Genomic DNA, 141,564 nt, shown 5'->3' with positions numbered 1-141,564 from the left:
CACATTTCTACCACTATTCTCTCGCAAACCAACTTCAGTATATTTATAGATGGACTCATCCCAGTGAGTCAGACCTCACCTGGTGGCACATTGAGGAAAAGCTTTGTAAAGAACTGCAGATCTCAGATATCCCATTTCTGAGTCAATCCATTAGACATCATCCATGTTTCAAAGCAATAACAATAGCTTCTACTCTAACTGCCTGGTGGAAATTCTATAAAATCACTAACTCAACTTTTACTACTTCAAATTTCACTCCCATCTGGAATAACCCTGCTTTTGTAAGCAACAAAAAAACAATTAACTTTCCACATGGGGTGAAAAGGGTGTCACTCATCTCAAACACATCTTTCAGTCCAATTGTCTGGTTTCATTTTCCTATTTTGTCCAGGAGTACGGCATCATGGACAATCAGTTCTTAGAATATTTACAATTGAAATCATCGATTCAAGCTAAAATTTCTATAAGAATGTCCAACCTGCATCTCCCTCCTGCAAGGATTCAATGAATATCTCTTCCACAAAAAAACTCCTCTAGAATATACAAATAATAGTTCTCTTAGATAAAAAACTATTTATCTCCCATTTATAAAATGGAAAAAAAAATCTCTCCATTGCTCCTGACAATTTTGGACTCAAATCTGTAAAAATATCTATTTCATGACTAAAATGTAAACTTACAAACCATTCAATATAAAACACCCCTGACACATATATTCACACCATGTAGACCTGATCACCAATTAAACGTTATTGGGAAAAATACACCAAAGCATTATCTGGTTTCTTGGGCTGCCTAATCCCATTATCTTCATCACTCTGCCTGCTGGGTGATTTATCAGAATGTGATCTTGATACAAGTAAGAATAAACTTCTCCTAACAGCCCTAACTATCGCCAAGAAAACTATCTTCACAAGCTGGAAATCAAGGAACACTGTGAGTTCCACTGTCGACGATTCTAGTCCTCTCTGACTAAATCAAGTTTTTTTTTAATCAATAAAGTTTGTTAGATTAGATGGTCAAAGAGGACTGGTGATGGACACACTCACCATCACTTGCACCTATGCACAAGAAAAATTGCAAGATTAAATTGCATATAAAATAAAAATTATTTCTTGCCAGACATTGGCACCAACCATTGATATAAATGCAGACAGTGGGAAAAAAACAAAAGAAAACACTAAATATCTCTGCCTTTCACTGCAATTGCCATTATTATTTCCCCTATGAACATGAGCCAAGACGTTACACAAATGAGGTTTCAAAAAGCACCTTTTTTAAGTAATGTTGCAGATTGTGTTTATTTTGTGTAGTATTTCTAAAATCCTCAAAGAACGTTTTTTTCAGTGGCTGCTTTCTATGATCTGACAACACATCTGTTGAGTAAAATCATCTTAACTTCCCTTGTTTTGAGCAGTAAAATACTATTTTAGCAGTAATAGTGACTAACTATGAGGGTTCACGACAAGATCATAAAATGAGGACCTAATGCAGATAGCCTGGTGAGATTCTGGATATAGCTAGGTTGTTAGCAAAACCACTGACTTCTCTGTCCTCGTTCAATACAGCCCACTAATTTAGTAAAAACATGTCAGTCAAAATTTCTGTTCTTTTCTATAACAGCGTGGCTTCCTTCTAAACAGGCGATGGGGGGCCAGTGCCTCTTCTCCCAGTCCATCTGTCATGGGAACATGTAGGGTTGATTTGCTGCCACTACTGCCGTTTGGAAAATCCCGTGCCAATTGGTTTACAATTATCCTGAAGGCATGATGCAAACTGAGTGTGTATCAAACTGTGTCTATTTTTATGCAGCTGCCTGTGCCTCGCTGACAAGTTGATCGGATTCTTTCATTTGCAAATAGATTACAGCACCTTTCTCATGAATCACTTTTCAGGAATCATTTTGTGAATGTATTTTGTAGATCCACTTTGAAAGGAGGGGGTGCAATCAAATTCCTAGTGACCACTTTCCACAGTATGGCATCACATCAGCTTTTGTTGGCTTTAAACGAAAAGTCTTGAGCCATCCTAATTTAGATATATATTGCCACGAAAAACAGGAAATAGGTAATGTGATTATTTTATTTATATGTATACACGAACATTAATCCTAGCACCTACCCTGTAGTTCTCTACCCTTTCTACTGCACTTTATCTTTCTATACCTCCCTCTATGCCTGCACTCTATCGTGTCACCTCTGACAGAGTCTGACTGGTTTCCTTCTATGTAGCTTACTGTTAGCTTTGATGTTAGCTGTAATGTTATATATTTTTTCAATTGTAAGTCGCTTTGGATAAAAGCGTCTGCTAAATGCATAAACATAAACATTAATGCAAAGCTTTCTTTAAGCAGTCTTCAGGAATAGTTCTCTAGGTTTCTTGAAGGACATTTCAAAGCTCTTCTTTGGAAGTCGGCTGCCTTTTGTTCGGTTCTGTCGGGATGATCCCACACTGCTTCAATAATGTTGAGGTCCGGGCTCTGGGATCAATTCATCACTCCATAAGACCTGTTGCCACTGATTTGCAGTCCGGTTCTTGTGTCATTTGTCATACCTCAGCCCTTTCTCTCCATTTCCTTTTCTTAAGAATGGCTACTTGACAGCCTCCTTTCAAGTAGATGGATTAACTGAAGGGTCAGATACATCTCTCAGGTCTTGTGTCAAGTCTTTGTTAGATTTTTACCTAATTCCTAAGGACATTACTTTCAGATACTGTTCATCTGCTGTAGATCACTTATTTTAGGCCTGGCAATTCTTCTTATGTCCTGCACTTGTTCAGTTTCTTCAAATTCTTTAAGGACACACGGCACACTGTGTCAACATATGTCAAGACTTCAGCTAATAGCTCTTTGGGAATCACTCTTTGGTTAAAAATATAATGTTTTATGCCTGTCAAACTGTGTTGACTTTGTCATTTTTCACAGATGCAACTAAAAAGTCAGTAATAATGTGCCTGAAGGTACAATTTAAAATTGTTTCTATGCTAGCATTGCTCTGAAAATAGTCAGGTACAAAGAATGGACTAAAAATAGTGAAAAAGCAGCGAACAAAACAAAAAGCAGAACAAAACAAAAAAAGACTTTTGCACAGTACTTTGAATTGTCAAATTAATTTGGTACAGCAATGAACTAAGAAATAAATAAATAAACGGTGTCATCGAAAGGAGTCAGCTGAGGTGGTTAGGGCATCTAGTTAGGATGCCTCCTGCTCGCCTCCCTTTGGAGGTTTTCCGGGTACATCCTACTGGAAGGAGGCCCCGGGGCAGGCTCGGGACTCGCTGGAGGGATTATATGTCCCTTCTGGCCTGGAAACACCTCAGGATGCCCCAGGAGGAGCTGGAGAGTGTCGCTGGGGAGAAGGATGTCCGGGTTTCTCTCCTGGACCCGTTGCCTCCGCGACCCAACCTCAGATAAGCGGATGAAGATGGACGTATAGATAAAAGGTGTGTGACTCTTAACACAGATTTGCTAGTGTTCTTCTACTTGTTACACAGAATTAAAGGTACAGTATGGGGAAATTCTTATAGTACTTGGGGTGATTTCTGCTGAATAGGCCTGAGATATTAAGGCAACTTACATTTAAACATATTTGTGTTTTACAGTTAACTCAAAAGGTTTCCTATTCAGTGTAGAGGACACTGTCAGATACAACGGCAGTATAAAATTACAGAACAAATGACCTGCTTCCTATGGGACTCCAGTCCTCAGAATCGCTTGAAAGCAGAGGCAATGGAAGTGAAGGTCATAAATGATGTGCAAGGAAGCATAACGGCGGCAAGAGAGCGGTGGCCCATGCTGAAGCTAAAAAAAAAACAAAAAAAACCTCACCATCCACACACCTCTTCAATGGTCACTTGCAGATAGCTTCCCAAATCATTGTATTCATTGTTTTATTCATTGACTGCCTTTGTAAGGTCTGGTCAGAGATAAACCTGAGTGCAACATAGAAAGGGTGACTCCTATATTTTCTCATTCTCAAGGATACAAGTAGCATAATAGAGAATTGATTTACCATTAATACCATTATAATATTGATGGAGTTAAAAGGAACGTATCTGCTCGCTAACCATAAATATAAAGAAATAAAATTGGTCCTTCTATGGCTTTTTCTATTTTCCATTCATTCATCCACTTGTCCATTTTCTATACCCCCTTATATGACTGGCAGGCTTGGTGCCCATCTTGCATGTTTTAGACTTTGGGAGGAAGTTGGAAAACCTGGAGAGAACCCACACATGCACAGAGACAACATGCTTCACATATTTTCACCAAGCCAATATTGATATTTGTACAAACTTAACAACACTGCAGATAAACTAAATGAACTTGGCTTAAACCTGAAATAGTGAGTCCAATTGTCTTTACTTGGAAATTAGAATGATGACCTACAGTAAATGTCAGAGGATCTTCACATATTAGCAGCTGCTAAGAACATGTTCTGCAGATCTTTATTAAAACCTCTTTTTTTGCACATAATAAGTGAAAACTTCTGAGACATATTTGGTGATATTTTCCATTTCAAATCCAAAATGCTCACTTTCCTCAACATGGGGAAGTAGTTAATAAACAAGCAGAAAAAAATGTAAAAGGGAGAACGTTATCACAACAGCTGAACTATTTCAGATTTGTCTTTATGTTGCATTAGTGTACATTGTCTCTGTGGATAATATTTGCTGCATCAGTATATTGAACATTCACTGTAAACTCTGTAGGCATACAACAACATAATTTAAGAGAGCTTTTTGGAAGAACTTAATACTCCTCCAACTGATCTCACTTTACTTCAGGGAAATCCCGTTCAGCATAAACAAAATTAATTTGGCCAACACAGCATTTCTGATGTTGATGCCTAAGAAGTTTCTTATTTTTCTGCCTCAGAACTTTTGCAGGATTCTAAATAGAAAAACAAAATCCTTACCTAAAGAAAAAAACAACTAAATATTCATAAGTCACATTAAAAATACCACTAAAGACAAATATCGTCTTTGTTCAGCTTTGGGTGTTACGCTAACTGAAGCCTGAGATATGAAACAACCTGCTGTTAGTAAGCCTGCCCACATAGTGGATTCTCCTACAAAATGGCAGGCTGTCCTCACAGCTTTGCTTCGTAAACTAAAAACAGGAACCGGATGACGAAGTATAGAGAAAGTATCTGTCATCACCAGGGAAATTCTTCCCTGTCACCTGTCTGAGTGAGCAGTGAACACAGTAGAGCATTGTGTCTGATCAATAACCCCCCACCCATGATTTCCCTTCATTTATTATACTTTGAAGTGACAGAAAATCACAAGTAGCAGAATTTCAAGCTGTTGCCTACTGATAACAGACATTAAGGATGTGCCTCTGAGGGCCGTCATCTAATCTTCCTTTTGGATGATGTAGATAAACTTTTGATTGCACCTTGCTTCATAGATTGAATTGTAGAGTAATTTCAGTCAGTCATGGGGGTTTAATCCTTTTCAATATATATATATTTGGACACGACACCACGCTATCTCCTGGAGAAGTTCTCTCCAGTATACACTTACCTCTTAAAGCATAATTAACTTCACAGCATCTTGCATAACTGTCTTCAAGAGTCTAACATGGGCTTGGTGTAATTTTTCAAAATGCTTTATATTTTATAAAAGGATCTTCTCCTCAATATCTGTCTTTGATCTGAACCAAGATATGTCTTTTTTTTTATTTGTTTCTCCAGAATGTATCATTTTAGAAAGAACTTTACATATAAACCCACTTGTATAATGTAGGTTTGATCAAAAGTTATTTTGGGACACAGTTTCCATGTAGGTCAAATTTAATTGTTTTCAAACGTCTGTCTGATTGTAGATACTGCGCTTTGATACCAATACCTGAAATATTCTTCTGTAGAGCCTGTGAGAATATTTTGGAGTCGTAGAGATCATTTTCTTGAGTGAACAGTTCAAGTCATTTAAAATCTACTCTATTAATAGATTATGTTCCTATGATTTATTTAAATCCACTTGGAGATTATTATCTTTCCATCTCTCGGCAGACTCATCAACATCCTCAACCTTTATCTGAAGGCCCATAGAAGGTCTTATTCTGGTCTAACGGTACCACACACTTTAATAGAGGGTTTGAGTTAGCGTTCTTCCCTCCATAAGAAGGTGCTAATCATTCTCAATTAATCTGGAACATTTCCTAAATCCATGGATTTTTAAGGTGTGATGAATACAAGATGAAAAAAATACATATGAACGTGATCACATTTGTCTTGTATTTTTTTGAAGTACCCAAAGTTTTACAACATTTTTGTCTTGTAGTGTAAAACTTTCTAGACACTGTTTCCAAGAGGATATAGATTTTGTTCAAATATGTGGAAAAAGTCAGTAATTTCAATAGGAAGCAGTTTATTTGACTGTATCGACTGCTTGTTTTTTTTTTTTTTTACCAAACTCAAAGTGTCAGGATTTGCAAAAAGAATTAATGTAATTCTTTGTTATCACACTACATTTGGTTATCTCAAGTAAATCTCCACAAAATCTCCACAAACCCTGAACCTGAGTAGCATATTAAATGCATTCTGTGTAAATGAAATTCTTACACTGCAATGTATCTTCTAATAATTTGTTAAAAAAATGGAGATGGATACCTCATAACTGAATGCAAATAAATACAATCTCTTCATGAATTTATTTTCATTTAGTATATATAACCTGGAAGAAAATGAAAAACTGTAACACGACAGATTTTATTGTACAGATTAAAGTGTAATCATAATGGTACATGGGGTATTGATTTAATGCTTTGAGGGGAACAAAGGATATGGAACAAAGAACAGGTGATAACACATTAACAAGTAGGGAAATATAGAATAAATCACACTGTGTAGTGAGTACTTTTACAATTAACTGGTCGTAAGACACATGCAGGGGACCAAGAGGCTAAGCATGTGGCCTCAAAAATCAAGGGATGTTCACAGGAAAAGAAAATATTTACATTGTCATTTGCAGGTTTTTTAAATAGAATACACAAATGATGGTAAATGCAAGTTGTTAAAAAATTATCTGTAAACAGCTGTTTGAGAAGACCTTTAAAATGATGTAAAGTGAGATGGATGATGAGGTTGTTAGCGGGATGTAATACCATACGTAAGAGAGCTGAGAGCCAGAGATCTCATGTCATTTCTCCTTGAATCTTCCTCATGATAATGTGGGAAACCTTCAAAGCAGCAGAGAGCTGACTGTGTGGCTGTCGCATTTTAGATTTAAGATGTCATGTGTCAAGTGTTGCTGCCCGACACATTGTGATTGATTACCCCACTGCTGTCCTATTTATTATGAATCTACTCCTGGCATCACAGCCTGTGACTGATAATGACCCTGACAAACAATTAAAATCTGAGTTTGCAGCTAAAGCAACAGACAGCAACAGACATCAGTGATGACGTTGAAGGTTACGCTGGGTCTATTAACAAACTCCATAAATGGACTTATATAACTGATCTTTTTCTTCTTGTCATGTGACTGACCGTGTCAATTAGGAAACTAAAGTTTGATCTAAACTCAATCAAGCCTCCTTGGTCGCTCTGGTTCTATTTATTTCAGCCCTCCCGCCTTAACAGAGCTGCTCTGGCTTTTCGGATGAAGCACAACAATAGCAATCACACTTGCCAAGAGGACTCATGGGATATGATCATCACTGCAGCAACACACACTTTCTGTCAAGCCTGACTGATGATCACACTGCAGGAAAATCACCTAACACCATCAAAAAGTCCACATCCATCGCAGGTTGCACTTCAGAAAGCTATTGGGTGAAAAGATAGGAAAAAGCTGATTTCTGTTTAAAATAGACATTCAACACCTTTTTTATATATTTATATACACATCACACAGGTCACACCTGATGCTCATGAATTGGGCCACACAGCCACCACATTCCACTGACCTTGACTGGAATGCAGCAGGCAAGCATTACAGCTGATCACCTCGGTGCCACAGCACAGCATGACACACACCGGTATCTCAACACAACAGGCTTTTTCTGAGAGCTAAGCATGGACCTGGGGAGAGACTGAGCCACAGATAACATAATATACACAGCTGCTGAAGAGCTCATCCTTCCTGCTGAAATGCTGAATGTCAAGCCCTTCACAAAGCGGAGGGAAGTGGAAAAAACGAAGAATGAGAAGACGCAGGTCTCAAACAAAAAATGCAGTGACAGAACAGTACCACCACGCTGTAATGGAGGCACAAAGGATCCTTTTCAGCTTTCAATTGAGACTCAATTTCTTTCAGGTGAATCAATTTCCAGACTGAAGCCATTCCAAGAATTCCATCAAGTTGAGCAGCATCTGTTCTGTCCAGATGAGTTAAATGTGACTCTCATGTAAAGTACAGTGAAATGTAACTATCTTCTTCCAGACCCACAAAATGAACATGTCTCCTGATTAACTCTGCCTGCCCTGTGGATTGCTTCCTGTCTCAATTGCAACAAAAAACAGAGAAACAGGAAGATGAGGATGAAACTAGTTTGAAATCCCTCGATGGCCAAAGCTCTTTGATCTTTTGACTGCCTTGAGGAAGCCTTACAGGCTGAAATGACTCGGGAGGAAGACAAACAATATGACAGTGATTCATGGCCTGCTGTGTTTTCACTGCTTAAAAGAATAGTTTTTATGGTTGTTTTTTTCCCCCTCAGGTGATGATGTTCTTTCCTTCTTACATTTATACTTTCTGTCTTTAACAAGAGTAAAACCATTCTGCTTGGGTTTATGTTTTTTTTTATATAGGTTTTTGGTATTCTAGTTTAATGTTTACCTTTTGCTTTCTTGACTTTTTATGTTTTCCATGGTTTAGTTTTAGTTACTTTATTCTTGTCATTACCCCGAGATGTCCTCAGTTGTGTTGGTCTTGTCCCCTGGTCTCAATTCACACCTGTCTCCTGTTAATTACTCACCTGTTGTCATTGTACTCATCACCCCTTCTAGTATTTATAGCTCTCTGGTCCCTTGGTCATTTGGCAGTTTGTTGTTGTCTCTGCCCCCATGGTTCAGCTGTCCTGCAGCTTTGTTGTGTTTTGTTTGTTGGTTTTAGTTCAGTTTGATTATCAAGATTTTTGGCCAGTCTGCATTTGGATCCACCTCTATTTCTTCAACCATGATTCACAACATATCCTGGTTGAGTCAATAGACAATAGCATTACGTTGGTAGGGTCAGAAAACAGTCAGGGTTAGATAAGATACCCCCCTAAGACACTTTTTTGTTTTTACAACTTGACTGTTACCATTCTGGAAGACATTTTTGTAGACTGGAGAAAGCAAATTCTCCAAAACTGATGACAGGTTGCATTTCCCTAAAGGAACATGAGACCCATGGGCACATTTTGAAGAAGACAGTCTCTATGAATAAGTATACAAGAGGCCACATAAAAGTGCTTTGTACAAACTAGATAAACTTACAAAGGCGCAATACAAGTGTGGACCATTTTTCCAGACCTTTCTCATCAACTAATGGTCCCAGCTCTGGCTTGTGTCGTGACCTTTTAAGATCTGAATAATGCAGAGATGAATCAACTTTGGCATTTCTAACAAATCTATCTATAAACCAGAGTGTGCATAAGTGAAAAAAATGACACCATGTGTTGGTCCTCTGAAGTTATTGCTCAAGTCATATCTGAGGTCCATGAGGACAAATCCAAGTCCAGTTTTGGTGTGCAGATATTCTTCTAGGTCCTTCAAGACAGATGCAATAGACTTATGTGCAGAAATAGAGCGAATAGAGCGAATTTTAATTTATTTCAATAACAATCTAAATAATAGATAAATAAATGAGGAAATGAAAGGAAAGCAAATGAAAGGATGACCAAAACCATAATTGAGAAATGTTGCTTTGCAAGTGTTTACAATTACTATTTAATTTTTCTTTTTTATCTGTGACCCTATTTTATAATTATGAATTTGCCATATTTCGTAATGTCTGTGTTGGCTATCATGAAGAGCTCATCTCAGCTGCTGCAGTGTTACGACATTAAAAGAGAGACAAATTAGCTAAGTGAGGTCCGTGTTACTGATCATATCCTGTTCAGTATGGAAATTTGAAATTGAGACTTAAAGAAAAGTCAGTATTAGCTCTGCCTTGCTGTAGACTGACTTACAACAAAAATGGCTTGTAGCTTTACATCTTTTGAACAACTTTGTTCAATTTAAAATCAGTCATGAACTCAAGGCACAGGAGACAGAACATGGTCCAGATGGGTTGACTGTAATTTGTAATCACAGGCTCCTGATGAATCCAATCATCAGATATTCATCTGCAGTATACTATGTACCACCTCTGTGACACCCCACATGTACTCAGTATTCTCTCTTTTCAGGTTAGAACAGCTGCCCTTGCGTTTGATATTAAAATATATGCTTGTCACGTACTGTACCTACAGTGAGCCGTGGTGAAATGTAAGAATGAATTCTTTTCAGCTGTATGAATTCATGTCTTATTTTACAACATTTCAGAACTTAAACTTTGCATTGAAGGTCTTTGAGATCATGACTTGTGCAAAAATATACTAATTATGGACTTCTGAAAAATTAACTCATAATGGTTAAATATGTCAAATCACGACTTAGTCCTAAGCAAACACAGACCGGTTCATTTTCAGTCTAGAGATCATAAACCTTTTTCGTTTTAGACTTGCATAACAGAAAAGCTAAAAGCAATGGACCCGAATCCTGAAAAACTGCAGCTGAAAAGCTCTTAATGAAACTGTAAGGATACTATTAGCAATATTTCTCACAATGTTTTTTAAAAACAGGAGAAATAATGGCTTTCAAGGTAATTTATTTTTTGCGGTGGACTATGAGAACTCATATTCTGTCCATAGGTTTACCCAGAAAGAATAAAGATATGAATATGGTTGCAATCAGAATGTATCCAGGCTTTATTTTCCTTTTTATCACTTCAGGAAAACCGTGTAACAATAGACCATGTGAGGTTCTCTGAGTGGACTAAATATACTGGAGTCTGGACCAGTGTAGGTGTCTTGAATTAGGGCTGTCAGATCTGCTTTTGGTCCTGCACATAGAGTCATTATGTCATCATAATTATTTCCTGCATGCGAGAAAAGTGTAGGTTCTGCTGAAATCTCTTTCTTAAGGCTTTGTCTCTGAAGGCTATCGTTAGTAGTTTTATGGCACAGGCGTACCAGAATGGACAGTGAGTTCCTGCTCTACACAGCTATAGTAGGTAACCTTCATTGTCACTTCTTTCTGATGTAGTTTTACAATGTTCCCAGGTATCTACTAGAACACCAGATTATTTGCATTTAGACACAGAACTTCAAATGCCAGCCTCACTGGCTCCTTGAATGCTCAACAAAAAGCTGTTTGAGAGCACAAATTTCAATCAAGGTGCGATTTTATGATCAGACCTTTACTGCTGTTCAGGCAGGTTATGTGATGAGAATCTAAATTACCCTGCAGAGCCCCCCCCCCATCCCAAACCTCTATTCAAAAAGATACATTATGCTTACAAAAGAAGTGAACTAACTATTCAGTCTTTTGTATTGATTTTGTTTTTTAGATTGAATAATTAATGTATTCAAATGTATTATACCAGTTTATTTGATCAACTTCAATTAGTTAATGAAACATTAGTCAGAGTCAAAAATATCAAGTCACAGCAAAGCAGAAACGAGAAGAAATATTCAAAGACCAAGTGTGATAAGTGGTGATAATCTTAAATGGTATGTGTGGCATACTGACTCAATGCTCCTTTACTGTTTGTGAGGGGAAAAAATTAATCCGTAAAATAAAAATATATGAGGATATAGAAAAGTAAGAATTAGCTACATCTAACCGAGGAGTTAGGGTGAAGTACTACAGAGGAATGGTAAATAAGAGCTGTGAGATTGATGATCCGTTGGGGGCATCGACTAGCAGGCTTTGTACATTATAAGAATGAGGAGGAGCATGAGAGCTACGCTATAGAGGGAAACTCAATTTAGCGTTTTTCTTCATTCAAACCCTCACCTCACCACGCTTTGGATAACGAAAGAAAGAGATTGCAGATACTAGCCACTGTAATGACTTTTCTCCACCGTGTGGCTGCTCCTCTTCTTTGTTAGAGAGATCTCAGTGATTCTGCAAAACCATTGGTACTGAACCACAACTTATTGCATTGGGAGGTTTGGGGCGCTGACACATGAGAACACGGGTTCAGAAAAATAATGTAAATGCCAGGTTCACTTTGGAGGTACCCTAAGGCATGAAGACAGAGCAGACACTCTGAGGATTTTATCCCCCATCTGGTCTGAGAGAAATGAGGTTTCATCCACATTAATTTTTCAGTGAAAAGACCATTTATATTCACTTAGAAATAACATTTGTGATTTCCCTCCCGAGAGTCTTTCTCATCATGTATTGACCTATGTTTAAACTTCACTGATAAACTTTGATAGATTTCTACACTTGTGCACTTGTAACTCCATTTTATCCTTGTCTGTCTCAAAACGGCTTGTACTCTGAAATTGATTTCTTTCTGTCTGGACATAGGAGTATGCCCGTGCAATCCCCACTCATTTTCTGTACTGACAAAGCAAGGGCAAAAAGCAAAAAAAGTCCCTTTTCTGTCCTTCATGTGATATTGTGTTATATCTTGTAAAGCGAAAAAAAAAATTTGCGAAATTATTTCTATTGTTTTACCAGAAGGAGAAATAAGACAACAATGCAAGCCTATTATTGTTCATAATGGCCGCACACAGTATCTTGCATTGTAACATGGTTGATGATAAAAATGTATAATCTATGATGATATACAGATTTTTTTTATATAGAGATTTGTGATTTGGACAGAAGACAATTTCAGTATTCTTCTGATGCACTAATTATGCTTCATTCAATTCTCAGCACCTCACCCACCCTTTTCAGATGTTTTGATTTTCAAAATGGGTAATCTCTGAAGTGATGAAAGTAATTAACACATCCCCCCAGAAAAGTAGATGCCAGGTCTTGTTTTACATAGACTTATACTTGGCTTCGGCGTGCCATATGAACAAAGGATGGCCATTTATAAATTTGTCATGCACTCGCTTGCATTACTCAATTGAAATTAATTAGAGTAATATCTCTAAAGATTTAAAGGGAGATATTAAAAAAATGAAGACACACAGATGAATAATTTATCACAGGAGCGATCCTTCTTTAGCTAAAGGAAAAGTCAAATAATTCAATCAGTGAATAATCTTGCATGTTGTTATAGCAGTTGTTTTGCTTAAATATGCTTTCACTTCACATAAAATGTTTCAATTAAACCCATTTTTATTCCCTGGCTTTTAACCCAGCATGAGACTCTGTTTCTGTTAATGTTTTTATTGTTTTTACATTGTTCTTATGTTTTATGCCTTATATTTCGTGTTGTTACTCATGTACAGCACTTTGTTTCAGCCACGGCTGTGTTAAAGGGCTTTATAAATAAAGTTAAGTTGAGTTGAGTTGAGAATTGGGATGCTATTCATACGCACTGCCATGATACCACATTATACCATTTCATTGTAAGATAAAAGGTACATCACTCAAAATATGGTGGCAGTGATGTATAGCAAGAATAAGACTAAAATCAACAAAAATCGGGTCTCTTTGCAAGAGGAAAAATCTAATATAAACTGTACGTAACTGAATGTGACAAATGCAGATAAGATAAAATAGGAATTTGATGCCCAGACAAAAGCTTGTCAACTTGAATATCTTTCACCAGCAGCGGGAAACGACTGAGGAGGAGCACTTCATTTCCATTATACAGATGAAAATTAATTCTCATAAACACCTTTCCAAGTAAGCAGAACAAATCACATATCTCGTCAAAATTCAGACATACCTGGCTTATTTTGAGTGTTTATTCAAGCACATGCAGCCTGCCAATTTCTTATGAGTCTCACAACATCGACGTGTGTGTGTGTGTGTGTTTGTGTGTCATCAAGGAGAATGTGTTTGCGAGAAGGTAGCAAAGGCAGTGTGTTGCACATGTGTCAAGCATGTGTCTGCTGAAAGGAAGATGCAGACAGGTGAAAAGTAAGATGGAGAAAGAGCGAGACATGTCGCAGCACCCTCAGGACGTCTCCTCATTCTGAGCAGCTGTTGTCTGAGAGCTGGAAGGCAGCACTGCGGCGCCCTGTCAACTCCTTGTACCTCAGAAGCCCCCGTGCATGCAAAACAGGCTGAGGCTGCCCTCTCTCCTTGGCCGCGATTCTCCGCCCCTTTTTGACTCCGTGTCTAACAGATACCTCCTTATTTTCTCTCTCGAGTAGCCTTTTTTTTCCCAATCTGTTTCAAGCCGTCTAACGGAGTGCACTCAGTAATAGTTACAGCAGCACACAACACGCAGTGCACCAAGTGAGACAATCTTGTGGGAAAGAGCATTTCAAGGACAGGGACTGATGATGAAAAGAACAGGTTTTGTGTTTTGTTTAGTTTTTTCTTAGTGGATTGATTATGTACTAGTTGCATCAGTTCTCCAACCAGGAGGGCATAAATGAACATTTTCTGGTTTGGGCGACATCCTGACATCCTATTTTACACTCGAAGGTCACTGATATGCGGAGAATATGAAAAAAAAAACCTTTACCTTGTTTTGTTTATTCAATTACTTTATCAAAACTGAACCTACAAAATATAAACTCTCTCGAATGCATTTACCTAGCTGTTTGTGCCTGAAATGATTATTTACAAGATCAACAGTCATTTTATTGTATGAAGCAAAGCTGAAGTGCCAACCTGCCAAAGGGAGCAACTATCTCAGGGTTCAAAGAATGCTACAGGTTAAAGTGGCATGAGACAATTTTGCAGCAGGTGATCATTACAAGTTAGATGTTGATTGCAAAGTGTATGGCCATTGTGGTTACGAAGCTTCCCGGGGAAAACGAAGGCTTAATTTATTCCCAAAGGAATGTGCCTCTGCAATTGAGCAACCATGCATGATAATGAAGTGCACAAACCTGCTGCTACCAGTGTAATAGCTGAGTATGTCAGGGTTAACTACTTCTTGATTGTATTCAGCCTGTGGGACAAAATAATAATAAAAAAAAGCACAGAGACAGGTTCAGTATCAAGGTGTTTGCTTTTTCTAAATTTGGTCTAAGTATGCAAGGTGACAACGACTGCAGTCGTACTACCAAACAGTGACGGCAAACTTCACTGCATATCAGTCTCATAACACATCCAAACAATGTTAGAATAGGAGCAAATCTTCATAAAAATAGAAATCATCTGACAACAATTCAGAACGAGTTATTGTTATTGTCTCAATTTCACTCGTCTTTTTTTTTTTTTTTTACATATTGGAAAACAGAAGATGACAACAGACAACAAAGAGAAATACTTTCTTTTTGTTTTCATGTGTCCATCATAGGCTAAGCTGTTGTCCAAATGTAAACAGGATTTTTATTTTGAGGATGATTTTACTGTGGCTTTTATATGCAAAACTACATTTACATTTGGAAATAGACTTTTGAAAGTACAAGATGAGCAAACACCCATTGCCATGGTTTATGAATTTTTATATGTTCTCTTTTGGATTTTGGTTTCTTTAGTTTTTTTATGTTTCCTATCTTATCTTTAAAAAGTTTCCTCTTTCTGCATTCTGTTTAATTTTACTTCCTGGGTTCTGTTTCTAAATGCCACGCTTGTGTCACGAGTCATTACTTACGTTGATGGATCGGCTTAGTGCTGCGCTGTCGACCATGGGCTTTCCTGAGCTGTGAAATCAGATCAACATACGCTGTCGGCAACCATGCTAGAGCCTTGATGTTGTTGTTAGCTAGTAATAGACGTGAGCACTCTGCGCCTCATCTTGTGTCGCGAGCACTCGTGAGGTCTCGTCTAGTTTCGTTCTCGATCTCGGGAACATCCGAACACCTCGACCGACAGCATGCGCGTTCATGTGTTTTGAAGGCGTGGTTTCGAGGGGTGGGCTGAAGGGAGAGGCAAGGTTGTGTATTTTCAAAAATATAGCTTGCAGGAACCGTTTTTCCAAGATCTCAGACCCCACCTTTAAGGGATGCCCCTATTATTTCCACAAACATTCAGAGTTTTTAGGAATGAAAACCAGAAGCTCCCGTTGCAACTGCAACACCATTTCTAAACACCTGGTGGAGCCATGAATGGCAATGAGTGGCAGAGAAGTTCTCTTTGGGCTTTCCATACATGGGCAACATTCCCAAGCAGTGTTTGAAACAAAGTTTGTGAATGTATTTGCTTGTTTTATCGTCACCAGCTGGTGGTTGGCAACACGCCTCTGTGGTAAACACTATTTGGAAAACAAGCCTTTTCAGCACTGCAGGGGATGCTAACAACTGTTTACATTAGCACAGGGGTGTCAAACTCATTTTCACCGAGGGCCACATCAGCATAATCGTTGCCCTCAAAGGGCCAGATGTAACTTAGAAATGTAACTACTCCTTAATGTTAAATAACTCTTAATTTATGACTTATTCAAGTTTCAAATATTGCATATATATTTGCATAGATGTAAAAAAAAAATATGTTGAAGCACAAACACGTATTTGCCTTCCGATCTTTCTTGAAAAAGAAAAATTATTCTCTTCCTGGACATTTTGGGATCATCATTTGTATTTCTCAATTCCACTTGTTGGAAAAATCGCATCGATTCGGAAACATTGCAGTCCAGTGGCGGGATGCCGTCACTTTGCGCGTAACATAATCGGCATGCATTTTGGGAAATGTAGTTTTTGGTCACTGCACGTATTTGACTTCAATCAGACCTTTTAAGGTCTCGTGGGCCACATAAAATGACGTGGCGGGCCACATTTGGCCCGCGGGCCTTGAGTTTGACACATATGCTTTACGTAGTCATTTAACAAGGCATTTATAGGCAGAAGGTTGTACTGACCTATATGTATTACATCTTGGATGTTGCATGTTTTCCAGTGTGACTGATGCACTTTTTCACTTAGCAGTGATACAGCATGTGAAATTTCCTGCTGCTAGATGGCAGCAAAAACAAGATGTTTGACTTGTGTTTATGTCTCATTTGCAGTACATCATTTTGCCTTGATTTTGTAGGGGAGCTGCACGGTGGTGTGGTGGTTAGCACTTTGGCCTCATGTGTGGGTTCTCTCTGGCTTCCTCCCACCATCCAAAAACATGCATGTTAGGTTAATTGGTGATTCTAAATTGAGTGTGAGCATGCATGGTTGTTTGTTTCTGTGTGGCCCTGTGATGGACTGGTGACCTGTCCAGGGTGTACCCTGCCTCTCGCCCAATGACAGCTGGGATAGGCTCCAGCCCCTCTGCGACCCTGAATTGGATTAAGCAGGTATAGAAAATGGATGGATAGCTTTTTTAGGGTTATGGTGTTGGGACACCTGTTCTATTACAACTATGACTACTACAACAACTACTGTAATTACATCTCTTTTGAACAACGTCAGAGAATGACACTCTGAGTTCTGTCTGGCAGAGGTAACTTAACTGTTCCCTTTCAAAAGAAAGTGGCAGGAAGCATTTATACTTTGCAAGTTGTTCTCGTTTCAGACATAATCTAGTTTTTCTGTTTTCCTCCTGAACACACCTGCATCACATTATGCTATCAAACCCGCACTACACCCGTCTTTTAGCTGTTTTTCTCTCTCTCTCGCTCTCTCTCTCTCTCTCTCTCTCTCTCTGAAGACTGCCAGTCCTTTACTCAGGCTGTTTGCTTCTTTCGGGTTCAGCCTGAAACAAATATTTGCTGCTTCATTTGGGACGTCTTTCGCTTTCTTTTTAATTGTTGTTGGACTTACCTTCACGTCTGCCAGCTAACCAAACTTCAAGAAGTAAAGGAGGACCTTTAATGCTATAATAGTGTCAGAGAGTATAACTGAACATGTATTTCCTATTAAAACACAACCATCAAGCATTTTTCAGGGTTACAGAACCTGGTATATTCACAAAGAGGGTTTTACAATAATGGAGGCAGCATCAGTCCATGTGGATTAAGGACCTAAACCCAGAGCTGGCAGAGCTTTTTAATACAGAACAGCAAATAACATTTCAACACTTTTAACAGACAAAAATGGACTTGTATTAATGTTTATTAATATACCAATTGTCCCCCTTTGGTTTTTAGAAAAAAAGTGTAACAGTCAAGTATCTTGGTATAGAGAGTAGGTTAAATTACTTGTGTACAGTTCTTCAAAAATTGCAATATAATGTCTCCTTGGCTGTTTCTCTATAGAAAAGCTTTTCACATGAACTAACCCACAGCTTTGTTATCTCAAATAAGAAAGGCTAGATTTTGTTTCCATTCCATTCCACCCTTCACGAATGATTGCACTCTGTTTATGACTTGACCACTAACAGGATACAGAGATTGGTCAACGTGCTTATGGTAATGCCTGCTTTCTTCGTAAATAAAAAAGTTACAATGTGATGATTTTACAAACTACTCACAAAGTCAATCTAACATTTGATGTTGTGGTCATTTAAAGCTAAATCTAATTTTCACCATAGAGCAAATATAACATAGATTTAGGGACAAGTCAAACTTGTTTGCATGAGTCATATGTAGGTCTACTCCAGTAATCAAATGTTTACAAGTGGACAAATGTTGTACCTGGTTCAAAATGGATGTTCTACATTCTTAGAGTCAATGGGCTGAATCCATTTAACATTGGGAAAAAATGTCACGTAACTCATTAATATACATATCAATCTCTCAGAAATAAATGGAAGGAATCCATCCAAATAAAAAATATTTAAATTAACTCAAAAAATTATGCTAACATTACACTAGTTCATGATGCACATGCTCCACAACTGGAGATTGTTGGTCATATGTCATATGTCCACCTGTCGCTACTTACTGTGATGAAACCTGGCAGTTGATCGGTCATCATTCTCCTGGCTGTTGGCCAACGGGGGACTAAACAGAGGCGCAGTCACTGAGGTTGAATTAGAGACTGAATTGATGTGAGTGCTGGTGCCTACTGCCATCGAAGCTGTGGCTGCTGGGTAGAACTGGACATCAACAGCAACTGTTGTGAGGCCCAAAGAGAGGTGGTGAGTGAGCAGCAGGGGAGGGTTGCCATGTGAGATGTTGAGGCTGTGGTGGATGGGCGCGACTAATGGCTCAGTAGTTTGTAACGTTACAGAGGAATGGAGAGTCTCCTCACGTCTGGATGCTGGGGTTGGGGAAGGAGAAGGGGAGGGTAAAGATGACGGAGGAGGCAAAGTGTCCGGGCATGGGCTATGATTGTCTCCTCTGTTACTGGTCCAGTCCTCTGTGCATTGCAGCTGGACGCTGGGTTGAGACGAACTGCAGCCCCTCTCTTCCTCAAAGGATGGGTCAATCTGGAAGTAGAGCACAACTCTTGGTAGTAACAATTATTGCTTAACCAAAGCATAGGATAAATCTATGAAATACTGATGATACCACAAGGTACAATGCCATGATATTTCATACACAACAACCTATTGGTAAAGAGAAGAATTATAGGATAAGTGACATTATTACTATTTTATGAAAATCCCTTTAAACATGTAGGGCCCTGGATTTGGGCCCCCGAAAATATCTCAAAAATCTTCAAACCAGGGCTGTTACCATAGGAATTAATTCCAAATAATGGTATTATTGTCATTCCTGAAGCTAATTTGACAAACTAATTTTAGGAGATACATCTTCTATGTCTTTTTGTTTATTGTGTTTTTTAGTTAGATACATATGATGTTAATGTGCATGTAAGTCTAAATCTAAGTCAAAATCTCCTTCAAATTAACATAAATATCATGTTGATGTGTTTTGGAACTTTTAAGACCTTTGTGTCAACAATGGGCTCAGGATAGGTTTCCACAGTGACTGAGTGGTTGTCCAGAGTGGGTTGTGTGAGCTGTCGAAGCTCCTCAAATGTGGGCTCCACCTGCATCGTGACCAAGCTGGGTCCTGGAGGTCTGGCTCGGGTGTCTGATGTTTTTAATGGGGAAAAAAAGTGTTATATATTCTTTTTTTGTGGTGTGTGGTGTTGTTTGTATTCACCTGTTTGTGCGTCCTAAAGATTGACGTTCAGCATTTGGTACTGGGACACCTAGATTCCTCTGAGCTGTCAAGGACATCTGATTTAGCTTTAGGAAACAGGTTTTAAGGCTGAATGCACTCTTTTTGTATGGAAGAGTTGCATGAGGACATTAACGATATATTTGACATGAAGTTAGCTTGGCAAAATTATGCTACTTTAGCCAAATTGGTTTGGCTTGACTAAATTATTATTAGCGATTGTGATGTCAGAGATATTAGAGAAACCAAAGTTTATAAATAAGACCTCCTCGCTGCTTTTTCACAGTTCGTCAGTTCATCTGAAGAAACACGTCGAGTTTTTCAAGCATCTTTGAAAGTCACAGCACAGTTTTTCACATCGCCTAAAACAAACACTTAATTACTACCTTCAATAGTAATTTTGACAAGCACTTAGTAACAACGCTTACTTATTATCTTAAAAAGTCATTTTGATTTTAAGTACTTAAAGACAAGCAAAATGAGTCAAACCAAGAAATCATCTCCACTTCAGTGGTGCGACATGGTGGACGACGATTTGCCCGAGGAGTTCTACAACTTTACCATTACTTTTGGCAACGAAAGTAATGAGGAACCCACCACCAACCTGTTGGAAAAACAACCGTCCCAGGTCCCCGAGGATTCCCCGTCTCCTCAATCATCAAAGGACGAAGTGGAAGAAACATCCCAGGTCCCTGCTCCAGCTGTTCCTCCTCAGGTCTTGGAGGTCCAGCTCCTGCAGGATCATCACCAGGCCTCCGTAGTTCGTCGCGTCAAGTGCAAGACTCCAGTTTCACAAACTGAGGGGATTCCATCTGACGCCTCTGCTGCCGACCGAGATTACGGATCAGAGAAATCCCACAACTCTTACCAGCAGAAGAATGACGAGATAAACTATCTCTACCATCAGATGGATATTCTAAAGGCAAAGCTGCAGAAGAAAAACTTATTTCTGACAAAAGAGACAGACAGAAGAGTCGCAGCAGAGAGGGCCCTCTTCAACACTAAGGAAAGGCTAATCATGACCGAGGAAAAGCTAAACAACCTGGATATTCTAAAGACAAAGCTGCAGAAGAAAAACTTCTTTCTGACAAAAGAGACAGACAGAAGAGTCGCAGCAGAGAGCGCCCTCTCCACGACTGAGGAAAAGCTAAACAACCTGGAAAACTGTTTGACCTCTGAGCGTCATCTCCACCAGAAGTGCGAGCAGGAGCTCAAACAGTGCAACCAAGTTATTGCGGAACTGAGTCAACCTTTAAAACTAGCAGTAGCAGAAACTGAATACCAGGCAGTTCTGAAAGAGGTCGAGAACCTGAATGAACAACTGAGAGAACAGACTGCCGCCAACATAAATCAGGTCGAGAACCTGAAAGAACAACTGAGAGAACAGATTGCCGCCAACATAAATCAGGTCGAGAACCTGAAAGAACAACTGAGAGAACAGACTGCCGTCAACATTAATCTGGCCTCCAAACTAACATCACAGGAGGAGGCAACAAAGACTCAAGAGAAGAAGGTGGCAGATCTCATGAAGGCTGTTGTGCAATCTGTCATCAACAAGCCAGAAGAACAAAGAGAGCTGTACATCATCCCACAACTCCATTTAGATCAGATCATTGTTCCACCAAAGATCCCAACTGTAGAAGAGTCGGCTTCACAAGAAGTATTGAATCTAGAAGTGGAGAAAGTTACCGGAGCAGAACCACAAATGATTCCTGACGAACCAAAGAAGAAAGTTGCACCAAAAGTTGCACCGAAGCCTCCGCGCATGAACAAGAAGACGCCAGAAATCATTGTGAAGAACAACGAGCCTGAAGACATCCAGGAGCAACAAGACACGGAGGACATTCCATCACTGATCGATGTCCAGGAACCAAAGTTCTCCGAACCCGTGGAAGAGGAAACAGGAGCAGAAACGGCCTCTGCAGACAGACAGGAAGTGGTTCCATTAGACTTGGCTCATCAGGCTGGATCGGACACGGTGCCAGAACTGGTGAGTCAAGTCGAAGTGGAATTAGTCCAACAGTCAAAAGATGTCAGAGCCGCCCAAAGGAAATGTTTCCTCTGAAAACCAAATCCAAGAAAGACTCGTCATCATCCTTGAAATGGAACCAGCCTCTCAACATCCAGAGGACTGTGAACCATCAGCAGCCTTACATCCCACAGAAGACACAGCAGTTCCAGAACAACTCGTGGACCAATGTGAGCCCTCAGAAGGAAGACCATAGGTGCCTTCAGCGTGGAGGAAGTTTAAGAAAATGATGACGCCAAAACACCGACGCCAGTAAAAAGAGAAAAACATCGAGAGAGGAAGAAAGAGCAGCGTTTAAGACTCGCACACAAGAATCATCAACAGCTTGTCAACCTCAAATGAATATAAAACCTTCTCCATACATCATATTATAACATCAAAGATCCCAACTGTAGAAGAGTCGGCTCACAAGAAGTATTGAATCTAGAAGTGGAGGAAGTTACCGAAACAGAACCACAAAAGATCCCTGACCAACCAAAGGAGAAAGTTACATCAAAGAAGCGTCGGCGCAAGAACAAGAAGACGCCAAAAACCATCGTAAAGAACAACGAGCCTGAAATCATCCAGGAGCAACAAGACACGGAGGACATTCCATCACCGATCGATGTCCAGGAACCAAAGATCTCCAAACCCATGGAAGAGGAAACAGGAGCAGAAACGGCCTCTGCAGACAGACAGGAAGTGGTTCCATTAGACTTGGCTCATCAGGCTGGATCGGACACGGTGCCAGAACTGGTGAGTCAAGTCGAAGTGGAATTAGTCCAACAGTCAAAAGATGTCTCAGAGCCGCCCAAAGGAAATGTTTCCTCTGAACCCCCCCCCCCCCTTTCTGTCTTCTCAAACCCCAGCTGGTCGAGGCGGATGGCCACCCTTCCTGAGTCTGGTTCTGCCAGAGGTTTCTTTCTGTTAAAAGGGAGTCGTTTCTCTCCACAGTCGCCTCGGGCAAGCTCAGGACGGGAGATTGGACCGAAAAAGAAAAAGTTTTCAGTGCAATCTGTTGGTTTCCTTAGCTAGGAAATTGTTTTTGAATTGGCTCTATATGAACGAATTGGATTATTTTGAAAATAATTATGATTACAATGAATTGAATTCCAATTGTCTTGAATTGGACTATATTATCTAAGTGCCTTGAGATGACATTTGTTGTATTTGGCGCTATATAAATAAAAATGAATTGAATTGAATTGAATTGAAAATTGATATAAATCCTTCTCCATACATCATATTATAACATCAATAAAATATGATTCAAATTCATATAACTTTTGTTCATCTGCATCTTTTCATCCTGAACAACTGCCTGAAAGCATCAGGGCATTGTTCTCTCAGCTGTTAACAGCATTAATGTGTCATTCAGAAAAGAACATGAAGATATGTTCCTTCACTAATCATCATTGCATTGATTTATGTGTTTAAATAGAATAAATTATAAAAAAAACTAAATTACACAATTACTGTTATCAAAATAAGGTTAAAAGGTGAACAAATTGAAATATTGTTGATATCTGATGTGAAATTTGAATATCTGCAGTATAATTCTTACTTGTTATTCATGTTATGGTTATTCTTGCCCTTTTATACATCTACGGTTTGTATTTACTGGTCAGATATGTCAGATTGCATTCTGGTTGTCTGGATTAGATTTAGATTTTAGAAATTAAACTTGTTACAAAGAGAAATCTATGAGGAAGCATGTTACAGGAATCCAGACTATTCAATAAGAATACAAATGTATTTGTGGATATTTAAAATCCATAACCTCACGCATGGCGGCAAAAGTTCTTCCAAGGACAGATAAGGTCATGGTCAAGGTCATGTTTATTTATATAGCACCTTATAACAACCTGGGTTGACCAAAGTGCTTTACATAAATAAATAACAGTAAAATCCAACAGATATGTTTAACAAAGAAATTCAGCAAAAGGTAAAAAAAAAATAATATGAAATGAGATTTTAAAGGGCTGATTTGATGTTTATCTGCGCTGCACATCCAGCATCATCACTGAGAATGATCACTTTTTTGGTTTCAACAAGTGCAAACTAAGTTAAAGACATCTTAAGATGTCATTTCTACTCATAAAGAATGTTACTGTGGAAACATTGCACCTACGGTGTACTGATTCAGAAGAAGTCCTGCAATGAAAAGTGTCACCTCTGAAGAAAAGTAAGTTCATGGTGTGTGCACTTAGGAAACAGCACTTTAAGTATTTAGGTAACTGGCCAACTAGCCGGACTACTTTCGTCAACGCCAAAGAGCTGACTCGTTTTTTTTTTGTTTTTTTTTTATTGGAATGGCAGGGCTTGGACCAGGATTGGGAAACACTGTAGTAGACGGAGGTTCAATCAACCCATTTCTGTTGAGGTAATGACAGATGGCTCTGTGATGACTCTCCAGCAATATTTTAAAGTTGAACCAGCCCAGCACCTGGTTCAAGGTGCTAAATAAAGAACTGAATAGTTCCATAAATTAAGAAACTTAAACCTTCTAAGGGTCACATGATGAATCCGAGAAGGTTGAAAAATGTAAATGTACTTTATATATACAGCCCTTTACAGACAATCCTTACGATGTACCAAAGTGCTTTACAGCAGGTAATAAATAAAGAGAATAAGTAAAAACAAATAAAAACAATAAAAGAACAGTGAAAGCAATAAAATATTATATAAATAAAATGACTAAGAAAGAAGGGAAAAAAAGGCAATTGTAAAAACGTTTTCGTATTTATTCATATATTTGTGTTAAGTATTCAACCTCAAGCAGCAATTTAGGCAGAAACTAAATGAAAAGTCCTGAAGAGATAAGAGTGCTCCTCCTGCTGCGCCTTTGTTGTGCCATCCCCGTCAGGCCCCTTGCTTTACTGACTGATTTATGCACTGCTGATGTCACTGTATGTTTCCAGGAAACAAAAAAACCTGAGAAAGACGAAACTCCTCTCAGCTGTCAGTGTTATTAAAGCCGGGCTGCAGTGAATAGGAAACAAAAAGTGTGGAAAACCCCTGAAAATAAAAGATGCGCTGTGTTTGTAAAATGATGCACCGAGCTGCCTCATGAGGGAACACATGACACTGCAAATAAAACATGGTGAATATGAAACCAAAGCTGCTGAAACGGTGTGGCATCCAGCAGACAACAGACCATGTAAGAAGCCTCTCATAAACTGACTACAGTACGTGGGTTGTGTTTAGTTTGTTTAGAAGGTGTTTCATTTGGCGTGCTACTACTCGGATATCTGGATTTTACTCATGACTCATGCGTTTTCAGCATGCACCTCTGATCTCAACTCAAGATCCACCTGCTGGCTTTCTGTGGAGCTTTCAGCCTGATCTTCTTCAGTAGACAGATCTGTTAATGAGTGTATTCACAAATGATGCTCCTCTCATAAGCTTTTGGCAGAGTTTTCATCCGTTCTGGTTGGAAATGAAAGTTGCATTTACAATATATACAAAATATACATATTATAATCTATTATTATTATCTTATTTGACATTTTTTCTGCAAAGAAGAGAAGTTGGAAAATTGTGTATATATATATATATATACCGGTGTATATATATATATATATATATAAACGATTTTTTTAAATATATTTTTTATATATATATATATATATATATATATAGAGCAATATATTGGCTGCTTTATGTATTCTGTTAATCCCCCCACCCAATTTTTGTCTGTGTTTTCAGATGTGTTCTCAGGGTCATTTGGTGTGGCGATGGAGTTCACAGCCCATGTTCAAGTTTGGGATGTTGGTCGGGGATTTCATGCTTGCAACCAATATATTGCTCTCAGGCAACAACTACGCCAAAATATCACTCCTTTTCAAGTTTATGAACATGGGGATGGCTGACAGGTCCAACTTCTTCAAAATCCAGGATTCCTTCTGTGTTAAAACTCTGCATCTTCCCCGTAAGATTCGTCCGTAACAAAAAATAAATGGATTACAATGTCAGGTATGCATGCATACAATAGTAACATGCATATTACACCTGTCGCGGCCTTTTAAATTTCCAAATGATATATTTCCAAGAAAGGCCGGGGATGGCAGCAGGTGGTTGTGTTCTTGACTTGCACGCACTTCAGTTGTTAAAATATATGTATGTAGCCTATCTATGTTTATTTTTTCTTTTACCAACAAAAAATATGAACAAAACAAATCTTACGATTTAGATGAAAACAAAAGTTAACTTATTTGAAATTAATAAGATCTGAAAGTGGTCAAAAAATCATTCCACCACCACCTCCCATCCTCACACCAGACATCTGACAAACAAAAAAGAGCCCCTGGTGTGTTCTTAATCTGTATGATTAATGGGCGGGTCCAAAAGTCACCAAAATAATTTAAACAAGCAAACTCAAATACAAAATGAACCCCAGATCTTGACTCCAAATCAACCAAAGTATATTCCAATATCGCGCGAGTGTTGCCGCGGGTGTAATTTGAATTTACTCGCCTCATTCGCGCGAGTGAAAAACGCGGGCTATTTGGCGCCATTCCCTCCATTTCATTCTCTCATCAACCATGGCTGATATATATACTATCGCGTACTTGTACCTGCGGTGGAAGTCCGAGAAACACACACGCCGTCGTGTCTGGGTCAGTGATATCATACGGAGGTGCACTCAGCTCGGAGAATTTCACCGCCTTCTACAGGAATCGATTTCAGGTGATCACGGCACCATAGCTCCATTTCAGCTGCGGAGCGCCTGTAGTTGGTGTCCTGCCGAGAGATCACGGCACCGATCCTCCCGAGCAGGTCATCAAACTGGGTCCTGGTGAGCCTGAAATACCGCTGGAAGCGGCCGTCATCCAGACTTTATTTTTTTTATTTTATTTAGTCTATTTTATTTAGTCAGGGACCATGTGCAAAGTACATTAATTACAAAGTAATTAACCAGATTTTAGCTTAGAAGCTAATTTCCATCTGCAGTCCCATCTGCATGTCACAGACAGCGCCTGTCCATCTGTCTCCACGTCACTGTCGTCCAGAATCTCAACGCTGATAGGCTGTCTGACGCGAATATTTCGCCAAAGTTGGATTTTTTGAACTCGCGCGGATTCGCATCTTTTCACTCGTGCGGCGGCATTCGTCTCACCGCGCCTCATCGCGCCGCCGGCTCGAATCCGCGTCTATTCGCGTCTTTGCATTGACTTTGTATGTAATCACGTCGCGCGACCGCGTCTGGTGTGAACGCACCGTAAGAAAACATAAATGGCCAGAACAACACCTATCGAAATAAATCCATTCTGTACTTTTGGCTAGGATGACAATAGTAGCCTTTTCTCTGTGATCACCAGTGTTATTACTACAATGAGATTGTGTGAGTAACATGTATCACACCGAAAGGTGAAAATTCAACAACTAGTCTAGTATACATCTACTATCAATATTTCTTGAAATGAAAGCCGTGACAGCCTGTTTACAATCATTGTGATGTTGAACAATCTTACCGTAAACGGAGAAGACGACGCCATGGCTGGAAGTTAGCCACTGTTAAGGCTCTAGCATGGTTGCCGCGTCTGTCACGGCAGTGCCGGACCGTGACGTCAAAATGACGTTTCAGCCTTGACGTTTCGCTTGCCTTGAAAAGACGGCGCAGGGCGTTGTCGTGCACCAGTCGATTTTTGTAACTTGGTTGCGCCGAGAACAACGAACCGGATGGACCGATGTGAGACCGGCTCAGTCAGGAGGTGCGTTTGTACAGACAGCTGTACGAAACTGCAGTGAAACAGCACAGGGAGCACGTAAACTCCCAAAACTGGTGCACAGAGATTGGCAGAACTTTGGGGAAAGAGGGAGAGTTCTGTAAGAATGTGTGGAAGAAGCTACGCGACAGATACGTGAAGGCAAAGAAGAGGGCAGAGACTCTGTTGATGCCGGGGGCTTCAGACCTTCACCTCTATTAACTGAATTAAAAAATTAAAATGATCCAAAAACTGCAGCAGTATCATTAATTACAGTATTCCTGCTCTTGACAGCGGCATTGTTTTCTTCTCCACTTTCGTGGTTGTAGAGTAGAGGTAACCTTCACGTAGCAGCGCCACCTCTGTGACGGAGAAAATTGCAACGACTGGCGCATCGACTTGCGCTGCTTGCGCCACTATACATGGCGGGCACGAAATGTGACGTCATCAACACCGCTCGCGCTAGCAGACGCGGCACAAGGTGACAACACGCTATTAAAAAACTCCATCGATAGGTTTAAACAATAACAGTGAAATGTTGAGACTTTCTGTCTGGCTTTTGAAAATAACACCACTTGGTGAGGTTTAGAAAACAGTCTAAATAATATTCTTTACAATGAAAATGTACCATCATTGATGGCATTTTTACTCTTCACATGCAGCTACTCTCACAAGCCACTGCACATTCTGTTAACTTAATTATTGTCTGTGTCTGTATGACTGAACAAATGCCACATGTGCACAGCTTGTGGCGGAGGATGGTCTCCTCTCCTAAATATATATACAGATACTACCCAGTTTCTTTCTTCCCCTGCTTGATCTTTGTATCACATTCTACGTCCTCATGCCCCATGCATGTTCTGTCCAGTCATACTCTACCTGTTGGATCGTTTATGAATAAAGTTCTGGACTCTGAAATTCCTTCTATCTGCACGCTTGGTTTGTACACAACAGTGTCTCATAAGTTCCTCACCTGATGGGGTTGTGTCAGCTTCGATTGCTCATTTCACACCTGTATGGCAGTGGTGAAGTTTTCTATACATCATCACATTTCTATGCATCTTGTATTTCTAGAAGAGCTACTTGTGAAACCACAAATGTTACTAACACTTGGCCTGGAGAGACTGGAGTGTAACACAGAATAGAACACAGAAAACATGTTGAAAGTGAGACATTTCACTATTCCATGAAAAATATTTGCTCATCTTGAATTCGGAGGCTGGAAAAGACATCTAAAACATCTAAAACATCTACATCTAAAACCAAAACAGTTGGAAGAACATGTTGCAAATAATTAGGTTAATTTGAAACAGGTCAGTTACACAGTTGGGTATAAAAAGAGCATCTTAGAGAGGTAGACTGTCCTAGAAGTAAAGATGGGCAGAAGTTCAGGGATCTGCAAGAAACTACATCATTAAATTGTAGAGCAGTTTCATAATAATGTTTCTCAATATACAATTGCAAAGACTTCTGACATTCCATAATGAACAGTACAATAACATCATCATAATCAGAAAATCTGGAGACATCTCTGCGCAGTGGGACAATAGTATGCTCATGATCTTTGGGCCCTCAGGCGGCACTGCATTAAAAAAAGAGATGATTCTGTCATGGGAATCACTGCATGGGCTCAGGAACACTTCCAGAAATCACGTTCTGTGAACATAATTGACGGTGTAATCTACAAATGCAGGTTAAAGCTCTATCATGCAAAGAATATATGAGCAGAAATGCTGCTTTTTTCTCTGGGCCCTAAAATGAACTGAGGCGGAAAACTACACTATGGTCAGACAAAATGAAATCTGAAAATCTTTTAGGATATAATGGATCGTGCATTCTCTGGAGTGAAGAGGAGAGGGACTATCCGGCTTGTTATCAGTGCTCTGTTAAAAGTCTGCCTCTCTGATGGTTTGGGGGTTGATTAGTGGCTATGGAACTGGCAATTTCCACATCTGGAAAGTCACCATCAATGCTGAAAGGTACACACAGGTTTTAGATGACAGATGACATCTTTTTCAGAAACGACCTTGTATACTTCAGAATGACAGCGCTAAACTGCATACTGCATCTATTCCCTATACTATGGCTTCATAGGAGAAGAGTCCAGGTACTGTACTGGACTGGCTTGCCTGCAGTCCACACTATTCACCTATTGAAAACATTTGGTAGATCATGGAATGCTAAACATAGCATAGAAGATTTAGGACTGCTGAGCAGCTAGAATCCTATATCATACACGAATGGGACAAAATTCCTCTTTCAAAGGTCCAGCAATTGGTCTCCTCAGTTCCAAGATGTTTACATGAATGATTATATGTTTTCAACCTTAAATATAGACTTAGATCATTTTCTATCCCCAATTAATCCAATTCAGGGAAGCGGGGGTGCTGGAGCCTATCCAAGTAAAGCGGCTACTGGGCAAGAGGCAGGGTACAACCTGGATGGTTTGCAGGTCCGTCACATGGTAACACGGAAACAAAAGAGATAAACGACCATGCAAGCTCACACTCACGCCTCGGGTCAATTTAGAGTCACCACTTAAACTGAAATACATGTTTTTGAATGGTAGGAGGAAGCCGGAGTACCCAGAGAAAACCCACGCATGCATGGGAAGAACATGCAAACTCTGGCAGCAAGAACGTTAATCTCAATTAATATTTTTTTCGTTTCTTTTTGCATCTTAAAGATACCAGTGAATGTGTGGACTTAGCCCAATGAATGAGTAGACTGAAACATTTTCTCCTCATTTTTTGTTTTGCCTGTCTCCAACCTTTGCTATTTTCTAGTTTGCTTGAAGAACAACTTAAACTACGTTACACTCTAAATGGAATAATGGCAATTTCTCTTAACCTCTGGTGATGATCTCTTATTTCTAAATTGGCGTTGATCAATTTGTGCCCTGTGTTGCTCGTAGTTATCAGGTTCTGAGTAAAAGGAAACAATACAGTTTTTGTAACAGAGGCACCATCAGTAATGGATTGGAGATGCTATCTATTGACACTTTAAAGGAAAGCTCTAAAGAGAGAAGAACTTTTTTTTACCCACCAAAGCAGTGCTCCATATTAAGTGAAGTGCAGTACATCCATAATCATTATAACTTGAGAAGTCTCATTTACGGGCCATTGTACTTGGGATCAACATATTTAAGCATGATGATAAGTTTGTGGGTCTCTAGCTTAAGGTGAGCAAAAACAAATTGCTTTCTTGGGAACTCTTCAGTGTGGAAATGTTTGACACTGTTTGCATATCATTAGTCTCAGAGTTTTCACACAAAGAACACAAAGAGCTCTAATGAGCAGATGATTAATAAGGTATAAAGAGTCCTAATGAATAACCAATTGAAAATATATAATACATTATGCTTTACTCAACTTCCATTTACTCAATTAAAAAGTAGTAGGCCTTAAAGAATTAACGTAGTCATACTGTGTGAACACAATAAGAATATTAGATCTACGTAGGAGAAAAATACAGCTTCAGTGGGTTTGTGAGAGAGATCTGGATAATTTATAGGACAGAAGACAGAGAGAATCATCTCAATTTGCCATTACTGCCAGTTAAGAGGTAAGAGATGGTTGCTTTTCAGATAAAAAGTAAGGTGGATTTTTTTCATATCAGTTCTGTTGCAGTGGTCCACATGTTGATTCACTATTAGCAGTGACAGTATTGCTCTTAAATGGAGAATGCAACAGCTACAGATCGTGGGGCTTCACAGCTTTGTAAACAGCTTAAAAAACGGGGCGGTTTGGGATAAACGTACTGATACAATATGTACAAATGTATGTCCTGTGATAACCAAAGCATTTTAAACAAGTCCTATAGGGGGGGAAAAGTTAAGGTGTGGGTCCATAAAAACGACCCATTAATTAGCTGATCACTTAAACACACACACCAGATATATATTTACGGCCTCCCTGATGAAAACGAAACAATCTGATATCAAGAACAGCTCATATTTCATTACAGCAAACACGCACAATTCCAATGTTGTTGCTGACACCATGTGGTAAATAATGGTACTGCAAGGCTTTGCCCAGTTACGAATATTTCATATTTCGTGCATGAACTTTTTTACCTTGGTTAATTGTGTAAGTTTTATAATAGGATTGGTATTTCTAACATTCATTGTAAGATATCATTCTAATGTCTAAAATTTATGGGTGCCGTGAGCCGTGAGGCTCTTTGTAACTCTTAATTTGAAAGTTATGATAGTTTGGTTTATTGTGAAGGATGAAAATGATAATACTACTAACAACGTGTTGTTTCTGAGTTATCCTCTTTTCACTGAGTTCTTCCCTCTGACTCACACGGGCCAAAAATATGTTGCTGTCAGCTGACTTATCTGTGGTTTGAAGCATTCAGACCTGTTGGACTTCAGGCGACACCTCAACACTGACGTCACGGCAGGTCTTTTGTCAGAGTGTCCTGATGTGCATCATGTAATGGTTTTATATTGCCAGTGACATGAACGCGTATGAACCCGTTTATACCACGGTGCACATTAATCATATATTTTTCCTACATAATTCACACATATGATGTATTCTTAAAAGTAAAGTGTAAAGTTTTGTAGGTATGAAATAGTCTTTTGGGGGTTTTTTGTAGGTAGAAATTTCACACATCATGTCGTCTATCTGGAAACCTGTTCAGCCTGCTTTCTGCCTCCGCACTTCTGCCTCCATCGGGATAGATGAAGAGGTCGCAGCTTCCGAGAAGATAAAAACGTCATTTTTTTCAGCCAAACGTCCGTTGTTGTTAAATGTGTCGTCACCAGGTCGGTTGTTGCGGAAGTGGCCTACGCTGTTGCAGAGATGAGACCTGCTTGGTGATCACACAAGGGGAAATAGGTGCGCGCTCGTATATAAAACACTCGTGTGTGGACATGGAGTATTCACAAACCTGATCGTATAAGTTCCGTGTCGAGTCCAGCTTCGGCTCTTTTTTTTTTTTTTTGTCTTTCGCCCCCTTAAAATTGTTGGCTGCTGGTCAGAGAGGAGCCTTTTGGAGATATGGGAGCTCTGCAGTCCCTACCCAGTCACCCAGAATATATTGATCTGGCGGAAAAGACGGGCTGTGAGTTGTCATGATTATTGTTGTTATATTGCAGGCGCTTCTTCGCAGTCAGCTAAGGAGGAAGCGATTAAACAAGAGACGTTGCACTACAACGGAAACAGGCCTTAATGTCTTAACAAATGTGTATCTGAAATGGGAAAATTGATCTCGTCAACTTAAAGAATATGGTTAGGCCTACTGTTTGCTTTAAAAACGTAATTCATGTAAATGTTAAGTCTGTAAGGTAACTTGGTCTGTTGGCTGAATAATTTAAATGACAGTTATCGGAAGTGCAACTTTACCCAGTCAACAAAGGACGATGCCGTTAATAATATATGTTTATTCCAACGTTTATCATTCCTTGTTAGTTATAGTATCACTATATTTATCCTCTAATGAGAGAGGATGCGTGTGGTAGGCACACAAAAGACTCAGCAAACTATTTTACACAAGTATGAATATTCAAATGTGCTGCCTTGTTTGCCAAGACCCGGCGAACATTTTTTACTCTTATAGAACTTAATGTAAGGTCATTTTACAGTACAGCAGCTGTCTGCTTAGGGTTACCTTATGTCTGTTTTCAGTTTCATTTGAGCAGATTGGAATCCTTCATAAAAGATTCAAGCAGCTGAGCCACAATGAAGAAACTCTACGGTAAGCTGACCTAAGATATCTTTAAGAAATGAGTGTTGTAAATGATCACCCTTGTAATAATTCTGTTTAGTTACATTTGTTTTTCAAGACAGGCTTTTCAGTAAATAATCAGCTTGACAATCAGCCAGCTTTCATTGGAACAGGAAACCTGCTCAACAAGATTCATGTTGGCTCATATTACAATGTGGCAGCCTTGTATCTTATATAACACCACATACTACACCTTAAAAATGTCTTTTTTAACCCTCAGGAGAGATCACTTCGATGAAATCCCAGATCTAGCATGCAATCCCATCCGTGCACAGATCGTAGAGGCTTTCTTTGACAAAAGGTACAGGGAAGAATTTTAACTCTTCGTTTGAACAGCGGCAACCTTATTTCCAAAAGATTCAAGTAAAAACAGACTAAAACATTTTGATTCTATGTTCAACTGAAAATAGTACTGACAACATATCAGTTGCTATAGTGATTATTTTATGTTCATTTATAATTTGATGCCAGCAACAGGTTTAAAAAAATGTCTCCCTTCTTTTAATATTCTATAAAAGAAAAACCAAAGGGAAAACACATATATCTGAAAAATCACTGGACGGGGCTTTGGTGGACCAAAGAGAGTCTGAAGAAGGAATAAGGGCCTGGTGCTCAAAAGAGCTAAATAAAATCCCTTACTGGAGCACTCTGGTGTGCAGATCCATTGTTCTTTTTTCATTTGGATAGAAAGAAAAAAACAACCTCAGAGTAGCTGAGCCTTGTAAAGATAAAAATTGTATAGTTAAAAAAAATAAATCTTTCAATGCAGGAGCCTTTAAAAAAAATTATTTTAGAATCTATGGTACATGATATCATTTAAAGTTTAACAGAATCCATCAAAATCTCTGTAGTCAACAGACAAGGCAGGAAAAACCAGTAGGGAATAAACATGATCTTTGGGCCCTTCAGATGGCATCTCATTACAAACAGACTCCATTCTGCGGAGATTTTTGCAGAAGTTCAAGAAAACCATCTTCAGTGCATGTATCATGTCACTGCATCCACAAAGTTAAAGTCCATTCATCCATTTTCCATACCTGCTTAATCCTATTCAGAGTTGCAGGGGGTGCTGGATCCACCCCAGGGCAAGCAGGACACCAGTCCATCACAGGACCAACACAGAGACAAACAACCATATACACTCATGCTTGCTCCTGAATTCAATTTAGGATTTTTTATGACTATGGGAGGAACCCCTGCTAAGATTGAACCAGGAACACTCTTGCTGTGGGTCGACAGTGCCAACAACACCACCTGGCAACCCACAAAGTCAAAGATAAAGTTAAACTGTATGATGCAACAAAAAAAATGGGAGGGGGGGACATATTTAAAGAAGATCTCTAACCTTCTCTGGATCTGAGGTCATTCCGGTTAAACAGAGGCAAAGTAAAAAACTTTCCTGTTGTCTGATGAATCAAAATCTCAAATTCTGTTGGGAAATCATGCACACCGCCGCGGTTCAAATGGCTGAATCTTTGATGAAATGGTACTGCATGAGTGCACATGGCATGGGTTACCTGTACCAGAGACTTTACCAAAATGAGCTATCCCACTGAGGAGACATTCCCCGTATCTGTGTTATGTGGGTTTCACTGAGGGACAACCACTCACCAGGAAATCTGATCATACTGATTCCATTGTAATAAAAATGTGCAAACAGAATTTTTTTTCACCCTTAAGTGTTTGAGGGGTGTATTGAACACAGTTTACTTAAGCCACACATCTTACAAATATTCTGACAACAAACCACGAATAAGGTGGATAACAGAGATCTGCCAACACAGATACCTCTGATTCAACTATTATTGAAATTTACCATTCCTATATAAACTAGAAACATGGATTTGATTCATAATTTAGTGGCCCACCTACCCCACTTACCTTAAGACTGGAAGCCTGTACCATTTGGTTGTGCTGGTGCATATTAGTTGTTGAGGATTTTTGCTTGTACATCTGTGAAGGCACCATCATAGCTGAAGGATTTAGGAGCAACATATGCTGCCATCTGGCCATAGTTTTTCCTTGAAGGACTTAGCTACTTCAGCAAGGCAATGCTGGACCTCTTTCTGTACATATTACAACAGCAGGGCTCTATTTAAAAAAAAAACATTTTGCTTTAAAAACAGCAATTTGTCTCGTCAGTTCTAAACTGTCACCATGTGTTGTTAAAAGAAGAGTTGATGCAACACAGTCAAAAACATGCCCGTGTGCTGCTGGCATTAAATTCCAAAATGAGCATATAGTGGGAACAAAAAAATATATATATAATAGATAGAACTAAATCAAATTTCTAATTCAGACTGCTGATGTGTTGTTGTATAGATTTAAAATGATTTTTTTATATACAAAAAAACTGCATTACATTTTAAACATCCTCCCAACTTTTTGGGAAAAAGTTTTTTTTTTTTCTTGTTTAGATTTAATTGAAGAACATTATTTTCAATTAGCCAATTGTTATTTCTTCTATGTTTATTTCTTCAGAAACTTTCACCACAATGGTGAGGGAACGGTTGATGAGATCGGCTTTGAAGAATTCCTGGTGGTCATGTCTCATTTTAAGCCTCCAAAACTCCATTTGACAGAAGAACAACGTGGGAATGTCCGGAGAGAGAAACTGAGATGTGCGTCTGAAAGTGAAGCACATGACCACATACTTTACATTATTTGTGGCTTATACACAGCTGCTAAAGTGAAAGCTCTGTCTCTCTCCAGTTTTATTCAACATGCATGACACTGATAACGACGGGACAATAAACCTCGAGGAATACAGACATGTAAGTCTCTTCTCACTTGTAAAAGACAGAGAAAACATTTCACTCTTGATAAAACTCATGTCCAAACAGTTTTTACTCACAGTTGGTGGAAATCATCACTCTAACGCATGCCATGAGTTTACCATGTTTTTATGTCTGTTTATAAGTACAATTTGATCATCTTGATCCTAATTGAAGATGCAGGTTCTCTGTGGTAGACGGAAAGCATCTCTATGTTATCTTGAGACGTGGCAACGTGAGTCTGAGAATATTCTGAGAATATTCTATGCACATGTGTTTATGATGGCTACAGGGCCATTTATACTGGCACAAAGGTATTTGTCTGTGTCGCTCTCAGCCCCACAGACAGGCATATTTTAACTGCAGATGGACGGATGTGCAGTTCTCCAAAAAGGTGAACAGCTCATAGGCTAGCTAAAAGTTAGCTTGAACTGGCATGGGTTGCAAACAGTTGATTTGATAACACACAGGTAAAAAGTACCAAAAATGATAAATGGCTAAGAAGCACAGGAGGAAAACCACTGGACAGTCTTCATTATGTAATACTTGTTTTTTCTCTAACACAAAGCTGGTCTTTGTCCACGTTGTACACAACGTACAAGCACCAACAGCAGCACAAACATCACCAAGAGTGGGCCACAACTCAAATTACTCCGCACATTTCAGATACTGTATATCGCAGCAAAAATATTTAAACTTGTAGAAGTGCATCTGTAAAGCCCAAACACAGAGCGACCACAGAAGTATGTTCAGACCTTATACTACTTTAGAGCGCTGGTTGTGCACATGGTCAGAAAGTAACCCTACGTGTGTGAAATACGCAATCCGGAGGAGACTGGTTGAGTCAGTGTCGGGGGCAAATGTGAGCGTATATCCATCATCCTGGGCCTTCTAGTGATGTCACAATCAGAGCAAACAAACCAGAAAATGGTGCACACCCATAAATTTATTTGAATATAAACACAAGATTATTATTACATCCTTATATTCTGCAAACAAAACCCAATAGTTTGTTGCAGTTATAATACATATTTATTGAAATGTGCTCCACTGAGTCAGCTGCTTTCCTGCAACACACCTGGCAACTTCTGAGGAAATGATGGTGGAATCTCATTCTCCGCAAGCTTTTGGAGATCAGTGATTTGAGTCTTGTAGCCATTGTGGTGATGGCAATTTATCTCAACTGTTGTTCACATCTATCCAGGTGGTGGAGGAGCTTTTATCACGCAGCGGGGCACTGGAGAGGGAAACAGCCAAAGGCATTGCTGATGCAGCCATGTTGGAGGTCGCTAGTATTTCAATGGGTCACATGGTATGTAAACTGTAGGATCTCAAAGAAACAATTAAGTTTGATTCAGTCATTGTCCAGACTAACTCAGTAACTCTACTTAATAATGCACAGGAGCCTGATGAATTCTACGAGGGAATCACATTTGAGCATTTTCTCAAGGTTGGTATGCAGAATATATGCTATTATGTTTATCAAAAATGCTTTATTAGTAAGTCATCTTAGTTTAAACTACATTTTACTATACCTTTATCATTGCTTTGAATCATCCTGAATGAAGTTGCAGGATTTTGAAATGATACAAACTCTCTTTTACAGCTGCTGGATGGCTTTGAAATTGAATCAAAAATGAGTGTTCGCTTTTTGAACATGGACACAACTACCCTGTGCAAGTGAGGCAGTCACTTGGAGAGAAGTCTTAGAATGCTAAGTTATTTTATGATAGCATTAACTGTTTTTTTTTTGTTGTTGCTGTTTGATGCTTGCACTGAAGGTATGCCTTACCAATATTTGAAAACTATGCAAATCCAAAGACAATAAGCCTGTTGTGGGTGCATTACAAGTAGTTCACTTTTTATTGTAAGCAATAAGTCACCACTACTGTATGAATGTTTGGATGAATACAATTATAGTCAAGTATCTATGGCTGAGTAAAGCAATGTGACTTTATGCATGCACATGTAGATGCTTGAAGAAACTTTAAAGATTTATTTTCATAAATCATATTAATTAGGAACATAAAGACCTGCCTTGTAACTTAACTTAAATAACAGATTTGAAATGCTTAACTTCTGTGTCACGAATGTAATACTTGATGCATGCTCTACACACTATGTTTACACAGTAAAACGCTTTATGAAACAGCTCTGATTTCAGTTCATGATGTGCACTTCTGATTACTGGGCGTGCCTAAAAGGTTAACGGGATTATTCCTGATTTAATGGAGATGAAGTGATATTGGTCATGTTGAATTTAGTTAAATGATTTGCTTTGTGTTTCAAAGGTTTTAGTTATCTTTAAAAGTTATGCATCGTAATTAGTAGGAAAGACAAAGTTTACTGCTCACATTGGAAACTAAACCTGGAGTAAATTAAAGGATTTCTCAGAAAAGTCACTGTACCCTGAGAAAGAGTGCCGAGTGCTTTTTAAGTGCTACTTGGGTGGTTTATAGTTTCCCTTCACTTTTGCAGGCTATACATGGCCACGTCTCTCTAAAATGCTGAGGCGTCACATCACAAAGTGAGTGTACAGAGACTGTTTGAGTTATTTTTACAACAGTTGAATATTACATTGCCTCGAAGAGAGAAATATGGAAAGACAGCAATGTATCAAGTTTTATTTCGTCCCACAGACCACATGAGACATGTTTGAACAAAGATTTACAGCAAATGCCAATAATATTTGGTTTGGCTTTTGGAAGATGTTTAGGTTCAACAAAGGAAAACAAAATTAAATTTAAAGAATAGGAAGTTAGCTATTAAACTATACATGATAACCACAAAGTGGACTTGTGTTGTCATTCTCTTTCTCACTACAGTCACTATCAATACAAATGCCGAAAATATTTGAAAAAGCTATAAGATTAGTCTTTCAGAAATGAGTCCTTAATAGGACAGGTGCTGTTTTACTCAGATTACACTTTACATGTCATATTTTCAGTTATTAGTGTGTACTGCCCTCTACAGGTGAAAACATACTGTATAAAACATGTTGAATTCTCAGTCATCCAGGTTGTGGTAATCTTAAAAGCCTAAATAAGGGCAACTAGACCTATTTTTTATTGCTTCTTGAAGCTGCTTCACCTCACATATAAAAAGCTTGTTTAGTTCCAAAAAATAGTGGGTAGTTTTGGCTTTTAAGAAGTCCAAGCTACCATTCACACTTGGCAGGTTGTCAAAGTCGCATGTGGGTCAATGACTCACCTGAATAATGCTTGGGTCTATAAATCAGTCACACCTGTGAGTCGTTTACCTGCCTGAACTCGCAGGTTTTGGTCTCAAGATTCAGTGTGTGAATGGTTGTGAAACTGGGAGGAGTGTCAAGACTGCATTGTAAGTTCTGGGAAGGTGATACCTAGGACCACCTCCTCTGTTCAGAGATGACTTTTCCAAATTAACATAGACAGCTTCTCTACTCTCAGAGACGATAGATCGAGAGAGGAGTCAAAAAAGCTATCTATGTTCAAATCTATGTTAAACTTATTTAAAAGAAGTCTATTTGCCCTTATTCAATATCAATTAGGATTATGTTGAATGCTGATTAACTTCAACCTTATAATAATACTTTGGTGCCACTTTTACTCCATGTACTGCAGATATCAAGACTGTGTGGCACAATTTTGATATGCAGGATATTTATTGTTTATTTTTGTACAGCTGGTCACATTGTGCGATACCGAATGCAACATACGAATGTTACCCAGGTTTATTAGGTTGTTGGTATTTGCTATTATGGTTTATTGAACTCTACACTGATCTGTCATTTATTCTGGACTTCTTCTGTGTGTGCATGTGCATGAAAAGTTGTTGCAGATCTGCTGCATGAGATTCACCACGGTATAAAACGAGGTTCACAAGTAATCACTTATCAGTTTATTTGACTTTTAAAAAAAACATTTAAATTAAGATGGTGGTCTTCAAGAGGAACTTAGAACAATGTTTCTGACTGAGAAAAGTACAGTTTTGATTTGAAAGTTTAGCGCACCCAGAGTTCCCAGCACAGTTTGCACCGATCTTTTCAAAGCTGCTGGCATCTTCCCCCTCATATCTAAATAAAGTGAAATTTCAGTTGTATGTAGTATGTCTTCTCCCACTGTATTTGAGTGTGAAGTTGTGACAACAACATCTGTGACAACAGTTAGACATTCCACACACACACATAAAAAAAATCCCCTCAATTTTAAGCAGAAATTGACAAGTTTTTCAACGTACTACAGATAAGAATATAAAGGAATTAGTGGTTACTGTAACCCTCGCATTTGGGGTTTATATGTCCTGTTTGTTGGTTTTCAAGCGCACAGGGAACTAACTTTTCTTCCGACCATATTTGTCGCATTAATTAGACAGCTTTTTACTGTTAGGATCCAATCCTCTTGGATGAACCAAAGTATTAAGAGGGTAGTGAAAAGGAATGCAAAATGCAGACTGGAGAATAACCGATGCCCGAAGGTGCCCTCAGTGTTTGTGCTTTAAATAAGGCAGAGTTATAACAGGGAACTTGATTCATGACCTAGAGTGAATCCCCCATCTACTTCCAGTTTCCTGAAAGCTTGTGACTTGAGGAAAGTTTGGCTAAGAATTACCTAATTTCAGTAAAAATCTTTGTCAACATGTATATAGATGACAAGTCTGCATCCATGGCCTATTAATGATCTATTCAAAGATGGGAATTTCTGCAGGATTTAGACTTGTTTGTTTTTTTTGCCTCCCTCACCCTACCTATTACACACTTGCATGTCCATCTATATAAGGATGCAAGTGTGCAAACCACACACTGTTAACACATACAGTTATCTGATCCACACACACCCACACCTTGTGACTGACCAGACAGCCCGCCAGTTTCATGAAATCTTTCCTATCTGATGCAGCCTTGTGTTGAACACATGCGTCACTGAGAGCTGATATCACACAGTCAGCGTCTCAGCAGCTTCCTGATTTTCTTTTAACTCCTTTGGATGGATTCTGTGTAGAAAACAGCACATGCTACTTCTTTTACACTTGTCAAAAAAGAGGAAAAAAACGACTTGTCAAAGTTTTCAAAACACATTTTTATTTCAACCGAGTCCAACAGAGAAAAAGACAGATCTTGCATGATTTTTTTGTTCCATAGTCTTAGTGATGCAACCAGGTAAAGAAATGAAAGGTGACAAAACAAGTACAGTGTGGAATTCTGCGTATACCAAATAACTTAATTTAGAATTAATCTTTTTATACTATCCCTCCGATAGAAACACTCAAGAAAATAAATATTAAATACCATAAATAGGTTCTATTATACCGATGTACCTGCCACCTTCATACTCACTCATCTTTTGAAGTCCTTATTTATCAAGTGAGTAAAATACTTCTGAAGACTGACTGTCTAAGGCCAGTCTCGTGTCATTTTCAGAAGGAGACTGCGTTCATTTGCCTCCTCTTTCTACAGATTCTGGATTTCAGAGTCCTCAGGTCTCTGGAAATGTTAGACAGCAACTCCTTGTAGGTCTTCAGGACCACACAACCGTAAACCTTCTGCTGGAAGACATTCTGAGGCGGCGGTAGTATCGTCGGCCCGTCTGCTGGTTCTGCTGGTTCTGGCAGGTTCGGGAAGAGTTTGTGGTACAAGTTGTTTATGAGAGAAGCAAGGTTCCTTCTGCGAGCACTAACGCGTTCGAGTTCTTTGAGCAGTGCACTCGTGGGGGACTGTAAGTCTGTCTGCTGCTCATACACTCGCTTGAAATGTGGGGAGAAGGCTTGGATATGTGTGTACATGCTCGCTATCCTCTCTGAGGGCTCCAGCCCGGAAATGTTGGGGTCAGGGATGTTGCTCACTGACACCTTGCAGAAAAGCTCTGACATCTCTCCTTGAGAGGCTTTCTACAAAACATAATGAGATTGAAATCAAAATTTAAGAATTTCTCTATTCTTAGGGGGTGGTTTGTGCAAGCACTTGATAATTTAAGTCAAAGAAAGCAGTTTCTTATTCATACTCACATATGTTTTGATTAGAACAACAGATTCCTTTTGGGCAAGCCTGGTGAGTTTCCAAGGTTGCTGCAGAGCATTTTCACACTGCTGGTTTCTGCTTGCTGCCACAGTTTTTGTTGAATCAACAGTCATAAGCAGCAGGAAAGAGAGTAATCCTGAGGAGAAAGGAACTGGTCAGCTATACCGCCTCACAATATTGAGGTAAAAAATGAGGGGAACTTCATTTTGAAACCACAAGTGCTGAGCAAGAGAAGTAAAAATAAACTCTTCTAAAGAGTAACCAATGGGATGATTTAATGAAAGTATGAAGCTACATATCTTGTGCGCTGAAATGCTATGAAACATTGTTTATATCTTAAAATATTGGACAGACAGTTAAAAAATGAATGGGCTGCTGTGGTGCAGGAAACTGCAAAGTTCAGTTAGTTTCACAACAGCTTTTAGTCACTAAAATAATTTGCACAACGGCATGAAAAGATGCACTTATGTTTAATGCTATTTTCTAACCTAATAAGAAGCAGATGTAGTGACACTTACTTGCTGTTGATTCCATAAAGTTTTGAAAATGCATATTCTTCACATGACCATTCATTCTCCTCTCTGTCTCACAGGCAAATTGCGTGGACTCGTCATAATCACACTCCTTTCAAACTTCTTTAAAAGACAGAAGCCACGCATTTGTCATAGGAGGAAATGACGTGAAGCAACCAAATTTCCCAGAACTTCTTCCTCTCTCAAAGATGTGTGTTCATGTTTTTTTTTCTTTCTTTTGTGTTCAATTAGTGGACATTGCCCCCACATGTTTATGCTGTGGACAGACATGTAGAGGCATTGTCTGCATTCAAAGACATACATAAACATACATTCAGAGGTTACACAAACATTCTGAACAACTCTCACTTTTTTCTTTTTGGTTCATGGAAAAAAATAAACATGTCTGATATATTGATTTCACTTGAGGAGGATAAATCTGCTGAATTTAGAAAATTTGTGTCAGACACCCATTAGAATAATTGAAGGAGTGAGGTCAGCTCACCCTTTGACACAGTTTAGAAACATGCTATCTAGCACCCTCTAAAGGGCAAGAGAGGGAAGGTGAGAACTTCAGATTTGTGAAAAAGTAAAAGTGAGATCCCCACTGTGCACAGAGGTGTGCACTGACTGCGGTTCTTTTGTCTTTTCTTCAAAGGAAAACAGCAAATTCCCCGAAAGAAACCTTCAATTTGACTGATCTTTTGGAGCTTTTTTGTCACTATAGATATGTAAATGAATTACTGGATTCAATTTGACCTGGATAATTCAAGAACAAAACCACACTTTTGCAGTCACTGATTCCCAGATTCTACAACAGTATGCAGACAACTAATTCAAAGGTGACTGGTTTTGGCATGAAAATAAGAAAAAAACTGTCGCAGACAGAGGGAGTTTTTGAGAGGCTGCTGAATTAATTTTTCACGACTGGTCTCTTTTTTTCTCAGGAATTTGGTAAATAGTTCTGTTGAATTTTGTTGACTGTTTCAGCTGCTCCTGAGAACATGGGTCTTTGCGGCAATATTTTCATGTGGGTATTTGCACAGGAAGCTGGCAGGGTCACAGGAAATGCATTTCACAATCAGAAACTTTTATGAGTACGTAAAGGGCTGAATCTGCATAGCTGAAGTAGGTAATATGTTAGTGTCACCACACCACAAAATAGTATGACGGGTAGGTAGGGCTGATGTTATCACAGGATGATTTCACTGTGACACACTGCAGAGTTGCGTCCTCCAGTGATCTGCTGAGGTAGTATGTGACGAGATGTGGACTTAACACATACTGGGTTTTTCTGTGTTGTCAGTCTCATGGTCACGGCCTTCAAAAAGGGATGGTCACTTCTGCTTTAAAACGAGGAGCATAGCTCAACAATCCACAAAGAAAAAAAAAGAAAAAATTATAAAAAACACAACAAAACAGGATACATTACATTCCATAAAATAAAAAGATGCCTAAATAACATCTTGTAGACTTATTTGAGATTTCTTTTTCTTTTTCTCACTTGTGTTTTTGCCTTTTGTGTCTGTATCACAGACTGTGGGACAAAAAAACAACTATTGCTATGACTGGAAACAACACTTTAATTTTTACCTGAAAGTGAAACAACTTGTTAAAATCTGATATGGCCTCCCATGTTTTTGGTGGTAGTCACATCTTGGTTTCAACCCAATAGGTGCTGTATTGTTGTGAAACCCCCAACTACCTGACAAAAGACTGGGGAACTCAACCCACCACAACCGTGTCAGCACTATTTCAGGTAAAAGTTAACCACCTTTCTGCCATCCTTGGGGCTTTCCAGTAGCCCAAAGGAATAAAAGTGGGGTTGCGGTGAGGTAGGCAACTGCTGCAGATGGGGCTGCGGAGGTTGTTAGTTCAAAGAAATTACATTTGGATTCCTTCCAGTGAATACATTGCAGACTTGCCAAAGAAAAAAAGACAAGCCCACAATCGACAGTAAAATCAAAAAAAGTTTTTGCCGAAATGAAAGCAAGCTTTGATAAAATGGATGCTCTGCAGTAAAACTCTCCTCTCAACTCTTGCTCCCATTTCAGCTCTCTGGTTTTTACAACTTATCATATCATTTTGGACCTGCATTCATGTTTGTAAATTATAATTAACAGCAAATTATACAACGCAGGTCACTTTCTTCTTTCACACCAAAGAAAAGCAAGCTCAAGAGGTACTACACCACAGGAAAGTGCATTGCAAAGATATTCATCCCAATACAATAACAAATAGATTGTCATAAGCTGCAATATGTTGAGTAAGACTCTTTTTTTTTTTCAACAGAATATCTTTTATTTTGTCTTTGAAATGCACAGAAAATGGTGAATAAAGTTCTTTAGGAAAGTCCCCTTTATTCTAACTAAATACATCTTTCTAGTAACGTAAAAGTCACACAAATTGTAAGGTTCATCATTGTTCTGAGGCTTTCAGGCAAACATATTCAAGCACCCCAACAGCACTTATCTATGGAACCATTTGTCCACAAAGCTTCAGTAATACGTGACCAGACAAAAGGCCGTACTGCATATGAGAAAGATTTCATCAAATTTCAGAAAGTTCACAAAAAATCTAAAAGGCTGAAAAATCTAGGGGCGCCTTACAAGATCAGAACACACTGCAGTCAAACAGAATTTACCTATCGACATGTAAAACGAGAGCGTTTAGGCTCTATTGCCATCAGAAACTTAATGTTATTAGATTCCTCCCTTTGAAATACTTTGTGGATTCAGGGACATCTTCCAGCTTTCAGCGCTGTGAGGAATATAACCCAATGTTAATACAAGTATTGGCTTAGAAGAAAACGAAATAAAAAAGACAGGAGGAGAAACAGCTGTCAAACATGACAGGGTTGCATTCAAGACCATCACGTTAAACAATGTGTCAAAAACGGATCCATGATAAAATAGCATTTATTTTTTCATACATATACTTCATTTAAGAGGGTTTCACTGCATGGGGCACTCTTAATATATCATGAAAAAACTTAGTAGTGTTTTGACTCAGAGGGGGTTGCAAAATGCTTACATTTTGTAAAAATTAATTATCTCTCCAAGACAAAAAACTACAAGGCTAAAGGTGATATTAAAAATTAAGCACCAAACAATTATCTGTCCATTCACTACAAATGGATTAATTGTGCAACCTGTTCAATGACCATAATGAACATGGCGAAAAATATGTATATCCTGTCTACAGACACTAATTAATCAAATGCAATCCAGACCCACACGTTTGCTTTTGTAAAGCCTCTGTAAAATATCGTCACACTGATATCTTAAGAAGTCTGCGGTTCCATTCACCAGCATTATTACAATCTGAAAGTCTAGTGATTTGACCTATCAATATATTGAGCTATTGTATGACCATTTCTCAATATCATAAAAAAAAACAAAGCAATATCTTTATCGTTAAGCTCTGTTGTTGGTAATAGACCAATGTTCCTGTATATTCTAGCTATGTTCTCATGTACAAATATTCATATCAAAAATTATACAACACAATTCTCACCATTTTCCTTTACAAGAGTAGTGAACATTAAATGATTCACAAGTTTGGACAAACCCAAAACAAAATGGTGCCAGCCTCAGTCAGTAAAATATAGATATAACAAACACAACTAAAATCTGCTTCAGGCACAACTTAAATAAAGGCATTTGTGAAATTATCATATCAAATATGGTGCTTATGTCCAGCATCCATAGGCTTAAAGAAAAAAAAAAAGAAAAGAAAAAAGAAACGCTATGACCACTTTTATTTACAAACAGCTAAAATCTCTGACAGATTCATGCTTCACTTCACAACCTGAATTTGTCCTTAAAGTGCATGCAATATTAAGCAGTTTTACCATGTGGGATCTTGAATTGTGAGAAGATAGGTTGATCAAGCTATTGCCAGTTGATTCTACATATCAAATGGCACAAAAGATCTGTTGCCTAAAAAAGTGAGGGACCACAGTATACTGTATGCATAAGCACAATATGGAAGTATGACCAAATGAAAAAAGCCTTTTAAAAAATGAATAAACTCTGACTGTCCAGTGACCCCATACAGTAATATTCACATTCAGAGATTGAAATCAAAATAATAGAATAAAATAAAGTGATCATTCAAAAAAAAAAGACAAAGCAGCTTAACACCACGGGGAGTCCGCAGCTCACATTCCACAATGTCCCTCCATGTAACACACATAGTGAGCATCATATGAACATGATGGGTTTCTACTTAAACGTATCAAAGTGCCCATTTTACTAAAATTTCCTGATTTATTCAATTCATACCAAAAGGAGGAAATGGCATGGAGGAAAGAGTCTGTTATTTTAAACACATTGAGTTACACTGACTAAGTTTGCCTTTTACTGATTTGTTGTTGTCTATACTTTTGTTTTACTTTCCCCCTTCAAGTTTCACAAAAGTCGCTCTCATTGCACGTAGCACCTCACTTTGAAGATGCAATATCTACGAGAGAAGAAAAGTATTCAAGAAAGTTGTCCGGTTTTGTCACCATGGATGTGTCAAAAGGTCAAGTGGATATGAGAGGGGCACAGATATGTTGTCCTTTAAAGACAGATCCACTTTCATCTGTTGTCTTCTTTGGGGAAGTCCAGAGATCCAAGGCTTCCAAAGCCGAGGCTTCTACTTTCTGAGTCAAAAGCGCTAATTTCTCTGTCCTGACGTTCCAACAGTTGCTTGATCCTTTCAGTGCGCTCCTTCTGAAGAGCAGCCAGTTCCTCTTCAATCTGTAATCAGCAAACACCATGACTGTTACTTCGTTATAAGAATACTGGATTTTAGCTTTTGATTTGACCAGTTGAACAGAAGGGCCATTGTTTTCAGTGACACTTTCAGATGTCTTTAAAGCATTTTGAAGGATTCATCCTACTGTAAGCAGTATATCTCTCTTACTATAGCACCACCTTTAAAGTTGCAACAATTACCTATTTCAGTCAACACAGACTTATTCTGCTGCTGTATTAATAATTGAGTAATGTTTTCAAGAAAGCTGACTTAACCTACTCAAACTTCTGTGGAAAGTGGAAAGATTTGCCTTTTTTCTTTAATCTGCATTATGTAGTCTGACATATTCTACTCTGAAAATGTGTCTTAGATAAACACACGGGTTGCCCCGACAAAGACTAATATCGTATACGTAGTTAAGGCCGTCTAAGAATAGATTCAAATGTATTTAGTGTCAGTACAGCTGATTCTATGATATAAAGTTGCAGCAACTGACATTGCCTCAACTATGGTTACCTCTGCTGGGAAGTTACCGTTTAAAAATAGTGAACAATTCAGAACCCGGTAGCACAGAGATTCTACACATTTACTGCAGTTTTAAAGTGGGAACCCCAAATTAGCTTCACTAATTCAGAACCAAGCGTGAAATATGGTCATGATCTCTCCCTCTGTACCTGTGTTAAGTTTTCCAAAATTATTAAATCAACTTCTGTTCTTTTGGATATAAGGTGTCATCACTTTTATAATTTATAAATGGTTACAGACTATCTGTCTGTAACCATGGTAGCAGCTCCAAAAGGTACTTGTGAAATAGGATTAGCATTTGATCATCTTAAGAGGAAGACTATGTCTGAGGGACAGACAAATGAAACAAACAACCATGTACACTCACTCCTGGGGTCAATTTAGAATCACCAATTAAACTAACATGAACATTTTTTTGTGCTGCATGGTGATGTGGTGGTTAGCACTGTCACCTCACAGCAAGAGGGTTGCAGGTTCAACTCTGGGCTGAGGCCCTTCTGTGTGGAGTTTGCATGTTCTCCCTACATATGTGTGGGTTCTCTCCAGGTACTCTGGCTTCCTCCCACTTTCCAAAAACATACCCTGCCTAATGACTGCTGGGATAGACTCCAGTGACCCAACTGACCGGTTAAGTGGGTATAGAAAAGGGATGGATGGGATGTTTTTAGATGGTGGGAGGAAGTACCCAGAGAGAACCCATGCATGCATGGGGAGAACACCCAAGCCATAACCATTTCGATTTTTTTTCCTGTTCCCTAACCTTGTATTTTGTAGACCTAGTTAATTAATCAATTGATTCTCAATCTAACAATTTGAGGGTTAGAATGCAGTAGAAAAATAAACACTTGTCTTTGAAACAAAGAAAAAAATTGAGCAGGAAAAATCTTTGTGTAGGTCTTTTGATTAACACCTTCCGCCCGTCCCTTCTGACTTAGAAGCAATGTGGATCGAATGACCATAAGCTAAAAGTGAAAAATGTATGCAGTTATGTTAGAACATATGAGCACACATGGACATCGTTTAGCATTTGTTAAACATTTAATTGGGACTGAAGAAAACAGCCAAAACTGTAGTGAATGTGCACTACCAATTAAAGATACTGTAAAGAAGACTAGTTGTAACTGAAACAGGATCAACTAAAGTTAAGTGAATAAACAATGACAAACAGTAGAAAAATTGCACAACTTGGAAATAAACACTGGTCTATTACTAGTTTGTCTATTACCGCACCATGACCAATAGCTATTTGAATTTGCCAATCTGAACTAAATAATAGGACCAATTGACCAAGAGACTAAACAAAATTGCCCCGGCCCCCAGTCAAACAGTGGTGGTGGGACCACAACTGTCTTCAGAGTGGTAGATCCAGGTTTTTTGGGATAAATAACAGGACAGAGGTATCTGAATCTGTCTGAGAATATGTGCCAAAAAAAAATAAAATGCTACTACAAAATTGTTGTCCACTCATAAGGAGTCGCACTGGACACTGATGCCGCACACTCATTTGAGGTCACTTTTATCAAGTATTTTAGTACAGCTTTGATCTTTAACTTGCCTTCTGTTCAAGGTGTGCTCTCCGTATGGAGACCTTCTGCTCAAGTTTCTGCTGCTCTCGCTCATGTTGGGCCTCCATCTGTGCCTTGGTTTTACTCTGGTAGGCATCCAGGAGCTCCATCTCCTGTTTCAGCTGCTGCTTCAGAGCTTGGCACTCAGTTTCCTGCTCTGCCTCTAGTCGCATCTAAAAAAAGACATGATTGGAAAATCAAATATTGACAAGTACGGTTGTTGATATTAAAGCTACTTAAAGTTGAGTCTGTTTAAATCAAACAACTTACCAACAATTGAGCAAAAAGATAATCAAAGGAGGCATGAACCAGTGCGTTGAGAAATTAAATATTTGATGAAGTTTGGAAGCTGATGAACCTTTAAATATCCCTGTTAAACATTAGTCTACCATCACTGGAAAATGTGTTGCTACTCTTGAAAAGTTATTTGACAGTTTTCTTACTGCTTGTGAAGCCATCATCTCATTGATGCTCTGTTCATACTGCTCAGCCAGTATAGCCAGCTTGCGAGTCTGCTCCTCTTTCAGGCTCTTCAGGATGGTCTTGTGGTCGCCTTTAGGAGACACTTCAAGCTGATGGTTCCTAAGAGCCTTGTACTGCTTATTCTGCACCTTGCAAGTATCTTGGAACTGTTTCTTGATCTGCATTTCCAGTGTCTGCAGAGGGTAAAGTAAGAAGTAGAATATGATTAACAATTGAAAGTCATTCAAATATAATTTAAGTCATGAATTGTTTTCGGTTCAGTTTGACCAGAGTGCAGTGATGTAAAATAAAGTAAAACAGAAAGACTTAGTAAAGAATTAAGTGGCTCTAATTCAATACCTCATTAAAGTGAAATGATTTGATTTAGCTCGATGAACAAAAATCTTTTGTTTGCCATACCTAGAACATTTTGGCTCACATAAGTAAGCTTCTCACCACTGTGATGTTTGATAAATGGAGAAGAAAATATTTTAATTTGTGAATGCTTTAACACACATGATTTGGAAGAAGCAGTTCTCATGGCAACATGGTCAATGTTTTTCTGCAGATTTCTATTGGGAAAGTAGGAATAAAACTATATGGGAGGTAGAATTTAGTGAAATCATACATAAAAAATGCGGATTGTTCGAGGGAACTGAGTATCTGAGTATCCGCTGAGCATAATTTGATAATCTCATCATGAAACATCAAGTTCCTTTATATAAAGGTTTAGAACACCTTGACATGAGATTTAACAGATATTAACTCACTGAATAACCATATATGATAGAATACAGTTGCAAAAAGATCTTAGACACCTTGAGGTTTCTAGGCTGCTGCCGCTGCTCCAGGCTGTGTTTTCTGTGCAGTTCTCTCTGCCGACGGTTGTTGTACTCCTCCTGGTTTTCAAGCTCTGTCTGGTGCTGCAGCCGCATAAGTTCAACACGAAGCTTCTGTAGCATCTGTAGCTGCCTGCGCTCCAAGTCCTGCGTGGACTCGTCCTGCCGGATCATCAGGGCATGTTCCATCTCCTTCTGTGTCCTCTTCTTGTTCAGCTCCTGGCATAAGAAGATCAGTTGTGTTGTTTCTGATGCTAATCGTGCAAAAACTCTCCCTTCCATGATCTAGTCAGGCTTATTGATTTGCGTGAGTGAGTATCTGTAAAAACATTAATTTATTATAACTAGGGCTGGGACAACGATTAAAATTTTTAATCTAATTAATCACATGATTTCCCTGATTAATCACGATTAATCGCATTTGTACGCAAAATCCAAAAATGAATTCAAAAGTAGTGTATAGCTTTTAGCATTTAGTTTTATTTTAAATGTGCTGCCATATGAATGAAAGTGCCATAACATTTGTTGCGCAAACACACTTTTAACATCAGCATCTTTATGTAGTTTTTATGTAGAAGCCTCGCTCCACTGTCTGTTTCCTTGAATGACTTGCTGGTATCAGTTGTGTGTTTTGCCTTTAAGTGATATTTTAGACTGTAACTACTACGGTGATAAGACAATTCAACTTGGCAGTGTTTACAGATGACTTTGGTTCTGTCGACGCCGCCGTCTGGAAGAACTTTAAAATGAAAATGGCTGAGTAAAAGTTCCGTACCCTTCTCCATGTTTGGTGGATCCGCCGATTACTTTCTTTTCCGGTTCCGCAGCAGACAGCAGCAGACTTTTACAAAATAAAAGCCTGTGAGCAACAGACTTCTACAATAATAAAATAATTAAGAAAACAAGGGTGGTTTGTGGTGTAGTGGGTTGAGCAGGCGCCCCATGTACAAGAGGCTATAGTCCTTGCTGCAGTTGGCCCCGGTTCGAGTCCCGCATCGGACAGCCCTGTGCTGCGTGTCGTTCCCCCTCTTTGTGCCAAAATGATTTTTTTTTAGATTTAAAAATAAATAAATAAATAAAACCTGCGTTAATGCATGATGAAATATTTATCGGCGTTAAATAATTAACGAGTTAACGCAATAATAACGAGTTAACTAGCCCAGCCCATATTATAACTAACATTTGCATGTCTTTACGTGTACATTCTAGTGTTTGACGAGTTTAAATATTACCACCAGGAATAGGAGATGTTAGAAATATAGAACATTTTTGATTAGTTCTACTATTCTCTTTCAGTCCTCAGAAGTATTCGATGTGACACCATCTTCCATGGATAATAGAAGACACCTTGTTTTTGTCTTGTTATCCACCTGTGCTGGTAACACACAACTTAAACTGGGATGAGTTACACACAGTTACAATATGTTTTTTCCTTATATTTCAAACCGTTTTCAACATTCTTTCAGTGAAGTCACCGAGTCTCATTAGCTTAGACATTCACAAGGTGAAGATTTGCTGTTTTCGTTTCAGTTTTATATTTTGAGAAATGCCAAATTATACGTTCTGTGTTTCAGATTTTAATAACAGTTTGGGCATATCATGTTATCATTGTCATCTTTAATCAGCATTAGTTTAGATAATGGAGTGTTTTTTTAAACACACTTTACAAACAACACATAATGTTCATAGATGAAAAGAATTCTTCATTGATGCCGACTTTAAACAGCCCAGATTCTTTAACAGTGTTCAATACTAGATTCATATCATTTGGAGAACTTGTTGCTTTATTGGGGGGTCATAAAGCAACAAGTTGGCCTAGGAAGGCCCAGTGTGCTCAGATTTTTTTAGTTGATTGATCAAAATGGTAGATTGCAAGCATCTGCTCATTTTTCCTTTTTAGCATGCCACACTTGCCACTAAGCAGACATTGTGCAAATGTTTTATAGATAATGTGCACAAACACATTAATGTGTATATAGCTAAGTGACTGTTGAAGTCACTTGATTGCCAAAGAGGGATTTCAAACAGTTTATGGGCAATGTCTGCTGTGAGAAAGAATAACACCCTTTAATGGGGACTTTGGGCTTACACACTTGGCAGACCTGCAGCATGCACAAAAAAAGATCTGGCCTATTTGGCCAGCTATAGGAAGAGAAAATTTCAAACAAACAAACATCTTTAGTCGGGGGTCATTATTGGTGTTTTCGCTGTAACTTGCTCTTGACTTGGCCATACTATCCACACTGTAAACTATGTTCACAGAGAATTTTTTTTTGTGTCTGCACATTTTTTTAATACAGAAGTAGTTCTCCCCAAAATACTGGCAGTCTGCATAGTCTTGATTTCACGTATTCTCAAAGCAATACAAGAGAAATTGGGAAATTGATTGCTTATTTGCTCCACCTACAGTTGTAGAATGTAAAACCACTCTGTGAGCTCTTCAAAAATACAGCCATGCTGCGAAAGCGAAACAGTGTGCTGTGAGGCTGACACCAAATTTGTGAACTGCGGTATCTCAGCCCCTAGGCACTCTATGTCAGTTTCAGACCTGAGAATGTACATAATAAAAGTCAATGTGCTTTAAAATGAGTTGGAAGCACATAGTTTTAAGGTTCACAAACTTCTCAAGTGTTGCTTTAAATAATGACAGGAAGTCCTATTACCTCTCTTAGTTGTTCTTGTTCAAACTCATGCCGTCTGATGAGACTCCGGCGTTTGAGAGCCCTACAGCTGCGGTCATAGACCAGCCTCTGTTGGGCCAGCAGGTGAGCTTCCTCCTCAGCTTGTGAGCGCTGTACTGTTTCTTTGTGCCTGGACAGACGCTCCTGCTTCTCCTCCTTGGGTGTACAATAGTCCTCATTCATCTCCTATAACATGACCCAAAAAGAAAAGAGCGAGCCTAGGTTGCATGATCTGAAGACACATTGAACACATTTCACGCATAACTTTGTGAACTTATCTGCTAGCAAATAATTACCTCCTTGACCTTGTCTTTACAAAGCCTGTATTCCTTTTTCTGGTTCTCTAAGAAAGCAGTCAGCTCTTTCTTTTGCTGAGCAACAATCTGTTGCTGTATCCTCCTCTCCTCTGCTGCAACTGACTTAATCTGTGAAGAGACATTGAAGTCATCAGCCTTTTTATGAATGTTGGACTTGAAAAGTCTGCACAACACCAACTGGGCTTTAATCAGTTTGAGTTTGCCACACATTCATAACTAACTGCTGCTGTACCTCTTTGTCTGTTTGAGCAGCATGACGTTTGGCCAGTCTTTCCAGCTCAATGTAAGTGTTGTTGGCTTGTGTCTCTAATTCTTTCTGCAGCCGGAGCCTATGCTCATCCATCTCGGCCTTTAGCCTGTTCTCCAGGGCGATCAGCTGCTTCTGGTGCTGTCGCCGCATGCGCTTATACCCAGACATCTGCTCCCGCAGCTCAAAGTCCTGCTCATGCTCCTGGATCTACCTGATGCCCTAAACACAAGAACACAGGAAACAGGATATTGAAGAAGCAGAGCAGGCAAAAAGAAACAAACACTTTTTGTGAAGTGGCAAACAAAAACTCTGCAGGCCAGAAACCCAGAGCCAAGATTATTACTTCATATAATTTACACAAGAACTTAAGAATGGCTGGAGACTTTGTTTAAAGATACCCATACGTTCGACTAGAGCAAAATGAACAAATCAGTTTATCACTTTAAAACCATTTTAGATTGATAAGTAACATGATGAACTAGATCTATTAAACTCCAGACAACTGAGAAATGTTGAAATGTACCTTTTACAACCTGTGTCAAAAGCTAAACCTCACTGTTTAAAGATATCCGGCAGAGATTTCCATGGGAAACGTACAAATGCAATGCACACACATAAAAGCAGAGGCATAGAGGGAGGCTGAGTATCGGGAAAAAAATGACATCCATTAACAGGATCTGGTTACCATGACTACAGATGTACAGCTGAGAACACAGACACCCCTTCCCTCCCTCTCATCCCCGTGTCGCCAGCACGCACGTATACTCTAACGCACGCGCGCGCACACACACACACGTATTTTCATGCAAACGGTGTTGATAGGGAGTAGCGTACCAAAGATGCTGATTTGATGGTGGTAATACGTTCACAGATCTTGCAGTCGAGAGACCGGCTCTTGTGAGAAGTAGGCCGCAGCTCTGGCCTGGTGTCCCTGTGCACGGCCTCATCCCTCACGCAAGCATGGTCCTGCAGGGGGGGAGGAAAAGGAGGAGATAGTGGGGCTGGGTGCTTCCCAGGCCCTTCGCACTCGCCGTTTCTGATAGAGCTGCTATTACTGCCGAATCTCCCTGAATGCAGCACACATCCAGCGTTAAATGCATCCTTCCCGTGCTGGTTCCCCCGCTACTGTGTGCAAGTCCTTCCTAAGAGAGAAAAGGGCATTGCCAAACAATTGCAGGCACCACCGAAGAGGCAGCCACTGGATGTAGTCGTTTTTCTGGCGTCCCCCTCTTCCAAAAGAGGAGGAACCAAATGTCTCCGGTGGATAAGGGTGTATTATGCAAAGCCTACCATTGATAATGAGAAAAAGAAACCACAGGGATGTATTTTACTGCAGCTCTTCTTTTCCGTTTCAAAATGCTGGAAATTTTTGGGAGGAAGAATAGTTTCCCTGTGTTCCTATGATCGCATGTGGTAGCATACTGAAAAATACTTGATTCAGATAAGGCACATCCGAACATGGTTTTCCCTCGAATATGTCGCTCAATGATCCGTTTGTATTCCACTCGAATTTCTGTCCTACATTTACAGCGCACTTGGTCATGGTAGGTGGTTCTGGTGCCTTCTATTCATCTCTTTCCTCTGTCCCTGTTCCACACTCCCCCTTCCTTTAAAGAGACACTACAACACTGTAGGCACATCTCAACAAGGCTGAGGTAATTTCACAAGGGATGTGTTTTTTTTTTTGTTTTTTTTTGTCTTTTTGTTGTTGTTTATTTTAGAATTATAAACATATATTTAATGGTAAGATAAGAAAATGTCCCACAATGTAACCGAACTAAAAAGGTGAAGGAGCATTATTTTACTTTTCTACTTTTTGAGTAAAAAACATTTACTTGTATTTTTGTCAAGATAAATAAGGGAATAAGAGCAGTTTCAAAATTAAATTTCTCCGTCTCTGAGTAGTTGAGTAACAGTAGTTGCATATTACTGTAATGATGAAGCAAAGAGAATAAACGTGCATATTGGCAACCATTTAGAAAGATCCATGTCAGCATAACACTTAAATTAGATCATCTTCTGTTCGCTTTAACATTTTTATTATGCCGTTATCCTTGTTGTTACAAGGTGTGACCATAAGGGGGCAACATAGGCAACAATTTAATCAAGTTTTAGTATCTGTCTCTCACTCTCCATGGTGCTGAAAATGACTCCATATATCAAATAAAGCATGGTGGGCCTCTAATGCTGTTGGTATTACTAGCACAACTGATACCACCTCTGGACAAACAAGCACAAAATATATCTTGCTCTATATATATCTTGGGGTGGATTCCATCAGTATGGCATCCACCCCAACCAGCCTTCAAAGAGTCATGATGAATCCACCTGTTACGTTTGAAAACCACTTATAATCAAGAACCCCAGCACACTGCATTGAAAATCAGCCAGTAGCCATCTTGATTTGTCCACATAGCCCTGCCAGACATTCAAAACAACATAACCTCCAAAAAAGTTTTGGACTTTTTTCCTTCCCACTGTCGCCGAGTGCTTGCTGAGAAGAAATTACTGGGTTTGTCCAAATCTTAAGATGGCCCTGGATGTGTGATCTAGCACTATACTGTATGAGCTTCATTGAATGTAAAATTCTATAATATTAACAACCACTCAGCTGTAAACTAGTAATACAATATGAACTAATTTATGAGTGGGGCTACATAGCAACCAAAGTCTCCCCACCAATTATTTAAAGCAATACCTAATGAGATTACATTTCTAGGCATTGTCTAGTGACAACAAATAAAAGGCTTACATTTTGTTCCTGCAGGCCATTTCATTTAACACTTTTTAAATTACTTTACATAAGTCAAACCCAAATTTGGAGCTCTTGTTTTCAGACACACACACACACATATCTGGTCTGTTTCAAGACCTTTGTAGCCTACCTATTTTTGGCCTTAAAAAGTTCAGTGGCTGACTGTAAAGTGCAACTAGTCTAATTTCTGTGTTTGACAATGAGGTTGTTGAGTAACAGTTGGAGGAAGCTTGTGCATTTTTTGATATGACAGAAGAGGCTGCACAGCAGCTTGTCTTAATTTCTGAGATGATATTAAGAATGTGTGGGTGAGGAAGGACAAAAATAGTAAACATTCAAATAAGGATAATTTCTTTTCCCCTGCAAAATCTTTTTCCTCAAATACAGCATTGTCCAAAAGTCTCGAGCCACTCCTTATTTCTACATGTATTTCCAGGAAAATGGGAAGTAGGTTCAGCGATGTATTGGAACATGCTAACATAAATTAAAATACAGAATAAAAACAGAGTTTGAGCTTGAAAGTCAATATTTGGTATGAACACTTTTATTTTTCAACACAGTCTGAACCCTCTTAGTCAAGCTTTCTTGTAATTTCTTTAAGTATTCTTCAGGAATAGTTCTCTGGACTTCTTGAAGGACATTTCAAAGCTCTTCTTTGGGTGTTGAATTCCTTTTGTTAGTTCTCTGTCAAGATGATCCCACACTGCCTCAATGATGTTGCGGTCCAATCTCTGGGGAGGATTCATTACTCCAAAAAAACTGTTGTCAATGATTTTCAGTCCAGTCCTTGTGTCCTTTGGCATATCTCAGCCTTTTCTTTCTGTTTCCCTTCTTAAGAACGGCTTGTAGACAGCCACCCTTCCATGGAGATCATTTCCGATGAGGCTTCTGCGAACCGTAGCTGGATCAACTGAAGGTCCAGATGCATCTCTCAGGTCCTGTGTGAGGACATTACTGGAACCCCCTACTATAGATAGTTTTTTAGGCTTGACACTTCCTCTTCAATTGTTTTTTAAGGATGCACAGCACATTATGCTCAAATATGCCAAGTTTTTAGCTAACAGCTCTTTGGGAATCACCTTGTTGGTGCAAAAATACTATTTGATTCTTGTCAAACTGATTTGTCTTTTGCATGTTTTGTAGATACAAGTGAAGAAATGGGAACAAATTATATGTTTTTCTGAAAGGCCGCTAGTAGCAAAGTTCCTAAAAATACTTTGAAATTGGGTCTTTGTCTAGTTAGGTGTTCTGTGCAGACACAAAACAGGTTCATCCCTTGAGGTAGATGCCGTTCCTATGCTAAGATGATTCACTAGTTAGCATTAAGTGGCTTTAATAAAAAAAAATGCATTGATCTGAAAGTAGTCAATTAAAGGGACCAGATTGAAAATTAGTGAAAAAGCAGCCAATATCAAAAAAAAAAAGAGACCTTCAGACATCCTGAAAGACTATTGCTTAAGACCACAAGATACCTTGGACGTCTGAGAAAGAATAATTTTCACAGTTTACAATTATGGTTCTGTGTTTAAATAGCATCAACTAACCAGAATCACTGTTTCTTTTACACTGTATTTTCTATTTCTAACAGATCATGTGGACTTCCAGGGTGATCTATTCACATTTGAATTTCCATTAGTATTTTATTAAAGATAAATAACAATTGTTATTTATGTAATATCCTTTGTCAACACTAGATGTCACCATGTGACCTTTTGAATGATGTGGTCTCCATTTGGTTATGTTAGCGCCTGGCTTTTCTGCACTCTTTCATGTCAGTACTTTTGACAGCCTCTCACTTATGAAGGTGAGAATGCACAGGCAGAATCCTTCCTGTCATGTAAAATTACATTTGATGCATGTGAAGAAAAGTACTGTGTTTATGATGTGTGTCGTATTCAGACTCTAATCTCGTTCAATGAATCCATAACACCTTTTTTTGGAAGATGAACATGGGCTGATTGCCATGAATGAGATACGTTTCGACCGTTTAAGGTTGAAACAAAGAAGTTAACTTTAACCCATTACCATAGACATGTCTATCATAGAGAAAGTGAATGACCAAATCTTGAACAAATTATTATTTTTTATGGATGACTTGAAGAACACTTTCAATGTGCCACTTCAGTTTACTTTCTTTATAATACTTTCAGCAGAAGAAAAAGAACGATGGAAGATCAATATCAACGTTAAAATCTCCCAGGAAATGTATTTGTAATTACTTCAAAATGCTCAAGGAAAACTTTGTTTTATTTTTGTTTTAATTCAGACAGCAAAAGTTGTTTAAAGCATTTGATAATATCAGGAAAGCTTCACAGGGGTGAATATTCTTTATTCAAGACATCACTGTACATAGTTTCAGTGCATACTCGTATAATTAACCTGTACTACAGTGTTTTTCTGTGTGTCAAAGGCAAAATAAAAGAAAGACTTTAGTTTGACATTGATGAATCTGATTTTGAGCACAAAGGTGTCATGGCACTCTAATGATATTGATAAATTACAGGATTAAAAAATGTATCATTGCAGGACAACAAGTTTAGTAAATCCTCATTATTAGGGTGCAACAATCTTGTTTCTTTTTCTGTCAGTCCTACATTTGTTGCTACACAAAGCTTTGGCTACAGTAGTTTCTGCTCTCTTGGTTCACTTCTCACCATCCTGTGTCTGTCTGATCTGAACTGGAATGACTATCTCATTGCCCGGGTTGCTGATGGAAGTCCCAGGGACGGGGGCCTCTACAGACAGGACTCCATCACCTGACAGGGATGAACTGATGTGCTGCAAATCAACCCCCTGTGGTAACCTTTGACGACACAAGAGAAAGTTTTTTAGAACTTGACAAGCAACAATAATCTTTATTCCCTCTATATGTTTAGGCCATATTTGAGAAGGTCATCAAACCATATTACGATCTGTATGTGCCACTTAAACTTACAGCCTTTTTACTGCAGAATCCTTTGTCACAGGTTGATCTCTTGTCAATAAATATTTACATTTGCAGAACTAGACAGCAATGATGGATGTGGATGGATTTTATGTTTCAAATACGTTCATATTGTCAGACAACTTACTTGTATTTTCGAGTGAAGCACCTTGAAACCAATCCGTGCTCATCTTGCCTCTCTTCATGATTTCCTTTTAGGGAAAAACAGCGACAGTAAGAAATTGCACATACAAAACTAGCCTAACGAAGAATTCATATTCTTCCTCATATTTAGCTTTTGGTCGACCAAAGAATCATGTGCACTACCTGATATTTGCAAGTAACCCTCCTTAGTTGTGATTGTGATCTCCTCAGGTGAGAAGTGATTGACGTCCAGGTTAATCTTCCAGCTATTCTGGCCTGTTTGGATCTCTGACACTCCACTTGTAAGTTGTCTCAGAGTCTTTTGGTCCGGTGTCGCTGGGTGTTGACCGGTGAATGGAGGCAGAAGGGGACTTTGTGTGTACGCCGGCCAGGAGAAAGAAGCTAGTCTCTTCTTTGCCCAGTCAAGCCAGTCCAGATCACTGGGCTCCAGGAAAGGAGGAAGGCCAAAATCCTGTGCAAAGATGCGGCTTGGCTGCGTCCAGTTTGGGAAAGGATCCCAGCTGACATCGCGGCGAAATATGGGACGGGACAACATTCTGTTTTGATCACCCATGTCTTCGAAAAAAAAGCTTAGAATGAAAGGAAGGGAAGGTGAAAATGCAAAGCCTGTAGCTCCTCCTTGACAAACAAGTGTGAGGGCCAGATCCCTGAACAATGGAACAGCTGTGTTTTTATGCTCAAACACTAACAGCAGGTAAAGAAAGGGTAAGAGGAAAGGCTGTTTTGGTTCTGCAGGGCTCCGCTCACAAAGTTTATATACCCAGCTGGTTCTTTTTATTACTTGTGCAGCAACAAGTGTGATGTAAGGGATGAGAATGTCTTGATATGTGATGAGCTGGGGTGTTACTCCTTCGTTGCCCTGGGACATGATGAGGACAATGCCAGTTATTTGTATTTATATCTCTTGAGTGTCTCTGGCAAGTTGTTGGTGAATGACTTTGGAAGCAGCAAGCATCCATTTTATTCAGCACTGGCCTCTGCAGTCTTGTCACATACTGGTGTTCTTTGTCCACAGAAGTCACAGCAGTGTGTTATGTGAGGGAACAGCACGTACATTCAAAGTCACATGGTAAACAGAAATGCTGCTTCATCCAGTCTTTTTTAAGCCCATGATTGCGGACAAAACTTAGAAAGAAATAAGCACAATCTCATGGTGAATATGTATGACAAACAGTTCCATGTCACAGAGTTAAAGATGTGTTTATTGCCAGGATAAAGCAACAAATGGAAAAACTGCTGCATTCTAGGGTTGATGAGGAATTTCACAGCCGCATCTCCGTGGGTGACATGTTATTCAAATAACGAACCAAGCTTCAGTCGGATAAATTAATGGACCTCCGAGGAGGAATGGCATTTATCAATGATGCCATAACTAACGCTTGTGCCCACAGTTTTTGTCAGATTAATATTTCAACCTTGTTTTTCTAGTTAGAAACAATGTGCCACTCCAAAACATGTAACTGGATTAAATACATAAAGTAAAACTACCAGTGCTGACTGAATGCATTAATCTATCCTGTATGTTTTTAGTGTCAGTTCAATATTAAAGCTAAGAGACGGAGGACTGTTGTTGTAGGTGATATCGAAATGTTTCCTCTATTTTAGCAGCAGAAAATCTGTTTTATTTTGAGATATCTCAAAGAAAACTATTACCAGCATAGTGACCACAGTAACATGTGGAACATTATGAAACACTTCGAGGGACATCTTCGACCAAATCCAAATCCAAACCAAAACCATCCTCAATTATAGCCAAAAGCTAACTTTAGGCTGGTCCTTAATCCTCAAGACCATTTTTTTTCTTGTGCAGAATCTGACATAAAATGCCATCAACAGCTGTGGCTGTAACTTCTCACTGTTAATGAATAAGCAAGTTTTTGAACTCCAAAAATGTGAAAGGAATGAAATCCTCACGTAGCTGAAAAATGGATTCCACTTTATTTTGAGATTTGCATACTTATTTCTGAAGGGCAATTAATTGGAGTCCAATTGTTTCACAATTTGTGAAATAATAGAGAAGTATTTAATGGACATAAAGCCAGCAATCTCTTTTGTTCAATGTGAAAACACAACGTATCTCTTTTAAATGTAGAGGCAAATTTGCAGTTTCAACCTTTAGCTTTCATCGGGTATCTATCAAAAGGAACAGATAAGAATATCAGTAAACTTTAACAGGGTTTATAACCTGGGATTTATTAGTTTTTGGCCCCTGCTAACATTTCCACATAAAAGCACAGACCTCTACACAGGCTAAATTGATTGAAACTAGTTTGATATGGGAAGCCACAAAAACCATAGTATTTAAAAAGCAATACTGACCAAGATTCCAGGTAAATCTTCTTCTATACTTATTTATTTTCTTCTTTCATTAAATACATTTGCAGAGTCGACTCTATGTCATTGACAAAAGTGGAGTGTTAATACGCTTTACTGGAGTTTTACTACTTAACGAGCTGAAAAAAAATTATAAGAAAATTTTACAAATACAAAAAAACACAAAGCAGGCACTTTAAAATACCTCTTTGCGCCTAAAAAAGGCAGGTATAATAATTTTTAACAAGAAAGTAAAGTGTGCAAGAAAGTATGCTCGACCTTGTGTTATAATCTCTATTATCAGTATAACACAAGATTCACAATCAAGTTAATATATCATGTATTCTTCTTCAATCTGACAACCTGTAACAGTTATAGATAAAAATGTTTGTGATTTCTGAAAATAATAAAAGCTGTTATTGATCTGTGCATAAAATCCTTCTTTCAAAAATCTGTTCACCTTAAATACAATATTACACCCAGAATTCTTTTTAGAAGGTTTCACTTTTCCCAGCTTCTTCTGAATGTGAGGTTTTTCTGAAACAGAAAGCAAAGCAAATTTTTCAGGGAAAAAAATAACTGCTAAAAGAGATTTGAGGCTTTCACAAAGGTGCAGGAGACTACAACAAAGAATATTTGTCCATCATCGAAATTAACTCATACAACGCATACCCATATTAACTCATTCATTGCAATATTTCAGATGAATACAAGAAAGAAAATATCCTGTCCTGTACCTTTTCTGTTTTCTGGAGTGGAGCACAAGTGCTGTTACGATCAAAGCCAGTACCAAGGCTCCAATTACTGATCCAGCCACAATTCCTGTGAGATTACCTGAAAAACAAAGATTTTTTTATGAAGAGGATCCCCACAGAGTCAAAGATATGTATCCAGATTGATTGGGTTTGGTAGTCTTTCATTGGTTTATCTATTTTGCTTGAACGAAACATTTCACTGCAGAGAAGTTAAAAGGAGTCACAGCCAAGCCTTGAGGCTCCCAGGACGTCTCAGCCCTGGGTCTGAGCACTCTGCCTATGGGCTGCTGATCCCTACCTGTTTTCAAACAGGGACATTTCAACAACTGACCTACACTTTGGTGGTCAGACATATATTATTTCCAGTGGACAACTTACATCTTTACATTGACCCTAAATTTGTATGCCGTTATTTTTCTTAATTCCTTGTTTTTACAATCTGACTCATTCATGTCGGAGTGAAAGCCCCTTCCCCCAACCACCAACTCTTAGTAATTTTTGATTGAAACTTAAATGTTCACATGAAAAGAAACTTTTGTGCATTTGGATAATTGAGAGCTGATTTGATGGATCAAATGATGCACACAAATGCAGAGACACACAAAAGCTAAAACACCGATATATTTGCATCACCACTGATTCATTGATTTGTGGAGATCAAAATTGAATTGTTTATTGATTTTAAGGCTTTTTCATACTGGGAACAGAGCAGCTTGTGTCTTCTCCAGACCACTGGCCGTTGTTTTGGCAGATTCGTTCTGCTGATCCTTTGAGTGTGTAGTCCTCGTCACAGGAAAACCGGACCGTAGCTCCTTGTAAGTAGGTTGTTCCCTCTTTTTTCCCATTAGTTGGTGGTGGAAGCCATCCACAGGTTATCACTGTAAAATATTACACTGTGATGCCAAGCTGTAAATGATAATTGCTAGACATTACAAGGACTGTTTGAAACTTTTTTTTCACGATTTTTACCAGGTTTTAGATCCTCAACAAGAGAAATGTGACTCTGAAAAGCCACTCTGGTAGCATTTCCCATTCTTAGACTTCGACCTACCAGGATATCATACCTGCAGCACAGATGTAATGATGGTCAAAACTGGCTCGTCAGAAGATGAGACATTATGACTTAGATTCTATATTATCCTGTTCATAGTGTGAAAGGCAACGTGACAAAGAAAGAGAAAAAATATCTTTTGAAACAGCAAAGCAGAAAGCTACAGCAACACATCAAATATTACGGTAACAAAACAAAATGTAAAACACCATCCATCCATCCATTTTCTATACCGCTGAATCCGTCGGTCGGGTCGCGGGGGGGCTGGAGCCTATCCCAGCGGTCAATGGGCGAGAGGCAGGGTACACCCTGGACAGGCCGCCAGTCAAATGTAAAACACATTTGACAAAAATGTTCTGAAATTTATCAGTGCTTTCTGATTCTTTTAAATGGCTTATTCATTACCTTTTTAATTAAAAAAGCAAAGCTAGTTATATTTATCACAATGCCACTGAATTTATTTTAAGGGTTGGTTTGTGCTCATGTCTTCTTACTTGCGGTTTCACAGATCTTTCTGTATGTTAACACAGCCGTGAGGACATCATTCAACCCCTTTAATAGAGCTAATTCTAACTGAGGCGTCAAACATGATATCTGCTGGGTTTTGAGCAAGATGTGTTTGTACAAATATTGAAAAAAATTATTCTGCAATCTAAATATGCACACAGTGTGTGTGCTTGACTGGATCCCTGACAGATCTATCTTCTACTGAAAATGTATGGTACATCATGAGGGGGGGAAACAGCTGATGATGACCACAGACTTTTGAGGAGCTAAGTTTGGCATTTCTGCCAACTTTTTTAATATATTGCTGGCGTTTGTTTTATTTCTAAATATAATTAAGTTGTTCAGTGAAGACACTCAAAATTGTGTCATTTGTGACTGTTAAAAAGTTCAAATTAATTGACAAATTCCAGATTTTATATTTATATCATTTTAAACCCAACAGTTTTTTGTCGTATTTTAGAAAAATCTTCCAACCTTTCTGGAAATAGAGTTTGTGGATTTCTTTCACATACCTACAGAACTGAGAGCCCTCTCCAGAACAAATCTCTGCAGCCTGATTGGTCAATGGATCATCGGGATTTTCGGGGACAGAAAACACTGGCAAAAAACTTTGGTCATGTCTGGGGAGATAGAAATATGTGTCCAGAAGATACTCTGAATCATATGTGAACAAGGCAGATGTGTTGATTACAGCCCCTGTAAGAGAAAAACAAACATTAACCATGCTTTAATCGCCTTTGCAAGAAAAACATGAAAGGACAACATGAATTGCTGGATTAAATTCATCCCATCCTAAAACATATAGCCAGAATGGTTGCTGTCAGTAATTGTTGAATTTTGCTTAAATTTCTGTGTAAAATTTTTGAACAGTAGAAAATAATCTAGTGATTTCATACAGCTCGCTCCAAAGCGGAATAGCTCCTCCGGATCGCTGATGTTCTGCACAAGCTGCCCATCTTTAAAGACCAGGTCATCTTTGGCGTCACCATTCATGTTCCCCAACAGTCCAAGAGAGGTTTCTTTAAATCCCTCTGGCAAGAGGACGGTTGTCATCATGGTTTCTTCTGTCCGTCTCACTTCCACCCCGGCTCCAGACGGGAACATCACGGTCACATTTGTGGAGGTGGGAGAAAACACAAACACACCTGAAAGAGAATTAGTGAGGAGACAAGCAGAAGAGAGCCATGATAAATATGGCACATTTTCTTATGCTAACCTGAAAGGATATTATTGTTGTCAGCACTATTTTAGTTCTGGTAATTTGACATTTCAGTAGTGTTGAAAAAAGGCACAGATCCTTTCCTTTAAAGAGAATTCTCCTGTACAAGTAAAAGTTCTGAATAGAAAGTTTGCGGAATCAAGATGATTCTCACCGTGCAAGTCCATCCAGCTCTGCTCAGCAAAAGAGAGGGCTTTTTGATTATGCAGCACTTCAAGTCTGTTATGTCCACTGGCTAGACGCACCTCAACAATGTCAGAGGATGCTTCTCTCATGGCTACAGATGACAACTTTGTTGCATTTATTCTATTTATTTCTGAAATAAAGACAATCACGTTGGTGTTGCAGAGAAAGGGAACCGTTCAAAAACAAGAAGTGCTTTCCATCCTTTGGGATAACATATACTGATTGTTGTTGAAAGAGACAGTCTATCTTTAAAGCTCAACATCTCACCATTCACAGGCTCTGTTCTTCCTTGGATTGTCAATTGCTTCTCTGCTGAGGTCAACAGAGTGTATTCCCCTTTGCCGTTGAAAGAGTAGCTGGCACCATCAAATGTTATGAAGTGGGGATCTCCGAAGACCACAGCTGATGTTAGCAAAAATTAAAGACTTTATACAAAACAACAATCTCATAAATCACAAACTGTAAAGGCTTTCTTACCTGAGCTGGGCGACTGGTACCTTCTGCAGTCACTGGAGGGCCGATGTTTGAAGTAGTAGTGGCAGTTGTCCGACCAGAGGCAACAGTAATAGAAGCTGAGGACATCGTAGACCCAGTGGGACTGTCCAGGAATTCGAGGAGGTTTCTTGAAGGGAGGCGAGCCCCAGTCGTGTGCTCGGTCTGGAGTACTACCCCCAATCGAGTCAGCTGTCAGGACCTGAGCACCAGTGCTGTCATAGCAACACTGTTGTCCTGCTGCATACTCAGGACTGGGGATAAACGTTGATAGTTAAAACAGGGAATTCTCTTGCAGCGTAAGACATGAAACCATTGCATTAAACACCATAGCCAAGCTAGCTAACATGAGCTTGCAAAGACAACTCTTAAGAGGTGATGCTCAGTAATACCGGTATTTTTACCACACAATAAGAAGGTCCTAGTTCTTGACCCACTGTGTTTTCAATGCAGGGACCGGTGAATAAATTAGTCCCTGGGATGTGTTTAAGTCCCCTAAATGGCTCATAGAAAAAGCAGTACTTCTGAGAGCAGGACATTTCTAATAGTCTGTTACTGTTTGTAAACACTACATTCAAATTCAGCAGCCAAATTTTCGGTGATGAGTCTTTACTTGCCATTTAATATGTTTTGATTTTTGATGGTGAATTATTAAAAAATGTTTAAACCCTGTAAATGAATGCATATTGCTGGTGGTGTTGAAGCATTTCTAAAATGTATACTACTGTTACACAGTAGTGTGAGGACTAGACCAAGTCAAGGACTCACCTGGATTGTATGGCTCTTACACAGTGAACACTCCCAGGATGGTAGGTGCATACACTGCCTTTCTCTATATCACAGCCATAATCAGTCTGAGGAATACAGGAGACATGTGGTGTTTGAGACAAGACAGCCAAGAGTGCATTTCATTGTGCAGTTGAAGAGCCAGTTGTACCAGCTCTTTAGATTATAATGATATGCATTATAAATGTCTGATAAACAGGGAGCCCTGACTAGAACTTTTGGTATTTTTATGATGATAGTGTTGCTGCAGTTGCTAACTCGTATTTGAATGTTTCCTCCAAAGTTTGATTAATTTTTTTTTTTTAATTCCAATGCTCTCTCAGCCTCACACACAAACTTAGAGAAGGGTTTGCAAATAACTAGTGTAACCCAGTCCTGTGGCATAGTAAAGTACGACAAAGAAACAAACCAGTTTTTCAGGTTGACTGAAGTGAACCCTCATCTAAACACATAGACACTGGCTTCAAACATGCAGTTGTACTTGTGAATAAGCAGTGATCTGAAAGACAGCGATGGCTTTATGGCTTTGGCCAAAATGTAAATTCATATAACCATGAACTATGCTATTGTATACAGCCTATAGATAATGTTCACATAAAAGCTATAACTAGACACCCTCTAGACTTTGAACAAAAGGTGACAGCTACACCACCTTGTAAACACATCAGCTAATTACATGCTTATTTACCGTCTGAGTGAAGATTTCAGAACGCTGATGACCCCTCTGTGCAGTTCATCTGAGACGGATTAGTGCTCAAGGTTTGTTTTTATGATTTTGTTCAAGTCAATAATCTTTGTAGTTATGGGTGTGTACTGCTGTACTCTATACAGCTTTCTCTACGTGCTCCCAACACATTTATTCCTGGCATGTCTCACATCTTACTTCTCTTTTGACCAATAGTGTCTACAGGTTTTCTAGTGACTGATTCTTTGTCTTATAAGTTTTCTATGGTTTTCACTGTCCTTTGGCTACAAACTTTTATGCTCATAAGACTATGTGAATCATTTCAGAATTCGGTTCCACTGAATAATAATAACAACAAACGTTTTCTAAGGTGCTAGTGACTGAGTTACAACTGATTGCAGCCAAGTCCAAACTTTGTCCAGTTCACACTTACATGAAACCTCCCTGTGTCTGCTCTTGCTTGAGCCAGAGTGCAGGGACAATCGATGATCTCATTGAGAAAGTTGGGCAGCTGAATTTCCAGCTGGTCCCATGCTAAACATTTCTCCAGGGCCCAAACTGCTGAATTGTCCCTAAACCTCTCCTCCAGATGCCAGGCCAAAGCATGATCCTCAGTCCATGCGGCTTGGATGTTCCTAAATGAAACATAGCCAATACAGCTGTTGACTGCTTTTTTAGTTATCAAGTTAACATTGTCTATCATTTATATCAGACATAAATTGCTATTCTTATCATCGGTGGGGGATTAACTTTTCTCCAAAGCAAAATTGAGGAGCATGAATAAGCACCATCACTGCAGTATGTTTTAACTACATACCACATGCCGTCAGGGTAGCTGCTTGAGCTGACTCGAACAGAGCCAAGCTCCCAACTTGAAATGCCATTCTCTGCTGGTTTGGGCAGAAAGCTGAAGGAGCCATTGTTGGGATGATCCTTTGCAAGCGAGTACAGATACACCCACTCACCCTGCCAGTCCTCAGTATAAGGCTTTCCTACAATGAAACATCTTATTATTCATGGGGTTCCTCATATCAGTATAGTCATGTAATCTGTAAAGTTCATATACATTCTTACTTACCTGTCTCCCTGTATCCCCAGAGCTCTAGACTGACTCTTTCTGCTCTGACTAAGGAGGTATTCCATGTCATTTGAAGAGTGCCCCCCACGTTAGGCGTGCCATAGTACTGCCACTTAGTTGAGTTCACCAGAGTTGCTTTGAACTGAGAATCTAACTTGCCTGTATGAACTGCAGCAGCACATGGGAATCACATAAAGTGCAGATTATTGTAAGTTCAACATCAACTGGAAAACTATCAAACCTCATTCTTAAAGGGAGACTTTTCATGTCACCTTCTTCAGAATGAGGATGTGAGTGCAGGTGTAATACCTGAAAGCCAGGCTCCAGCTCTACCGAATGTTGTACCATTGTCTGAAGAGATATGCAAAGGAACCCATCCCGTTTCATATAATAGTGGGGAGATGCAGTGGCCTCTACTGTTTTCATCTACATACCCCCCAGTATTGATTATATTGTTGAACCTGCCATTAAGATAGAATGGTTATTAGGTTTAAAGGAGACCCTATTGGAAAGAATTTCTGACAATGCAAGCTTTTTTCATTCACCTAACTGCGCTCAGTCAATAAAAAGAAATAACCACAGGAACATGTAAAGAACAGAGCAATTTCTTACCTGCAAATAATCTGAGAACTTTTATTGAAACTTGCATCAAGTACAATAAAGTCTGTCCCACCCAAGATGGATCCCGAATGTGGAGATATACTAATACAGTACTCCTTGTAGTCAGTGCAGCAGTTCATCAGAGACGCACATGTTGAGTGGCAAGAACATGAGCTGAATTTTTCCCCACAGTTTCCTTCACATGTCTGGCCTGTTCACAATAAAGAAGCAGAGATTTCAAGTTAGGACTTTCGCTCACGCCATTATTTTAAAACTGATATATTGTTACACCCCTTATCCATTCTGATTGGCATCACACTGTCAGTGCTCGAGTCTTTGAGTAGTTCATGGGAACTTTGTTGTCCTAATTTACTTCTTTAAGTGTTTAAAAAAGAAGTACAAATGCATATACAGTATACATATACAGTATACTTTTTCTCCACACCTATCAGTATCTTGCCACTTCTTTGACACTTAGACGTGTGTATACACTGGGGATAAGACAAACGACTTTTCACGGGAAGGAATACCACTCTTCCAGCTGAGCCAGGGCAACCCCATGTCCCCCATGTGCCCTCTGCTTACCAACTGTTTACACTTGAGCAATCCAAAGACCTAAGATTTAACTTTCAGAGTCGTGAAAGTGGTGATGATGCCAGATGATGTAAGAGCAACTGAATCCCACACCTTATACCACACATCTTACATTGTGTTGAATGAGTTATTCTGAATTAATATTATTTTAAAAGTGTGGATGCTCTGTAAGATATAAACAAAATGCAGTGATTTGAAAATCTCACGAATCAACCATTTTTTCACAATAGAACATAGAAAATGTGTCAAATTTTGAAAATGACTATTACTGCTATCACAACTATTTCATGAAAAATATCAGCTCATCTTGAGTTTGATGGAAGAAACAAACCTCAAAAGATGGACACAGGCTAATGTTTACCACTGTGAAGCATCGTCTCTGCTTTTAACAACAGTCTGTTAACATCTGTGAACTGAGGAGACAAGCTGCTGGACCTTTGGGAGAAGTATGTTCTCCAATTCTTGTCGGATAACGGATTCAAGCTATTACTCGGATTTTGTAATTCATAATGCATCATATATCTTTATCGTCTTGACTCTACTTCCTTGAAGACATGTTGATGTAATAGATGCATATAAGCATATAAGCATATGTTGCTCCGAAGCCTGTAAATATCTTTCTGCATTGATGATATATTTCCAGATGTTTCCTCCATGGTGCCCTTTGCCTACTTCTAACCATTCTAACCTTGACAGCAGTAATAGTATGCAAAACATTTAAGAGACTTTTTGTGTAAGAGTTCAACAGATCATCAACATTAAAACACGGGATGTTCTCAAACCTAATCATTTGCATAAACTTTGCCCCTGTTCTGTCATTTATGAGTCTTCCCTGAACAACTGTAGACCCAGCTGCTGGTTTGGGTGTAACAGACAAGTCAAAGAAAACACAAAAATGATCAGATAAAGCAACATCGACAACATCCACATTTGAAATAACAACACCCTTTGAAATTAGCACATCTAGAGTGTGCCCTCTGTTGTGGGTGGGCTCACATGCTGAGTTAGACCAAACATTTCAAGGACAGCAGTGAGCTCTTTAGCTTGCTTGTTATGGGCTACATCCACGTGCACATTCAAGTCCCCTGTTATGACTAAACAGTCGAAAGCAGTACACACAATTGAAAGTAGTTCAGTAAAATGATCAATAAAACAATTCTGTAGTGGTTTGTAAGTGGTGATATAAAGTATGGAAGATTGTTTTATCTCCATTTTGAATGACACATACTCAAATGAAGAAAAAACCCCAAACGAAAACTTGTGGGTGGGCATATTGTCCCTGAACATGGCACAAACACCCCTACCCCTCTGGTTTTCTCGTGTTTCAGACACAAATTTGAAGTGAGGTGGACTAGACTGCATTAGCTGTGTTTTTATCGAGCCATGTCTCGGTTAAAAACATAAAATCAAGATTGTGAGAGGAAATAAAACTATTTATCAGGAATGATTTGTTACTTAAAGATCTGACATTGAGTACTGCATGTTTGAGATTAGTTAGAGTTGAACTGGACGCTGTGTTCTTGCAAGGGATATGGATAAGATTTCTCTGATTGGACAGTCTGATTGTCCCTCTCTTCACTCCATCCTTGGACCTCTGGCTGAGATGGTGTTTACCAACACAGAGGCCCTTAGCATCCTAGACAACAGCATTGACGCTGTTGGAAATAACAGCTGTGGGCACTGGTGGTGGGGCGGTGGAGTAGGCTGAGGAGGGAGAGGGGCTAGATTGCTTCTTTGAGGATAGAATTCTTCATCTTGCCATGTCTGGCGGGAGAGGAACCATTTTAATCCCTGATTTCACTAAGCTTTCAAGGTGATCAGGAAATCTCATGGGTGACGGTGGAGAAGAGAACGATAGTGACACCTCTCTGGAGGGTGTAGATGCAGCAGGTGGGTCCCAGACCTGTGGTAAGGGCCGTGGTGAAGGCGATGGTGGAGCTTCTGAATCCTGTGTTCAGGATGCTGGAGGTGCTGCTGTGACTGCTGTGGCTGCTGTGGCTGCTGTGGCTGCTGTGGCTGAATCCTTTGCTGGGTCCTTGGGTGGCGAGGCAGGAGCTCTTCTCTTGCTCCTCTTCTCTCTCGGTGGCAGCACAGGACCCGGTCCTGGCCCTGGCCCCTTCTGATGCCTCAGAGCATGGCTCAGTCGTCTTTTTTTAAGATTTCAGACTGATTCTCTCTGATGTCAGCTGTTTCACCCCTTGGTGTTTTGCCAGTACCTCTGGTAGTAGTCTTGTGATGTCAGAGACAGTGGCACTTGGATAGCTGCATGTAACCATTCTGTTTATGTTTATATTAGATATGGCTCCGTCTCCAAGCACAAGAGTATCTTTGACCTTGACACTCGGCACAGTTTCTCTGTTCATCTGTTGCTTTGTACCGTCTCTCTGTCTCTCTCTGTAAAAATCCGTTTGTTAACTTTATTCCGGGTGATGTTACATATCCCCCGTTGATAACAACAGTTTGACATTTCTTCGGATTAACACCAAGTCCATTATAAGTGTCTTTACAGAGTCTTGGAAAAGACACAGTATCATTTAGCTTTAAGTTGGAGGTAGCAGTTTTTTCACCCTTTCCTTTGGAAGTAAATGTGGACTTCTTACCACTGGATTCCATCGGGACCGTTTCATGAAGTCCCATTTCAGTTTCTAAGGCAAAAATCTTTTCTTGTTGCGCACAAATTTCTTGTTGATATATCCGACAGCTTTCACAGGGCATGTTGAAAGGATTGTAGTCGCTGGCTCGTCAGATAAGTTGTAAAAAGAATAAAAACGATTAAAAAAATGTCTACCTAACCTACACCCTAACCCACTTAAAAGAAAAAAAAGAAAATTATATCCAAGACTTGTGGAAAGAAGTAAAATGATTTAAAAGCAAATAAAGCGATAAGCAGCAGGAGGAAGCAGAGACACGTCTGCACTCTTCAGAAGCAGAAAGCAGTCCTTTATGCTTATTTTTACTACCACTTACTCTTTCATCTTTCTCCCGTATATGTATACATTTGCATCTGTTCAGTTAATGAAACATTATCAGTTAGTTAGATTTAGTTATCTAGATTATTTGCTACGGTTTTGGTATAGATCATAGTTTGCCTTAAACTATTACCTCTCACAATGTCTAACACACATTACAAAGCTCCATCTTCTACAGGTATCTAAGGTAAGGCTTCTATGGCTTCTAAGATATCAAGGACAACAACATCAAGCATACATGGATTGGTTGTCAACAGAACCTCCTTCTAAAACCAGAATTATGAAAATTGTGCCATCTGTCATGAAAAAGAATTGGTATGTTGTGTGAATCTGTCAGTAAATTACCACCTCCAAAATACTGTTGATAATTCCCACAGTTACTTTTTGCCATTGTAGAGCCAGATGCTGATGAATCACTTACCAAATGCCGAGCAGATATTTAAAACCAGAAGAAGAAATATTATTGCTACAGATCTTCCCATCCTGGCAGAATCAGATTGTGAGCCAAGGTTCCAGCTGGATACTCTTACCATCCACTGCAACTCCTTTCCTGGTGGTGAATCTGTGCTCAGCATTTTCCTAAACCTTGGACCTTTGATTACCGGCATTTACAAACTTCTGTTTAATCATCAACTTGGGGTCCTGATTAACATTTTCAACTGCATCCTCAAATGTCTACCTTTAACCCTCTCACACTCCAAGCCAAACAATTTTCAAAAACATGTTACCAGCTTAAGCAGATACGTATCTTGCCTCGTTTTTATATACCGGTATAGATGAATATCCAGCTTACGGATACAGTTAAAGAAATAATAGAACAGAAATGTGTCAAATTTGACAAATTGTGCATTAAGAAAATCTTTATCTTAACAAATAAAAATGATTACCAATTCTATAAAAAAAACCAGGATCTTAATGAATATCTCTTAAGCACCCTGCAGGTAGAGTCAGCATGTGACCAGCAGGGGACGTTGTGACATGAGGAATCATCAGAGTGAGCAGTATTAGTTAAAAGATTAGCAATTTTTTATTTAATCTGTGTTGGGTTATGTCAGCACAAAACTATTAAAGTATCAATACTGAAACTTCCTTGTGGTTTATTATGCTTTATGTTTCAATATAAAGATGTAGCATAGTTAAGCAGTTACAAATCTTACAGTCATGGCTTCACACATGCATGTCTTTACTGTTACAATGTAGATAGGATTCAAATACAAAAAAAAAAAAAAAAAAAAAAAGAATCCCTCCGTAGCATGTCCTTCAATCTGCAATGAAATAAATTTGTTTGTAGAGATCATTTAAAAATTCGTCTGGCCGGGCTCATCTGTGATTTGCACTTGCTATAACCAAGGAATTGGCAGTATTTGTGTAATGGAAGCAAATACTTTACAGTGTAACATTGTTACAAATATGCTGAAATGAAAATTAACAAACAAGTTATTAAAAACATAGCAGTACTAAATAGTAAGCATGGCTGTTTATTCACTTCTAGAAGCACCGTAATCCAGCTTAACTGGCCTCTTCATCTTGACTTGGCTCTTGTTGATTCCTAAAAAAAAAAAAAGAGTTTGGGAAGTTTGTTATATCGTGAATAATAAATTGACATTCAATGAACTCCAGACTCACCACCGTCAAATGGCCATTCTTTGCCCTGTAAACCATAGACTCCTGACCACTTTTGAAGTCAACAAAACCCTCTCTTCCAGGCTGGATGTCAAATCGAACACTGCCCACAAGAAACATAATTCCATCTTGAAAAAGGATCAATTCCAAGATTTAGAATGATGATTGAAATTTTGAAACATATAATCCAGATTCTGTACCTGCCCTGGACCACTTTGATGCTTTTCTCCTTGTCTGCATTTACGCTCAGCTTAGTCAAGGCTTCAAACAGGTAGTCACACTGCAGAACCAGATCCCCCTAAGAAAAATGCCATCAGGTTTGAGTTTTATTACAGTTCTTAATTACATTATTACTGAAAAGATCCATGAACAAATCCCTCATCAAGCTTTGCAAAAAGGAGACTGAAAAAGGTTTAATGCATCCCTTTAAAAAGTACAGTAGAAAATCATAGTTTTGGCATTAGACAAATAAAACACAAGCAGTATTTATAGTCTCTGGATATCTATAAATACAAGTTTGCTACTAGTACTACTTTACCTTTTTCTTGATTTCATCACATGTAACATGAAGAATGAGGAAGTTGTCACTCAGGTTGCTGACCGACACACCTGAAAATAAAAATCATACTTTCAAAATACACATACGTGTGTAAGATTTGTATAAAGCGGTGCGGCTCAAGTGCATGTATTTATAACTGTGTGAGGTTTTTTTATATATATGTATATTTATAGAAAACCTTTCAGAGAGATGTAATCAATCCGCTGCTTGATCTTGGCCTCCTCAACCAGGTAAGCAGCTTCCTGGGTGAAGATAAGCTGCCGGAGACGAGGCCTAAACCCGTTCCTGTCGTACTTCACCACTGGCACACTGTACTGTGGAGGACAGACGCACATACACACACACATCAGAGAGGACTAATTGAGAAAGGCAAATGAAAAGTGAATGCTGAGGTTAATTTACCTTGATGTGCTCGTGTTGAATCATCTGAAGGACCTTGATGTTTATGTCCTCTAAAGCTGGATAAGATTATAGAAAAAATATGAGAAAAAAGAAATAAACAAACTGAGCATATCAACATTTTTATGTCTCTATAAAAGATCCTTGACATCATTTGCAAATTCATGGTGTAACATACTTCTAACCATGGGGCAGTTTATACAAGCAGGAAAAGATGGGTATATACATGTAGTTGTAACATTACTGGATTACTGCATACTGTGTTATAGTATTTGGATTACAAAAAAGTAATAAAAAGGATTTTTTTTTTCAAGTGTTTCATAGCATGTCATAACTGTTTTACTGTGTATGCATTACAAATAAGTAATATAAATCACATAGATACATAACTTTGAATACAAATAAGCTTCAAGAAAAAAAATGCATTGTAGTCTTACAGATCCTGGTGTCCACAAATGGTCTACCCACACTGAAGGGATAGTTTTCTTTTTTTCCTTTGAACATGAAGCTTGTCTGTACTTTTAACAGGAGCTGGAAGTGTATAAAAGTGTCACATGGTGAAATTTTATTCCTCAAGTTATTATCTAATTACTTTAAAAAACAAAAAATATACATATTTATAGATACTTATATGAAATGTGATACATTCTGGGTTTTCCTTTTCTTTAAATGTGTTATGTAGCTTTTTGTGTATGCACAAGGTCTGCTGTGTTTCTTATCGTCTTCACAATGGAAAACATACAGTATTTACTGTCAGCCAGTCTGGCCAACATCACCTCTAGGTTTAATTGTATGCTGCTGCTACATACAAGCCTATTTTAGCAGGCTACTAAAATAAAATCACGAAGAGTAAAATGAAGAACATCTGCATGGAGATTTGATGCCCCCTAAACTTTACTGTACATTTGTTGCTGGAACACAGTGGGCTGTACCTGAGCTTTTTTTTGGGGAGTGATTCCTCTGATGTACTTCCGTACCATCTGGCGAATATAGATCTTCCTCAAGAGCTGAGAGATCTACAAAAAGTGCAGCAGTTTATAATAAGCTGTTTGATTTATCACTTTTACATGAAGCTGCCATCACCAAAATTGTTGGCCTGTGCCCTGATGCATGCAGCCTTTACGAACTAAAATAGCTTGTGACACAAATTAACACTCACCTCGTTCAATATGGGAGGTGGGGTGAGCCAGGAGTCTTTCTCCAGGACTGTTTTGGGAAGGTTTTCTCTCAGTCGCATGAGGTAGTTCTGCCTCACATAGGCCAGGTACTCACTGTTGTCGACGCACGCTGGTTGATTTCGGGTCATGAAACCTTTAATGAACCTAGAACACATTAAGTGAGAGGTTAGCTCACAATGTACTCCCTTATCAAACTGCTCTCTTCCAGATATTGCTTACCTCTTGATGACCTTGACAGCCCAGGCTCTCCTCTCACGTTCCTTCCTCGCCATTAGACCTCTCCAGCAGTTCTCAATCTTAGTGGCTGTTTTGACAAGTCAAAGTAACATAAATCTATTTAGTCTGGTTATTATTAACTAAAACTTCAGTAATTAAAGCACATGTTGGTCTTGCCATATCATCACCCACCAGCCTCTTTCTGTTTCAGGAAGTCTCCTTTCACCCTGTAGCCTTTGTACTTGGCCTGAATCGTTGTTGCTGTGAAAACAACAATTAAGAATTTCATTCTCAAGACATTTTCGTCGTTCACTGTAAGTCCGCTGAAATTATTGCTATGTCTCACCTAGCTTATGTTTGCAGACTTGGAAGGCATCCTCTGTTGCAAACAGAGTTCTGGGGTGGCGGATGAAAATCTTTGTCCTTGACATTTAAAGAAAAAGTCACATTAAAGAATAACAATAACAGTGAATTTGTATTTCTTTTTATGTGTTAGAACCAAATCGTAGACTGTCTGTAATACTTATTCTCTGACATCTGCCTACCTGCCCATCTTGTACTCATCAGGTTTATAGCCCAGGTGTTTGATCAGGCACTGCACACCTTTGGCTGCGGTACCTTTCCAGTTGGGCCAGGTATCTGGACATAGAGCCTTATACCTAAGCACAGAAGAACAGCTGAAGCTGAAGCAACAGTAAAAAGACCATGCCAAATGTCCTCTGTAGAAACAAATGAATTATCATGCTTCAGACAAAAACAAAGGAAACAAAAAATGTCACACTACCTCTGGAGGAAGATTTCATATTTGCGGCGATAAGCAAACCCAGCACGTCTGACCCTCAGGTGTTCCATCAGCCCCAGGTACTTCACCTGATGTCTCACCAACACATCGTCAAATTGTCCTGGAGGACAAACCACAACGCTCAAACATCATGGCTGACACCACAGTAATCTACCTTCTTATGCTGGCTGACTGTAAGATGAACATACATTGTGTTGTATTAGCTTGTCTAACGCTCTAAGAACTGATTATTTTCAGACACAAGGCCTCACCTGGCCGCTTGGCTTCATTGGGTTTAATGCAGCGGAGATACCAGGGTTCTTTGGACATGAGGATTTCGGTCAAACCAACCAAGCTAGTCTTAAACTGGGTCACCACCTGATTAGTCACGAGAAAATGGCAAACACATGAATACTGATAGACTGAAATCAGTGAGTTACTGAGCACTATCATCTGAATTGCTTCTCACAGTTTCAGGTCTCCTCTTGCTATCTGGTTCAGAGGAGGGAAAACAGTGTTTGATGATATCGTTCTTGGACTGCCGCATGACCTTAAGGAGAACAGGAAAATTATGAGTAGACATAAATGTTATGCCAAAATAGGTATTTATATGATTTTTCTGAATTTCTCCTCTGGTGTAAATAATGAATGATGTTGATGATGAACAATATACTTTTTTATTTCAATTCATTGAACAATTTTTTATTTATTCTTCATTTTCTGAGGTCAACACAAGGCAAACTTGTATAGTATGGTCACAAAAATGGGAATTTGCTTGGATTTTTAATACGGTGGTAATGTAAGTTCAAGAATATATTAGAACTTACCAAAACCTAAATTTATAGTAAGGGATAACGACAGACTGTACCTGGACGCCTCCCTTTGCCAATATGTAAAGGTGTGTTTAACAGCTCTATTTGTACTGACTTACACACAGTACATTAGAAAGAATCAACCGTGTTTGTTCAGATTTGAGAAAGAGGATCACAGAATTACACAAGTCAGGAACATTTAGACAACTGTTCCATATTCATTTGCTCATACAATTTCTACACAAGTTCAGGTAACAAAAGATAGAAGCACTTCATGGTCTGGGAAAAAAAACGGTCATTCTCAGTTAAGAGACTGGTTCTAATGGTCAGGAACAACTGGTAAAGTAAAGATCAATCCTAAGACCACCACCAAGTGTTAAAGGTGGGGTATGAGATGTTTTCTGGAGCATTTTTTATCATATTGTCTGAAAACCTCCTCACGACCCCATTGCACCCACTAAAATAGAATGTTTGGGAAAAAAAATTGTATTTTAGTCCATTGCAGAGGGTGTAGCAAGAGGAAATGTCTGACCAATAGAAGTAATGATGAGAGTTACTTCTATTGGATTCTGACACGCCAATCAACCGTCAGCCCCCCTCACCCCTCACCCCTGCGCTTTCACAGACTCGTGACTCGTTCATGTGTTTTGAAGGCGTGGTTTCGAGGGGTGGGCTGAAGGGAGAGGCAAGGTTGTGTATTTTCAAAAATATAGCTTGCAGGAACCGTTTTTCCAAGATCTCATACCCCACCTTTAAGCATGATGAAAGGTGATATTTTGCTCTGGGCTTTTGTTGCTTTTAGTCAAACTAGTAGATTGCACAAAGCGCATGGAACAATGAAAAATATAGACCATCTAAGACTTCATTAGCATAACCTCAAACTATCAGTTAGGCATTTCAAACTCAGACACTGTTTGCACAGTGACCCTAAACATAAATCATATTGGATGTGGAATGGATAAAGTAGGCAAACATTATGGAATTGCGCTCATATTCCTGACCTTAGTGCTACCAAACACTTGTGGACGGTTCTTAGAAAGTTGGGTTTCTGCCATGAAACTAACATGATTTGTCAAACTACAGTAATTCTGTCAAGAAAATAGATCAAAAAGCTTGTTGATGGTAATTGGTAACCATTTAAACAAAAAACATCATTTACATTTTTGATCCTTTATCTTTTACTTTTGGCCTGTTCTGATTTAACAGTACACACACACAAAAAAATTAAAGCTAAATAAAAGGGTATCATCTTTAACAATGTAGGCACAAAATAAAAATCACCTCTTTTCCATTTCGATACAACAGATCGTTGTTTTTGTCCAGGAAGCCTGAAATTTCAATAAGCAAATAATCAAACTATGTATTCTCTGGAAACACCTCTTTCTCCTTCTTATGGATGCAACTTTAAATTTATAAGCAAATAAAACACAATCTGACAAAGTTCATCATGCTCAGCTACATTCTTTCTAGGTCGAGTGCAACAAGTGGCTTATTAATTCTTATTAATGTAAACAGAGGGTGCAGACAATGACAGATTATTTGAGTAAGTATTAAAACTTTATGACCCCTCCACATTAAAGCATTATAGACCAGAAAAAAAAGCATTACAACAGAGAGTGACAATGTTAATCTAATCTCTTACCAACAACACAGTATGTAACCTCTCCAGCGTAGTGCAAGAGGCGGAAGTCTCCTCTTTCCATTGTTTTCCTTGTTTTTTTGTCTGCAAGTTTATGCCTGCAGTAAGGGGAACATGAACTAAGATCATCATATTTATGGTTAGGCGATGAGCCAGTCCAATACCATGTGTATTCTGTAAAGCCTAAGTGTAAAGACTGACGTGACAAAATGTGGATGACCGCTAATCTTCTCCTCCATCTTTTCCAGGAAGGTGAGATCTGTGGCCTCTCCAGGGCGTAAACATTCCTCATCCTATGATGAGACAAAGCATCATTGATGGAGCTATCTTTTAGATTGGTGGCCGAGAATATATTTGTTCATTCATCTATTCATTTTGTATCTTTCTGAAGAACATCACTTGTTTTCATTTGTACCAGTAAAGAGATGATTCCTCTGAATTTCTCCTCCACAAGATCACAGATTATCTTGTTGTTGAAATATGGCACTGTTTCCCACTATGTAATCAAAAAATGAGAGTCACGATTGTGGATTCACCTTTTTTGTTTTGTTTAAAGAATAAGTTATACTGTGAGCTACAAATGTTTGGCTACTGAACAACAGTAGTATCATTACTTCAATCCCTTCCAGTTCATACTCTTCCTGCTCTGATTTGAGGGTCAGCTGAATGAAAAGCTGCTGCAGCTTCTCGTTGCAGTAGTTGATGCAAAACTGTTCAAAGCTGAAATGATCAACAGGCGCTGTTAGTATCAAACTATCTTTATTTCAGACTTTTGCAGTCGATGAGTCGGCTCAAATGTGCAAGATCTCACCTGTTCACACTGAAAACTTCAAACCCATAAATGTCCAACAGACCGATCACTGTCTTTCTGGAAGAATCCTGCACAAAAAAGTACACAAATATAAAGGTTTGGAGGTTTTGCTATAAGTTAGACATAATATGTTCTTGGACTGATAGACTTGTGTGGCGTAATTAAGGCTCATACATTACTTGAATTTCAAAGTCACTTGCAGATAAGCTGTTTACAGAGCTAGATATTACAGTCAACCAAATGGCTGCTTCAAGTTTACTACTTTGCTAAGTCAACATTAGACAAGGGTGGATTGCTTTATGGCTCACCTTGTTAGCTAATGATTCATTGACTTTGTTCACCAGCCAGTTAAAAGTGCGGCCATAGATGGCTTTGGCAAGGGCATCCCGGGCATATACTGCATGGTCCGCAGAGAAGGGACTGAGCACCTTGAAAATCAGAATAACAATAGTTTATTGATTGCAAATTTACACCACAAATAAGCTCAAAATTGTTTTATACTTTAGAAGTATCACCTCCTCTGCTTTGGCCTCAATCTTTCTGTGGGTTAAGCCCTGTTGTAGCACCTGATTGGGAATCCCCAACAACTACATGGTACAGGTAAAGCAAAATCAGACATGTGACATTAAATGTATTGAAGTGTTTTTATGAGCAAGTTATATGAAGACAGACAAGCTTCCCGCTACTACAAGGTACTAGCTTCAGTTGATCTTGATTTCACCTTTGACACCCAGTGCATCTCCTGGTTGTTGTTGAGTGTGGCGTATCCTCGAGCATCTGTTTCAAACTTGATATTTCCCAAGTGGAGCACACTTGCAATAATTCCAAATAGGTGCTGGATTATGCCAAGAGAGAAATGGTTTATTAAACACCACCGCAAATCCATAATTTGAAGTTATAATTCAAATCAAGCTCTGCCACCTCACCTCAATATCACTCTCGCTGAAGTCTATGACAGATAAGGCTTTCCGCACTGTCCTCCAATCACGTTTATCATTGATAGAGCTAACTTTGGCACAATCCCCCTAAAAGGAAGAAAAAAGGGAACTCTGACCAAAGCCTTATTTTTATACACAAGAAAACTAAAGAGTTTCTTCCATCTGACCTGCACCAGGTAACTGTAGTTCTTGCAGTTTCTCTCTAGGCCGAGCCAGCGGAGCAAATCTTCCTCTCCTCCTTCCACCAGCTGGTAAAAGATGTGGAAGTTTCTCTCCCCGTGGTTCTGGTGGACCACGCGGGACTTCTCTAGTAGGTAACTGAGGATGTGACCACCGACTGCTCCTCCCTAAAGGAGAGAAGAAAGTTTCAATCTCTGATCAATACTTAACCTGCTTACCTGTTATGTTAATCTTTTAGGTCATTAGATTACTGAATAGCATTATCATGACTCTGTAAGTTGCCACTAAATGTCAGATATTTAAGTCTACCTGGTGGTCAAACTGTATGTCCATGTATTTTCCAAAGCGGCTTGAGTTGTCATTCTTCAGGGTTTTGGCATTTCCAAAAGCCTATAACAATAAAAAAAAATGTTTTGGAATGATCTACTTTAAAATCAAAAGCCTAGCCTAGGCTTACAGAACACAAAATTTAACATGTATGTTCATGTTTTGGACCTCAAGCACTGGATTGGAGAGAAGCAGCCTGTCCCGGACATTGTTCAGGAGTTTGGTACTTGGACAGCTGACAGCATAGAATTGAAGGATTTTCTTGGATGCCTCTGTCTTTCCCGCCCCACTCTCCCCCGAGATCAAGATGAAGTGGTTGTTGAACTCAGACTGCATGGTGCGGAAGACGTTATCTGCCAGAGCATATCTGAAAGTACAGTGATTGGTGGGGAAAAAAACAATGTTGAGACCCAACAAGGTTTTGTCTTCCTTCAAAAAAATTCAAAATCAAATCAAATCAAATCAAATCAAATTTATTTATATAGCACATTTCATGTACAAACAGTTCAAAGTGCTTTAAAATACTAGAAATGCACTCAGAGAGTGCAGACCTCCGCCAACCGCCAACCTACCTCATTATTGAACAGCAGTGTTCGCCGTTATTAATTATTATTAATATTATTATTGTTATAATGTTTTGTCGGGAAGCAGTGTTCGCCGTTATTATTACGCTGTGCAGTTATGCACACTGGCTTGCCGTGCAAGTAAATCCGCGCACTATGCATTCTGTCTGGCTTTGGGCACGCTATATGCAGTTATGCACACTGGCTTGCCGTGCAAGTAAATCCGCGCACTATGCATTCTGTCTGGCTTTGGGCACGCTATATGCAGTTATGCACACTGGCTTGCCGTGCAAGTAAATCCGCGCACTATGCATTCTGTCTGGCTTTGGGCACGCTATATGCAGTTATGCACACTGGCTTGCCGTTGCAATCTTTTGTTGAGCTAATTACAGCAAATCCGCGCAATATGCATTCAATCCGCGAACTATGCATTCTGTCTGGCTTTGGCTCTGTTTGGCTTTTGCACCTTGAGGTCGCGCCACCTTGTGGAGGTCGCGCCACCTTGTGGCAGGTCGCAAGATTGCAGCACGAACAGACGAACAGACGAACATCCAGACAAACCAACAGACAAACTCGGGCGATCACACAACCTCATTGGCGGAGGTAATAAAAACATTGCAGCAGGGAGTGGAAGAAGCATTAAAATACAAAAAACTATATAAAGAGAAACAAATAAAATCATTGAAATTAATTTAAAAACAAGCAACAGTCAAGATAAGTTAAAAAATATCGTGCAGATTTCATGCATAGACACATGAGAACAGAAATTGCACCAAACTTAATGAAAACCCAACCAATACGTTTCACTCTGAGCCAAAGCTTTCAACCTCATGGTGTGCCTTGAGGTTAAAAGAGGATAACCAAAGCCTGTATCGTGGCATTCTTATTATTTGTGAAATCATTTATCTATCAATAAAAACCATCAGATTCATAAAGGCTTATTATAAACTGCAAAAAAACTTACAAATGAGGTGGCAGCTCAAAGAAGTTAACTCCCATGTATGTATCCATTTGCTTCTTGCTGTAGATGCCTAAATCTTTATATGGGTTTACTGACACCAGGAGAGTCCCGATGTAGGTCTGAAGAGAAAGACAAAGACATGACCTCACAGTCTGCAACTCTTGCACATTTGATGACAAAGGTAATTTTTCCAAATGATTACATGACATAAAAAAAAAATCCACTACTTATACTGTATGTAGTTTTATCCTTTATCAACAGCAGTAAATCAAATGAATCACTTGCCCTGACCCAGTGGACAGGAGCGACCCTAAGACTGCTCACTCTGCAAATGAACAGAGCCAGAGCTGCTATCTCAGCAACACAAGGTGCCAAATTCAGCAGAGGGTAGTGCAACATTAGGACTTCAGGGGTCAAAGGCTGAGGATGGTGATGTTTGATGAAAAAAAGTAGATTGTCCAACATGACACCACACAGGAAAAACTCACGTAAATGAGATTCTCATGGAAACGTTTCCTCAGGTTATCCAGGAAGGCACTCTCACTTGTGTAGGCGTCCAGGAGAACAAAATCCTGGATGCCCACCCGATCCCGGGCTGTCAGGGCAGCCTCCATGTTCTTAAGAATCCGGTTACACCGCTCCTCCAAGCTCTGAGTTGGAGCAGGAACACATGAGAGACGTTTCAAGAAAACAACAGAACTACAGAAAACATGTTATTGTTAGCCCAGGTTTTACTCCCTCTGTCAACACTGGTATATGTCCCACCTTTTTCCTGTGTGTCATTTTTCTGTCAAAGTTATCTTTTTTGTGTGTTGAAGCTGTCAACGGCAAAGAACACATTCACTTACATGTTCATAATCCTGGTCAAATATATTTCCCAATGGACAACTCTCTTCCTGTCTGTTCGTCCCTATATCTGCACATTCCAGTAACTGGCCCTGGCTACATCCTTTAGATCTAAATTCAGCCACCACTATCTAATCCACTTCTATTTTCTCAAAGGAACCATCACTCTTTCTGACAGCAAGGATAATGTGGACACCGGATAGTCCACCTACGCTAGATGCTCAACCCAGACCCCCTGTAATGATTTTTTTTTGGTTTGTTTTGTTACATGTCTCAGCAACACCTGGCATAAATGTAAATTCCATCAAGTAAATTTCACAGGTAGTAACACTCATTCTTAATTGCAGAAACAGTGTATGCTTTGTTACTTGATACAAGACTGATTTATTTTCCAAGTGATAATCAGCAATGCGGTGCACTTTAATTACAGCACTATGAAAAGTGCATCCACTGTTGTGCTTCAGTAGTTTTGCTTTCATCACTGCTGAGCTGACCTATCACCAAGTCAGAGTATCTGGCACTGACAGTTCATTCTCCATTAAAACAAGCTGCTGATCTACCGACCCAGCAGAAATTCATGGCAAAATGATACAATAAATCACTTCCTGTTCTGAAAGCCACTTTGTTAAAAACGCTTTAACTTGACAGGAACATTTCACGGGAAAAACAGTAAAAAGTCACCTACCCTGAGCGCCCTCGATGTGTCTATGTGCAGCAATTTTTTACTGTACTGAAGTCTGAACATCTGGTTTTATTGAAGGGAACACAGGAAACAACGATAAATTACAGTCTCTACTTCCTTCAATAGGAAACCATCAATAACGATATGAGTGTGCAGCAAAGGAAGTAAAACTAATTCTAAATATGTATTTTTGTGTGTGTGTGTGGGTGTGCTTCTTTTTGTGTTTGGGAACAGAAGAAGTTGGATGTTGCCTGACTGTGAACAAAATTATAGAAATTATTGTGTACTTTTTTTTTTAAAGTATTCATGTAATTCAATGTGCTTTCATTTCAAGCCTAAATAACATCAGCTGTTAATGTCTATAATAAGCTTGTTTGGAAGAAAAATGTCTGACTCCCAGAATCCCTCAGAAAATTATCTTCTGTGAAATCTACTCCTTGCTAAGCTTGCAACTCTGTGCCGTCTAACTCCACATTTCAATTAGTAACTTTCTCAAATTAAAACTGAAAAAAGAATAAAAACTGAAAAAAGAGTTTTCAGTTTGACAAAGAAGACATTTGGACAGAAATAGAAACTTTCAAAATCTATATTTGAATAATACAGATACTGACTGAAGAAGACAACTTAGACAGTGACAAATTAATAATTAAACAAAGTCATTGTTGTCTCTGGCAAACACTTGAAAACAGCTTTCTAACATGACCACTGTATATGTACAGCAGTGAGGCCTGTCATAGAATATTTGGCCTGTGGTGGCCACTGCCAGTTCTACGGGCATCTGAGTTATTGGGTGTCATCGAGCACAGAACTGAGATTTAAAATGAATGTGGTCTCAGATAATCTATCAATCGATAGAAGAAAAAAGAAATGCTGTAACGGGATTAAAGATTTTACAAAAATGAAAGAGGATAACTTTTTTGGGAACAAAGTCAATCAACTTTAAACTCGATGGTGCACAGAAATTAAATTGAAGCTATTCATAAAAATTGAGATAAACCACATGCAGTCAAGTGTTCGAATATAAAATGTCCAACTACAGTAAACATCACACTCGAACAGGAAAGTCTATCTGACCGACAAACCATCACCTGAGAGGGCTCCCCATTGTCCATGTCCATCCAATAAGGTGCAGGATCCTGTTACACAGCCACAAAGTGGCAGTTAGGCTCCTGAAAGAGATAGCACTCCTCGTGGGCCAATGACTGACACCACACATCACCCAGGGCAACACACATTTAGGGGCTCCGGGTGTCTAGAGAAACCTGACCTTCAACAGGCCTCCATTGCACCAGTCAAGTACTTTGCCTCCTCTGTTGGTACTGTTTTACACAAACATGCACTAACAAGCTTCGAACTGACACCAAGTTCAGCTAAATATTTGCACCTCTGTGTGGTGGAGGGTAAAAATGAGGTCACTCCTGGGCAGGGATCGTGGATTTTAGTAAAAGCAGCACTTTACATGCTGTTACACATGTTAGAATTTCACTGACAGCGAACTCTAGTAAACTATTGCCTATCTTGTATATGCATGAGACATATAGAGCAGCAACATGAGCATGGATTTAAGTTTGTGTTCCTTGCCATGCTGTGTACAAGAATTACTCATATTTTTTGACCCACTGTCCTTGTGCATCACTTCAGAGGACATTGGATTGCAGTTTCCTGATGACTAAACCAAACCTTAAACCAAACACCATGTGTTTACCTCTTCGCATCTTGAGTAATGCAAATACACACACACACACACACACACACACACACACACACAAAGACCTCTAATTGAGAACCCCATTTATCCACTGGACTTGCATTCCTCTTGTTTCAAGTTTTATGCTGAATGGGTAGAATAGTAAATATCAGGAAAATCAGCTGCCTCCTGCAGCAGTACAAACATGATTATGGATCCTATGACAGTGTTAGAAAAAAGCGAAGATGTGGATTCTTACACCAAAATGACAAATTAACGGCCACTGAAATGCTCCACTGGGTGATTATTCTACTGGGTAGATCCGTCACTATGAGAAATATTCATATAAATATGTGATATGGTCAGAGCATAAATTCCTCAAGACCACTGCTTTATGTAAAGCACCCTTAAGTTAGTTAATATCATATCCAAATAAAAAAAAACTATGGAATTTACCACCTCATGGAAACAAACCATCACCTGAGAGACAGAAAGCACATTTCAATTGTATTAAACTATTTTTCTACAAATATAGAATATATATCATTCTAAAAGATGCTACAGTCCTTTTCAAATATATCAATTTATTAATCCTACTACAGCTTAGTTAATGCAATTTACCTCCTTTACTTCCAAAGGCAAATGGGTCATGGTTGAGTCTGTCATCTGTGATGAGCCTTATGTGATATTCCCAAATTCCTCCGAGCTTCAGTCCACAGGTGTACAACCCAGGGCAGCAGCTTTAGTGACTAAGGAGTTCTTTCATGGTGGACCCTCTTCAAGTCAACACTGGCATTTTACAAAAAATCCATTACCTTCTCTGATGCTTAACGTTATTTCATACAAATACTAAATATCGTCTCAGAACGAACCCAGTAACACTAGCGTGGGACAGAAAAGCTAAACAGCAGTAGGGTGGAGATGCGTTGTCCAGCTGGGCAGGGGGCTGGCGTTCCTGCATTGTTGGTAATGATGCCGTAATGAACTACCTGGATACACCAGACTGCTTAAACATTCATGGAGCCCAGGAAACAAGCATTCATTCAGTGCTTCATCTGAGTGTTGAACTATGTGTTTAAGGAAGTGTGTGTGTGTGTGTGTGTGTGTGTGTGTGTGTGTGTGTGTGTGTGTGTGTGTGTGTGTGTGGGTGTGTGTGTGTGGAAGTATGTAACACAAGGATGTAGTAACTTTATCCACTCAGAGACCCACTCTCACCCTCCTCCCCACAAAATTACAGTAGAGGTATTCAATTACTGATCTTTGATTAGGCAGATGCATTTCTAACTAATTACCACCAGCTAATTAAAGCCGGATGAACAATGTTGATTTGGGACTAAATTATCATACATTCCAATAAGGAGAAGTTTTAAAATTAAAATTTGAAATTGAATATAAAATTTAAATCAAATAATTACAGATCAAAAAAAAAAAGTTGGGATGTGTTTATCTCAAAGCAGTACAACGACAAATAAACTGAATGAATGACACTTGGGTATTTTTTGTTTGTTTTTTTTAAAATATATTTTCTTTTTTGCTCTAGTTTGAAAAGGCTTTTTTTCTCCCATCATTGTTTACAAAAGGATTTCAGCAGCTTCACTGTTTAAATTTGTCAGACTACAGGACAGCTTTCTGCATTTTCTTGTACATCCATCCATCCATTTTCTATACCCACTTAATCAAACTCTTAATTCAGCTTCTTTTTTCAATTCAAATTAGCTTGGATCCAGAGAAGATATCAGACATACTGTGTGATTTTGATAATAACAATAAAGAATTTTGGGGGGATTTGTGGATGCAGCAATGACATGTATTTGATGATGTTTCTCAGAGGTGTCCATGCGGTGATTTCCATAGAAGACTTGTGTCTTTATTTAATGTAGTGCCACAGACAGCCTTAGAGCCTGAAGATAACAGCCACTCAATATAGGTTTTCAGCACTATTCCTCTCGTAGATGGACCAGATTTTCTGAACCCTAATGATGTTTTGCACTAAAAAGGATAGAATTCCCTTTTTTTATTATCTACCTCTGACAGCCTCTCTGGGATCCTCTCTCCAAAGCTAATCATGTTACTCAGAGGTATCTCATGGATTACTTACTTTTTCTTTTTAGGATTTCACTCATTTCAAAGTATTTTGTGTTGGGCATCCAAACTTTTTTAGACTTCAGACAGCATGAAGACACGCCTGTCAACAAGGCTTCTGATTAGAGTGACAGAGGTCTGACAGAAAATTAGAAATGATGTAGCTCCAGCAGACACCACCTATTGTTCAGCTTCATCAGTAGAGATTGCATCTGGCTCAGCTTTGAAAGACAACGTAATGTTGTCTTCTGGTTCCATCTGTTTAAAATTTAACATTGCTTCCTGAAAGCATCAGCAAAGGCTTCTTACATTACTAACTCATTATTGGTGAAAACACCCAGTGACACAGGAGAGCATGTTGGAAAATTGACATAAACATAATGTAATTCATTATGTAAACACAGAGGGATTTCTGGGAAAGAGTACTACTTGTCTTTGCAGAAAAAGCACACACACACACTCATACACAAACATCCATGCCCTAGAAAGAAAAAAAATGACCTCATCTTAATGAAAACCCTATCTTGGATTTGGCTTACAGCACAATAATACTTTCAAGGAATGTGACAAAGAAAAGAAAAAAGAAACTAAACATAGCAGAATGGGACATTTGATCCCTGCACAACCAGACGTGTTTGGATTCCTGTTAGTTAGACGTTTTATTTTGGCCATGGCTGCCCTGGCTGATCATAACCTATATGGACAGAATTTATTGGCACAGGAATCTTTGCATCCTTTGGTTTTTGGCCTTATCTAGTAGAAACCTCCAGCACACACTGAGCATGAAGAAGCTGAAATGAGAATTTGCGCCTCCATGTACGCTTATGGTCCTCGGACAGAAAAGGGGAGATTACCCGCTTTGTGAGTTGTATAGCATCCATCCTAGGAGTTGAAGTATTTTGGGGTTTTGTTCACAAATGAGGTTAGAATGGAGCAGGTGATTGACAGGCGGATCAAGGCAATTTCTGCTGCGATGTGCACAATATGGATGGATGAATGGATGGATTGTTTTCCAACTGTCTCACAAAATTTTGTTTAATCCTATGCTTGTAATGCACTAACAGCTTGAAAATCAGTCAGTGCATTAAATTGTCCGATTGATTTCTAAATATTTATAGATATTCAAACTGAAACTTTTGCTTTAAATTCGTTTCTTACTACTAACAAACACAACACTAACTAAACAGACCACAACATAGAAACTACTTATCATACATCACATGGGATAGGAAGTGCTTCTGAAGAGTAAACAGTTCTGATAATAAGAGCTGCTCATTATTTGTAGCTGGTAGACATTGTTGCCAATGTCATATCTGACACATTTGAAAAATACACAACAGAACAGAAAAAAATAGGCTTCCAGAAACATCTTTACTTTCTCATCATATCTCATACTTGCTCAGAGTCCTTTATCCACCTCTCATTAGAATAGATGCTGAAACAAATATTCACACCCTCAGCCAGCCCTCAGTTGCCACACATATTGCCATCACTGGGGCAGGACTCTGTGGTTAGTTTCATGAGTGGTGCATTCAGTGAGGAAATCACACAGTATTGTAAAGCACTGCATTACAAAATCAAACTGTAAGATTTTAAACCCATTAATAAAAAAACATGTCAGAAGGATAAGAAATTACACTGTTAAAACCTGTTGACATGTGGCATACAGGTATAAAATCCTACCTTTGAGTCCATGTTGTACTTCTTTGTGCAAATTCCAAACGCTTGGCTGAGTTTCTGTCCTGCCTGAGCCTGTACGAGCAGCTGATGTGGGGACAAAGGGATGCACTGTGTATTCTACCTGTACTGTATTTATGGCCGTCCCATAATGCAGCAGCCTCAGCATGTCCTCTATTGTCCTACTTTTGTACAGCTTCTAAGTTTGGCCTTATTCACTTGGTGGAGTGTGAAGGGCTGAAAGACTCAGATGATCCCAAAATCTATGGAAAACTCATTCGAGAAGAAGATACTAATGGTAGGTTTGGTAACTACCAGCATTTTTTCTTGCATATGTTTTCGATGACTGGGTGAATAGGACAACGCACTACTGCAAATTCATTTCAAATAGCACATAAAACACAACATGTCAGTAGAAGTGGAGTCTGGAGAATGACTACTTGAATATTTAGATTTTATCGGGATTAATTCAATAATGTATATGAATTCTTCTGAAGTAGAGGCTCCAAAAAGTCCCCATAGATGCATTAAAAAAAGAGGTTGGGATTTTTATATTTTAAGATAAAAAAAGATTTGATTTACTTGTGTTTTTCTCAGGAGGTTTCTGGTGATACGCTTGCCTTTAGCATTAATTAACCCAGCTACTGAAAAAATAAGTATACACCTATGAGGGGCACCTGATACCAACAACCTCTTGAGACGGCTGGTTTTTGACACCACAAACAGGATGAGAGCACAACCTGCTGTTAGACAAAGGAAATGACAAACTGTACGCTTGGGCACTAAACTACAGAGCCGGTGAAAGTTAATCTAACTGAAGACTATTATTTGTAGCTGTTATTTTGTCAACATTCATACCAGTGTAAAATTTTGATTTATAGTGAATTTTTACTTGATCTCTGGATTACTTCCTGATGGAATTATCCTAAACAAACAACAACAAAAATAAGAAATCATGCCATATCCACTATCATTTGCACCCTCTTTCTGTCATCTTTAACAAATCTCATCATTTTCTAACTGATATTTTCCATCCTCTTCTCTCTTGTTTTAAAGAAAAAAAAAGAAATAAAGAAATAAAAACTTTGATTCGAACTTTTGTTTCATATCTTCTTTTTCATTTCTTAATCAAGCTGAATAATAAGTCTAGGTGATCTTATCACTCTGTATCTAGCACTGTCTAATTTTTATTCTTACTTTATTTAAAGTTTATATGGCTTCTCTGACAGTAATGTGATTTGTATCAATAAGCTTCGAGGAGAAGCAAATAAACTGCCTTCCTTCAAGTACCTGAAATAGCACAGCTGGGTTTCCTGCTTTTGCCCCGCCCCTTCAAGTCTCCACGTGTATTGTTTTCTTGGAGTAGGTGTTTCTCTGAAACCTGAAGCGACTGTACAAGCAGGCTTGACAACAAATGACCGGAGTGTTGTGAGCTGGAGCTTTATCCCAAGCAGTCTACTGCAGGACAGGACTGAAATGGACAACTGGACCAGACCGGCAAAGGTCACCTACAAGCGGTGGAGAAATGCTGAACATGGGTAAAACAACAAAAATGTTTCTCTTTTTTTTCCCCCATTTATTTTCTCTCGCTTGTTTTATAGTTAAAGGTAATATTTTTTAAGAAAACTTTTTTTTTTACAAAGCTTGTGCGACTACTAATTTCAACTCATTTATGTTACATTAAACTGTAATACATTGTAAAAATCAACCTTTTTATATATATTTTATATATTAATATATACATATATATATATATATATATATATGTATATGTATATCTATATATGTATATATATAGATATATATATATATATATATATATAAATGTCTGGTTCCTGTATGCTGACATGTAGAAATGAGGAGGATGCCGTGGGTCCCATTGATGAGGACCAAGGCAAAGACAATGAGATCTGCACAATAGCCTCAGCAGAAGTTGACCCTGTGAGCACCCAGTCTGCAAACAGCTCTGAAGCTAATACATCTGGAGGTTTGTAAAGCACTGCTATTTCATTGTATTGGCAGCTAGCGTTTGAAAAGTGAAAAATGCAAACAGTTTGTATATACAGGCGTAGCGGCGTCAGCATAAGCTGACAGAAATTTTAATCATAACTATTAAGCATATCTGTGAAAGCTGAGTATTTCCTTTGCCGAAAAACAATTCTAAAATGGCTTAAAGAAGAAATACTGAAGTAAAGAATTCATATTTTAGAGTTGTGTTGTTTCTATGACTACCACTAATAATCATAAACAGCAGTATAGTTACTGACTGTTCTTACATTGTGAAATCTCTATGTAATGTTTCAACATATTAATGGCTTTAATCCATTTGTTTGATTCTTGAGACACATATTTACAGATGGCGCTGATCCTGCAGTGACTCACTTGCACCTTTTACAGAAACCTTCACGGTAGACGATGCACTGGAGGCCATTGGATTTGGAAAATTTCATTGGAAAATATCAGTCCTCACTGGACTGTCATGGGTAAGGATCCTGAAAGGTTGAAGATGTACTTTTCCCTGATGTCCACATCCTTCACATCTCTCTGGCTCAGATAGGAGATGCCATGGAGATGATGATCCTCAGCATCCTGGGCCCCCAGCTGCACTGCGAGTGGAGACTTCCCAGCTATGAAGTGGCACTCATAACATCAGTAAAGATCTTTTGGGTGCTTTGCAAGAACTATCGATATGTAATCTGTGCAAAAAATCTGCATTCAAGTTTTTTTGTTTTTTTTTTACATCAGGTGGTCTTCATTGGTATGGGGTTAAGTTCGCCTCTATGGGGGAATGTGTCGGACAAGTACGGCAGAAGAGTAGTGAGTATCACATCTGGCTTTCTCGTGGATGGGTTAATTATTCCTGTGCATTGCCTCATATATTTTCTGTTTATGTTTCTGTGTTGAAAGGGGCTGACTATTTGTATGTGTTGGACCCTTTTCTACGGCCTGTTGAGTGCCTTCGCTCCAGTCTACGGCTGGCTCCTGTTCCTGCGGGGCCTCGTAGGCTTTGGCATTGGTGGAGCTCCTCAGTCGTAAGTTTTCCCCATCTTTCGTGCACAATTAGATATGTGACTGATTCCTTAATGACAATTAAAAACAGGATCACTCTCTTTTTAGAGTGACACTGTACTCAGAATTCCTCCCAGTAAAGTCGAGAGGCATCTGCATCATGCTGATTGCGGTACTGTGGGGATTTTGTCATTAATGAGACACTTTTACTGTATTATAGATTGTAATTTCTGATCCCATTCAGACACAAGAATCCCTGCTGACTGATGTGTTTGTGTGCCTCAGGCTTTCTGGGCAATCGGTGCTGTGTTTGAGGTCCTCCTGGCCTTGTGGATAATGCCTACTTTGGGCTGGAGGTGGCTGCTCGGGCTTTCCACCTTACCAGTAGCAATATTCGTTTGTTTTTGCTTTGTGAGTATGTTGGTGGCTATCAGAGACCTCTAAAGTAAAATCTACCAAAGCCAAACACTCAGCTCAATTTTCTGTGTTAAACAGTGGCTGCCTGAAAGTCCTCGTTTTGATGTGCTGACAGGAAGAAGAGAAAAGGCCATGGCAACGTTGGCACGCATTGCTAAAGAGAACGGCAAGGCTATGCCTCCGGGAACGTTGAACGATTATAAACAGGTGAGGCTGAAGATAAGGTTTTCTTTTTCAAATGTGAGAGACACAACGATCAGCATTACATGTTTACATATTAAGCACATTGAGTTCCCTGTGGTATGAAATGCGCTATATAAATAAAGATTGATTGATTGATTGATTGATACACCTTCTGTGTGCATTTTAATTTGGCAGACTGAACGTGGACGGATCAAAGACCTCTTCTCTCCTCAATACCGCAAGACTACCCTTCTTCTGTGGTTTTTATGGTCAGCCTGAGTAACACATGTTGTACTTTGTCCTCAACTTTGTTTAATCAGGCATTTTGATCAACTGGAATTATTTAATCAGGGATTACCAGCTGCACAATGGTATCGTGCATCAGCTGTTTTGTGGCTTAAGTGCAAATATATTTAGAAGTATGCTCCAGTGAAATTGAATGATTACAAATATATCCTCTTACAGTGTTAAAATATCATTTTATGGCTATTGTTGATATTTAATTGTTTTTAGGGATGCATTGAGCTACATGCAAGGTAAAACAATACTAACATGTCCTTTGTCTAGTTTCCTGTGTACTGTCCATTAAGGGCAACTAAAGACAGGTGAACACACAAAGTGAAGAACAAATTGAAGGCCAAAGCTGATGCACCTATTTATTTATTGTCAACCACCCTCGCATGTCAGTTTCCAAATCAACTGTTCTGTTACTTGATCGAAAGGTTTGCAAATGCCTTCTCTTATTTCGGGATTGTGCTGTTGACCACTGAGCTGTTCCAAGCAGGAGATTCATGCGGAGGTGTGTAACGGCTTCCTTTACAATGACCGGCTGTACCTTGAATTTAAGCAAATAATGACATAAAATTGTTCTCCCTCCCAATAGTGACTCAAGGAGGCAAGATTGAACCACGCTGCAGTCTTGAATGCAAATACTTGACATTAGAGGACTACAAAGACCTTTTATGGACAACTTTGGCTGAATTTCCAGGTGACATGCTCCCTATCAGCTTTTCCTCAAGGTGTGGTGTGCTGATGAAACAGTAGCTCAAATTCATACACATAAGTTTTCAATTATTGTCCAATCATTTCTTCAAAGAAATGTAAAAAGTTCCTTTTTGTTTTTATTATATCCTGAGGTATTTCCTTGCAAAGAACTGCTTTATTTGAACCCAGAAAATGATCAACAGTTTATACAAACTTGGGTAAGCTGAGTTGCAATAGTTAAGCAGTAATTCGACCAGAAGTACGCTTCTTCTCTAAATGAAGCATCGCCAACTTCTAAGAAACAGTGATACGGTTTCTATTGAAATTTAAATGGTGTCGCTCCATTTCTACATTAAGGAACCATAATTACCATTCAAACTATGCCAAATGACATTAAACTTGACAATTAAGAGAAGAAAACAAGGATAAAATAGACTTATTTAGCTCACCCCCACTTAGGTCTGCAGTGCTCAGCTAAAGATGAATGTGAGATAAAGAATGTTTGAAAGGATATCCTAAGTTGTTGAAACATAATTTTCTTTTACTGTATCTGTAACTGTTAATTGCCTCTTTTTTCTTTTTTTTTCATTTTTCATTTTAGGTCTTCTAGTCATTCTTCTGGCAGTTGATTATATTGGCAGGAAGAAAAGCATGGCACTGTGTTTCTTCATGTTTTCTTTGTGCATTCTGCCATTGTTTGCCTGTATTGGGAGGTGCGTATATTCTCTTTTGAGTGAAACAACGACCACACATTAAAACACCGAGGCCTACAGTGCCTCTGACGCTCTGTGTCTCTTTGTTTTTGTTCACGCAGGATAGCTCTTACAATCTTTATCTTCATTTCAAGGGCTTTCATCTCTGGAGGATATCAAGTTGTTTTCGTTTATACACCTGAAGTATGTATCCTTTTTACATTAAGCATATTTGTAGAAAAGCTGATTATGACAAAAGATACTGTCTTTTGGGGGTTTTTTGGGGTTTTTTAGGTGTTCCCTACAGAAATCAGAGCTTTAGCAATGGGGACCTCCAGTGCAGTGGCCAGGGTTGGTGCACTGATCACACCCTTCGTGGCACAGGTATGCGGAAGTATTTGATTTTCTTGTTTTTGGACGAGTTCAGGTTTGACCTGTTGAGCACGTTCTTCAGATTCTTTAACGCACCCAACAGGATACATTGTTTACAACACAACACTATGGTTCAGTGAAGCAACAAAAATATTCAGATGCAAGCTTATACCTTCAACTGTGCACTGCCAATTCTTTTTTGAAAATCTGATCTTGAGTTTCAGGAGTTCTTGTCACTCACCAAGGTGTTGAGAGGGATATGTCCGACACTGCAAAGCTGTGCGAGAAAATGTTCAAGACTTTCTGCGACTTTGAACTTTTTCCTTGGGAATCAGTCAGTGTTTCTAAATCCCGATGATGCAAGGCTATCATATAGTAAAAGAAAAACACACATAAAATGCACATTGTTCGCAACTATTGATCAGTTATTTGACTGATTTATCATGACATGATCATGTTCTTCGAACAAAATAAGGCTGATATGCTGCCTTTGGTACTCAAGATGCTAAATGTATCAAATGAATGACGGTGTCAGAATTCACAAGATCATTTTGATATTCTTTGCTGCTAGACTTTCAAACCAGTTTTTCTGTTCTTCCATCCTGGAATCTCTTTTATTCTCCAGTTTGTCTTGTTTCAGGAGCTAAGTTAAGTTTTGACTACTTTGGTTGCCTCTCTTACTTACTCTCCCAATATGACCTCCAACCTTTAACTGAAAATGTTGGTTTTGGACTTTTATTTGGCTTTGATTTCCCGTGTTTCGATAGTCTTCTTAGTTTGTCACACACATATCGAACAGGACAAAAGAAGGATTAAAAGAAAAAATAATCTGTTTTGATTTTTTTAATATTCCTTTAACTTTTCAGCAATGACTCCTGTTATTTAGAAATGACAGAATGGAGCTCTCAGTCATGGTTTTGTTGTGCAATTTATCTTTATTCTTTTATTCTGTACATTTTTTACATTTTCTGAAAATATTCTAACGACACAAAATTGGTCAATTTACATTATTTCTTGCAGTATTCTTCATTTGTACCTGAAATCCTTTTAAATGAGCAGTTTTGGAGACACTGACTACTCGGATTTTGTGTTTTGGTTTCCAGGTGATGCTCAGAACATCTGTGTATTTGACCCTGTCGATGTACTGTGGCCTTTGTCTGCTGGCTGGTGTTGCATCTTTGATCCTGCCTGTTGAGACGTTAGGCAGGAGTCTGCAGGAGTCCAGTCTTGAAAAGGAGGCTGGGGGACAGACGACCACAACCACAACCAGCCAGACATATGATTCAACACACTCTGCGGAGCAGCCATAGTTTAACCAGCACGAAGAGAAATTGACTTACTTATGTAATGATGGGCTTAATCATCTGAAAGATGATTGGTAAAGAGCAGCAAAGGACAATTCATTACAGGCTGGGAGTGATAATTGAGGGCTTACTGCCCATGTCTAATGAGAGCGGAAGCACGTTTGTTCTTAGACTGTTTTTGTTTATTCTTCCATTTAGGCCACGAGAGGCAACAGGGGGACATTTTGAGAAAAAAAGATTCAGTACTGGGCAGACTGCTTTAAACAATTTAAGCCTGTACCTCAAGAGACTGAGAGATGTTTAAAGATATTTTTTAATCCAGTTCAAAATTAGCTATTGGTAAAGTTTATAAGGAATTGCAGAAATGATCAAAATGAGCTCTGAGTGTCAAATACTCTTTCATAACTAAAAGAGCAGGAGAAGTAGAGGATTCCACAAGGTTTCATGAACTCATAAGTTTTCATATGCTTATTTTGCAAGGAAATCCATGAGATGAACTATGTAGAAATTTAAATGTATTTTTGTTGTATTATCAGCTCTACATTTCTAACATGTCAGTTGCAGCTTCTCAGATGTGACACTCTTTCTGTCGAAGTTCACTGACAGAAAGTCTTGTGGTCATTTGGATGAATAAAAAGAGAACATGAGGAATTTCACAGGAAACATTTTTGCCATCAACTAACATCTCTAAAGTTAAAACGATCAACATTTACTGAGAGAATAACTCACAAAATGAACAAAGAATCAGTAGGCCTATGACGGCTGCAACCCCAATCAGTTGAATGAAAACAATTTAATCAGTATTTTAAACTCCAAATAGTCCACTGAGCCCACGAATAGGTGTAAATTTGGACTATTTCTGTTTTTGTTTTACGTTTAGCTTGACAAAAGAAGACAGCTGTCAATAAATAAAAATGATACATCACTTGGAAAGAAGTGCAGTTATCGATTATCAAAATCAATATGCTATATTTATAAATATATAACAAAAATACTGTAATAGAATTATGGAAATCTCGCTGGGTTTCATCAAAGGAGCTGAATTCAATCCCAACAACATTTTATGGGAGTCCCTAGTCTGTTCTGTCACCTTGACAACATTGGCCCAATGACAGCGCAAACGCGAACTGGGACAGCCAATCACTGGCGTCCGGCAAAGCTGCGTGTCATTTCTGCCCCGCTTGCAACCTGCACTGTTTTTTGTTTGTCTGTCAGCGCACCAGTAGCGAACTACAGGGGACTGTTGGCTGTAAACAAACGGTGGAATTATTTAATCAATTTCTGCTCATGAGGACGCCGGTGACCGCAGAGGACCCGCGTCGCAGGACTGCAAGAGAGCGCCGCCGGGGCTGTGGCGTCAGGTGCTGCTGGAGGAGAGTCTGACTAGGCATTTTCTACCCGGTGACAGAGACAATCACAGCGGTGCATCTTCTCGGATAGGCGTCCCTCCTCCCCTCCCTTCTCCTTTCCTGCCCTACACGGCTGCAGCTCACCGACCATGGCCCTGGTGACTCTGCAGCGCTCCCCCACCCCAAGTGCAGCATCCTCGGCCAACAGCAGCGCGGGGGAGGTGAGTGAAAAAGCCGGGGCTGGGTCTTTGTGTACGCGGTACGAGGAGCCGCTGAAAATGCGACTGCAGGGTCCAATACAGGCTGGGTGGTGTTTGATATCCTGCAGGAAGGGTCACTTTCATATATCTGTGTGGGTGTTTTGAACTTGGAAGGCTGCTGCTGCATTGTTCCAGCAGAGTTTACAGCTTGGTGTTTGGGGCGACTGTGCAGCGGATTTGTAAACAAAATCCTGCAGAGGGGGAGGGTGGGGGTGGGGTTGTGGGGGGGCTGTTGGGTTTAGCTGTCAAGACAAAGTACTCATTTTGCTGCTCTGCGCTCAGGTTGCTCTCCCTCCTCTTTTCAGGGATTTCATTTTGCATTTATGCCGTCACATTGCTGGCGACTATTTGGGAGAATGACAGCAATTTCCACAATTATGTCCTCTGTGACCCAGTAGGTTTTCTATAAGTGTTTGTGAACTGAAAGAAGTCTCAGCAAAACAGAGAAGCACTATTGCATGATTAGACGTTTGGTTGTCACGTGTCAGTTACTCGCTGTATATTTACGTCCCACTAACATGAAACAGTTAGACTTGGCATTAGGAATCACCAGCTTAATCCCCAGAGAAATTATAACTAAAATTGACTTTGTTGCGGTTGAAGCGTCACATTCCAGTGAAATCATAGCATCGGTGGTAGTGCTCCAGTTTCTCATTTTTGGAAAGTAGATCATGGGGCTGATTTAGTAGGCTGGCTAGACTGAGGTGCAGAATAAGCTGGTGACTCTCTTCCTTTTTGGAGTGGGTTCTTCAAATCACTCATAGCAGCTGTTATGTAAGCTGAAGAAAAAAGAAAAAGAAAAAAGAAAACATGTTTGATGTTTGAATTTGTGCTGTTTGAAGGTGCCTCAAAGATTCAGCTGTCAGCTATTTGGGACGTTTGCGGGTGATATCACCAACACTGACCAGCAGATGGCGCTGGCATGCTTAACTCCTACTGCAAAGGCAAAAGTCTGGTTTTGTCGAACTGCAGCAAAATGTTTGACAATAGTTGGTTTTCTTGTATTGCAGAAAACTAAAATCCTCTCTGACCTCTCATGAACGTTATGGTTCAGTTTTTCCTTAACTGATTCCCCGGCCTCTACTGTTGCAAAATTGACACCCTCTGCTTTGTTTTTCTCTCAGGATTTTGGAAGTGATGATGACAGGAAAAATAATCAGAGGTAAGACTTCCGCCTTTAGTAAGTTCCTGTCAACAGGGTATTGACAACGTACAAAGTTCCCTGTGCAGACCTGTTGTTATCGTGGGTCCTGGGGGACTTGATCACACTGTTCACATTCTCATTAAGTGACCACTTTCAGAATTCAGTTTGCTCTCACAGCTTATGTCACAGAATCAGCTGAGCAACAAACAACGACTGCGTCATTATTACAGACTTAAACACGTTTCAGATTCACCTGCTTCGCATAATTTAGAGACTTCTTTTTTTTTTTTTTACGAGCACTTCGGTAAATACTGTAACGGATGCAATTTGGAAGAAGTTAGGGTGAGATTAAAAAGATGGTTGATGATGGGTAGAGCTCAGAGTCAGCACACCTCTACAGGCAATAGACAGAAACTGAAGATTTTAAACTCTGCAGTTTTCATTCTGAACCAGTCTGAAGAAAATCCCGAATGAACGGAAGAGATTTGCTGAACAAGACCAGCTTCTCTACCGGGTCTGCATTGTGTAACAACACAAGCCCCCTCATTCCGGTAGTCTTTTTTAAGTTCTGCTATATATTAAACACCTTATTGGTTTACTGCAAAGCAAATTAAAAAGCCAGACTTTGTTTATATATATGTGTGTGTGTGTGTGTGTGTTAGCTTGATGGACAAAACCTAAAATCAGACACGCAAACTCCGAATTCCCGAAAAAGATGCTCTCATTCACTTCATTTTTTGTTTCTTTTGTCAGATGGCTAAACCCTTAAGATATTGTGAAATTAGGCCGTGGAAATCTCTGTCTTCTTTACAATATGCTAAGAATAGCTGATGAGGCTCCTTTAGACAATATGAGTGCTGCATGCATCTGTACGCATCCACAATCGTTGAAAGCAGCGTACAGGCCAGCAGAAAGGAAAAACTCTCACTAGCACACACGTGTTCTTACAGGCAAAGCAGCAGCAAATGTTCCTGAATATTTGCTGACACGTTCCTGCATTGCCTCACCCGCTGATGTTCGGGAGATTTTACTGGGTGGAAAATCTCTGCAGAAAGCCAGGAGGGAATGTTGCAGACATTTCCTTTTTTTTCCATGCCACCACTTTGGAAAATCTCTTAACATTTCAGGACTCCAGTCCACGTGTGAAAGCAGCTTAAGACTGTAGGTCGGCTCGTGGTCACTTGAAGCACTTTCAGACAGTCGTTCTGCTCATCGAAAATCCAGATTTTTACTCCCACCAGCATCATCTGAAATAGTCGCCATACAAGTGACTCAAAGATGGCACCTGAGCAGTGAATTGAGGCTGTACTTTGATGTACGACGAGCTTCCACAAAGAAAGTCAGAAGTGTCAGATTCCCTTGAATGTTATCTCACACAGTCCACAGTGCCAGACATACTTGAGTCAATAAATCGCTGCCCCTCTCATGCATGTATACTGGGAGAAGTACGATGTTCTCACTAACTGGCTTAAATGTGCATGTAAACTGCTGAATGACGCGTTAACCAGATTTGAGAGAGCTCTCCAAAACCACACCAAGGTTAGCAAAACTGTATTAACCAAAGAGGCGTCGTAAATTCATCCTGACAAGAAGATCTAACATTGCAGAAGTTTATGTACGGTCAGATTTACACACACACATACAACTTTAAACAGGTCCTGTGAAGACTAGACTGAATATTTACTTGGTAAAAATTAATTGGATGAAAAAGCAGGAATTGAATAAGTTGAATGGAAGTCTTTGTGTCAGTTATGCACAGAATGTCATCATGAAATGCAGTGTTTCTGTTTTCCTCTTAGCTCTACATTCAGTGTTCAGTTTATAGGCTGCTGCTGACATATTTTGGTTGGTTATGTTTCTTTCAAATTCTCTGTCCACAATCTATACTATATTAGTTATAATGGTTCTGTAAATGAAATGAGGATCTAAAAATGAGGACATTTAATGTCAAACAAAACGCTTAATGTTTTTCACAGGCACGCAATGAATTTAACATTGTCTTTTTTTTTCCAAGCTCTCCATGCAGAGTGTGCAGAGTATTAGACTTTTTAGCTATTAGTTTGCCTTAATTATTCAAAACCATTTTGGGATGAGATGAGGTGATTGTCGTGTGCCCAGTCCCAGAGATCCAGCATTATCAGCCAGTGTAGCTGATCATCTGTTTGTTTTCTGTAATGGCTCATAGTTTTTTTTCCTGTTGTCAAGGAGATAAAACTGCTGGAGGAAAAGTTAATGCAAAGTGACAGTTTAAAAAAAAAATAATAATAAAAAATGCTCCTTGCACTCAGTTACATAGCATAGAGTACATAAACTTTTCATCCCCGCTCACTTACAAGGCTTTTCTTTAAACGACTTGCCGTCACAAAAATCATGGCAAGTGTCAGCAAAGCCTTGGCATGAACTCTTGTGCTTTTGTGCTGGGTTTGTGTTTGTTTTCCACTGTTGAAACAGTCATGTCATGCTTTGTGATTCATCAGTGTGGATTCTTGATTTAGGATCCTTCATGTTAAACATGAGCCTGCTGCCAACTAATGTTCCCGCCGCCTGCACACTCTCGCATGAATGATGGCATTGTTGCGGAGCGTTGCATAGGGAGAGCTGATGGCTGAGTCACGTGCTGTGGAGAGGAGAACGGGAGCTGATTCTGAGCTGACCCGGCAGCACAGACATGGAAGCTTCAGGGCTTGAGGATGAAAGAAAGCTGTGGGAGGAAGAGTGGATGGACATACCAGACCAAGACGAGAGAAGAGAAGTTAAGCCAAAACAGTCTGAGGAACCTGCAGCTGTTGAAGATGGACACATGGGTGTTAGTCACATGGGGCATTTTTGACAAGGTTGACTTTTTCTGAGGTGACCGTAATTATTAAAACCGTCAGGATGCATCTAGTTGTGAAACCTTCACATAAAGCCATGTACACCGTGCTGCCTCGCTTTGTGGAGAAAGCTGCTCTGACTCAGACGGAGATCTGTCGCATGTAAGTTCTCAGAGAAGTTTAACATGAAGACTGTCTTGTAGAAACTTATTAGAGAAACATCGATGTGTTATGCGGTCGGACAGTGTGTCATTCATTTAATCATCCATTTATCCCGACATTTTTTATTTAAACTTTCAAAGCAGTCAGCTGCACCCTATAACTTGAGTTTGGCTAACTAATGTATCTGGAATTTCCTTAATGTTTGCGCTTTAAAGGTTTTATGTAGCACTAACAAAGAGCTATGTTAAAAATGTATTATGCTATAATAATGATGTTTTCATTACTTTAAAATCAATCTTTTATGTATTTGCGGGTCTTTCTACACGGGTCTCTATACGTTGGCCATATTACTGTCATGAAAGGCACATGTGCCATTTCAGTGCACAGTTCACATGAATGTCAGATGTACGACACTGGCAGTGAAGAGTGTGAAACGTTGAATCTGATCTGTGTTGAACCAGAATTGATCAATGTGGCTGTTCACGTTAACTAAGTTTTAGATGCATTATGTTGCTAGATAAATGGGATGAGATTTGATACGGTTGCTGTCTCCAAGCCTTTGTAAGTTGTTTTCTCAAGGGAAGTTTTTCGGCGCTATGTCGCTTCTGCACACCAAGCCTTGGAGTTGATTTTGCAACTCATCTAACGATACCACATAGCAGAGGAGCAGAAACAAAAGGCCTTGTGATGGTCCCCCTCAGTCAAACGAGACTTTGTGTGTTTTTCGTTGAGAGGAACGAGACTGTGGTTAAACAAAGCTGCACTCTGTTCTGTTCGAGAAAAGATCCCAGAGCTCTTCTCTTGCAGCCTTCACATCAAACTTTTACGTTTTGGAGTGTTTTCTTCAGTATTCGCTGGTTTGGTGTGGCAAGACATGTGATCCATGAAAGGTTGGCATGCCACGTCAAGGGAAGTGTGTAATCATTGTGCTATAGAAAGTCTGAGCTGTAAGACATGCTGGGTCAGGAGTCTTCAGTCATAGATGAGCCTCTTCTCCTGCTCAATGAACCAAGGAGGACTTAAAAAAAAAAAAAGAGCCACGTTCAGGCATGTGTTATGTAACTTTAATGGTTTCATCAATCAACATTCAGACATAGGTTATTTCTAGGTTAATGTTCCTAGGTTAAACAGGCATGTCGACAACTGTGATGGAGAGAGCCGAGGTATGCTTGCAAGTTATAACAGTAGATCAAGTGAGTTTTAATACCAGAGTCATAATGGAATCCCAGTTTTCCTAAAACTACATGTCATATTGGCAGACCACTCCATATTAGCCTAACAAACGCTCACGCCATAAGCGAGCCCTCTTTTTATGTTTCACATTTTTTTGTTTGAACAAAACCTCTGGCATCTAATTTGCAAGCGTTTTATAGTACTTACAACAACAAATGCAATTGATGACAAGTAAAAATAAATAAATAAACACTATACCTTCACGACACCTGTATCTGCTGCCTCCATGTGCTGTTTCTTTACTGTCACGGGGTATTTTTCCTCCTTTCGTTGTCAAAAAAAAAAAGGATTCTGTACACACAGGACTGTTTAACAAAAACACTTTGCAAACACATGTGGAAACACAAAACTTATCAGCAAGCTATTTCCCGACATACCTAGCTTCACTGAAATGAGTATAGTGCTTGTTGCCTGTGTTATGACTTACAGCTGGGAAAAAAAAATGGGAAAAATGTTAAGAATGAAAAGAATAAAATATGACTATTACTAGAAGAGCTGAGTTTATGATAGATAGGATAACACAGACTGACAGAAGTTTCTTGCCTCTTAACTAATTTCATAGCAGCTGGTTTGATGTTTATCATTCAAATTTGGCATATCTCAGGTTATTATAGTAAAGCTTTTTCTGAGAGTTGGTTTTACAAGTGGCAGATGAGCATCTTTACCTTTTACCCCTTCGTTCCTTCTGTTCCAAACCTGGGGGTTGGATTCTGAATCCCCATTTGAGATGAAAGAGGAGAAACAACAGAATAATCAATGGCTTGGTGAAGATGGAAGCTTAACTGAATCTGGATTTGGATTTTAGGAGGTTGGAGAGAGAGGCACAAGGGAAAATAGTTGAATTGATAAAACATAACAGCAGTTTTCTCTCTTTTTCTAGCCTAAGTGAGAGCTTCTTCATGGTCAAAGGAGCCGCCCTCTTCCTCCAGCAAGGCGGCAGTGCACAAGAACCAAAGACTCCAACTCACCACAAGCATGCAGGTAGGAACAAACACACGAAACGCTTTGTTTCTCATCCGTCTGCTCCCATTCTCCACACAGATAAGGTCCAAACAAAAGATAGATTGTGTTTGCTGCAGCTGTTTTCTCTGTGGGTTTGTCTGGGTTTATTATGAACTGTGTTAGGAGCCATTACCTTGTTTGCTCTGGCCTGAGGTGACCTGCAGTTGAACAGTAGAATTGCAGACATTCTGTGTTATCTCGAGCGTTTTCCTCAAAGACTGGAAAATAAATTATGTAAGCATTCTGTATGCATGTTCAGAAAGTACTGTGGTTGCTCTTGATACATTAACACAGTACATATTGTGTATACAACAGTAAAGGAGACGGAGGAATGTGCAGATTTGGATTTTTGTCAACCTCCCTTTCACAATACTGAGGTCATCATTCAGGTCCCAGTCAAAAATATTTGGGCTTTTTTTTTTTTTTTTTCTGCTGAATCCATGAAAATTATTCCCAATCAGACTTTTTATGTCTCTAAATTTTAATGTCTCTTGAGTCTGAAGTCATTTGAGGTTAAAGGCAGAGAAGAATTCAGTTTGTAGATAACTCGGGCATTAGTCATCTAAATGTGAGGGTCAGCGCGACTGGCTGGTTAAAGAGTTTTTAACTACAGCTCCACATTGAGAGATGCATGCAATGTATGTAATCTTCCAAAAGAAAAGAAAATTGACAATGAATATACAATCGAAGATAAATCCTCAGTTTGTCGTTGACATTTAGTTTTGGGCTCCTTTTACGTGAATAAAAAAAGTCAAGAAATTCTGTCTTTTTGTGTCCAGTAAAACTTCTGATATTTGTTCAAATTCTGGGCTTGATATTGGCTCTTTTAGTTGCTGTATTTTATGCAATTCTCATCCAGGCAGGGGTCAGTGTGGCAGGAAAACCCCTCTCTGAAACAAGATATGTGTGTAAAACAGCCAAATGTTCAACATTCAGACTGGGATCATAACCCAAAGTCGGATAGATTGATTTAACAAAAAAAAAGGGGGGGGGGACTGGACTGTATAACCTGTATGTCAGAAAAAAGAAACTATAGTAGACCATGCATCTCACTGTGCAGTCATTCTGTCTGTAATCGGTCATCTAATCAGTGTTGATGTTTCACTTCCAGGTGATTTACCCCAACACCTGCAGGTCATGTTTAAAATCCTCCGGTCTGAAGATCGCATCAAGTTGGTCAGTATAAAGATAGTGTGATCTTTGACTGTGTTGCCTCGTTGTTACTGTACACATTCACGTCTTCACATTTCATTCATCTGGAGCTGGGATGATCATGAAATCATCGATTGCCATAAAAATAATTGAGCTTAATTGTTCTTTCTGTGGCATAGTCACAGTGTAAATCTAAATGTGGTTTAATAATACATATACTGTGGACCTCATTTATTGGCCAAGCACACTTTAACAGATTCATTCTTTCATTCATTCATTTTTTTTTTTTTTCAATAAAAAGTTACAGATAGCTGTTATGGCAATAATACCACCTTTGGCCTCTGCCTTTTTTCAACAAATCTAACAAATTATTAGTTATTGGGATGTGCTTTGGTCATTTGGTTAAATCCAGGACGTGCCTATGATGGTGATGGTCACTGTTTTAGTTGTATTTTGGCAAATAAATCCACGCCTTTCAAGTGAACAGATGCACACTGAAATACAGTTGTCATATAGTACAGATCAAGTGTATCAAGACGTCCACTCCTTTTAATAGGAAGTAGCTTTTTTTCTTATTCATTCTGTGATTTCATGAGTGTTTTTAATTGTTTACCTTTCCTGTTCTAACTTGTGTATACAGGAGGTGTGTCGAGAACTTATCTCAAGTCTGTTTTCATATATGTACTGACCTTCCCCCTTACACCAAATCTGTTTTTATACAAACATGGGTTTTTAACATGACATCAGAAGCTACCTGTAAGTCACTTTGGATAAATACATAAACATAAACATAAGCATAAACATAAACCTGTGGGTCAGCATGGCGATTAGACAAGTGTGACAGACACAGGTGTGGATGCATCTTGTGTCAGATCGTGCTACTTTTGAAATAAAAAAATAATTTTTCAATGAGAGAGCCACCTTTTCAGACTTGTTAGTATGGAAAGCAGAGTATAGTAATGTCTGGAAGCACGTCTGAATGAGATCCTTCAAGTAACTGCATTACCGTGACCCGGTTTACTGGGACTCACTTTTTGTGTTGTCATGCAGCGATTTATTTCTTTATTCATTCATTGCAGACAATCTTTTTGTTCCACAGGCTGTGCGGTTAGAGAGCGGATGGTCGGATCGAGTGCGTTACATGGTTGTCATCTACACCAACGGCCATCAAGACACAGAGGAAAATATTGTTCTAGGCATGGACTTCACAGAGAAGGACAGGTATAATCTATCTGCAGCAAGACATTCTGTATATTTTCAACCAGATCATTCCATTTATTAAAATCATGTTCTTTCAATCTCCAGTAAAAATTGCTCTATTGGGATGGTGCTGCCACTGTGGAGTGATACCAACATACATTTAGATGGAGATGGGTAAGTTTCAGTGGGTCCTGACAGGAAGTATGTAGTAAATTAAACTGAACTTATTTGATGAAAGATGCAAGGTGCAAAATTGCTGACATATCTTTCCGTTTAAAGCACATTCCCATAAGAGATTGGAGCCCTTAAAAGGCTCCTTACAGTAAACCCGACTGCATTGTTGGCGTGTCTGCCACCCTGTGGCAGAGCAGTGAATTACACTCTTTATTTTCTCTGTGTGAGAACAGTTCTTGCTGACCTGTTAACATTGTCTCTGCCTGTTTGAGGAATGTTCCACTGTTTGGTGCCCTGAATAGTCTCACGAACAAGCTTCGTCCAGTCTGTGTTTACATCTCCTCATCAAAAATTTCACGTCCATCCAGGCTCAAACTGATCCCTCTTCTCTTCCTCCTCTTCTTCCTCACCAGAGGCTTCAGTGTGAACACAGCAGGGCGGTCACATGTCTTCAAGCCTGTATCTGTGCAGGCCATGTGGTAAGACACTCTTTGAATTTATAAGCAGGGGTAGTGTTTGTGTTAAGTGTGCTCTCATAATAACACATTGAATCAACACTGAATAAATGTTGTCAAATCAAAACAACCACTTCTTTGTGGTTCAGGCCGCAGATGTTAGAATCATTTCAGCAAGTGTTTGTATTATTTTTTTTTGTTAACGAGCGTGAATAAGTCTTATGCCTCATGATGCGGTGTGAAGGAACTTCACTGAGATGTGAGGTTAGCTCATTAGCTAAAGAAGCTTCTCAAAAAGGAAGATTATGTCTTGTCCCACATAGATTTTTTATTCTTAGCAAATATACACAAATAATCAAAGAGTATTTCCTGTCTTGCCGTAGCCCCTTTAAAAGGATACACACAGTTCCATTAAAAGTCATATTATTGTTTGAAATAATATCGAAAGATTATCTTTAATCCGATGTCTTTTTTTTCTTCTTTTACTCATATTCATGTATATTGTTAGCGTAGTCATTAGTTTTTTTTTTTCTGGCTCACAAACTTCCAGCAGATTAGCTTAAGTGGGAGAAAGAACTGACCGTTAAACATTTCAGCAGCGTTCAGTCGAACATCTTCTCACAATTCATTTTTGTGAAAGCATAAACTGCTCTGGAATGTGTTATTGTAATTCACCTCAGCCATCACCTTGATTAACCTTCTTGACCAAATGGAGTAGTTTAGCAGTCACACGCCACCTGCTGGTCAGTCGTTAGACTTACCACAGAGTTTTCTTTTCTTCTTGCTGATCCGCCTTGCTTCTTCTCGTTACGTCCATTTTGCCGTTCAAATTCTCGACCACCAAAACTCGCTGTATTTCCGCAGGTCCGCCCTGCAGGTCCTCCATAAGGCATGCGAGGTATCTCGCCGGTTCAACTACTTCCCAGGGGGGATTGCTCTCACTTGGATGGCCTTCTATGAGAGCTGCATCACCTCTGAGCAAAGCTCCATCAATGAGTGGAATGCTATGACTGATCTGGAGACCACCCGGTCTGATTCTCCCAACATGTTCGTCGACCGGTAAGAGTCCACAAACCCCCAACAGAAGTGTTAGATACTATAAGCTCTATTTTCTCGGGTTAGTATTACCGTACTAACTGCGTATGTTATTTTCTAGTTTTGGAAGATGATATGAACAAGGACTTTCCATCTGATTTCAAATCTCATTGTGTCATATGACCAAACTGACCAGCGGAGCTTAGATGTGACATGCCTGGCCTGTCCGTCTCATCAGTCAGGACAGCAGCTGTTGTCTCTGCCCTTTGTCGTCATTTATGGAAACTCATTTCACCGTTATGTTAATTTGCATTCAGAAAATAGCACCGACGTACTGACTCACTTTTTGCAGGCCGACTGAGCGAGAGAGAACCGAGTGTCTCATTAAAGCCAAACTTCGCAACATCATGATGTTTCAGGACCTGGAGAACATCACCTCAAAGGAGGTATGTTACACATCAACAACTCAACACAATTTTTATTAAAAAGAAAAAAAACTGAAATAAGACACACTCGTGAAATGTAGAAATTAGCTGTGTCCATTATGCACTGATAAAAAGAGAACATTATCACTTGGGTTTAGAACGACAGTACTACTACATTTTTAACTCACTGTGACAAATGTGTTAATTGTTCTCCCTCAGATCCGTAACGAGCTGGAGAAGCACATGAGCTGTAACCTCAAAGAATACAAGGAGTTCATAGACAATGAGATGCTTTTGATCCTGGGTCAGATGGATAAGCCCACGCTTATCTTTGACCACGTTTATTTGGTGAGTTGCTTTCTCATTTGCTGTTTTTACGGCTTCTGTGGTGCAATCGAACCAAAACAATGGTAACGACTCCAAATCAGAAAAAAGCTGCGATGAACACGAAATCGAGAGAGATCATGTTGTCTCGTAAACTTTAAGTTTAATTTGGTCATATACTTGAGTTTTTTTGCATTTCAAGCCTGCAACACATTCCAAAAAACAGCTTGGACAAAAAAAAAAAAAAGCTTTTACCACTTTGTAACGTTGCCACTCCTTCTCACTGCACATACAGTAAGGTTTGGCACTGAAGATACCAAGCTATGAAGTTTTTCAAGTGTTATTTTGTCCCGTTCTTTCCACAAACGCATCTTAGATCAGGACTGCGGGCAGACCAGTCTCCCTCTTTTTCTTCAGCCATGCCCTTGTAATGTGTGCAGAATGTGGTTTTGCATCGTTTTGTTGAAAAATGTGTCTGGAAAAGGTTTCATCATGAAGGCATCACTTTTTTTGCATTAGTGCTGCCATCACTGGCATGTGAATGAGCTTTGCTAAGAGCACTGATACCATCACAGAGCCTGACTTATGGACACAGCTTCCATTTCCTCCAAAAAACCCAAAAAGTTATGTGGAATATTGATTGCTTTGACCAGAATACATGTTTCTACTTCTTTTATTTTATTTTTTTATAATATGCACTGGAGAGGGAGAAATATTCAGATGCTTTCCAAACATTAAATGAAGAAAGTTTAATAATTCTCTCAAACATTTGTTTACAAGCTGAAGATCATCTTTTCTCCTCTAAGACAGAAATATACTAAATAATGTATTATATATACTTGTTGACATTGCTTCCTTTAAACGACATCATTAATATTTGAAATAACATATTTAATATTATTTTTACCTTCTTACTTGACCCAAAATTGTCTCTGTTTCATCTACTTTGTTGTTGCAGACCTGACGTGCAAAATTGGATGTGTATTAACAAATAAAATGAGGTGGACGAGAGAAAACATGAAATATGTTGGGTTTGGGCTTCCATTTTTTTCTTTGGCATTTTTCCATACCATCCCAACTTTTTTTTTTTCTATATCTATGGAAACTATGTGGTGTATTCAAGGTGCTCAATCAAAGGTGTAAATTGTTCGGGTCCTTTGAAATTCTAGATTGTTGGTAGTCGTAGACGTAGGTTTGAAAGATTACTGAACTGGGTGTGTCCCACCTCTCGCCCACTTGCCCAGTGCCACTTAGCATAGACTCCACCTCCCTGTGACCCTGAAGAAGAGGAAGTTGCGGTAAAAATACATTCAGATAGATATTTTGAATAAGTTTCTGCCTTGATTCTGCTTTAGGGCTCTGAGTGGAACGCTTCCAACCTCGAGGAACTTCGTGACTGCGGGTGAGCTCATATCTCAACTTTAGCACTCAATTTTTATTGCATAAATCCTAAATAATTGCTTCACAGTATTGAATAAGTATGGCATGCGTGCATTATCTTTGGTTTAATTACTTGGATTTGGATTGATACAACTAATATAACATTTTCATGGTACTCCAATAACACATTAGATTAATCCAAGCTTAAAGCTGCCATCTGCAACTTTTTTTTTTAGTCATAATCTGAGCAGAACAGTCACCAACCACGTCTTCCATGCTGAGCGTGAGTCTGCCCCCAGCTTGTGTGCGCGCACACTGGTGTGAACTCACGTGCACAAACTCGTCCACAGAGAGGGAGGGACCTGAAAGTTGTATCAGTTCGAATTTTCCGACTTTAGACTCGGAATTTTGAAAACCTGCCGACGGCAGCTTTAATCGTTGGATTGGTTACATGTAAACGCTAAAGTAGTTCTGTATCAATAGTGCCCAGTACATTCAATAATATGTTTCAGTTTTATAATTTAGTCTTTGGCAGTTAAAGCACAAAGACCTGCTCAAAAAGGTAGATGCATGTCTCTGCAAGGCTTTCAGGTGATGCAGCAATTGAGACGAATTTCCCATGTCTAATGCAACAGTAATACTAAGCAGTGAAGCAAAGACTGATGCTTTATTTGTGTTGGTTGCAGAGTCGGTTACATTCTGAATGTTACCAGAGAGATTGACAACTTCTTCCCTGGGATGTTCTCCTATCACAACGTCCGTGTGTACGATGAGGAGGCAACTGACCTGCTCGCCCACTGGAATGACACCTACAACTTCATCGTCAAAGCCAGGTGAGACTCCGCTCATGCAAACCATCCGTGATGTTGCGCTTTTGAGGCATTATTGGACAGAATACAGATTACAAATGAATGAATATCACTTTAAATGTGGGGTTTTAGTCATCACAGTCTCTGTGATATCACCACCCACCACACTATTATGAGCTTCTTTCATCTCTTTTTCCAATAGGAAGAATAATTCCAAGTGCCTGGTGCACTGTAAGATGGGGGTCAGCCGGTCTGCTTCTACAGTTATTGCTTATGCAATGAAGGAGTACGGCTGGTCCCTGGAAAAATCTTACAACTTTGTCAAGCAGAAACGGAGCATAGCTCAGCCAAACACTGGTTTTATGAGACAGCTAGCAGAATACGAAGGAATCCTGGATGCTAGGTAAGCAGATTCAGTGTCACGTTCAAGGTGTCATCAAGGTGTTTTTATCATTTTGGGGTGGTTTGACCAAAATCTTGAAATGTCAAAGCTTTTTTTTAACGTCGCTAGTGTTAACTAATGAGTCATTGTGCTTTGTGGAGTTCTCTGATTATTTGTCAGTTTGCACATCAAGGTATATTTTGTATTCACAGTAAACAGCGTCACAACAAGCTGTGGAGGCCTGGCACTGATGAGGAGGGTTCGGATGAAGCATCCGGCCACTGCACAGGCGGAGAAGAGACGCCAGTGCTCAGAGAGGAGGAAGCCTGGGGAGGCTGCGAGGCGTCTCCCTGCAGGGGTATGGGTCTGGAGATGGAACCCCTGGACTCCCTAAACTACAACTATTACTTCAGACGTTTATCAGACTCTGCTCTTGACAGTGAGCCCTCCACCCCGGTGCGGGGACCCCCTCTGCTCGGAATGGAGAGAGTTTTCATTGAGATTGAAGATGTGGAAAGAGATGCCCTGCTGGAGGATGAGGGTTTCCCCATGGCCCACTTAACCCTGCCCGGTGAAGGCACCGCAGCCCAGACCTGTGGGCGTCTCGATCCCCTAGAGGACATGAGACTGAGGTTGGAGTTCAGTACTTTGGAGGAAGAGGATGAAGAGGAAGCCAAGAAAGAGGAAGCTGAGATGGCAGCCTTGGCTCAAACACCTGGAAATTCAGATGGGAGGATGGCAGGGGAGGAAGCTGAGAGGAGTGAGGAGAGCCGGTTGGGCTTAGCCAACCTGAACACCAACAACAGCAACCGCCTAGCTGCCAAGCGCAGCTGTCCTGCAGCTTTTGACGTGAGTTAAGAAAATATCACTTGATAAAATGGTAAATTCACATGTTCTAAAACTATAATGCAATGTTTTTGATCCAGTTTTAAAGATTCTGTATGCCACTGACTGTGCACTGTATCTGTTCCAATTTTGATCTGTTTAGGACAGTACTAGTACAGGAAACCCTTTAAAAGTGAAGCCCTCCTATCAGTCCTGTAAAGACTGCATGCGTCTGCCACAAGGAAGGCGCTATGACCGTCCAGCAGGAGGTCGTTCCCACCGCTTTAACCCCTCCCGCCACTGCACTGTTCCCACTATATGCATTGATCCACCAGGAACACACTTTGCCTCCACCCCAGTTCTTCAGTCCCTGCCAACCCCTGCAGTCGTCCCGCCTAACTTGGTCCAGCCCTGCGCTCATCTCTACCACTGCACCACCTGCACCCTTGGTGACACATCTGCACCTGAAACCAGTCACCAGAAACTTTTCTCTCCCATGACCTGCGAGGACACGCCTCCTGACAGCAGCTCAGTGGAGACGGAGGACATGGACAAACCGCAGGGTGGAGATGTTGGAGAAGAGTTATTAAGACGGAATACTGAGGCCATCGATGTTACTGCTGCTAAGGGTTTAGAATTACAAGGTGGTGGTAGAATTGAGCTCCAGCAGCAGGCTCTGGCACAGCTACAAATGCCAGGACTGGGAATACAGTTCGGCCTTGAACTGATGCAGCAGAGGGCAGAGCAGCTCGAGAAGCTCCCAAGCATGGCCATGGACGGCCAGTTCCCGGTGGAGTCCCTACCTTGATACAGCAACTCACGCATTAATTGACTGCAAGTTACTGCCTCAACTGCTTTGACAGCTGTGAAATATTAGATGACCACTTCTGCAGTGCCATACCAGAAATGAAGTTGTGTTCTGACCTCTACAGTAACGTCCTGGATTCATAACTCCATTTTATAAGGCTGCAGCTGCTCTCTGACCATTTACAGAGTTCCTGTCATATGCATCTGGCATTAAGATCCAGGTGAAGCTGGTTGTTTTTTATTATGTGCTGAAAGTTTGGATGCTTCTGGTCAAGCTGGGAAGGAAGACTTTCTCGTGTTGTTCATCTGCCTCTCCAGTTTAATCGAGGCACACCTTCCCACATCCCAGTGGAGCCGCTGCAATCTTACCTTCGACAGGCAGGTTTGGCGGGAAGGTGGGAGTTTGTTAGCTCTAGTTGTTGTTCCTGTCTGAGTGCTGCAGTTAGCACATTAATGTTGATGAAAAGAAAAATACCTGAGGTGACATTCTTCTGTCAGTTTACTGTATTTTTTACTTAATATTCATGAAGGAGCTCAATGAATTAGCTTAGTTCTGTTGCATCCACCATCTCCTCACGTTACCAATTACTTAACTTCTACTTTGACTTTTCTTGCAGCAGCTGCTTTTGCATCACTACAGGACACATGATGTGAAAGCATAGCGTTTTTGTTTTTTTTTGTTTTTTTTAAAAAGGACATTACCATACTTGAGCCCAATTTTTTTTTTTTTTTTTTTTTTTTAATGCCTCTTTGCAAAGAGTTGTACCTCGGACCACAAGCATCTCGGACTGTTTTGGTCAAAGACTGTTGTGTTCTCTGTGCTCAGTGGCTGGTTCACCCTGACCTCCTCCATTAAAGTTAATATAATCATGTACTTATAGAGCTCGGTTTAGCCCATGCATGAGTGTGCAGTATTACAAAACACACGTTCAACATGACTGACAGATTTGATTCATCGAACTGAAGGTAAAATTACTGACCTAAACTTAACCATTCACTTTCTGAAAAAAAAAAAAAAAAAAAAAAAAGTATTGGAGCAAATCACCATATTCACACTTGAAGAAATGAGCTTTAATTTAACTTGTGTTAATAATTTCCCAAGCAAAGCCATATCATGCTTTTTGAACCCATTCCTAACTTTTGTAGTTCTTTATCTAAAAGGCCTTGATAAACACAGCTCAGCCGTTTAACTTTTCCTTCGCTCATTTAAAAAATTTTTTAGGTTGCCTTTCTCTAACCCCGAAATTATTTTCAAACGCACACCGATCATTTATACAGAGCATTTTTCTGTTTTCCATTCGCTCTGTGCACGGATCTGTTTCATTATGCATACATATCTGAGGAACATTTAATCTAAATAAATTAGAACACACTCGAGCAGAAATGGAGACATCCACTATAAAACATCTACAATAAGCTTCAGAGATTTAGCCGTGTTATTTGCTTTCTCGTATGATGCAGTTTGTTTGATTTAACATTCACCAGACAGCTATTTGTCAACAGCATGCCATTCCATAAGATACGTCAATCTGTTTTGTGAAATGAAAGAAAAGTCCTGCAACTGGCATGTACCACTTGGAACGTATTCCTAAATTTACAGTACGAGATTTCATTTATGCCCAACTCAGTTAAAGCAACGCATCTTATCAAGACGGATGAATAGTCGAGGACACACACGTTTTAAAATGCCCGCAAGTATTTCACAAAAATCTTTTTCCTCCTTCATTTAAACATTTTCTTTATGTCCCAACAGCTTGAAACATACTTTTTTTTACACAAGTTGATATAAATTGTGCCACTTGTCCAAAGTTTCCGTGCCACAAGGTTTTTCTGTTTGGTTGATGATGTGTTTTTAAAGTTCACGGCACGCTGGCTGTGCTACAATGGCACCGAATGAGGTCTGTTTGTATGCAGGAAAAGCACAAGCAGAGTTGTATGACTGTGTTCTCAGCACTTCAGGATAAAAGGAAAACTGTGCAAAGAATGAATGCAAAATGAATATATTTAACTATAGTGTTACTGTATATTTTTTTGTAGACTTTCATTAGATTAGCAGACGACACTGCGTCCTGTGTTCCTTCACTTCCTTTAACTGAATCTTAGGGAGCGGCAGGTCTGCACCACTAATTAGATTCAAATATTTTGTTTTTTCCTAAAGGTGGTTCTTTCACTCACGTGGCTGCTTGAGCATTATGTAACATAACAAAGTTGTTGACAGCAGCTGATACCACGTACATTTGAGATCCAGAACTTTTGCAATTAGGAAACGTTACAGAGTTGCAAGATTGCTTTCCAGAGGTTGGATGAAAAGATGTAACTGTTGTCTGTACAAGAATGAAGCTATAACCATCAGCCAGTTAGCTTAGCTTAGCATAAAGACTGGAAACTCATTACCTCAACGATTCACTAATTAACAGGTAATATCTAGTTTCTTTAAAGGAGCAACATGTAAGATTTAGTGACATCTAGTGACAAAGTACCAAATCAAAAGCTCTTGATTTACCATCCCTCTCCAGCCCAGTCGAAGAAACTATGGTCGCTGCTACAAATGGGAGATGTGAAAGGGCCACTGCTGATTCAGTGTTTGGTTTGATCATTCTGAGCTACAGTTGAAAATAGTGAACCTAATGGTGGAGGGCCCTCATCATTTGTTGATATGAATTGTTTTACAGCCATGAAAGCATAACAAATCTTTTGATAATATAATTTGTTGCATTTTTGTCAATGTATCATGCTGGAACAAGTGTAAAACATGTGGAGGATCTTATATTTTACACAGTTTAGCCAGCTGAACAGCTACTGGTTGTAGCTTCACATTCTCTTGGCAGGAGAACGGGTATGATGCACAATAGTTTCACCAAAAAAGGTTGTAACTTTATAAGATGCCCAGTTTCTCCCAGTTTTCTTATTCTTTGCCTGTTCATTTTTACAGGAATGCATTAAATGACATGACAAGGCAGAGTCTGCTTATTGTGGTGGTATAAGTCAAACACAATACTTTGACCCAGGAGACTGAAGTTCATGTCTCATCTGATACCATTTCAGTATTTTTTTCTAGGTTTTAAACTATCATTTTAAATGGCTCTGTATTACTCTTGGACTTACTTTTGCTTTCACTTGCTGTTCAGTTGGGTTTAGGAAATAGATATCCTTTCCTTAAGTTTAGTTTAATTTGTTTTTAGTTTAAACTGACCCTTTCACAGCATTAACAAAGGTTAGAAACTCCATTTCTCCACCACATATTGCCATGGTGACATGCCCACCTCAAGAATATGCCCAAAATTTTGTTGGCATCTCAAACTTTTACAGCCTTTGTTGTAAAACCAACTGATTTTGGTTTGTGGACCAGCAAAGCTATTAGTCATTTTGAGAACGAGATTGTGTCTATGATATCATTCTAATTATAGTTCTCCGTATGTAAACACTGTTGACACTGATGCGACAAAATCCTTGTGTCTCTGGACCACAGCTCCACATTTGGTTGTTTGCGTCATGGTTTGAATTTACTTTTTTGTATTTAAGTGCCTTAACTTCGGCCGCAGCTCTGTTGTAAAGCATCGCAGCCTTTGCAGAGCTTCTGTGAGTGTGTTGATGGTCTGGCTTTTTGTACTTCTCTTACCCTCACTCCCAGTAATAACCATGCTTCTTGCAATGTTTAACTTGGCACATAATTCAGTATATTGTATGCAAAGACACATAAGCGCATCCACCGCAGCCTCCTCCTCTTCCTCAATACACATTTACTTCATGGACTTCCATTTATTGATAGCCTATAATGATATTGTATTTGTTTGATATTGTTGAGACTTGTGGTACATTGTTCATTGGTTCAATAGCTGGCTGAAGAACCTCATTTGCTTGAATGAGAACCGTCAATTACATCAAAGTATTAAAAAGGATGCATTTGTCTTTTCCATTTACCAGTCTGTATATATCTTTCCTCTACAGTATAATTTCTTGCTGTTTGAAGACATCAGCTTGCAGACGTGGTCAATATAAAGAAAAATATTGATAAAGCTACTGTGTATTGAGAAGCACTCGTGAATTTTGGTGTTTAAACTACATCAAAAATGACTTTGGATCAGTGCTAGAATTGGGCAAATGTTTTTCAGGCCCCAATGAAATGTTTTTATTGCATTTATTCCCAGGTAGCAAGCATCAAAACGACAATCGTAATTAAGAGCCAGGCAATGAAGACATTGGGCTTATTGTAATTTAAAGGGGGTCTGTGTATTTATTGAGTGTACTTACAGAGCACAAATGTACCCCAAAGCCTGCGAGGTTAAGATCAGTGGGAAATGTAAAACCTCCCTGGGAGTATTTTGGTTATACTCATGTTTTGATTTTATTATTTTTTTAACTGTACTGTACATTGCCAATGTTCATGTGTATGCACTTTTTTTACATTTTGTTGAAATGTGTCCAGTCTAATGTTTATCATGCAAATAAACAATTTCTTCTGCATAATCTTTGCATTAAGTTTATTTCTTTATTTATTTGCGTGCATCAGACAGAGACAACTCAGCTAATCGCCACATTTTGGCCAAAAAGGGCATTTGTATTTAGATTAGATATTGCGTTTTTAAGTGCTGTCACTCCAAAAAATAATGACTGCGATGTTTGTGCTGAGGAAACTACAGTAAGGGAGAGCTATCATAAGGGAAGCCTCGAGTCTGAAGTTACTGCACGGCAGTGATGAGATGAAACAGATCTCTCTGCTTCTGCTTTGACTTGCTCTCTTAGTCAAATGGACAGAGCGGAAAGCCCTCTTATTGAATTAGGCAAATGAAGTCAGTCTGACATAACAGAGCAGGTGACTGCTGAAGGAGACATCTCCCAGACAGAGCAAAGTCCCGCTGGACGACGGGCAGGCAGCGCATCGGCTTCAGTAAGTCTTTTCTTTTCTATCCTGTTGTCTGTCAGACTGTCAGGTGCTCTGATATCATTGGAATTGTACACGCTATTGGGTCAGACTAGGATGAAAATGTAAAAGGCCGGTTACATAATCCACATTCTTTAACAACAAAAGAAACTTCTTTTGGGATGTAAAGCAGTGCCAAGTCTGTATTAATGTTGAACACATCTGTGGTTATCTGCATTGAAATATATTATTGAAGCTGAAAAAAGGGCTTATTATGAGTTTGTACATTGTGCCAACTTAAAGTTAACAGCACACTATTATCTTTTTATGGCTGTAAGTCTTGTCTTTACATGCTGTTATGTAAATTTTTCTGTCCGGCTAGATTACACATCTGCATATCACCTTGTTGTACTGATTATTTGAATTTTGGCTCATTACTTTGAGTAGAGTGTTAACACTGCGACAAAAATAATATTTTCCAAACACAAGACCTACCCTAAGACAGAGCTAATAGTTTGAGTACTCTTAGTCACAAGTCTCTTATAAGCTGTTTGCTAACTATTGGAAGCATGAGAGATACACAAATGGGAACTGAGCAGGGAGAGAGGGAGGGGTTTCACAGTCCAATGCCACAGATGCCTCCAACCGCTGCTATTATAACACATCCATCTCAAAATAACATGTTAGATACGCTGAAGCTGCAAGCACACCCATCTGTGAACTGATTGGACTATTGACCACACCAGAAAACCGGAGCTGCTGTTTAACAATGTCAGCTGATTTGAGGATGAAAGGCCATAACTCGAGAAGAAATTATTCCCCCACATTCCAGTCAAGTAGACTCCCTCTCACTGACACTGACATTAACTTGAACCAATTATTACAGCTGGATTACAATTTGAACTGTTTGTCCATTTTTTTTAGATATTTTACTAGTTTTGTTTACATTTTTTTCACCAACATCAACGATTCTCAACAGCTGTTATAGCTGATTTACTAAGTGAATAAACTGCCCCCTTATTTTCTGATCGTATCAACCTTCAATTACTTTAAATTGATAAAGCTACTCCACAGATTTTTCACATACCTAATGCAACTTGAGTGACCCATGTCGGAACTATAACCATGATTTATGAGTAAACAGGTGCCAAATTTCAATGGTAACAATCTAACTGATGCACATGTTTGTTAAGCAGACAGGCTTGATAGAAAAGAGGAGTGCCTCAATGCTTCCCAGCCCTAAAATGGCTTTTTTATCGTTAAAATCATAATTAATTGAGTAGAAGAATATCCAACACTAATTTTCATTCTTCCAAACATGCAAAAGTGCTGCATATAACCTGGCAAAGCAAAACAACACAAAATAACAATTAAACTATACCATTACCAAATAAATACACACAGGTTTAAAGGATGAGAAAAGTGACAAAGATTTAGATACCTGTAAGTTTTTTTATATAAGATTTTGCCATTTCCCGTAAGATAACTAAAAAGTGTCGTTGATTCTTGCTGTGTTCAGGGCACTTGATCATTTTGCGTCAATGAAAACCATCGCCCTGCAAGTTTTAGCAGAGCTGGTGCAGATCAGTGTTTGCTCAGGCCAGAGGAACCAACCAGCCAGTGCAGACAGGGCTTTTTGAGTAGGGACATCCTCTCTGTAACCTCTGTGTTATAGGGTGTATGTGAAGATGAAAAAGCAAATATTATCAACACATCACAACAATGATTGTGACAACAATCTATGGCAACTTTAAATTCAGTTGGGAAAAATGTATCTTTGATTTTTGCATTGAACATATAGAAGAAAACAGTGGACTAAATATTATTTACTTTCAAAATCAATTCCTAAAAGGAATCAGTGTTTTTAGCTGCAGGGTGACAACATATTTTCTGCTTGTTTTTTTTTTTTTTTACTTTATAGTCTGGTATACTGAACAATTCATGGAAACCTTTGAGGGAATCCATTAAAAGGTTCATCACAATAGTCTTAACAGCTAGCGACGGAAGCATGACTGTGTTTTTTAGCTTTTTTAAATCTAAAACAGGGGTCAGGGTTGAATTTAAAAAAATAAATCAATGAATTTGGTGAAATAACTGAATTATAGCAACAGGCATGTCTATTCTGTGAAATTGTTTACAACAATACAGTACTTTTGGACGACTTCTTTACATTCAGTTCTTTGCTTGTCAGCTAAGAATACCCATCCCACATGCCACATGCCAGTAAAGCCTGTTGAGCTCTTTTCCTTTGTATTAATCTCCCATACACCATTCATCATGTCGGTGGTTAAACTGCTCTCATCAAACCCTGGACAAAGAATTCAGTTTGTAAGTCAAAGCCTTTGTGACTTGAATCACGTATTCCCGGTGACCTTTCTATAGAGGCCGTCACCAAAACAATCATAAACATTCAGACAGGCTGAAGGGAGGCACGCACAGCACAAACAAGCCTTGTAGCCAACTGTAATTGAGAGTGCATGATGTATGATGAAGGGGCATGTTGGAGCAAAATGACATATTAAACTCACAAATGAAACAGAACAAAGCTTTGATGCGATTCAAGACTTGGTTTCAAAAGACATGAAAGTGATTTTGAATTCAAATTGAATGTATTTGTAAGTGGATATTAGATCATTCTTGCTCTGCCCATTTTGTCTGACCTTGTCACCTAGCAGCTGACCTCTTATCTAACTTATCTTGTTTCCTTTTTGGCCTCTTGACTCACTGGCAGCAGTCAGACCCATTTTAATTATAGCCACCACAGCATTCCTTTCTGGCAGAATAGGGAGAGATAAATAGTGAGGCCTTGGCAAGACAAGTGTGAACAGTGTGGAATAATTGAACAAAAAAATGGAGAAAGATTCAAAGTAGTTAGAAGTAGACAGCAAAGCCCATTGTGTGATTTTATTTAATTGGGATGGGGAGGCCACCCATCCTTATAATGTCATTGTGGCACACCGATAAAGCGCTTCTGTTCCTGTATATTTATGTGTTTCTTTTTTTAAATCTTCAGACAGAATAACAGCCATGGGACAGAAGCTGGACAAGCTGTCGGAAAAAGATGAGGAGTCACTGGATAATTCAGAAGGGGTCGAGCAAACTGGAGACACACATCAGTCAGAGCCTTCGGAGTATGATGAGAGCAAACATCAGGAGGATGGCAGTTTTGCGACCCATCAGAGTATTGGTGGGATTAGCAGGATCAGAATCAGCAGCTTGGCCACTGAGCACCAAGGGGAGCTCACAGTCAGTGCTGCACGTACAGACCCCCAAACTGGGCAACCAATCAGGCTTCTTGATCAGCAGGAGCACCCTCTGAACACCAGAGGAGAGCACGTGGGTGGCGACAGGGAGGGAGTCACTCGAACTGTAAGGGAGTCAAAAGCAGCCCCGAGCACTAAGGAGACAAGAGAAACTTCTAACAAAAAGCGAGGCTCTGAGAATAGGGCTGTGGCCTGGACTAGGACTACAGCTATGGAAGAACAGGGGAATCAGAATATGTCAGAAACTGATCGTAGCAGGTTAGGTCCTGAAACTCAAACCAGCGGTCTAACAAGCTCATTCAATCACACTAATGAGGACGACTTTGTAGTTCTGGAGAGGGATGGCACTTGGATGTCATCTGATGAAGAAAACAGCTCTGTTGTTGGCCACAGGAAAAGAGGTGTAGAGGAAGACAATGACGACAACCTGCCTCCACCTTCCAGGGGTAGTCCTCAAGAGAAAGATAACCAGAAGAAAAGCAGAGGAAAGTCTGACACTGCTGGCGCACGTGCTAGGATTTCACCCGCAGGCTGTTTTGAGAAGGAAATGGGTCAACATTTGGCTGAAGTGACAGGGAGCAGGTGTCAGCTAAATGAGGTAAGTCATGTTAGAGCTGACCACAGTGAGACAACTGGTAGAGGAATAGCAGAGAGGGAGCAAAATCTTGCTGCCAAGCAGGAATCTGTATCAACGGAAAGCCAATCTAAAAATCAGGGCGAGGAAAGCCACAGTTCAGGGTTTAATATACAACAGCCACAACAAGTGGATCGGTGCCATCAGAACAAGTTTGCTGGAGCTGTTACTAAGAAGGCAAGAGCAGGAGTCACGGGCGGTCTTTTACCATGTCCCAAGAAAGTTAACAGCCAGGAGAAGGACAAAGTCTCCAACTCTCAACCTCAGCAGGGAATGAGCCCTACTTCTGCGATAACACAGCCACAAGACAATCTGTCATTTACACTGGAACAAAGTGGCTTAATCCCTTGTCATCCCCAGATCAATAGCTATGATGAAAATATACAGGTCGCAAGCTTAAAGAAGGAGAGTGAGCTTGTTTGCTTCACTGCTGTTGTCACACCTCCACCTATTACTCATCTGTTGCCTCACAAAGACGCAACCGTGGCAGGCTCAGTCAGTTCATCCACCGGGCCAGATGCCACATCCACCCCAACAGAAAAGCCCAAAGTCAAGGGTCCACCTCCTCCTGTTCCCAAAAAACCTAAGAACCCATTTATAAAGCTTAAAACTGCACAGTTAATGTCTACTGATGTGAAAAGAAGAGTTAAAGATCATCAGCGTTCAGAGGAAAAGGTCAAGAGGAGGCACACTTTTCATTTTAACAAAGACCTTCCACGCAGTGCTTCAACTAATCAGGATATGTGCTTGCTGTGGGATGAAAGGGGCACCTACACCACACCGACAAACATTCGTAGACTGTCAGTTGACCTCAGCCCTTGGGAGCATCTTTCGCTGGGGCACATGGATGACCGCTACGGTGATATGGTTGATTTTGAATATTGTGCCAAGATGGAAGAATTGTCTCCAGAAGAGCAGACTCAAAACCTGGACATGACGCAAAGAAGAATCTTCCTCGATCGACGATCCAGACGTAAATGGTCGCCTCCTCCTGTTACAAAAAAACCTGCAAATCTTTATCCTTCTACAGAAACTCTTCATGTACCTGAGATTACACCAGATGATGAAACTCATAGTTCAAAACCTGCCTTTTGGGGCAAAAAAGAGCTTCTATCAGAAACGGTGCGCATGCAGGTCAGTAATGACAGCCTTAGTAACTACAGTCACCTAAAGAATTTAACAGATCCCAACACAGATGAGAGAGATGCAGGAACTGGCAGCGAGGTGGGCTCCTTCAAGCCTGTGGCGGAAATTATCAGAGAAGCGAACCAAATGCAGAGACACCGGGTCAAACCTGACGGGATCAAACCTCAAGTTCGAGTGGCAGAACAGAGCCCGACTGTGAAAGTATCTCAAATGAAGAACGCCTTTGATGTCCCAAAAAAATCCAAGGAGAGACCAGCGGAAGTGCAAGCACCTCCAAAGAAAGGTGGGTACACAGTGTCACATTAGTTCATTTCTTTAAGAGCCAGTAAATCTAAGATGTTAAAGACTTATATCTTAGTTTTAGAATCTGCATTGTACAAGAAACTACTTTGATCACCCAAAAACATCAATGGTCATGGTGAGGTCAAGGTTGTCAACATACTGATTACGAAATCCTAGTTGTTACAAGAATATTTCTACACATAATAGTTTGACTTTGATAATGGATTAGCAATATCACAACGGTCACTCAAGACAAACCCACAAAAAATTCACAGCAATTTTCTTCAGCGTTGAGGACAATTTAGTCCCTTTGTGCTCATCATTTTGTCTTACAACCTTTCTTTTCAGAACAAAAAGGTTAGATAATCTTACACTTTTCCACCTGTCTAGTACTAAATGGTGGGAAGACAGTGTTTTGGGTAAACTAGTGATTATAATGAATTATAATGAATATTATGATATGATATCTACCACAGGAGATAGAAAGCAATGAGACAAATATTGGCCTTACATTCACCAAGCATACACAAAATATTTCAAAAGTTTTAATGTTATTCAGTGCCTGGTGGATAATTACGCATCCATTTGCTAACATAAAAGTGGGATCCTGTTGCCAAATTTTCCCTTTTTTATTTAGAATAAAAGTATATTCTTGAGATCAGCTGATGTATTTTTCCTGAATAAAATTAAAGTCTACAACTCTGCCTGCAGAAGTTAGTTGACAACAGGACTGGAGCACACAGGGAGCATCTCGGAGAGGTATTTCTGAAACAGACGAAGAGGTTCGCACCTCTCTAAAGACTGTAAAGAAATAAATCAAGGAGTAAAGAATAATATTTCTTGACACAAAATTGCAAAAATGGAGTGGTTTCCTCATCTGCGGTACATGACATCGTTAGGGAATGAAGCGAATCCCAAGAAATCTCTGTAAATATGTAATAAAGGTAGGAAGTGTTGTTGAATGGCTTTTTAAAACTTGAAAACTGTGTTGTAACTGTAAACCTGTATGGGCTGAGAAAAACTTCTCCTCCTCAGTTCATGACTGCATCCACAAACGTAAGTTAAAAATCCAAAATGCAAATAACAAAAAATCTCATATTTGAAATATCCCAAAACTCTCTCGCACTCTTTTGGCCCACGCTCATCTTCGATGGACTGCGGGAAAGGGGACAACTTTCCTGTGGTCTGCCAAATCAACATTTGAAATAATTTTTTGGAAATCTTTGCACCCCGTATCCTCTGGGTTAGAGGGGAGAGGGGCCATTCAGCCTGTCACAAGGCAGAAACGTAAAGGTTTGATGGATAGATAGATGATGAAGGTTTGGGAGCAACAGATGCTACTTATAATAATGAGTTTATAACTGGCCTGCAAGCAATTAAGTCCTGTCCCACAATGAAAATATTTAGCACAATATGAAACATGTTACATTTGTACTGTATTAACTGTAGGGTTTAATGCTTGATTATTTATTGTGTTCAGTTTTTTCATGCACATTTTGTGAAGATCCCCAACTACTTTGGAAACAGAATTGTAGACTCGAGCCTAATTCTATCTTGGGTCTGGAACAGGGGAATCTAATCCACTCCTAAGTGTTAATGTGAGTAATAATGTTAATATATTTGCCTACATTAAAATCCCTGTGATGGTTCCCCTGTGCAAGCTGTCCATGATTTTTTTTTTCCCACCCTTTATAGAAGCTAGCAAGTGACGAAAATACAATATCATTCCTTTTAATATATTTCATGAATCAATTTGCAGTAAATACAACGCACATTCTCAATAGCTTTTTTTTAGACAATAATGTATCAACGGAAGGTGTTCTGATTAAAAATTTGGAGTAGATGAGATTAGCTTCGAAGATTGCTGAGAGGGAGCTGAAACTTTATACAACCCATGACCAAAAAAGGCAGCACCATGTCATTGAAACTCAGCAAAATATTAAGAAAATATTTTTTTAAAAATATGGACCAAAAGTCTCCCCAGAAAGGCTCACAAAAATTTTAAAAACAAAATTCCAAACCAGCCAAAGATCCAAGTGCTTTTCCAGCATCCATCATGTTGTGTAACATGTGACCACAGTAGCCATGTGGTCCTTTAAGCCAAACTACTTTCATAAATGTTAGCGTATACATTCACTCTAGACCTTAAGGTTCTGGCGAAAGATAGTAAATGCTTCTTGTGTAGCATGCCAGTTAATGCCAGCTAGTTTTCATGGGTGGAGTGATGTTCCACGGACATTATATTAAAAGTGTATTTCTGAAAAGAGTCTAAAAACCACCAGAATGAAAAGCAGAGTAGACCACACAATGACCACAGAGAAAATGCCGTGGAAGATAAACAGTACAACCAACCACACAAAACAGGCCCAAGACATGCACAGTGGCCTAATGTGACATGAGATGACCACATGGGTGCAAAGAGATACAGAGTAGCTACAAAGACATAGATAATTAACTAAATGAGACATAATATGTTCCAAATATGTCACAGAAGAGATTAAATCAAACCGAAACGAGACAAGATTATCCAAATGTGACAGAAAATGCAAAAGACCTCAAGTAGATGCGAAAATTACATTTAAGTTGAACAAAGTGGCAAAAATGACAAGAGACGGTCAAATTTGCCATACATCCGAAATTGAGCCACAAAGTGACGTCAAAGAGATGGAAAACAGTAAAATGAGACAAAATTGCCTAAATGCCCTGGCCTGAGAGACAATAGGAAAAGGATGGGGGGGGGGGGGGGCTATGTTGTTCGAGGAGTAGATAATGTGTCAGCGGACAGTTAGTAAAACTGTAATAATCTAAACTCCAGTTTTTAGAGTACAAACACCAACTAACTGGAAGAAACAGTAATTCCGCTGAATACTTGGAGTTGCCTTATAATTTGGTGCTTCAGTTACTTTTGAGGGTGGCGTGGATTGGAGGGTGGGGGGTTCTTTATTATGGTGGGGTAGGACATGCTGAGTGTGGTGAGATGGGACAGAGGGGGAGGGGAGAGACCCTCACACAAAAGATGCTGCCGGTAGAGAAATCGACATTTTTACATAGCTTTGAATAAATCAACGGAACTTTCAAAAGATGCGGGGATACAGCAATGTGCACAAGCTTTCCTGCAGATACATCCCCATTCAGAATCCTAGAAAATGAAATCAGACTTTTCGTTTGCGCATGTGCTGTAGCCAGTCATCAGTGAATCCTTCAGAATTTGATAACGGGATGCGAAAAGAGTATTGCTAGTCTTCCGCAGGTGAGGAACGGGCAGTACATGCGGTGTTTGTGAACTGGCATCCTGGGATCAATTTAAAGCACTGTCTTTGGTCACATATTAGCAGTCGAGAGGGGGAATAAGGTCATTGCGGCTGGACTTTTTTTTTTTTTTTTTCGTGGAGACAAGGGATACTAAAGCAACGTCCTGCAGGATAAGGGCGCGCCTAAACTGCCAGATTCATGTGTTGAGATTGAATACCCCCTTGCGTAGGAAAATCTTGCATAGATTTAGGAGGTAAGAAAGCCTGAAAGGTGTCTTTGCGTTGTGCATTTTGATCTGTCGGGTTGTGCAGCATCCATGTAAGCTCGCTGAATGGGTTTGAGAATGGGAGCAGCCAAAAACCTTGGGTGGAAATATCTGCACTTGCGTCAGCTGGCAGCGGTCCACCGCAGCTAACAGTTAGCATCGTGCTAACTCATCAGCAGCTTGGATGCAAAACACTCTGCAAGGCATCACATTAGGCAAGGCTACAATCTGCAAAGGCTTACATTTCGTAAGTGGACGTTTCTGTGTCCACTTGTAAAATATTTGAAAGAAAATCCGCCCCTCCATCTTTTGCCTCCTCCCTGCTCGTGTCCGCCGCTGCTGACGGGACCAGCCCCGGCACAGCTGCCAGCTACACTCGCAGTGTAGCGGAACCTTCCCCGTGTTCCTCCTTCCTATAACATTAAATTCCATCTAAACTGTCCTACCTCTTTGTTTAACGACTGTTAACGTTTAACCGACCGTGCGGTCAAGTCTTTTTAAAGATAGCCACATCTGGAGCGTGCTCACCATAAAAAAAAAAAACGGACATCTCCACCACCGGTGTTTGGTTACTGTAACGTTCGCAAGCGTAGCTAACTTTAGCTAGCACTTAAAGCTTGTAGCGTTAGTTTTAGAGCAACAATTATCTCGTTTGGTGCCGGCCAGATGGTTTAAAATCACAACTTTGCCCCAGGTTTTGGGATTTTTCGTTTGGAGCGAGCTCGTTGTTTTAACATTGTTTTCTCAGCTAACGTTAGCAGGCAACCATTGTTTAGCGGTAGAGCAGTGCACTGAGCCTCCGTTGAACACTAACCGTTGGTATATTCAGCCTGTAAAATTCAAACATTTAACACGCTGGTATTATATTTAGCTAAGGCATAGTTTGAAGTGGTAGTGCTTGCACGGACTCATTAATTCGTAATTGTCACGACGGAGAAGTATAAGGCCCCTTGAGGGTTTTCGGACTGCACTTTACTTGAGATTAGGGACTCTTTCCCCCTACTCGTGGACCCTGCCCGGGCCTGTGCATGTTAATATCCAAATAAGTCTGGGTGGGGGGCTCTTGTTTTCCCTAAAATGTGTTTTCAAAAAGTAAGTACGGTACATAAAGAGGCTAAAAAATGACTACAAGGACATGCTATAAGTCCAAAATGTGAGACAAAATGACCACGGAGACAAAGAATGGCTACAAAAGATTATGAAAAATGATCATATTTCTAGATTTTATACACAAAGTAAAACCACAGAGTTGGAAAAATAATTAAATGTTGGACTAAGGTCAGTCTGAGGCCAAAATAATGTGCAAACTATAATAAACGGGTACAAATATAACAAAAATGTGGGATAGCAAACATTAAGAGATTTACATAAACAAACATTAAAGAAATGCAAAATGACCCCAATGAGACACAATAGGAGATGTGATACGAAACAACATTAAATAGATACCACAAAGTGACATAATCATGGCAGTAGATGCAAAATGAGACAAAAGGACGGCAAAGAGATATAAATATTCAATGGGAGACACACACCGACTAACTTTAAACGCAAAATTTGATGACAAAACAATTTCTGACGCATAATGATCATGAACTTGCATCTGCATACACGCATGCATTTGTACACATGTGCAACATAGCTCAGCACTGTGGTCACCGTCGTGGTGCTTGGTGATGACTGTGTGTCGGGGTGGTGAATAGGTGAGGGTTTCATTAGTCGTGTATAATGGGGAATAACTTCTGCAGAGCTGAAGCAGCTCATCCTGTCATATGAGTATTTGAGTAAATTAAGATCACTGCTGTTGCATGGTGGACAGGATGTCCTGGTCTGCTCTGAATATTGTCTCATGGATGTCCAGACCTTGCATTTATATTCAAGAGGAGTCTTGTGTTATTTCTCTCACATATTAGCCTTAGGTGATAACGATAGTTACAGATGTCCGCGCTTTTTAATTGCTGCAAGTAAAGCCATTTGTGAAGGGAGGTATCGTCATCAACCAGGACTTCAGAAGAAAGCAAAAGAAAATGTTTTCTGATTATGCACTGAGATGTCTGTAATGTGGGTTAGGGTTAGATTTTGGGTGTTATGTAAGTGAGTGCACTAAAGCTGCGTGAACACTTGCTGGACTCCGTAGTCTGAACAGTAAACATGTAAGAATCATAACACTGTTACATAAATGCATTGAAATAAAACAACAAAAAAATTAAGTCTTGTGTGTCAAAACAAGAGGAGAGTGTCAGCCAGTACAAAACCCACACAGTCCTGAGATAAAGTCCAAGTAGACCAAATAACCGACACGTACGTGGGTGTATAATGTATATGCAAGAGCTTTAACACACACAGGAGACCAACAAATACAGGAGTTTATCAAAATCGATATTGAATTTTTGAGCAACACAGCTTCTTTTCTTCTTTTGTTAAATGACAGCTTTAAATAACATCTACATGTTGATGGTACACGTGCAGGTAAGCTCGCTGTCGTCTTCTGAATTATGCTCCAGAGGTGTGTAGAGGAGGATTTTGGGGGAAATCTATGAGTGTATATTACGTCCCAGAGACGGTGAGTCAGCGTTTCTTTGTTGAAAATCTGAATGTAAGAAGCAGGTGGTCTGTGATGACAAACCTGTGCATGACTGAAACATGCAGATTGAGTAACCGCACCGCATTTAGCTTCAGACTGGCAGCTTAATTATTTCTCTGGAACTCTGTATTTTTCCACATGGGCACTGAAATGTTAAGACGCTATCAAAGAGTTTTTTTTTTGATGAGTTTCACTGCTCTGACTTCAAATCAGGCGTAAGCGTCAAAATGACAACAGTGGAATCTGCTGCGGGAACGGTCGCCCCTCGAAGTTCTGAGAGCAGAAATGAGACGGAAGAAAACCAAAAATGCGAGCACTGAATGTGGATCAACAACTGAGATCGTTACCAGAATCCTGCAGCACTAACAGGCCATCTGTGGTGTGTTCACAGGAGCTGATGCAGCAGTTTAAAAATATAACATCCGTTATGACAGCTCTGAGCCTCCATCCCCACATTCTAATCAAGGGACCCTAAAATATACCCTATTGTCCATGTTTGGAATTTGAATCGCATCGAAATAGATGGAGGGGGTTAACCTACCCCACTTGGCACAAGTCTGATTTACTGATTTTAATCATATTCAAAGAGAAATGGGCAAAATTAGCTAAAACCATCCTGAGTTCAGCCAACACCCCTTCACAGAAGTGTGGTTTATTCCTCCTGTTCTCACACAAGTCCTGAAAATTCCACTGACATATGAAGTCAAACACAGATGGAAAAGAAATTTGCCCCACGTGCAGTTTGCTTCAAATCTTCAACAGACGGACAGAGCTGACTTGTTCCCTTTGCACGCACAGAAACAAACTCAGTCACAGCTAATAAACATGATCTCAGATGGACAAGCTTCGCTGGCGATGAAATCTCAAGGCTTTTTCAGATGTCTGTGGACTAAGATGCCACTTTTGCCCCGTACTTGTACCTTTTTTTCCTGAAACGTCTTTGTCTCTTTTTTTTTTTTTTTTTTTTTGGCAACACGTTGTGACTCAGTGCAGTCCTGTTTCCCTCTGCAGATATGTTGCGGCGAGTTGTGCGACAGAGCAAGTTTCGTCATGTGTTTGGTCAGGCCGTGAGGAACGACCAGTGCTACGATGACATCCGGGTGTCCAGGGTAACATGGGACAGCTCCTTCTGTGCTGTCAACCCCAAGTTTGTTGCCATCATCATAGATGCGAGCGGAGGAGGGGCTTTTCTCGTTCTTCCTCTACACAAGGTGAGGTGTTTTCATATGCACTTTTCTTATCATTAGGAGATGAAGATATTTGATCGCTTCGGCGAAGAAGAACTTTGAGGAACAATATCGCATGAAGTATTCCAAAATTGTTGACTATATTCAGAAAAATCCGTTGAAACTCCAGTTGAATTGTCTCTGAACCAATGTTCTGTCCTCAAAATATGACTGAAAGCGGCATTCTTTAAAAACAAGGTAGTCACTCTGTACTCTGATGCCTTTATCAAGTGTCCCATTCACTGTAAATAAAGCTCTTGAAGAGACCCTGGGCAGATGGTCAAAAGCCACTCTGGCACCGTGGAGAGAAGTGCAAAAGACTTTCCGCCTCCCTAGTAATATATCGGCTCTGTCAAGTGTTGCTCATTTAAAAGGGTTTATGCCTCTGAAATTGGATGGGGGATACAAAAGATGGGGACATCTGAACCTAAATTTTATTCACCAGCTCATTAGGGAACAGGAATTAAAAACATTTGAACAGTTGGTTGATGAATTCAGTCTGCCACGATCAAATTTTTATAGGTATCTTCAGATAAGAAGCTATCTGACTAAACACTCCAAAATACTCAATTTACAGACCGGTGGGCACCGTGGCTGCGAGTGGTGGGTGAGGAACGGGATTAGGTGAGGGTGGAAAACTCTTAAAGTTCATCAACCTGTGCACCAGGGCCAAGAACTGTGAGAACTGTTTCTTTTATGTTGTCATTGTTGTCTTTGTTTTATGATCTAGCAGAATGGAAAAAAAAAAACTGTAACAACTCGAACATGTATTTTTCTGCGGCGGTGTTATTCAATAAAAAATAATGTTTGAGGAAAAAAACAAAACAAGGTTCTCTGTTTTGCCGCGGTCGTAAACGACCCACACCTGCTCTGTGCCATTGCGATACAAGGTGTGGCTCGGGCTGTGCCCTCTTTATTTTTAACTAAACTATTTACAACTTTTATTGCCGTTCACATCAGTATACAAGCTGAAGTTAATACTCAGAACTGCTTTTGGCCGCCAAGGCAGCTAGCAACACTGCAGCCGATGGGAACAGCTTCTGAACAAAAGGTGTGAAACATATGTGGGTACTTTGTGAATAGACCTTCAGTAGTTTTTTTTACTCACGGTAGCCTCAAGAAAGCAAAGTGGAAAATTAGTCAGCCTGGTGCCAGAGAATATGCTCATCTGCTCATTAAACACTTACAGTCGTTATCTTGGGCAGTCTGGTGGAGCCAATGGTCAGGCCAATGCCCTTTTTTTGCCCTTTAAAAGATGATCTGAATGAGATTCTCCTTTTACGTATTCTCCCCCTTTATTTAAATCTCTAACCATGATAGAAACATGCTTCTAGACACAGCAGTAGTCATGATTACATGGCTAAACTAGGAACATTTTTTTTATTAATTAATCTGTTAGTCTGACTGAAACCAGACTTTTGAAACGCATGTCAATGCATCAGTCCCACCAAAATCTTACAAAACTGAGCTTCTCCAATGCGGACTAACACACAAAGCTATCTGCCTGCATCTATAAGCTTTAATGAGCTTTGAATGGACCAACACACTCTGCACTGAACAATGCTGAGTGTCATTCAGTCCTTTGTTATTGTCAGATTTGAGATGAACTGCTTTGAAACCCTGTGCAGACACTAACTGCCCCCAGAGACTGTATCGTTGTGACTCTCTCACCACCCGAGGGTTCACGTTTGTTGTTTTTTAAGTGTAAAGGCATCATACTTACTGCATGGGCTGCTTTGGAATTTGATGCACACACTCAGCGAGTGCTCTGGATAAACTTTGGTAATCAGCTTTAGCCATGCTTTGTTTTTTTGGCACTAACTGGTAAATGTAAGGCGGAAATCACGCTCTAAATATCTCTTACAAAGTTAGCGTTTAGCTTTAGATGTAGAGTATATCCAGAGGCCCGAGGGCTGTAACAGTGTGCTGCATCATATCACATCATAGCATTCGGAACATGTGGTGAATCAATTCTGCAGGCCTGCTGTGGCGCACTGCTAAATCTGCGGTTCCCTTAGGCTCATATCTGCTTAAACCATCCATAATCAATCTCTGAATTAGCCTGATAGTAAAGGCATCCTTTGTATATAATGTTACAGTTACTTCATTGAACACATGATCCACACAGGGAGAGTGGGTACTCTGACATCATTTTAGGCCACTGGGTTAATTAGATTATGTTTCCTGCATGATGTCCTGCCTCTGCAGTAACTGCTGTAACTTTGTCAGATGGACATTGCAGATACCCATCCACATGGGATATGTTAATTGTTGTGGAAAATGTTGTTTATCAAATAATCTAGAGTTATAACAGGCCACAGCATGAAACCGGTCTCCTGTCCCCTCTACTCTTCTCTACGCCGGCAATCACAAGGCAATTCTTGATATCAGAAAGTATTATATAATTTTTGCATGCTGACAAATAACCATATCCCTTTAACAAATGTCAGCTGGTTTATTGCTCCGCTTCAGCTCACTCTCCTCGTCCTGTTTGTGACAAGCGTGTCTTCTGTCTCCCAGACTGGCCGTATAGACAAGGTTTACCCAACAGTGTGCGGTCACACGGGCCCGGTGTTGGACATCGACTGGTGTCCTCATAATGATCATGTCATTGCTAGCGGCTCCGAGGACTGCACGGTCATGGTAAGGACACAATTCATCTCTACATGATCACATGAGCTTTGAGTCTCTCCCTGTTTACGAGGGGTGTGTTTTTTAAACAGTTTTGAACGCTTCGATACCCAGCAAAGTGCTGGCCCCTAACCTCTGACTTTACAGCTTTGTTTACTGTAGGAAGTAAAACAGAAAATGTGGGGAGCTCATGATAAATACAATGTTCTGATGTTTTCTTAAAAATGTTTTGTGGCATGATTCAAATTATACGATGAATTGGATCACAGTACTGGTGTAATTGATGATCATTTTGAATGGATATGATGAATATAAGGGTGGATAAAAAACTGAGACACATTTGTTGATTCTAGTATATGTTTGGTTCATCTTGAGGATAAAGTGCCATGTCAGAATCCCCCTTTTCATAATATGTGCACTTCTCGTGTTTATCTTTGGTTTGATGTCTTTGGTTCTCTTAAAAGTATGTTAATTGGCTGATCTGTTTCTGTTTCTTCATTTTTGCCTGACTGACATAGGTGTGGCAGATACCTGAGAACGGACTTGAGACCTCGCTGTCAGAGCCTGTGGTCGTGTTAGAGGGCCACTCTAAAAGGGTCGGCATTGTGTCCTGGCACCCCACTGCTCGCAATGTCCTCCTCAGCGCGGGTAACCTTTAACTGAAGCCTTATTTTACGAATCTGAAATACCGCCTTCTGTTAAAAATATTTGTTCTGCACTTTGTTCACTGCACACACAGCTGATCTCAAAACTGGACCAATTCTGCGAATGCCTTCTGTTGCATTGCTTTGTGTGATGTAAAGCCCCAAAAATAAACCCAGACAGAGAGGGGTGTGCACTTAGACTCTGCGTTTCCATTTTAGGGTGTGACAACCAGATCATCATCTGGAATGTGGGCACGGGACAGGCCATGATCAACCTGGAGGACATGCACCCTGATGTTATCTTTAGTGTCAGCTGGAGTCGCAATGGCAGCCTGCTGTGCACCGCCTGCAAGGACAAGAAGGTCCGCGTCATCGACCCCCGTAAAAAGAAGATTGTGGCCGTAAGTGGAATCTCTAAGAGGTTCGCTCCTAGAGTGCTTCACATGTGGTATCAAGTCTACCACAACCACACAGCGTGATGCTGATGAAGCCTACAGTCATAGCAGCACAGTCTGACAAGTGTGTTTCTGTTTTTAGGAGAAGGACAAAGCTCACGAGGGAGCTCGACCAATGCGAGCGATCTTTTTAGCGGATGGAAACATTTTCACCACTGGATTCAGCCGCATGAGCGAGCGCCAGCTAGGCCTGTGGAAATCTGTATGTAGCTGCTGTCAATCTCATTTAATCTTTAACACACTGATAGATCACATGCACACTGGCCAAATCCCAATCTCCACCCTAATCACTAAAGCCTCGCACACTTAAATTGTGTCACCTGGTAAGTGATTGAGTGTGAGAGGCTGCAAAGAACTCCGAATGGTATAAATAGGAATGGCGCAGCACTTTGTGACATATCACGTTACCTTGAAGAATGTTTCCTAGTTGCGCTTTGTTGAAACAAAGTAGCAAAGGTCAGATGCGATGAAAGCACATTAGGAATTCATCGTCACGCCATCATTCTGTTGGACAAACGGACACTAAACTGTGTGTCTAAACTTGCATGTAAGCATCATTTTTATTGTAATGCACAGCTTGGTTGTTCTTCCACTTGGGCTTTCCCAGATAACCTCATGTTTAACATCACAACGCTACGAGTTGTGGGTATTTCCCTCTGGTGAAGTCTGCAGAAATGAAGACAAATGGAATTTGTGTGTAAAACAGCTTAAAATGCGAGACCAAATCTTGATGATTTAACAGTGGGGGAAACCCCTCGGCCCTTAAGGATTTATTGCAAACCACCAAAGGTCTGAAAGACTGTGTGAGCATTTGGATCGGGTCACTGTTGTCTTAAGCTGACACTGCAGAATCTTACTCCTTACAACTTTCTACTCATGACATAAGTCAAAATATAGTCTCCATCAGCTTTATTTTCTGATGTTGCATTAGGTTTATTTCTTTGCCCGTTTTAACCACGTCGGCAAATTTTCTCTGTCTGTGCACTGAGGCTGTAACATCTTGTGTGTCCAGTTGGGGGAGTCAGATCCCAAGTGTAACAATTAGCCAGAGACTTCACATATGTAATGACAGAGTTTGGTTTAGCCTTGTTCTTTACAATCCTAAATTATGCCGCTCAAAGTTCCTCTTAACCTCATTTGAAAATTAGAATTTTGTGTTTTCTGTGCAGGACAACATGGATGAGCCAATATGTGTTCAAGAGATGGACACCAGTAATGGAGTTCTGCTGCCCTTCTACGACCCCGACACCAAAATAGTCTACCTGTGTGGAAAGGCAAGTCAGTTTATCATAAAAAGATAAATAGATGGATGAATAAGCTTTGTTAGTCCACTTTTCAAACGATTTTTTGCTGTGACTCTGTCCTCAGGGCGACAGCAGCATTCGGTACTTTGAGATCACTGACGAGGCCCCGTTTGTTCACTACCTCAACACCTTTTCCACAAAGGAGCCGCAGAGAGGCATGGGGTACATGCCCAAGAGAGGTCTGGATGTCAACAAATGTGAAATCGCAAGGTACTGAGGCAGTGTTGGATTATCAAAATATGTTTCAATAACTAGACGCTCCACGAATTGCTCATTTTCAGGAGCGAATGGTCGCGCGTCGTTCATTTTTCGATAGGAAGGAAAAAGTTCATTGAAAATTTGTTGGTTTCCTGGCGTGAATCCGACGTTTAATCATAATTAATCCATTTTAGATCAATCTGATGTCAGGAGTTTGAGAACTCCATTCCAAAACCTAAACATCAGCCTGCATTATCATTTCCAAAACCACCTTTAGTGCATGTTTAGGCTGAATATGGGGTTTGAACACCAAAATGTGTGACCAACAAATTTCCTGATTATTTGAGATTATGACAAAGCAGGTAGTCCTCCTCCTTCACTACTCCATCCACTGTGTGCAGTATCGCAGTTCCACTGGTATGACCATGCCTTTTAGTTGAATGCCTCATCTTTACTCTTCCAAACATCGTGGCCAAACAACTCAGTCTTTGCCTGATTTGTCAGTAAGATATGAACTACTCTTGCTTTTTTTCTTAGATCTTACTTCAATTATCTCTACAGGTTTTACAAATTGCATGAGAGAAAATGCGAACCAATCATCATGACGGTCCCACGCAAGGTAGGCCTGTTTATATCATCATGTTTTTCTTTTTATTGCTTCTCTGTATGCCGTGTGTTTTTTTCCCCGTGTCCGCAACTCAGCGTTTGCATCTGTCTTCCCATCCTCTCATTTCCTGTCTCTTCTGCCCAGTCGGATCTGTTCCAGGACGATCTGTATCCAGACACAGCTGGCCCTGATCCGGCCCTGGAAGCAGAGGAGTGGTTCGCTGGCAAGAACGGAGGCCCGATCCTGATCTCACTCAAACACGGCTACGTCTCCGCAAAGAACCGGGACCTGAAAGTGGTCAAAACAAACATCCTTGAGAGCAAGCCAGCCACAAAAGCAGAAAACATCTCGACCATCCAGAAGCACACTTCTCCACAGTCCTCAGTGGTGAGTAATTGAACAGAAGTGTTTCAGAAACATGTCTTATTTTATTTAAACTGTTTTTTTTCTCAAATGTACATCTTTTAGTCTTTAATAAAGCTGATTTTTAGGGTTTCCTCTTAGCAGAACTATTCTGTAGTATTCTAAGGTTGACTTTCCAAGCTTGCACACTTTTTTGTTGACTTTTCCTCTGTTCACTGCAATTATTTTTGTTGGAGCACTTCAAGAAAAGTTATGGATCAGCACATCCTCCGGTATTTGGGTCACAATTCAGAGCAGCAGGAAGGGAAAATGTGTACAGCTACAGGACCTCATTGCCTGTCTGATCCTCTCTCGCTTTGCCAGGATTAGGAACACAAATTGTTTTTCAGTTACAGACATCTCACAGAACCTTTTTAACCTAGTTCTGTAAGTCTTGAGCATTAAAAAGGACTTTTGTGAGGCTTACTTTCCGTCTTGTTTTTCACCAGAAAATGGAAGACAAACTGGAAGAGGTGCTCCGAGAGTTCAAGTCACTCAGGGACCGTGTTATCCTTCAAGACCGTCGGATCGCCAGACTGGAAGAGCAGGTTGCCAAGGTTGCCATGTAAGATAAAGAGCCTTTCCAGGACCATTTGGTTGTTCAGGAGAGAACCGACTGGATGGGGTCAGCCGTGGCCAAATTCTTAAGATTCGGCTTTACTGAGCTTGGCGTTGTCCCTGCGATGAGACCAAGCCCACATTCCAAGATGAACTTTAATTTTGCTGATCAAGCGCCCTGTTTCACACTCTGCCCAGACACACACACACACACACACCTATATATATATATATATATATATATATATATATACACACAAACACACATGGAAAAAGAAAAACTCTTGCAGCTCATGTACACAATAGAGAAAGACATTTTTGTTGAAGGAAGTCTTAATTGTTTTTTTTTTTGTTTTTTTTTTTTCTATTCAAATTGTGGTAAAAACATTCTTATGTGAAGTTTGTACCTACTGCTCAAAAACTGTATGTAGCATCAGTATTTCCATTGTTCTTTTTGTGTTGCCAAATATGAATTGTGTGTGGTTTCATGCACTGCTTTTACATTGATTTTTCTCCTGTCGTACATTCCATTCACCACCTGGTAGAACAATAGTCAAGCTGGATTTTTTTTTTTCTTCTCTTTTTGAACAAATAGCTGTTGAACTGTTTTTTTCCCACGACTTTGCTCAGTGACTTTCATCAGATTTATGAAGGTGGAAGAAATCCTTCTAGACATTTTTGTTCCTGTTCTTCTGGGCTAATGTTTTAATGGGGGGGACGGGGTGGGGGGGGGTGACATCTTTCTGGTGTAAATGTCGTGCAGATGTAGTGGTGCCTCTTGTCACTGTTCAGGGTCAAACTAAAGTTGCCCTCCTCGGTGGGTGTCGGTGTTAGGAAGGGACCACTCACACAGCTTGTGTTTCACTGAACCCCTGACAAACAGTTCTGTGCACATAATAAAGATTTTACACATGCTGATTGTTTGTTATACAATTCTTCTTATCTTGTTCCTGTTCATCAGCGGGAGATTTACGTTTCCTCAATTTCACTTCTGCCATCTAAGAAGGATTTGAAAGCTCCCTGAATAAACATTGAAACTTAAACTGGTCAGGCTGGTATAATGTTTGACGATGGCTGTCGCATTTAACACTGTATCGAAGCGAAATTTTAGGATCCTGTTTTGTGTTTTAGATGTATACTCCCTCATATTCCTTGGCATTTCAGCGATATAAAGAAGCACAAGTCGCTCTGCTTCATTTAGCAGATGTCGTTCCATTACAGATTTATATTTAACTCAAATGGGGCTCAGTGGTTAGAGTGGGTTGTCTGATAACCGGCGATTCGATTCCCACTCTCGCCACTCAAAGATTGGTGAACTGACAGCTGGAGGGATGGCAGTCCACCTCCTTCCCACGGCCAAGGTGCCCTCTAGCAAGGCACCGTACCCCCATGTTCCCAGTGATTGGCTGCCCAGCGCTCCAGTGTATATGGCATCTGTCTCCATGAGTGTGGGACCCTGTGCATTACATTACAGTCATTTTGCAGACGCTTTTAACCAAAGCGTGCATGTGTGTGTTCAACAGGTGCCAACCTGGATGGTTTGAATGCAGAGGAGAAATTTTGTGCGTTTCCCTGTACCTGACAGTAAATCTAAATCTGATCTTAAACCTAATCTTAATTTCTTAATCTCCTAAGAGGCTTCCTGGAGAGCTCTTTTTTTCTTTTTACGTATATAAAGTAATGGGACTTTGTTTCAACCTGCAAATGAGGTTTTATTCATTTTCTATAGTCAAAATGGTCAAAAAGAAATTTCAAAACTGCATGAAGCAGGGTTTAAGATAATTGTTTGAGTTTGTAAAATCATTACTGAAATATTACTCAATTTCTTTAAAATCTCTTTTTATCACTATAATACTGGGAAGTGGACAGCTTAATCAATCATTCAAGCTGCCGAGTTCTTGAGAGCAAACAGTATTAAGTATATTTATACGGAGCCCTATTGGTGACATTAGTGGGAAAAACATTATACATACCTATGAGTTAAAGTCTCACGTGCTAATAATTGGTTGGAGCACATTTAGCTTTTATTACAGCATACATTAAATGTTGCATTGTTTAAATTAGTTCATGCAACGTAACAACATTCATTTCCATCCAGAGAATCGTTGATTTTTTGCCAAAATGTCATGATAAAAATGTCGGACTAGTGCATAAAGTCTTCTCCCCCACGTCCCAAAGATTATCCTTGCGGTTAGGATGTGA

The 141,564-nt window shown here is 39.6% G+C and overlaps 10 protein-coding genes across 15 annotated transcripts; 4 read left to right on the top strand and 6 right to left on the bottom strand.

Annotated features, from left to right (window-relative positions):
- Positions 1–17,974: 17,974 nt before the first annotated feature.
- On the bottom strand, positions 17,975–28,220 carry LOC142372604 (uncharacterized). 2 transcript variants are annotated; one of them, XM_075455539.1, is made up of 2 exons: positions 27,487–28,220; positions 17,975–19,304 (listed from the first exon to the last, which is right to left on the bottom strand). In XM_075455539.1, exons 1-2 carry the CDS (start codon positions 27,508–27,510, stop codon positions 18,810–18,812), a joined length of 519 nt encoding a protein of 172 aa, XP_075311654.1. In that variant the 5' UTR covers positions 27,511–28,220; the 3' UTR covers positions 17,975–18,809. The 2 variants fall into 2 exon arrangements, with proteins under 2 accessions (XP_075311654.1, XP_075311653.1); XM_075455538.1 differs by lacking the exon at positions 27,487–28,220 and adding an exon at positions 19,769–20,001.
- Positions 28,221–32,396: 4,176 nt separating this feature from the next.
- tescb (tescalcin b) lies at positions 32,397–39,020 on the top strand. 2 transcript variants are annotated; one of them, XM_075455345.1, is made up of 8 exons: positions 32,397–32,567; positions 33,357–33,426; positions 33,677–33,757; positions 35,938–36,077; positions 36,169–36,230; positions 37,435–37,542; positions 37,633–37,680; positions 37,837–39,020. In XM_075455345.1, exons 1-8 carry the CDS (start codon positions 32,480–32,482, stop codon positions 37,912–37,914), a joined length of 675 nt encoding a protein of 224 aa, XP_075311460.1. In that variant the 5' UTR covers positions 32,397–32,479; the 3' UTR covers positions 37,915–39,020. The 2 variants fall into 2 exon arrangements, with proteins under 2 accessions (XP_075311460.1, XP_075311461.1); XM_075455346.1 differs by having other exon boundaries at positions 32,493–32,793.
- Positions 39,021–41,287: 2,267 nt separating this feature from the next.
- On the bottom strand, positions 41,288–42,822 carry m17 (IL-6 subfamily cytokine M17). Its single transcript, XM_075455922.1, has 3 exons — positions 42,744–42,822; positions 42,213–42,361; positions 41,288–42,095 (listed from the first exon to the last, which is right to left on the bottom strand). The coding sequence occupies exons 1-3, from the start codon at positions 42,796–42,798 to the stop codon at positions 41,625–41,627; spliced, it is 675 nt and encodes a 224-aa protein (XP_075312037.1). The 5' UTR covers positions 42,799–42,822; the 3' UTR covers positions 41,288–41,624.
- A 2,118-nt stretch (positions 42,823–44,940) lies between these two features.
- taok3b (TAO kinase 3b) lies at positions 44,941–55,714 on the bottom strand. The gene is made up of 8 exons (XM_075456043.1): positions 54,954–55,714; positions 54,102–54,338; positions 53,849–53,977; positions 53,535–53,738; positions 50,851–51,090; positions 50,014–50,226; positions 49,561–49,743; positions 44,941–47,482 (listed from the first exon to the last, which is right to left on the bottom strand). The coding sequence occupies exons 2-8, from the start codon at positions 54,285–54,287 to the stop codon at positions 47,321–47,323; spliced, it is 1,317 nt and encodes a 438-aa protein (XP_075312158.1). The 5' UTR covers positions 54,288–54,338; positions 54,954–55,714; the 3' UTR covers positions 44,941–47,320.
- A 3,472-nt stretch (positions 55,715–59,186) lies between these two features.
- Positions 59,187–60,696, bottom strand: LOC142372638 (heat shock protein beta-1-like). The gene is made up of 3 exons (XM_075455592.1): positions 60,125–60,696; positions 59,946–60,009; positions 59,187–59,677 (listed from the first exon to the last, which is right to left on the bottom strand). The coding sequence occupies exons 1-3, from the start codon at positions 60,513–60,515 to the stop codon at positions 59,518–59,520; spliced, it is 615 nt and encodes a 204-aa protein (XP_075311707.1). The 5' UTR covers positions 60,516–60,696; the 3' UTR covers positions 59,187–59,517.
- Positions 60,697–62,189: 1,493 nt separating this feature from the next.
- Positions 62,190–70,195, bottom strand: LOC142373342 (sushi domain-containing protein 2-like). Its single transcript, XM_075456543.1, has 16 exons — positions 70,165–70,195; positions 69,647–69,845; positions 69,344–69,495; positions 69,035–69,202; positions 68,774–68,948; positions 68,390–68,591; positions 67,254–67,339; positions 66,471–66,739; positions 66,261–66,395; positions 65,962–66,123; positions 65,485–65,733; positions 65,101–65,284; positions 64,000–64,094; positions 63,729–63,908; positions 63,013–63,109; positions 62,190–62,812 (listed from the first exon to the last, which is right to left on the bottom strand). The coding sequence occupies exons 1-16, from the start codon at positions 70,193–70,195 to the stop codon at positions 62,767–62,769; spliced, it is 2,430 nt and encodes an 809-aa protein (XP_075312658.1). The 3' UTR covers positions 62,190–62,766.
- A 4,486-nt stretch (positions 70,196–74,681) lies between these two features.
- On the bottom strand, positions 74,682–91,176 carry myo1hb (myosin IHb). The gene is made up of 32 exons (XM_075455166.1): positions 91,165–91,176; positions 84,673–84,834; positions 84,188–84,303; positions 82,829–83,027; positions 82,643–82,723; positions 82,321–82,500; positions 82,142–82,240; positions 81,937–82,050; positions 81,731–81,802; positions 81,524–81,643; positions 81,216–81,283; positions 81,019–81,124; positions 80,820–80,900; positions 80,606–80,697; positions 80,408–80,502; positions 80,047–80,093; positions 78,423–78,503; positions 78,226–78,331; positions 77,957–78,074; positions 77,718–77,831; positions 77,519–77,595; positions 77,365–77,433; positions 77,176–77,260; positions 76,938–77,100; positions 76,711–76,794; positions 76,216–76,309; positions 75,782–75,837; positions 75,558–75,693; positions 75,359–75,429; positions 75,021–75,118; positions 74,824–74,923; positions 74,682–74,746 (listed from the first exon to the last, which is right to left on the bottom strand). Exons 1-32 carry the CDS (start codon positions 91,174–91,176, stop codon positions 74,720–74,722), a joined length of 3,123 nt encoding a protein of 1,040 aa, XP_075311281.1. The 3' UTR covers positions 74,682–74,719.
- A 216-nt stretch (positions 91,177–91,392) lies between these two features.
- Positions 91,393–98,125, top strand: LOC142372293 (synaptic vesicle 2-related protein-like). The gene is made up of 17 exons (XM_075455129.1): positions 91,393–91,456; positions 92,525–92,696; positions 93,012–93,145; positions 93,556–93,641; positions 93,712–93,810; positions 93,904–93,975; positions 94,066–94,190; positions 94,276–94,339; positions 94,453–94,578; positions 94,663–94,791; positions 94,963–95,036; positions 95,490–95,566; positions 95,651–95,755; positions 96,353–96,464; positions 96,566–96,647; positions 96,738–96,827; positions 97,919–98,125. Exons 2-17 carry the CDS (start codon positions 92,635–92,637, stop codon positions 98,123–98,125), a joined length of 1,644 nt encoding a protein of 547 aa, XP_075311244.1. The 5' UTR covers positions 91,393–91,456; positions 92,525–92,634.
- A 1,481-nt stretch (positions 98,126–99,606) lies between these two features.
- ssh1b (slingshot protein phosphatase 1b) lies at positions 99,607–115,779 on the top strand. 3 transcript variants are annotated; one of them, XM_075455128.1, is made up of 16 exons: positions 99,644–99,689; positions 100,853–100,890; positions 103,368–103,847; positions 105,961–106,061; positions 107,194–107,258; positions 108,334–108,455; positions 108,540–108,608; positions 109,022–109,087; positions 109,928–110,122; positions 110,451–110,544; positions 110,743–110,871; positions 112,203–112,249; positions 112,914–113,060; positions 113,239–113,439; positions 113,631–114,267; positions 114,407–115,779. In XM_075455128.1, exons 3-16 carry the CDS (start codon positions 103,750–103,752, stop codon positions 115,049–115,051), a joined length of 2,616 nt encoding a protein of 871 aa, XP_075311243.1. In that variant the 5' UTR covers positions 99,644–99,689; positions 100,853–100,890; positions 103,368–103,749; the 3' UTR covers positions 115,052–115,779. The 3 variants fall into 3 exon arrangements, with proteins under 3 accessions (XP_075311241.1, XP_075311243.1, XP_075311242.1); XM_075455126.1 differs by lacking the exon at positions 103,368–103,847 and having other exon boundaries at positions 99,607–99,689; XM_075455127.1 differs by lacking the exons at positions 99,644–99,689; positions 100,853–100,890 and having other exon boundaries at positions 102,925–103,847.
- A 4,071-nt stretch (positions 115,780–119,850) lies between these two features.
- Positions 119,851–140,280, top strand: LOC142372309 (coronin-1C-A-like). 2 transcript variants are annotated; one of them, XM_075455164.1, is made up of 12 exons: positions 119,851–119,938; positions 122,925–125,237; positions 132,349–132,548; positions 135,084–135,206; positions 135,713–135,842; positions 136,058–136,239; positions 136,376–136,495; positions 137,463–137,567; positions 137,662–137,807; positions 138,357–138,414; positions 138,547–138,789; positions 139,254–140,280. In XM_075455164.1, exons 2-12 carry the CDS (start codon positions 122,939–122,941, stop codon positions 139,371–139,373), a joined length of 3,726 nt encoding a protein of 1,241 aa, XP_075311279.1. In that variant the 5' UTR covers positions 119,851–119,938; positions 122,925–122,938; the 3' UTR covers positions 139,374–140,280. The 2 variants fall into 2 exon arrangements, with proteins under 2 accessions (XP_075311279.1, XP_075311280.1); XM_075455165.1 differs by lacking the exons at positions 119,851–119,938; positions 122,925–125,237 and adding an exon at positions 128,445–128,741.
- The last annotated feature ends 1,284 nt before the right edge of the window (positions 140,281–141,564 follow it).

This window comes from Odontesthes bonariensis, chromosome 22, assembly GCF_027942865.1.
Source record: "Odontesthes bonariensis isolate fOdoBon6 chromosome 22, fOdoBon6.hap1, whole genome shotgun sequence".
In the NCBI taxonomy this organism is placed as follows: domain Eukaryota; kingdom Metazoa; phylum Chordata; class Actinopteri; order Atheriniformes; family Atherinopsidae; genus Odontesthes; species Odontesthes bonariensis.
The sequence above is the reverse complement of the archived record's forward strand: the minus strand, read 5'-3'. Positions and strand labels throughout refer to the sequence as shown.

What these genes read in the sequence shown, in the direction of transcription:
- LOC142373342 (XM_075456543.1), bottom strand. Translation starts at nt 70,195, where the DNA reads ATGGGGTTGCCCTGGCTCAGCTGGAAGAGTG. An exon ending in GTAAGAGCCATACAATCCAG is followed by an intron (nt 66,740 to 67,253) that starts GTGAGTCCTTGA and finishes GTTTATCCCCAG; the next exon opens with TCCTGAGTATGCAGCAGGAC. An exon ending in GAGGGCTCTCAGTTCTGTAG is followed by an intron (nt 64,095 to 65,100) that starts GTATGTGAAAGA and finishes TCTGTGCTGCAG; the next exon opens with GTATGATATCCTGGTAGGTC.
- tescb (XM_075455345.1), top strand. Translation starts at nt 32,480, where the DNA reads ATGTGTCGTCACCAGGTCGGTTGTTGCGGAAGTGGCCTACGCTGTTGC. An exon ending in GTATTTCAATGGGTCACATG is followed by an intron (nt 37,543 to 37,632) that starts GTATGTAAACTG and finishes AATAATGCACAG; the next exon opens with GAGCCTGATGAATTCTACGA. An exon ending in CATTTGAGCATTTTCTCAAG is followed by an intron (nt 37,681 to 37,836) that starts GTTGGTATGCAG and finishes TCTCTTTTACAG; the next exon opens with CTGCTGGATGGCTTTGAAAT.
- taok3b (XM_075456043.1), bottom strand. Translation starts at nt 54,287, where the DNA reads ATGTCTGGGTATAAGCGCATGCGGCGACAGCACCAGAAGCAGCTGATC. An exon ending in AGATGATGGCTTCACAAGCA is followed by an intron (nt 49,744 to 50,013) that starts GTAAGAAAACTG and finishes GTCTTTTTTTAG; the next exon opens with ATGCGACTAGAGGCAGAGCA. An exon ending in GAGCACACCTTGAACAGAAG is followed by an intron (nt 47,483 to 49,560) that starts GCAAGTTAAAGA and finishes TGCTGATTACAG; the next exon opens with ATTGAAGAGGAACTGGCTGC.
- m17 (XM_075455922.1), bottom strand. Translation starts at nt 42,798, where the DNA reads ATGAATGGTCATGTGAAGAATATGCATTTTCAAAACTTTATGGAATCA. An exon ending in CTTTATGGAATCAACAGCAA is followed by an intron (nt 42,362 to 42,743) that starts GTAAGTGTCACT and finishes CTTTCTCCTCAG; the next exon opens with GATTACTCTCTTTCCTGCTG. An exon ending in TTGTTCTAATCAAAACATAT is followed by an intron (nt 42,096 to 42,212) that starts GTGAGTATGAAT and finishes TATGTTTTGTAG; the next exon opens with AAAGCCTCTCAAGGAGAGAT.
- LOC142372309 (XM_075455164.1), top strand. Translation starts at nt 122,939, where the DNA reads ATGGGACAGAAGCTGGACAAGCTGTCGGAAAAAGATGAGGAGTCACTG. An exon ending in CAATGTCCTCCTCAGCGCGG is followed by an intron (nt 135,843 to 136,057) that starts GTAACCTTTAAC and finishes TTTCCATTTTAG; the next exon opens with GGTGTGACAACCAGATCATC. An exon ending in TCATGACGGTCCCACGCAAG is followed by an intron (nt 138,415 to 138,546) that starts GTAGGCCTGTTT and finishes TCTTCTGCCCAG; the next exon opens with TCGGATCTGTTCCAGGACGA.
- myo1hb (XM_075455166.1), bottom strand. An exon ending in AGATGCACTGGGTGTCAAAG is followed by an intron (nt 81,803 to 81,936) that starts GTGAAATCAAGA and finishes TGTACCATGTAG; the next exon opens with TTGTTGGGGATTCCCAATCA. An exon ending in GAAGTTTTCAGTGTGAACAG is followed by an intron (nt 81,125 to 81,215) that starts GTGAGATCTTGC and finishes TGATCATTTCAG; the next exon opens with CTTTGAACAGTTTTGCATCA.
- LOC142372293 (XM_075455129.1), top strand. Translation starts at nt 92,635, where the DNA reads ATGGACAACTGGACCAGACCGGCAAAGGTCACCTACAAGCGGTGGAGA. An exon ending in TGAAGCTAATACATCTGGAG is followed by an intron (nt 93,146 to 93,555) that starts GTTTGTAAAGCA and finishes CACCTTTTACAG; the next exon opens with AAACCTTCACGGTAGACGAT. An exon ending in TCACACCCTTCGTGGCACAG is followed by an intron (nt 96,828 to 97,918) that starts GTATGCGGAAGT and finishes TTTGGTTTCCAG; the next exon opens with GTGATGCTCAGAACATCTGT.
- LOC142372604 (XM_075455538.1), bottom strand. Translation starts at nt 19,876, where the DNA reads ATGCAGGTGGAGCCCACATTTGAGGAGCTTCGACAGCTCACACAACCC. An exon ending in AGCCCATTGTTGACACAAAG is followed by an intron (nt 19,305 to 19,768) that starts GTCTTAAAAGTT and finishes CTCTACTTCCAG; the next exon opens with ATTGACCCATCCTTTGAGGA.
- LOC142372638 (XM_075455592.1), bottom strand. Translation starts at nt 60,515, where the DNA reads ATGGGTGATCAAAACAGAATGTTGTCCCGTCCCATATTTCGCCGCGAT. An exon ending in GGGTTACTTGCAAATATCAG is followed by an intron (nt 60,010 to 60,124) that starts GTAGTGCACATG and finishes TTTCCCTAAAAG; the next exon opens with GAAATCATGAAGAGAGGCAA. An exon ending in TGCTTCACTCGAAAATACAA is followed by an intron (nt 59,678 to 59,945) that starts GTAAGTTGTCTG and finishes GTGTCGTCAAAG; the next exon opens with GTTACCACAGGGGGTTGATT.
- ssh1b (XM_075455126.1), top strand. Translation starts at nt 99,618, where the DNA reads ATGGCCCTGGTGACTCTGCAGCGCTCCCCCACCCCAAGTGCAGCATCC. An exon ending in AACTCACCACAAGCATGCAG is followed by an intron (nt 106,062 to 107,193) that starts GTAGGAACAAAC and finishes TTTCACTTCCAG; the next exon opens with GTGATTTACCCCAACACCTG. An exon ending in TCTTTGACCACGTTTATTTG is followed by an intron (nt 110,872 to 112,202) that starts GTGAGTTGCTTT and finishes ATTCTGCTTTAG; the next exon opens with GGCTCTGAGTGGAACGCTTC.